Source organism: Carcharhinus amblyrhynchos, chromosome 27 (genome assembly GCF_965287045.1).
Source record: "Carcharhinus amblyrhynchos chromosome 27, sCarAmb.v2.hapA, whole genome shotgun sequence".
Classification (NCBI taxonomy): domain Eukaryota; kingdom Metazoa; phylum Chordata; class Chondrichthyes; order Carcharhiniformes; family Carcharhinidae; genus Carcharhinus; species Carcharhinus amblyrhynchos.
Window position 1 is genome coordinate 11,022,299 of NC_137350.1, and position 121,896 is coordinate 11,144,194.

Here is a 121,896-nt window from a genome sequence, read left to right on the forward strand (position 1 = left end):
AGATGTTGTAAAACCACTTTCCTGTGTGTTTGTAAAAATTAACCAACCTCTTTTATTTTACCTTACTTTGAGTCTTTTGTGCAAGTTATTCATAGAAGATTCAAACACTCCAAACAAACAAGTTGGGGAAAATATGCCACCATTTATAAAGGGGAAATCAAAATCAAAGCATCTTTCTGTTTACAGAGTGGTGGTGACAGGAGAAATCAGCGCCGTTTAAATTAATCTCTTATCCATAACAGGAGGTTAGTTTACAAAATTAGATCACATGCTAATATTGTGGGAACCCGGGTTTGAATCCCACCATGGCAGATGGTGGAATTTGAATTCAATAAAATATATCTGGAATTAAGGATCTACTGATGACTGTGAAACCATTGTCAATTGATGGGAAAAAACCATCATGTTAACTATATGTCCTTTAGGGAAGGAAATCTGCATTCATAACCTGGTCTGGCTTACGTGTAACTCCAGAGCCACAGCAATGTGGTTGACTCTTAACTGCCCTCTGAACAAGGGCATATGTCCAGCCAGCAACGCCCATGTCCCACAAATAAATAAAACAAAAATGGGATTGGAGATAATATATAGGTTTGAATGAAGAATTTCTTAACAGACAGAAAACAGAGTAAATAGGTCATTCTCAAGTTGACAGACTGTCACTAATAGTGTACCGCAAGGATCAGTGCTGTTCACAATCTATATAAATGATTTAGATTTGGCTGTAATATTTGCAAATTTACTGATAACACAAAACTAGGTGGGAATGTAAGAATATGAGGAGGATGTAAGGAACTCTCGGGGGATAGGCTAAGTAAATAGGCAAGAACATAGGCAGATGGAATATAATGTGAATAAATGTGATATTATCTGTAAGATGTGAAGTTGTCCACAGAAAGGCAGAGTGTTTTTTAATTGGTGAGAAGTTGGGAAGTTCTGGCGTCCAAAGAGACCTGGGTGTCCGAGTTCATGAGTCACAAAAAGCTCATAGACAATGCAGCAAGCAATTAGGAAGGTCGGGCTCACAAGGGGATTTGTTTTAGTTTAGTTTATTAGTGCATTAACGGTGCAATGGAGTTACTGTGAAAATCCCCTCGTCGCCACATTCTGACAGCTATTAAGATACACTGAGGGAGAATTTAGCATGGCCAATGCATCTAACTAGCATATCTTTCAGACTGTGGGAGTAAACTGGAGCACCCGATGGAAATCCACATAGACACGGAGAGAATGTGCAGACTCCACACAGACAGTGACTCAAGCTGGAAATCAAACCCAGGTCCCTGGTGCTGTGAGGCAGCAGTGCTAACCACTGTACCATCATGTCACTTGAGGAAGAATGTGAATGCATCGGACAAAGTACAGAGAAGATTTACAAGAATGATTCCAAGAACTGTAGCTATGAGGACAGATTAAAGAGGTTGGAACAGTTTCTCTTGGAGACAAGAAAGCTGAAAGGAGACCTGATTGAGGCATTCAGGATCCTGGGGGTATAGCATTCACATTCTTCCTCAACTCTGGAGAGAGAAATCTTTTCAGAGGGAGAGAGAGAGCCACTTCTTTCAAATAGCTCCAACTGCTCTTGATTTTAAAAATGAAACCAAAGCATTGCTTTTCCTGCAAGCTTAGCTCTCTCATTAATCACATGCTGCTGTCATCAACCTAATCAAAATCCTATTTTAAAACCCCAAAGGAAACTTAAGTAAACAAAAATGCATCAACCCTGTTTAGACAAATAAATCCCTAGCTAAAATCCTGCATTCTCAACATTTGAGTTGGCTGTTGCCCAGACAAATCAGCACCACATAAACCAAATCTGACTTTCAAACATACCCCTTACAAGAAATATGATTTAAAAAAAGAGTAATTATTGGCATTTATCATCACAGATCAGATTCAAGAGGATTTGACTCTGAGAAAACTAAGTCAAATGTAGACAAAAATTGGAACAATTAATATTGGGACAAGAAATCCAAAAATGGAGTGCAGTTTAAATAGAACATAATTCAGGGCATTGATAAAGACAGGGCTTGCAAAATATTATGGAAACATTTTTAAAATCACAAAATGCCTGGGGTGGATGAAAAAAAAGACATTACGACTTAGGAGCAGAAGTCTTACAGAATTGTTATGGTGGAGGGGGATGCTATCAAGACCCATCATGTTGGCACTGGTTCTACGAATGAGCATCATGGCTTCGAGCTATTGCCTACCTTTTTTCCTTACCCCTGCACATTATTCCCATTCAAAGGATCTCTAATGCCCTCTTGAATACCTTGATTGAATCTGCCTTGACCACACTTCCAGCGGGCAATCCAGATGCAAACCACTCATCATATAAAAAATATTTTTCTCACATTACATTTGCTTTTCTTACAAATCAATCTGAATCTCTGCCCTCTCATTCGAAGTCCTTTTTACAAGTGGGAACAGTTTGCACCTATCTACTTTGTCCAGCCTCCTAATGATTTTGAACATCTCTATCAAATGTCCACTTAGCCTCCCTCTCTCTAAGCAGAACAGTCCAAACTTCTCCAATCTATCTTCATAACTGAAGTTTCTCATCTCTGGAACCATTCCTGTAAACCTTGTCTGCACTCTTTCCAATGTGTTCACATTCTTCTAATACTGTAGCATCCAGAACTATACACAATATCCCAGCTGAGATTTAACTGATGTCTTGTATAAGTTAAACATAACCTCCTTGTTCTTGTACTCTATGCCCCATTAATAAAGCCCAGAATACTAGATGCTTTATTAACTGCTCTCTCCACCAATCTGGCCATCTTTAATGATATGGTCCTGCAACCCTTAAAAATTTTGCCCCTTAATTTATATTGTCCCCCAATGTTCTTCCTACTGAAATAAATCATCTCACACTTCTCTGCCACCTATTTGCCCACTCCACCAACTTGATTATGTCCTTTTGCAGTTCTACACTATCCTCCTCTCAGTTAACAATGCTCCCAAGTTTCACTGTCACCGGCAAACTTTGAAACGGTCCCTTGCACAAGATCTACATCATTAATATGTATCAGGAAAAGGAAAACTGACAATGGGAACCTCCAGTACAAACTTCCCAAAGCCTGAAAAACATCCATTGACCATTACTATCCTGTTCTTGTTACTCAGATAATTTTGTATTCACATTGCTAATATCCCTTTTATTCCATGAGCTATAACTTTTCTCATAAGTCTGTTGTGTGGCACTAGATTGAATGCTTTCTAAAAGTTCATGTGCACCACATCAACCCTACCCTCATTGACACGTTATGTTACGTCCTCAAAAAACTGCAACAAGTTAGTTAAGCATGATTTCCTCTTTAGAAATCAATACTGGCTTTTCCTAACCAACTCAGCTCTCAAAACTACTTTGTTATCCACAAAGCTCACGGCTGATCTGACTGCAACCTCAACTCCACATTCCAGTCTACTCTGGATAACCTTTCATTCCCTTCCTAATCAATAACCTATGTACCTCTGTCTTAAAAATATTCAAAGTTTTTGCTTTCACTGCCTTTTGAGGAAGTGAGTTCCAAAGACTCATAACCATCTGAAAGAAAGCAATTCTTCTCATTTCTGGCTTAAATGGTGAACCCTCTTATTTTTAAACAGTGACCACTAGTTCTAGATTTTCCTATAAGAGGAAGCATCTTAGAATCATAGAATCTCTACAGTGCAGAAGGAGCCTACACCGACAACAAGCCCACCCAGGCCCTATCCCCGTAACCCCATGTAGTTACCCTGCTAATCCCCCAAAACTATAATTTACCATGGCCAATTCACCTAACCCACACATCTTTGGACCGTGAGAGGAAACTGGAGCACCCGGAGGAAACCCATGCAGACACAGGGATAACATGCAAATTCCACACAGACAGTGACCCAAGCCGGGAATCGAATCCAGGACCCTAGTACTGTGAAGCAGCAGTGTTAAAACCAGTGTATCCTCAACTGCCCTCTGTCATCCACTCAGAATTTTATATGTTCAAATTAAGCTACCTTTTACTCTTCTAAACTCCAGTTGAGGACTTGCAGTGATCCCTGTGGCACACCAGTTGCTACTTCTTGCCAAGTAGAGAATGACCCATTTATGCCTGTTCTGTTCCGTTAGCTAGCCAATGTCCTATCCACACCAATATGTTACCCCTACACCATGAACTTTTACCTTCTGCAATAGCCCTTGAACCAGAAATGACAGAGATGGATGAACTCAGGAAAATTACAATCATCAGTGAAGTGGTACCGCTAAAATTGTTGGAACTGTGGGCTGTCTTCATCCTCAAGTCCTAAAAGAAGTGGCTCACGAGATAGTTAATCCATAAGTTTTCATTTTCCAAAATTCCCTAGATTTGAAGAATGTTTCATTAGGTTAGAAAACAGTGGATTTCACTCCTTTATCAAATGCCTCCTGAGAATAAGTATAGTGCATCTCTTTTAGTTACAGCATCTGTGACACTTTCAAACAGCTCCAATAAATTAGTTAAATATGATTTCTGTTTCATAAAACCATGCCTGTTTGCCTTACATTTTTCTAAATGCCCTGTTGTAGCATCTTTAATAATAGCTTCTAACGTTTTCTCGATGACAGATGTTAAGTTAACTGCCTATAGTTTTCTACTTTCTGTGTCCCTGCCTTTTGAAAAAAGGAGTTACATTTGCTGTTTTCCAAAGCTCATCTCCTAACTCCCAATGCCTATCTACCATCTTCAAGGAAGACACAAGTGAGGAGTGTAATGGAATACTCTCCACCTGTCTGAATAAGTTCAGCTCCAACAACACAAGAAACTCAACACGATGCGGACCATAGCAACCCACTTGATTGGCACACCAGCCTGCCAAGGTTCCTTCAGCAGCATATTTCAAATTCACATCTAGAAGGATAGGAGCAAATGAGGCATGGGAGCACCATCCACCAACTTAGCATTCGCTCCATCCACCAATGGGACTTAGCAGCAGCAGCAGTGTGTACCAATTATAAGATGCAGTGCAGCAACTCTTGAGGGTTCTTTGACAGCAACTTCCAGACTTGCACCTACAAGGGCAACAAAGCTGACACATATAGGTTTGCCTCTAAGTCACACAACATTCCAGCTTGAACTTATATTACTGTTTCTTCCTTGTCACTGGGTCAAAATCTTGGAACTCCCTCCCCACCAGTAATATGGAACTATCTAAATCACATGGCCTGCAGCAGTCCAAAAAGATGGCTCATCATGTCGTGGGGTAGGAAGCTCACCACAGAGGTTACATGCTGAGTGCAAATAATTCATTACTATTACCTTGGGGAAAGTCTGGAATAAGAACCAAGCTTAGTCTTTGCAGAATGTAGGTAAGGAAATCACCAGGAGTATGGTTCAGGCAGTAACAGAGAGCACAGTAGTTCCAGGAATGTGGATGAAGTTACGGCCTGAAATGGGAATTGCTTCTGGCTGGCTTAGTAAGTCCGGTTGGACTAAAACCTGGTGTTGTCAGACTTTTTACTGGCTTAGTAAGCCCAATGTGTGAGATGAAGTAAGAAATCTCAAGGGCATTTAGGGATGGAAATTAATGCTTGTCTTGGAGTAATATTTACATTCATGAACAAGGGTATAAAAAAAGGCAAATGTTTTGTGTACAGGTCTTTCTTCAGAAATAAAGTACTGCACTGTTTTACCAGATAGACAGGATATAAATTGTGTGTAATAGGATCAATATGGGGAAAGACATTGGTAAACTCCATCTGAGTACTACTGGTCACACCAACTAGTATAACAAGGATATAACTATGACTGTTGTATCTACCACCATACATACCTTTGCCCACTTTGGAATCAATTACTCCAGTACTCTTGTGGTTGGCCTCCAATCCCCCAATACCTCAGCATATTTAAAATCCTGATGCCTGTATCCAAATTACATAAGTCCCATATATTTGTCATATCTATACTCGCTGACCAAGATTGGCTGTTAGTCCCTCAATGTCTCAAATCAATTCTTATCTTTGTACTTGAACGTATCCATAGTCTTGCCCCTGACAATCTCTGCAAACTCCTCCAGCTCTATCAAGCCTCCTGAATTCTCCATGCTTCCAGTTCTGGTACCTAATGCACCCTCTCCTTTATCGATCATTGATAACCATGCTTTCGGTCAGTGAAGTCCCAATTTCAGCTTTTCCCTCTAGCTCGTCATATTCTCAAATTCTAGCTCCGACCAAGCTTTTGATCAGCTTTCACAATATCTTCTTTGGCTTGATATCTATTCCTTCCTCACAATAACATTACACACCTTTGTACACTGTACAATGTTAAAGATGCTTTATAATAGTTATATGCAAGTTGTAGCTATGGATTCAACTGACCTAGCCTCAACTGCTTTTTGGGGGAAGATAGCTCCAGGTTTCCATTATCTTTGAAGAAGGATTTTCTGACATTTTCCTTGAATGAACAATGTTAATTTTAAGATGATGCCCTTTTGTTCTAGGCTCTCCCACCAGAAGAAGTTGTTTCTGTTGATCCTATCACATCATTTAACAGCTCTTAAACACCTCAATTAGATCACACCTTAATCTTCCATATTCAAGGGAATGCAAGACTAATACAACCTATCCTCATACTTTAGATCAAAGCATCATTCTGGTGAAAAACTGAGCAGGCCTGGCATCATCTAAGGAAAGAAAAACAGGAGGAGTTATATTGGACTTGAAATATTAACTCTCTTTCTCTTTTACTTCAGATTTCCAATATCTCTCTCTTACTTCAGATTTCCAGTATCTGCCATATTTTGCTTTTATCAAAACCAATATATCCTTCCTGAGGTGTAGCGCCCAGAACTGAATGCAATATTCCAGATAGGGTTTAAAGAGAACTCTACTGCTGTAATGTAACTTTCACCCCTTTGCATTCTGGGCCTCTTAAGATAAAAGTCAACATTTCATTAGCCTTTAAATTATATACCTGTCCACTATGTTTTAATAATTTCTGCAGTGGGACCCCTAAATCTTTCTGTTCATCTACAATTCCTTCTCACTTGCATCAAATACCTTAGGTCCAAAGTGGATGACCTCATACTATTCCACAATTTTGCTTTCAATGTCCCTTTACAAGTTGCTGCTTTTATATACACTAACAATGGTGCAACCTAACTTAGCATCCTTAGTAAACTCAGATATATACTCTCAATGCCTTTATCTAAATCATTTCTGAGAATGTGAAAACCCGTGTCCACAGTGCAGACCTCTGGGGAATACCACTATTCATTATACCCACTATCCCCAAGTATAAACAGAAAATGCCAGGAAGACTGAGCAGGTCTGCCTGCATCTGGGGAGAGGAAAACAGAGTTAACATGTTGAGTCAGTATCCCAGTTGCTTTCTCCTAAAAGATAACTCAGACATAAACATTCTGCACAACATATGGCAGATGGATAAACTAAATTGCCACAGTGTCATACAGCATAAATATGTTTCTGGAAAATAGGATTGAATCATCTGATGACACTTGCAGGGAGAAGGGATTGAGTTCAACACAAAAAAAATCCCTGATAACAAAGTGGATGTTTCCTGTCCTTAAAAAGGTCCTGGAGAAAACTTAGATTAGGCTGGTAGTTGGGTGCAGAGGTGCAGGCAATATACAAATATTGTTCTGTTTATCAATTTAAATAAAAACAGTGTGCAGCCCTGCTGTAAGTGCAATGCTGAGTAGCTCCAATAAAGGGCACAAGTTTATGCAAGCTTGGCACTACTTAAAGCCACTTGCACCTCTTAAAGTCGAAGGGTTTTTAACTGGAGAAGCTGTGGAAACTGATTCAAGAAGAACCCTGAACAAAAAGACGTGGAAATAATATAACAGGGTCGACAGCACGCTCCTCGTTTCTCCAAGGCAGCACTGGAAGCCTTGATGTACAAGATGGACAGGAAGAGAAAGTTCCTCATCCCTCAGATTAAAAGTTTATTTGTTAATGTCACAAATAGGCTTACATTAACACTGAAATGAAGTTATTGTGAAAATCCCTTAGTTGCCTGACTCTGGCACATGCTCGGGTGCACTGAGGGAGAATTTAACATGGCTAATGCAACTAAACAGCACGTCTTTGGACTGTGGGAAGAAACCGAAGCACCCAGAGGAAATCCATGCAGACACAGGAGAATGTGCATACTCTGCACAGAGAGTGACCCAAGCCAGGAATTGAACCCGGGCCCCTGGTGCTGTGAGGCAGCATTGCTAACCACTGTGCCACTGTGTGAGCTAAGAGGACCTCCAAATGGCAGAAAAGCAGTGGGAGTAGAAAGACATTGCAGTCAATGAAAGCTTCAAATTTTTAGGTGTCCAGATCGCCAACAACCTGTCCTGGTCCCCTCATGCCAACACTATAGTCAAGAAAGCCCACCAACGCCTCTACTTTCTCAGAAGACTAAGGAAATTTGGCATATCATCTATGACTCTCACCAACTTTTACAGATGCACCATAGAAAGCATTCTTTCTGGTTGTGTCACAGCTTGTTATGGCTCCTGCTCTATCCAAGACCACAAGAAACTACAAAAGGTCGTGAACGTAGCCCAATCCATCACGCAAACCAACTTCTGATCCACTGACTCTGTCTACACTTGCCACTGCCTCGGCAAAGCACACAGCATAATTACAGACCCCACGCACCCCAGACATTCTCTGTTCCACCTTTTTCTGTTCGGAGAAAGATACAAAAGTCTGAGGTCACGCTCCAAAAGATACAAGAACAACTTCTTCCCTGCTGCCATCAGACTTTTGAATGGACCTACCTTGTATTAAGCTGATCTTTCTCTACACCCTAGCTATGACTGTAACACTACATTCTACACTCTCTTGTTTCCTTCTCTATGAATGGTATGCTTTGTCTATAAGGCATGCAAGAAACAATACTTTTCACTGTATACTAATGCATTTGACAATAATAAATCAAATCAAATCAACGTAGCTCCAAAAATCTGGATGCTTCACTACAAAATGTTCAATTACCTCCCCTGTATGACCAAAGTGCGCAAATGCATCTTCAAATGTCATATTCTTACAAATCTAGCCTCACCCATTACTTTCGTACAACAGTCTCTAATCAAGCATAACTCACACCCAACATCTGTTCTTGGCCCTCACTCTCACACATAGTACTATGCTAGCCTCACACCCACACCTCACAGCTTTCACAAATTTCCATCTATTCAATTGCAGCAGACACATAGCCCAAATACACGGCACCACACTCCAACACATTTTCATTGCTCCTGCAGGACAGCATGGCTCATTCTCAGACGCAAGAACACCTGACTAATGGGAGAAAGGAACGATTGCATGGCTGCATTCCCATGGAGGAAATATTGCTGGCACATGCAAAAGCCACCCAAATGATTTGAGGTTATAAAATTTCAGCTGGTTGCCATGCAGGCTCTGACCGCTCCCATCACAGTTGCAGTTACCTGTGATCAAATGGGTTTTCAGGGTCCAACAATCAGTCCACAGCAGATCACTAGGCGACATCACTCACTGGAGTATCAGTAGCTCTGTGGAACAAAAACATGCTGTCTTCTCACAGGAGGACAATATTTGTGCTCCCAGCACTTACCCTCCAATCACATATTGCCCAGACTGTTACCACCCATGCTAAGGATTTGTAAGCCGAATTTGTGCCTTCCAGGCCCAGAATTTCGAGGGGGTGGTCTGGAAGGTCACATGCAATCTTTCCCAACGAAAGTCAGAAGCTTTTCACCAGCCACGCTGCAACCAGTGGGTAGCATTCTGTGCAGGAGCACTCGTCGAGGCAAAGATATCCGCAAGCCACACACTCACAGATTGCACAAGGGTGGTTAATTAGATTTTATAAGGGATATTGGAAATTTGTTGGATAAAATTGGCATGGAATGTTTGCTTTGGGGTTGTTTTTATTTCAGTATATTGGTCAAGAAGATACTGTAACAGAGGCACGTTAACGTGTGGGACTGTTGTAGCTAGAGATTGGAGGTTGAGTTCACAGGAACCGCAGTTGAATAAGGCTCTCATGCACAGCTTGCCAGAACAGGAAAAATTAGCTGCCACTTCGCCTTCTTGCTTCTCCACCTTCCCCCACCACCCCACTTCCTGAACTACTTGCAGGAACTCTGGTGATAAGGGCTGGGCCCTAATGGTGACCAGGTTATGAAGAATGTAGGAAATCACCAAGAATTGGGAAATGTTTTGTCTTCCCCAGTTTGGAAGGATATTATCACAAATAAATTTGGCTGCACTCAGGCTGTTGGTAGTACTCTTTGCTCTGCTCTAAGGCCAGAGGTCTGGTTGCAAGTGGTGTCAGGGTTTTATGAGCATCTCCTTCATAAAACAGAGTGAACATACATACTGCTCCTGCTTTAGGCTGGGGTAAGAAGTGCTCTAGAAGTAAGACCTAAAGAGTAAAGTGACTTGTTATGAGGCCTCCGGTCATAAGCAACTTTTCCTCCTCTTTGCTACCCTTGTTCTTTCTCCATCTCATGTTGCAGCCCAACGGGGAAAGCAACTATAGCATACACAATTGGGAGCCAGTGGTCTGACTAGAAGGTTTGGAGTCACAGGGCTTTCCCCACTTGCAGCACCACTTCACAACAACACAAGGAATAGAAGCAGGAGTAGGCCACCAGGCCCTTCAAAAGCCTGCCCCATTCAATACAATCATGGCTTATCTATGCTGGCTTCAACTCCTTTTCTGTACCATTTCCCCATTGCCCTCCATTCCTTTATCTATCAAATATTTATCCACCTTCACTTTAAATATTTCTAATAATCCAGCCTCCACTATCCTTTGGGGCAGAGCATTCCAGAGAATCACCACCCTCTGCGAGAATAAATTTCTACGCAATTCAGTTTTAAATGACCAGCTTTTTATCTTATGGCTATGTCCCCATGTTCGAGACTCTCCCACTAGTGAAAACATCTCACCATCTACCCTGTCAGGCCCCCTCAGCATCTTTTATGTTTGAATAAGGTCACCCCTCACTCTTCTGAACTTAAAGAAATACAGACCCAGACTATTTAATCTCTCTTGATAGGACAACCCTCTCGTCTCAGGAATTAGCCTGATAAATCTCCTTTGGACTGCCTCCACTGTTACCATATCCTTTTTAAAGTAAGGGGACCAGAACTATACACAGTATTCCATGTGAGACCTCACCAACACCCTACACAATTTCACCTTCGCAAACTTTACCAACTCTTTCAACTACAAACTCAAACACAGCCTCTAGTTTTGAAGTGTTAAATCTGTTCCTCTCTCCACAGATGCTGACAGACCTGCAGAGTATTTCCAACATTTTCTGTTTTTTTATTTTAGATTTCTAATATCCATAATATTGTGCTTTTGTTTTCTTTATATCCATCCTGATTCCTTTGCCACTCTTCTTAAATCCGCCTTTTAGTCACTAACCCTTCTGCCACTCAAAACGGTTTCTCCCTATCTCCTCTATCAAAACCCCTCATAATTTTGAGCTCCTTGACAAAGTCTTTTCATAACCTTCCTTACTCACATATCTTTTTAAATAACTGAAATACTATTCCCCCCCCCCTCCACCTTTCCAAGTGTCAATAAATGTGTTAATTCTCATGGAAGCAGTCATGAAGTGCATTAACAAGCTCTGAAGGTCCATCACTTGGGCATTCCAGGTCTATACTAGGTTGGTTGAAACCCTTCATTAGTAAGATCTTTTTGTTTGAATATACTTCCTTTATTCCTTCAATCCATTTTTTAAAATTTTGCAACAGTCTATAACAAATCCACAATCATATCCCCCAGTACATTTCTGGTAGATCTCTTTTGCACTGAGGCCTAAAGATGGTGGGTGCCCTGAATTAGATAAAATACTCCAGCTGAGTACATGATTAAAATGTTCCTTTAATACGGAGAAGGAATTCGGCAGTGAGATGGAGAGAAACACAGTCCAATGGATTATACCCAGAAGGAGACCATTAAAGAATCTGTTTTTAACAAGTGAAAAGTTATGTGAACAGAACAAAGACAACTCTGGATTTGTTAAGAAATAAAAAATAAAAGGTGTTCAAACAGATGAAGGGTTTAAACCAATCTAGTATAAACCTGAAATGCCCAAATGACAGACTATCAGAGCTTGTTAATGTAATTCATGGCTGCTTCCTTGAGAATTAACATATTTAACTGACAATGCTTTTTGAAACCTGAAATCATGACACCATGAGATGACAGCATAATTAAACTTGATGCAATCAATGAAAATGACTTGTATTTCCACTAATAAGCACAACTCAATATGCAAAGTAAAGCTCAGGCACAACTTTGAAAGCTTTATCTTAAAGGAATGAGGAAAGGATTTAAACAAATCTACTACAGGGCAGTGCCCAAGAAAATTTCAATTGAGGGCATACCACTGAGAAATATAGAACATAGAACACTACAAGATGCCCACAAGATGCACCGATCACATCTATACCTACCAAACCATAGAACTATCTGTAACTTCCAATGCCATTAGATCCCATATACTCATCCAGAAGTATTTTAAAAGACCCCAGCGAGTTCACCTCTACCACCACCGACAGCAGCCGATTCCACTCACTCACCACCCTCCAAGTGAAAAACTTACCCCTAACACCTCCTCTATACTTGCTTCCCAGCACCTTAAACCTGTGTCCTCTCGTAGCGACCATTTCAGCCCTGGAAAATAGCCTCTGAGAATCCACCCTATCTATTCCTCTCAACATTTTATAAACCTTTATCAGGTCGCCTCTCAACCTTCGTCTCTTCAGGGAGAAGAGACCTAGCTCCCTCAACCTATCTTCATAAGGCATGCCTCCCAATCCAGGCAACATCCTTGTAAATCTCCTCTGCACCCTCTCAATAGCTTCCACATCCTTCCTATAGTGAGGCGACCAGAACTGCGCACAGCACTCCAAGTGGGGTCTGACAAGGGTCCTATAAAGTTGCAGCATTACCTCCTGACTCCTAAACTCAATCCCTCGATTAATGAAGGCCCGTACACCATACGCCTTCTTGACCACATCCTCCACCTGCGAGGCCGATTTGAGAGTCCTATGGACCCGGACCCCAAGATCCTTCTGCTCTTCAACACAGCTAAGACTCTTACCCTTGATATTGTACTCCTGCATCCCGCTGGTCCTGCCAAAATGGACCACTGCACATTTATCCGCGTTGAAGTCCATCTGCCACTTCTCCGCCCAGTCTTGCATCCTATCTATGTCACGCTGCAACTTCTGACATCCCTCCAGACTATCCACAACACCACCAACCTTCGTATCATCGGCAAACTTACTAACCCATCCCTCCACTTCCTCACCTAGGTCATTTATGGAAATGACAAACAGCAAGGGTCCTAGAACAGATCCCTGGGGCACTCCACTGGTGACCGACCTCCATGCAGAAAAAGACCCATCCACAACCACTCTCTGCCTTCTGCAGGCAAGCCAGTTCTGGATCCACAAGGCCAAGGTCCCTTGGATCCCATGCCCTCTCACCTTCTCAAGAAGTCTTGCATGGGGGACCTTATCAAACGCCTTGCTGAAGTCCATGTAAACCACGTCCACCGCTCTTCCTTCGTCAATGTGTTCAGTCACATTTTCAATGAACTCAACTAGGCTTGTAAGTCACGACCTGCCCTTGACAAAGCCGTGCTGACTATTCCTGATCATTCTAAACTGCTCTAAATGCTCATAAATCTTGTCCCTCAGAATCCTCTCCATCAACTTAGCAACCACTGCTGCTTTTGAAATCAATTCCCCTCACAATAAACATTAACATTCTATTAGCTTTCCTAGTTACTTGCTGTGCCTGTATACTAGCCTTTTGTGATTCAGCTAACTGGCCTGTAGTTTCCTAGTGCAGTAAAAACACATAAAGAGCTAATATCTTGATGAATTAATACAAAATCATGAAACAAGCAAGGTAGAAAGAATTTTCACATAAGAACATAAGAAATAGGAGCAGGAGTAGGCCATCTAGCCCTTCGAGCCTGCCCCGCCATTCAATAAGATCATGGCTGATCTGTCGTGGCTCAGTTCCACTTTCCCCCCTTCTCCCCATAACCCTTAATCCCCTCGCTTATCAAAAACCCATCAACCCGCGCCTTAAAAATATTTAGCGAGGCAGTCTCCACCACTTCAACGGGCAGAGAATTCCAGAGGTTCACCACCCTTTGAGTGAAGAAGTTCCTCCTCAACTCCGTTCTAAACAGCCCCCCCTTTATCTTGAGGCTGTGCCCCCTAGTCCTACTGTCCTTTCTGAGCGGGAAGAGTCTCTCCGCCTCTATCCTATCCATCCCATTCATCAGCACCTTTCGCAAACTCAAAACGTCCAAAATCAGTTTACTAATAGCTAAATGTCTTTGAAACATGACACTCTTTTTACATACAAAAACGTTTGGCAAACAGCAAAGTAATATGACAAAATAAACAGTCTTATGGGTGTTAGTTGATAGATAGCTATTGGCCAACACACCTGGAGAAATCTGCTGCTCTTGAAACAATGAAACCTTTCATCTAAGAGCACAGAAAGCGCCTCAATTTAATGTTTCATAAGAAAAATGGCACCTCTGACAAAGCAGCACTTGCTTGGTACTGTATTAAAATACATTCAATTTTCTGACATGAGACTTGACCTTCTGATTTGGGGGCAAGAGTGCTGCCATTGAGCCAAAATGGATACTCATGTAGGAGAAAGACAAAAGAAAACTGCAGAAAAGAAGATAGAAAACGGAAAGGAAAACATTCAAATAACTAAAGAGGAAAATAGAACTGATCTTAACAGGAAAAATTCTTCCAGTACCACAGGCAAACAATCAAAGTGAATCTCTCCTTGACATTCAACAGCATTATCATTACCTCTTACGATCAACATCCTGGGTGTTACCATTGACCAAAAGGTTAACTGGACCAGCCATATAAATGTTGTGACTACAGAGGCAGGGCAGACCCTGGGAATTCTACAGCAAATAACTCACCCCGACTCCACAAAACCAGCCTACCATCTTCAAGGTACAACTCAGAAGCATGATGGAATACTTCACACTTGCCTTGAATGAGTGCAGCTTCAACGAGCAAGGAGCTCAAGATCCAAAAACAAAGCAGCCTGCCTGACCAGCACTCTGAGTACCAACTTAAACATTCAGTCCATGCACCACTGGTGCACAGTGGCAGTAATTTGTACCATCCACAGGATACACTGCAGCAACTCACTCAGCCGCCTTCAGCAGCATTCCTCAAACCTGCAATTTCTATCATCAAGGAATTGGGGCAAAAGATGCACATAAACATCAAATTTCCTCCAAGTTATACATCACCCTTTTGTACAGCCAGTCCTTCACTACATCTCATGGATTGTCGTGGTTCAGGAAGGCAGCTCACCGCTACTTTCTCAAGGGTAACAAATGATGGCCTTGCCAGTGCACACATCCCATCCCATGAATGAGAAAAAAGGCAAAGGATGTAAATGGAGTTGAAAGTAGGGAAATAGTTTAAACAATAATTCCTTCCTGCATGTATTCAATTAAGGAGCGCCTTACCTCTCATCAGAATTTCTTCTAAACTTAATGATTTGAAATTATTTGCAAGCTTTTAAGAAAAATCTGCTAAGTGCTGATACGCAAATGAAGATAGGGAAGTCCCACTGGAGTGAAATACGTCAAAATCCTATAGACTGGAAAACTGTCCATATCATTCTGCTATTTAAGGAAGGTGAGAAAGGGGAACAAAGGAATTATGGAGTAGTTAATCTAGCACTTGTTGTTAGGAAACTGCTATAGTCTGTAAGTAATAGTTGCATGACTGAATCCTGAAATTTTTCAGATGACCAAGATTTGGATTTGTTAAGGATAGGTCAGGTCTGATGGACGTAAATGAATGTCTTGAAGAGATTTATATAGTAGTGGACAGGGAATGTCAATGGCTGGTTATTCAAATAGACTTCCAGAAAGCATTTGTTTAGAGAAAAGGTATAATAGAAAATGTTAATTTGGAATGTTAAAAATTATAAGTTAAACCTTACAAACAGAAAAAAATGAACAAATTTATATAACATAGTAAATGATCACAGAACATTGTCTCAAAATGCTTTACAGGCAATAAATTAATTCTGAAGTATCGTCACTATTGTAATGTAGCAGATGTGACAGCAATTTGTCTAGAGCAAGGGTGCACAGGTAGCAATGTGACCATTGCTAGATAACCTGGTTTTAGCGATGTTGGTTGGGATAACAATTGGCCAGAACACAAGGAGAATTTACAAGCCCTTCTTCAAAATGGTGTCATTCACACCTGAGAAGACAAGGCCTTGATATTGCATCTAAAAGACAGTACACCTGAAAGTCCCATCCTCCGTACCTCACTGAAACACCAGCCTAGATTATATGCTTAAATCATGGAGTGGGACCTAAACCCAGAAATTTCTAATTCAAAGATAGGAATGCTACTACTAATTCATGGATGAAACTGTTTAAAAATGCAAAAGATCTAGGACTGACGTCAGGATCTGTTTATATAAAAAGTGATTAATATTTGGGATGAACCTCTGAATAGGGTCATGGTGACAAAATCTCAAGAAACTGATAGGAGGATGTGGCTAGTAGAGCCAAATAGCATATTCTCATCTGAATGGACCCTTGTAAGCAAAAAGGTTTGAAAGAAACAAAGATTTGCACCACAAGGACAAACATGCTGACACTATTTTCAAGCCAGGTGTTTTCTTCAGCAGGTAGAAATTAATATTTCCAAAGTAATTGGTAAACTGAAACAGCCTAAAATATGAGATTTAAGTGTTTTGAGGCACCTCATCAAATGGACCGTTCAAAGACATCCTACTTGTAATTTGAGTTTAAACGCCAAAATATAGCAATTTTTCAATAGAATTCCTTTCATTTTTGGACAATTAACAAATTTTGGCCCAACAGTCAAACCAGTATTATTGATTCATTCAAACTGCTCTTACCATTAAATTAGTAGGCAGCATTTTAAAATATTCATTCCTAGGACAAATTAATTACGTAAATAATAATTCTCAGGAATACTGTCACTGTATAACTGTATACTTGTTCTGATACTTACAGAGTGTTGAATATGTACGATGACCCTCTGATGAACGGCACATTATCCAGTTGATGCCATTTCCCAGCCCCAATGCAAGATAGCAGCCAAGAGGTACATGTACACAAAAGGGGGCAAGAGGCATTTTGGGACTCGGTGTTCTCTATGACGGTCTGTATTAGACCAAGACAAAGGTGTCGATAAAGCAGCAGTACCACTATGACATGGGTCACTGCCATATTTTATACCCTAATCGGTGAACCCACACCTGGGCTACCGGGCCACTTGGTGCCCGATGCCCAGAAATTTGATGTCCAGAATGTGGAAGAACTTACAACAGGATGCCCAGAATCTGATCTTGAATAAGGTGCTGGATCTGGCACCCAGAAAAGGATTTCCAAACCTTAGAGCCTGGTGGTGGTGGTTCCCCTGTGCCCAGGTGAAGCCAGCCACCTGTTGTGGGCTGAGGCTTGAGAGGCTGGGCCCAACGGGAGGGCCACCTGGGGCGACAGAGCCACGCGAGGGAGGCCTTGCCGCCTGGGAGATCAGAGGTGGGGAGTCTCGATGAGCGAGCCCAGGCCTCCCCGTCCGTGTCTGGGAAGCTCGGCCCCGCCTTGACAGCCGTGTTGATCGCTCACACCGAGGCCTGGCAGGAGGGTTTCAACCCCCGGGGCCCCGCTGCCGCCAACACCATCGATGCCATGTCCCCCCCAAAGTCACTCTCCGGCGCTGCCCCGGTTGATGTCCACCCGGTTACCAGATGGCGGTTGCTAGGCAGAGCGTTCCATCCCATTGTGACGCACCCCGCCTTGCACTTTGCGTCAACCCTTACAGTGCAGGAGAGCCCACCAGCCAAGGCAGCATTGGACCCCAACTCAATGGGGTGAAAGGGAGAGGCTGGGGACATCAATCCCCTCCATCCTCAAAGGGAAGGGGGACATCAATCCCCTCCATCCTCAAAGGGAAGGGGTTCCTTCACTGACTCAATATGCCCCCTCCAACACTCAAGAGATGGACGCCTTCATCTCACACCCTATCTCTTCAAAACAGTTGAATGAAGCCACCGTGTAAACGGACACACAGCTAATTACAGCAACTATCGGTAATATGGAGGGAGCACTTTGTTTTACAAGGTTTGATAAACAGTCCATCGTAAGTCTCATTGTTTTTTTACAAAAGGACAATACACTCCAGAGTTGCCCTCTATACCTACCCTACCAGTAATTCCACCATCACCTTATTCTTGGGACCACCTCCCCCCTCCCCGTGTACTTAGCATATCAGTAACTCTTACTCTTGAGGGAAATTTACATAAGAGGAAAAGTTACATATCTAGTCTTGTTTTATTTCCTTTTTCATTTTGTTCTGTGCTCATTTCTTACAGATTCAAGTAATTTCCTCGCTTGGCAGGTCATTTCCAAAACCCAGCCCTCAAAAATCAAGATCTACGTAGCTTCAAATTACCCAATTACTCCAAAAGCTAACCCTCCTCCCATATTTTCGTGTGGGAAGCTCAGTATCTGTGGAGGAAGAACAAATCAAACTTTCTGAAGTTGTAGTTCAGGCAGCAGAAGCATTGCTTGGGCACATCAATTCCTTCTGCTAGCTGAGAGAATGCTAGCTGCTCTGCCGTGTCCACAACAGGACAGAGCAATACTAACGTTAGTTACAAAAAAAAGGGCCAGGGCCTCTGGTGCCAACTTGCAAAGAAAAAGATTAAAATCAGAAACAAAGCAATATAAAAGATTATTTTTTGAGGTATGGTTTTGTCAATTGTGCCAAGCCAGGATGCAAAACTCCTGTGAAATACTGGCGAATGAGAGTTTAAAACCCTGGAAACAGTGAAGACATCTGAACCCTAAGCATGGCAATATTGAGAACAAACTTTTAGATTTTATTCAAAGGATGTAGCGAGAACTGAAATCATCGCTCAAGTTCTTAGAAATTTCACGTTGCATGACGAAGCACGATGAACCTCTTACATGGTTGCTTAATGCATAGCTAAAGCGAGAATACTCCACACTGTTGCAGATTCTTCCTGCAGCATTAGACATGGGTCGCATGGTCTTCAATGAGAAGTCAGCTGAAAAACTGAAATTCATCTCGCTTAATGATAACATATTGTCTCTTCGAATTTATGATGTTGCTGAGAATTTAGAAGTTCAGCTTATTTCTTGGTTAAAGTTAGCAGGGGATTTCCCAATACAACTGGATAAAAGTACAGACATTACAGAATGCACAACCTTATTAGTTTGCAATAGATATGTTTGGCACAATGAATTTGTTGAAAATTTATTGTGCTCCTTGACATTACTGATCAACATGACTGGTGCACAGATCTTTGGAGCATTGAATAGTTATGTGGTTATAAAGTGCAGACTAAACTGGGTTAATTGCAAGGGAATCAAGTAATGAGCAACCAATATGATTTGGGAAAAATAGCGAAGTGATAAAGATTAAGGAGGCAGCTGGTCAGGACATCGTTTGGAATCATTGCTTCATTCACCACACGGCATTAGCATCAAGGAATTCCATCCAATCGAAGTAGTGGTGCATGTTTCCTTCTCATCCTGTGAACCTGATTGGAGTGAGATCTTGAGAAGCAAGCAGACTCATCCATCACATTAAGATGTAAGTGAACATGGCACAGGATGGTCAGTTGGTAAAAGTGGGTCATCAGAAAAAAAGTTTGAAAAACATTGTCCTAGATACAACCACCTTCAGCTGCTTCAATTACCATCCTTCCTCATGAGGTCAGAAGTGGGAATGATTACAGATGATCACACAATGTTCAGCCCCATTTGCAGTTGTGTCAAAAGGCAGTAAGACTTTGACAATATTAAGGCTTATGATAATTGGTAAATAACACTAATAGCACCAATGCTCACCTCCAACAAAAGAGAATTCATCCATCTCCCCTTGACATTCAATGGTATTACCATCACTGAATCCCCCACTATCAATATCTTGGGGGGTGGAAGTTACCATTGATCAGTAACTGAACTGTGGCTGCAAGAGCAAGTCAGAGATTAGGAATTCTATGGACAATAATTGACCTCCTGACTCCCCAAAGCCTGCCCACCATCTACTAGGCGCAAGTCAGGAGCGTGATTGAAATGCTCCACTTGCCTGAACGTGTACAACTCCAACAACAGATGTTGGACACCATTCAGGACAAAGTACCTTGTTTGATTGGCACCCCATCACCCACCTCAAATATTCATTCCCTCCACCACTGACGCACAGTGGCAGCTGTGTGTTGTTTCTACAAGATGCACGGCAGCACCTCAACAAGGCTCTTTAGAAAGCACCTTGCACACCCATGACCTTTACCAACTGTAAGACAGGATAACACATGCATTGGAACCCCACCACCTGTAAGTTCCCTTCCGAGCCATACTCCAGCCTGACTTGGAACTATATTGCCGCCATTCCTTCACTGTCACTGGGTCAAAATCCTGCAGCTCCCTCCCCAATAGCATTATGGGTGTACTTACACCAAATGGACTGCAGTGGTTTAAAAACACCACCTCTAAGGGGTGAGCAATAAGCGCTGACCTAACTGGTGATGCCCACATCCTGTGAGTGAACAAATAAAATGAGCCACATTAATGAGTTTGATTGATTATCTTAACTGGCTGTTATAGTGTAGCTATGAGCACAAGCAGGGTTGTTCAGCAAGTGCTGTCGAATTGTGGAATATCTAACAGCAGACATTTCATAGAATCCCGACAGTACAGGAGGCAGCCATTTGGCCCATCAAGCCTGCACCAACAATCCACCCAGGCCCATCCCCCCACCTATTACCATGCTAATCCCCCAGACACAAAGGGAAATTTAGCATGGCCAATCAGCTTAATCTGCACATCTTTGGAACTGGTATTGGGTTTTGCAAACATGGGTTGATTGTAATAGGCAGAGAATGGACCTTGCATCATCAGCTGGGGAACATGTTTGATTCAGACAGTTATTGGGGTGTACTTATGTAACTAATATCAGCTGGCACTGAATTTCATACATGACATGATAGACAGTCTCTTTTGAACTGATGGCAGCTTCCAACTGAAAATATTACTTGTGTCCCCCATGCATTGTAGCAGGATGAAACTGCTGACTTGTTATTCAAATTAAGATTAGACTGGGCACTTTTTAGGTTGAAACCTGACAGCCTTTAGCCCATGTGGGTTTGTGCAATACACAACAAACAATGATCTGATCAGGATAGCTGTTGTGCTGCAAGTTGGCTTTGGTGTGCTTGAGCTTGCGAGGTGAACAATGGCTTTAGAAAGGCATGTATCTCAAATATCTGTCATTGTGTGACCTGTACCTAAAAACATTAACAAATTGTTTATTTAAGCTTGGATAAGTAGAATAGAATAAAACCCCTGCAATGTAGGAGGCCATTCAGCCCATCGAGACTGGACCAAACAATCCCACCTAGACCCTATTCCCATAACCCCTCATATTTATCCTGTTAATCCCCCTGACACTAGGGTCAATTTAGCATAGCCAAACAACCTAACCTGCACATCTTTGAACTGTGGGAGGAAACTGGAGCACCAGAGGAAACCCATACAGACACAGGGAGCATGTGCAAACTCCACACAGGCAGTGACCTAAGGCTGGAATTAACCTAGGTCCCTGGTGCTGTGAGGCAGCATGCTAACCACTATGCCACCATGTCGCCGCCCGGGTGTTCTGAATTTTTCTGCAGCTGTTAATGTTAATTGAATTATAAAGTGGAAATGGGAGTTTCAATGTCTGGTTCTGGTGAAACGTAAGCTGGAAGAACAAATTTGAATGAGTTTCAAAGTAAAAGTTATTTTCCAGGAATTGCACTTTAATTTGATCCCTATAAGGCACTGTTTTGGAGGAACGAAACTGGTTGTCAGGAAAATCTGAGCTCCAACATAGCAGATCCAAATTGCAAACAATCTCAAGTTCTCGCCTGAGGACTTGGCAATCATTTGCCGACCCACAGCACAAAACCTTGATTTTTAACTACAAGTAGGGTGAGGAGGCAGACAGACCCTGGAATCTACCCTAGCCAGAACGGGGATTGAATTCTGTGTTGTTGGCACTAATCTGACCTACAACAATTTAGCCAGCTGAGCTAACTAACCGCCCGCACATATATAATCATCACTTACTATGGTAAAGGCTTCAAATACCACCGGCATATTTCAGGAACCCAACATTGCTATATTCTTTGTAGAATGAACATATTACAGTGCAACTCTTATCAATAAGTTATCAGATCATTCGTGAGAAAGGGTCTCCAATTTTTCTAAAACATTTTCAAAAGTCACTATTTACATAAAATTAACAAAGCTGATTAGAATGTATCACTAGAATTCGCTTGTCTTTCAACGACCTCAAGTACATGAGGGCTTTGGCTTCTTCAAGTTCCAATTTCTTCTATAGTCTCTGTTTCAAAACTGAGATCAGAAAGAATTTCTTCTTGTCCCTCATGTTCAAACTGACTCCATGAAATGTCATTCACCTGCAAAGAAAAACAAGAGTTTTATTTAAGGTCACTGCTAAATATGATTAGATGTAAACAGAATATTACACTACTGATTCTTGCAAGATTAGAGAATCAATCATATTCATCTACCCACTGTACCTGCAGTTGTGTTTGAAGTTCCTCCTCTGTGAAACAATCAGTTTCATCCTGTTCAGAACTCCATTGCACAGACACCTTCCCATTCCCTACAAGAAACAGAGGAAAAGGAAATCTTCACTCATAGATACTGACAAAATAATAAACAGCCTGACACAATTTTCCTGCATTTGTATGAATTCTAATGGTAAGACTAGCTATTCCATTAAGCCTATCCTATATGGACATGGTTTGTGAAGATTGCATGACATCGATGGGAAGGAATGTAATCAGAAATAACTCAGGCCAGTGTGGGACAAGGAACACAGGAGATTGAGTGCCGCAGTATTAGACTGCCAGTCCCCTAACTCATCATGTAGAAGATATGATGAAGTTGTGCAGTAAAATAACTTCTGTTCTTTGAATAAAGACCAAGGGTAATTCCAATATCCTTAACATGGCTGTTCAGTAGAGTTTACATACTGCCAGAGATCACTAAGTTTTGTCTCCAACACCAAGTCATGAATGATCTTTATGAAGTTATGTTTTGTGAGCAATTTCTACTATGTTTGTGGAGGAGGACAGAGACCAAAAGGAGCAGTGGTTAACACTGCTGCCTCACAGCACCAGGGACCTGGATTTGACTCCCAGCTTGGGTCACTGTCTGTGTCACATTTGCACTTCCTTCCTGCGTCTGCGTGGGTTTCCTCCGGGTGCTCTGGTTTCCTCCCACATTCGGAAAGATGTGCTGGTTAGGTGCAATGGCCATGCTAAATTCTCCCTCAGTGTACCCAAACAGGTGCTGGAGTGTGGTGACTAGGGGATTTTCACAGTAACTTCACTGCAGTGTTGTAAGTCTACTTGTGACAATAAATAAACTTTAAACTTTGATAAGATTGATTCAAAATAGACTACTTAAAATTTGCATATGTTGTGGGGAACAATGGCATTGTGGTTGTTACTGGACTAATAGACAAAAGAAATGGATTAGTGTAGTGACCATGTCACTACAGATTCTCATTAATAACCCATCTGGCTGATTAATGGCATTTAAGGAAGGAACTCTGTTGTTCTTACCCCATCTGGTCCATATGTGACTACAGACTCACAGCTACGAGGTTCACTCTTAACTGTTTCTGAAATGACCTGGCAGCCCATTTAGTTATTTTAAGAAGACATTCACCATCACATTCTCCAGGGCAATTAGGAATGGGCAATAAATAAATGCCAGTCTTGTCAGTGACACCCACATCACATAAATGAACAAAACAAAGAGTGTCACAGCGTGTGTAAATATGGTTCTCGAGCATGTGAATTGCAAAAGATTCACAATGAATCAGCTGGTTGAGACAAGCAGCTATCAGGCTCAAAGCAGGATCTTTACTGTACTACCAGAACTCACCAAGAATACTGCATAATTCTGGTGTCCTGGATTAGGGAACTGCAAATCTGGATCAGTGTTTAGCAAGCTTTGGAAGAATACCACAAAATGGGTGTTGGATTCAAGTGTGAGGTCCTTTGGAATTTAAAAAAATGACAGGAGCTCACCATCCAAGTAAGAGAGGGACACCAGCAAGAGTCAGCTGGAGGAAAAAAGCTATAAGAGTACATTTCTGCACTAAAGTGTACCCATGATGGTCCAAATATCAATCCCTCTGCTTTAAGCAGTGCTTGACATCCAAGTACATCAGCAGTGAAGTCACCCATGCTGGTAATTTATAAAATGCAGCCTTGAAGAGCCATTTTTTATTCCTGCTTTTATAGAATAGTTGTTTCAAAGTAAGTATTTTCTCAAGAGTTGCTAGAATTTCAATCATTCAGTATTTCCCCAATTCCAACTATACCTAGCCATTTTGAATAACATTTCTTCTATATTGCTTTAAATGCTATTCGTGAAAAGCTAAACTTTAGGAATTTTAACTTTACCCAGGACAACAAGTAGGATTTTCTGGAATGCATCTGATAAAGCTTTCTGTGTTGCAGCCTTTTGAGCCCTTCCAAGTTTCAACGCAAAATTCAGTGGATCTACAACAGAATACGAGATTTTCATTGAATGTTCAGCTAATCAGAAATATTTTATCAACAATATTTTGCAACAGACAAATTTGAAGAAGAACTTTGATAAATTAACCCCTTTCATAACCTGATGTGCAAAAGCATTGCAAAACCGAAGAAAACTTTTGAAGTGTAATCATTTTTTAAAAGAAATCTATTTTGCTAAGACCCAGCTGCTACCATGCACACCCCAAGTCTATCTGGTGTTATCTGCATGTGCACATTAGTTCAGTTGCCTCCCAAAGCACTCTAACATGTGTGACTACATGCTCAGGGAGGCCAAGTAGACCAAACCTCAAGATTAAAGGGTATGTACCTACTTAAATATATATGCTGTTTCTGAAAGGGAGGGGAGAAGAATTGCCTTCAGATTTTGTGCAACTTTCGTTCTCAAGTTCATGTTCTGTGCATTTAAATTTGCTATTGTTTTTTAATGACATTTTCTTTGTTCATGCAGTTAGATGGTTCTAACTAAAAGATACACAACGTGCTTCAATTTACCAAGCAATCTATGCACCAGTAGATGTGATGTGGGGGATGGCACTAGAAGGGATGCAGTCACAATATGCAAAAACAGTAGAGTTCTACTATAATAAACTGTTTAAGCTATTATCTGTGTCCTCATTCACAAGCAGCTATGCAACATTACAGAATTGTTTATACCATGGACCCTCAATTATCTGGTATTTTGGAGGGAATCAATCATTCATACTCCCCACCCCTCCCTTTACAACTACAGCTCTCCAGGCACAGGGTGAGCACCAAAGATAACAAATTTACTTCAAGCAATTCTACAGGGCATCCCAGAGAGGTCACTCTAGGGATTATCGACAGGATTTCTACTGACAATTAAAATCCTGGTTTTAATATGCATGTGTATGTTAAGTTCCTGGTTTCCCACAGTCAGCTAAGACTTTACTCCCCTATTGTGAGAGTGAAGGGTGCTTCAATGAATGGTATCTTTTTCCACTACATTCATGCTATCTTGTACAGTCACATGCAGGCAGACTGTGAGCGCATAGGGTTTGAGTTATGTAGGCTGATCAGCACTTTTGAATACTATGGCTGCTGGAAATCTGAAAAAAAAAACAGAAAATGCTGGATAAACTCAACAGGTCTGGCAGCATTTGTGAAGAGAAAAAGTTAACATCAAGTCCACATGACTGCTACAGAATTGAAGAGGGATAGAAATGAAATGGGTTGCAGTTAAGTATTTAGTTGTACCCAAACTGCTAAATTTATTTGGTCCTCCCTTATCACCGAAATTAGTAACTGAACTGAAAGTAAAATGTAACAAATTGCATTTATATAGCCTCTCCAATGTAGTAAAATTCCTGAGATGCTTCATTTTCAAGATGATATTCAGACAAGTAGCCAAATGGTTGTTCAAAGAAATAGGTTTTTCAGGAGTTCGGTGGAGACAGAGAGAGGTTTAGGGATGGAATTCCAGTGCTTAGGGTCAAGTGCAATAACATTGCTCAAGGTGCTTACACATTAAGTTGAAGTTTGTAGCATCTTGAACAAAACAATTGATCTGAAAGCATCTTGAGAAACATTAAGGCACCGCTTAACAATTCAAAGTTGCAATTTATTTTTCACCTGTTGCATCTTGATCGAATTCATCAGAAACCCCAATTCCTCTCGAACACATGCCATAATTTATGAATTTAACTTCCATAATGCAAATATATTTTATGTTCTTTCTCTCCGGCTGTACTAGCTCCTCTGTGTTTTCTTCACATTCCCCTCTGTCAGAAATATTCTGGAGCTGTGAAAACACAGAGCTGCAAATGAGGCAGTGAATTGAGAACTATAACATTTAACAACTATAACAGCAAATACTTACAATTTACACAGGAATTGGTGCTCACAAATATGCATACAAACGTATAAATTAGGAGCAGACGTAGACCATTCAGCTCATTTCTCCATTATTTAGTAACATCATGGTTGATCTGAACGCAACTCCAACTTCACACTTCAGTCTATCCCGATAACCTTTAACTCCGTGGTTAGACAAGAATCTATCTTTCTACCGTAAAAATATGACCATCACAAAAAAATTCTCATTTTCATCAGACCCCTTATTTTTAAAATCGTGTCCCCTAGTCCTACCTCTCTCAGAAGAAACATCCTTGCAGCATCCACCCAGCCAAAACCCCTCAGGATCTTGTATGTTTCAATAATATCATCTATCATTCTTCTAAACTCCAGTGGATACAGGCCCAGCCTGTACAACCTGTCTCATAAGATAATCCTCTCCATCTTCGGTATTAGTCAAGTGACCCTTCTCTGAACTGATTCTAATGTATTTGTATCCTATCTTAAATAAAGAGACCAAAGCTGTATGCCACATAGGTAAAAGTTGACTTTGATTGAGAAAATATATTAAAACATGTGGACTTTGATCAGCAGTGGCAAACATTTATCTTAAAAATCCAAATTCTCAATAAAAATATATTCCACTCAAAAACTTCATGGGAAAACTGACTCAGATTAAAGGAATAGTTCTATAATGTTGCAAAATGTAGTAGTGAGCCTAGTGATTGGTAAAATATTAGAAATAAGCTCAAACTTTTGCTGCACACCCTCTACAGCAAGGGCATCCTTCCTCAGATAAGAATACCAAAACTGCACACAATAATTCAGGTATGACCTCACCCACTCCCTGTATGTTTGCAGTAAACATCCCCATTTCTAAACTCAAATCCTCTCACATTCAAGGCCAACATAGCATTTGTCTTCTCTACTGCCTGCAGTACCCGCCTTCTTACTTTCAGTGGCTAATGCACAATGACACCAAGGTCTCGCTGAGTATTCACCTCTCTCATTTTACACGCTTTCAAATAATTCGCCTTCCTATTTTTGCTACCTAAGTGGACAACCTCAGATTTATCCACAATATACCGCATCTGTCCAAATCACGCTGAAGCATTTCTGCATCGTCCTCACAGCTCACCCTCCCATCAAACTTTGTATCATCTGCAAATTTGAAGATAATACATTTAGTTCCCTCTTTCCAAAATCATTAATATATAATGTGAATACTTGGGTGCTAGCACAGATCTCTGTGGTATCCCACTAGGCACTACCTGGCCAGAAACTCCCAAGATGCCTCAGGAAATCAAGGTTTTGAACTTTGAATTGGCACAGGTGAGCATAAGGTGTCTCACTCCAGGTATGATTCAAGTGACCCACTAGGAAGCTTTTATCCAACAAAATTTATTTAAGACCGCAGTTATAAGAAAAATTAACCTAACTTTTACCAATTACAAAAAAAAAACACGGTATTGTGAAACCTTAATAGCCAACTACTATTGCAAATCAAATAACATGCACACCTTTCAAGGCTTGGCACAGAAAGCAAGTATGCTCAAGTGATACTAGATTTTGCAGCTTTGTAACACTTGCTGTGAATTGGTCCTTTGAAATGCTGGATTACAACTGAGACTTCCCAGTCCAGGAACTTTCAACACACTTCGAGAGAGAGAGAGAGAGAGAGAGAGATAGATACTGCTTTCTGCTAGCTACCAAATCACACACAGCAGGATTTCCAACTAAAGGGAGAGAGATACAAAAAGACTGCTTTCAGCCTGCAGTCCAAACAAGTGACAAAAATAAAACTAAAATCCTGGAATTTTCTGTGAAAAAAATCTATCCATGCAGATATCACCTGACTTGTCAAACGTTCGCCACCAGTAATTTAACAGCGTCATAAAACTCCAGGTAGCCCAGATTAAAATAAGCAAGATGCCTGTCATATTGTTGCAGTAACAATTAGAGGACACCAGCTCAGATATTATGGTAACAAAACAAAAAGGCCAGGTCTGCTTGAAATAACTACAGAGAAACATGATTAAAATAAATTTCTTAAAGGCACAGTATCGTCACACTTAATCAAAAAACACCCATTTATACCAACTTTTTGCTTCCTATCTGCTAACTAGCTTTCTATATCTCAAGACCTTATCTGGAATCCCATGCACGTTAACTTTACTTAGCAGACTACTACGTAAGACTTTGTTGAAAGCTTTCTTAAAATCTAAAGAAACCATATTCACCAGTTCTCCTTGGTCAATTCTCCTAGTTACATCCTCAAAGAATTCCAATTCATTTATCAAGCATGATTGCCCCTTTGTAAATCCATGCTGACTTTGTGCGATTATACCACTGCTTTCCAAATACTGAATAATAAAATCCTTGATAATGAATTCTAGCAACTTCCCCAGTACTGACATTAGGATGATTCTCAGCGCAGCACAATTGTCCAAGGTAAGTTAGCTCTTACGGACAATTGCCTGGTAAACCCTTACAATGGGAACTTTCTAGAGGGATTCCACAGCACATCACTGGGGTGCCTTTCAATTACATCACTGGGGAACCAGGGAGTTATGGGCCCTTAATGACTAACATGAAGGTGCTGAGAGTAATGTATCCAGGTTTTCCAATAAAGAAGTTAGCTGGGACAATAAAGTCAAAGAGTCTGTAACAGGTTAAGTGAGTGAGCAAGAGTGGGAAGAATTAAAAAAAAGTTTTAAGACATGAAGCTTGTACTGGACAACCAATTCTCAGTTTTACAGCATAGAAAGAGGCCCTTTGGCCCATCATGTCTGAGCTGGCATCAAGTATCTAACTATGCTAATCCCATTTTCCAGCACTTGGCCAAAGCCTTGCATGTTATTGTGTTTCAAATGTTCATCAAAATGCTTCTTAAATCTTGTGAGGATTCCCATTTCTGCAACCCTTTCAGGTAGAGAAAGAATTCTAGATGCCCACCACTCTCTAGGTGAAAAGGTTTTTCCCTCAAATCCCCTCTAAATTTCCTGCTCCTTACCTTACATCTATGCCCCCTTGTTATTGACCCTTCTACTAAGGGGAAAAGTTTCTTCCTATCTACATCTCTCAGTTTTGCACACTTCGATGAAGTCCCCTTACAGCCTTCTCTGCTCTAAGGAAAACATGATGTAGAGATGCTGGCATTGGACTGAGGTAAACACAGTAAGAAGTCCCACAACACCAGGTTAGAGTCCAACCAGTTTAGTTGATAGTAATCTCACAAGCTTTCAGAAACAGTGTTCCTTCGTCAGGTATTGGAACCTGATCAGAACCTTCCACACACCTGACGAATGAACGCCGTTTCCGAAAGCTTGTGAGATTACTACCAAATAAACTGGTTGGAGTCTAACCTGGTGTTGTGAGACTTCTTACTAAGGAAAACAGCCACGGTGAACAGCAGGACCCTGAGCAGCATCAATGAGCAGAGGGATCTTGGTGTGCATGTGTACACCTGTCCTTAACATAGCAGGACAGGTGGGTAAAGTGGTCACTGGGACATATGGGTTACTTATCTTTATTAGCCAAGCATAGAGTTTAAGAGCACGGAGGTTACACTGGAACTATATAAAACGTTGGTTAGACCACAGCTACAGTATAGTGTGCATTTCTGGAATCCACATTATAGGAGGGACATGATAGCACTGGAAAAGGGTGCAGAGGAGAATTACAGGAAGTTGCATAGGCTGAACAGTTTTACTTATGGGGTGATTTTCCTTGGAGCACAGGATATTAAGTGGGGGGGGGACATGACTGAGATGTATAAAATTGAGGGGCATAGATAGGAAGACAGGAAAAGGGTGGTGGAAGTCTGGAACTCACTACCTGAAGGGATGGTGGAGGCTGAGATTAAATTTAAGTAGTATTGATATGTGCATTTGCGATGCCAAGATATACAAGGCTATGGGCCAAGAGCTGGAAAATGGAATTAGAATAGTTAGGTAGTTTGGCCCATCACATCTATGCGGTCAAAGACAAAGAGTTTTTTACTGTAAACTTGAAACACACAAGATTCTGAGGGGGTTCGACAAGGTGAGTGCTGAGAAATTGTTTCCTCTAGTAGAACAATTGGCATAAGTCTAAGGATCAAAGGTCATTCTTTTTTAAGACAACGATGAGAAGGAATTTAATCACTCAGTAGGTTGTAAATTTTTGGAACGCTCTAACCCAGAAGGGTTTGCTGCTCAGTCATTGAATAAACAAGACTGAAATACATTTTAACTCCAGGGGACATCCAAGATTTCTGGTGATTGGGCAGAAAGGCAGGACATGAGGTCCAAAATCAGCCATGATCTTACTGAATGACACAGCAGGCTTAAGGCATTGTACAGTCAGCCACTATTTCTTATATTCTTCTAACACTCACGAATAAAAGCAACAAATGCGTATCTTATTTCATGAAGACTATATCAAACATTGAGCGAATATGCACACTATAAACAATTTGGGACAGTTTGAGCAAGCTCTGTCAAAACTACAATGGCTTACATTGCCAATAAAGCTGTTGTGAATAACAAAAACAGAGACTATGGTAAAGCCAAAGGCACTAACTGGAGCCATTTTCTTCCACCAAAGTTGTAACTTTTTATACTGTGCTGGCGGTAGAGGAAAAACTACTACTGTGTGCTCCCATGAGAGGTGCAAATTTGAAAATCCCCTTCATTATCTTGTACTTAAAAGCCTTAATTCAGATCTTATTTACTCCCAAAACTTGCAGCTGCAGCAAGATAAGTAGTTCCTCATTCTGTGACATCAGCTGATGTGGGCAGTTTTTGTCTAATCTGCAGTCATGTTACCATTCATGTGATTAGTACCTACACCATAAGCAAACTAAGGTACTAGAGGATGACAGCCTATATTTATATGAAAGATCTCACATGTAGGAAAAAAAACTCAAGTACTTTTACGCTAATAAATACTGATTTTGCAGAGAGGAGAAGAGGGGGGGGTTTTGGGCCAGTATGAAAGCATGGTCAAAGAAAAATGTCTACAAGAGGCTTATTAAGGCATGAATGAGTTCAGAGAATCAACTGACCCATGAAAAAAAGAAAGTTCCAGAAAGGAAGACGTAGTGACCAAAACAGAAGGAAGAGAGGTACTAACCCGGTGTTGGAGCAGAAGAATGTGGGTTTGGGGTGATTGTGAAATACGGAGAAGCAAGGCACAGTAGTAAGGATGAGCTTGGAACTGATTTTGTAGGCCATAGTGAACCAGTGAAGTTAAACAAGAATCAGATAACAGATGTCTACCATGATCCACGTGAAGACATAAGCCACAGTTTTCTAGATGACTTCTAGTTAAAAAGAATGGAGGTAGGAAGACAGCAAGAAAAACCCTGCCTTGGAGATAAAAATAATTGTGGACCTGGTTTGTAGCAGCAGAATTAGGTATTTCAAGCACAAAGGAAAGTAATCCGAGTGACTGATTAGACAAAGTTGGTTACCAGTGAAATTAAGGTCAGGGATGAGCAATATGCAAAGTTTCTGTAACGGGGTCCAACTGGAGGTGGTACTGGTAAAGGATGTCTGTCATCAATGCTAAATCTAAACCGGAGGAAATGCCAACTCATCCAGATCTTACTGTTGAATAGGCAGACAAATAGTTAGAACACCCACGAGGCAAAAATGAAAAGATAGAATTGATCCTCAGTATACATTTGGAAACCAAATTCTGAATGTCAACAAACAATAGTATGTAAGTAATGAAATGGAAAAGGCCCAGAGACAGCTCCCTGCAGACCACAGGTAACCATGCTAGCGAGACATGAAATGCCATTCTTAAGAACTAAGAGCAGAAGTAGGCAAATTCAGCCCTCGAGCCTGCTTCATCATTGAATACGATCATGGCTGGTCTCATCTCAACATCATCTTTGCCATTCAACCCTTTCCCCATAATCCTATATCCTGCTACTAATGAAAAAAAACTACCTATCTCCTCCTTATAGTGTTCCAGCGTCCACTGTTTAATGTTTAAGTTTATTCATTAGTGTCACAAGTAGGCTTAAATTAACACCGAAACGAAGTTACCATAAAAATCCCCTAGTTACCACACTCCAGCGCCTGTTCAGGTACACCGAGGGAGAATTTAGCATGGCCAATGCACCTAACCAACAGGTCTTTTGGACTGAGAGAGTAAACCCACGCAGACCCAAGGAGAACATCCAAACGCCACAGTCACTCAAGCAGGAATCAATCCCAGGTCCCTGGCACTGTGAGGCAGCAGTGCTAACCACTACGCCTCCGTGCTGCCCCTGGAAGCACTCTGGGGCAGAGAATTCCACAGATTCATGACCCTTTGAATGAAGTAATTCCCCCTCATTTCTGTATTGGACCCTTAGAGGATGAGAGGGAGGACTTAGTGGTAGGGGATGGGGAAATGGCTGAGGCCTTGAATAACTTTTTTGTTTCGGTCTTCACGGAGGAGGACGTGAATAGTTTGCCGGGTGTTAGCGACGGAAAGATGGCAGGAATGGAGGGCCTGAATGACATTATTGTTACTAGAGAGGCAGTGCTGGACAGACTGGAGGGACTGACTGTGAAGAAGTCCCCAGGACCGGATGGAATGCATCCAAGGGTTCTGAAAGAAATGGCGGAGGTGATAGTGGATGCCTTGATGATTATTTTCCAAACCTCGCTGGATTCCGGGGAAGTGCCGGAAGATTGGAAAACGGCTAATGTTACGCCGTTGTTTAAGAAGGGTAGCAGGCAAAAGGCAGGGAATTATAGGCCGGTTAGTTTAACGTCTGTTGTAGGTAAAACGCTCGAATCCGTGATCAAGGAGAAAATAGCGAGGCATCTTGAGGAGAATTGTTTCATAGAGCAGATGCAGCACGGTTTTGTTAAGGGGAAGTCGTGTCTGACGAATTTATTGGAGTTCTATGAGGATGTGTCTAGGGCAGCGGATAGAGGAAAGCTGGTAGATGTGGTGTTTCTTGATTTTCAGAAGGCGTTTGATAAGGTGCCGCACAAGAGGTTATTACAGAAGGTTAGGGGGCATGGAGTTGGGGATAGGGTGTTAGCGTGGATAGGGGATTGGCTGTCAAATAGGAGGCAGAGAGTGGGGGTCAATGGGTGCTATTCGGATTGGCGGTTGGTGACTAGTGGAGTGCCCCACGGATCGGTGCTGGGGCCTCAGCTACTTACCATTTATATAGATGATCTGGAGGAGGGAACCGAGTGTATGGTGTCGAAATTTGCTGATGACACCAAGATTGGTGGAACGGCAAATTGTGCGGAGAGTGTGGAAAGTCTGCAGAAGGATCTAGATAGGCTGGGCAAATGGGCCAGGAACTGGCAAATGGAATTTAATGTTGGCAAGTGTGAGGTTGTCCACTTTGGTAGGAATAATGGTAGGAAGGACTATTACTTACATGGCGAAAAACTGCAGCATGCAACGGCACAGAGGGACCTCGGGGTCCTTGTGCATGAGTCGCAGAAACCCAGCCTGCAGGTGGTCAGGAAGGCAAATGGGATGCTGGCCTTCATAGCGAGGGGGATTGAATATAAAAGTAGGGAGGTCTTGCTGCAACTGTACTGGTGAGGCCACAGCTGCAGTACTGTGTGCAGTTTTGGTCGCCGCACTTACACAAGGATATTTTGGCCTTGGAGGGAGTGCAGAGGAGGTTTACTAGGCTGATACCGGAGTTGAGGGGGTTGAACTATGAGGAGAGGCTGAATAAACTAGGCTTGTACTCGTTGGAGTTTAGAAGAATGAGGGGAGGTCTCATTGAGACATATAAGATGATGAATGGGATGGATAGGATAGAGGTGGAGAGGCTCTTCCTGCTCAGAAAGGACAGTAGGACTAGAGGGCACAGCCTCAAGATGAGGGGGGCAGTTTAGAACGGAGTTGAGGAGGAACTTCTTCTCTCAAAGGGTGGTGAATCTCTGGAATTCTCTGCCCGTTGAAGTGGTGGAGGCTGCCTCGCTAAATATATTTAAGAAGTGGGTAGATAGGTTTTTGATAGGCAAGGGGATTAAGGGTTATGGGGAGAAGGCGGGAAAGTGGAACTGAGCCACGACAGATCAGCCATGATCTTATTGAATGGCGGGGCAGGCTCGAAGGGCTAGATGGCCTACTCCTGCTCCTATTTCTTACGTTCTTATGTTCCTATGTATTAAATCTACCACCTGTTAGCCGAAAACTACGACCTCTTGCTCAAGCACAGCCAAAGCAGTGTACTGCAAAAGCAGGTGCAGGCAATGAAACAGGACAGACTGAGGAGGACATTTTTTAAGAATAAAACCACATGTTCAGCACAATCAAATATAGTGTGGAAAAAAAAAGAAAATGAACCACAATCAGTTTCTGAAAGGAAGGGACATATTTGATGAAGAGAGCTGTTGCTCTGGGTGGGACAGAAGACTGACTGGAGAAGGATGAATAACAGAAGAGTAAATAGGAGGCGACAATGCAATCCAGGACTTTAGATAGATATGATAATGTTGTATGTGTGACAACTGGGGAGGGGAGAAAAGAGGGTTTACGGAGAACAGATGGATCTGAAACTGGAATAAAAGGTTATGGATGTTAAAATGGGAGGGGCTGTAAGTAGGAAGAGGTTCAGGCAGCCAAAAAGCAAACAGAATTTTGGATATAAAGGCAGACAGGACTCAAGTTTTTAAATTCACAATAGAAGATAGAGTGTGACAGATGACCCAGCAAATGGCAAATGATTGCTGGAGACAGTCAACTTTGAAAAAAAGAGAATTCTTAAGATGTTTCTTTCTCCACGATGACTTTGTATTTGAGGAGGGCTTGGTAATGTAAATGAGACAACAATGGAGTATAAATCATCACTGGAATATTCTTCAGGTATGTTCAAGCTTGTGGCCTTTGGACGTGAGGTCCAGAAGATTGTGTCTTTTTTCAAAAAACAGGGGAAGTACAAACGACCCCATTTGATTTCAGACAAACAAAAGATTACGAAGATTGACAGAATCCTGGGACAGGGGTGGATGAAGTTGAAGTGCGACGAAATCAGAAGGTAGCTTTTGTATTTTGCAGGTGCAGGATGAAAGTGAAACGGTAGAAGCAGCTGGAATGAGTGTGGGTGAAACCAAAAGGATCTGAAAATTAGTGGCTGAGACAAAAATGTCAGAAAGTTTGTGACAAGGAATAATGTATGTAAGCACTTTAATTATAGCACTTCTCATGATCTGTAGTGAACAAAAATGCATTTCAGCCACTTAAAATAGGTGGAATTATTTGACTTCAAGCAACCAGAAACATTAGTTTTCTCATTGTTTACTTTCTGTTGCTGTGAAGCAATCAACGGTATCAAATTGCTAAAGTAACCTCAGCATTTCAACTTTTCAGTGTTGAATGCAATACACGATAAAATAAAGTCTAACACCAGAACATGACCTTAAAAACTGGATCTGCGTCAGCTTTACAAACACTGCTAAGTGGTTTCGTTTTCCTTTGGAAGATGCGTGCACAGCTATAACATGAGCCTTTCTAGCGATCTCTCTAGATAGGCTGGGTGAATGGGCCAGGAACTGGCAAATGGAATTTAATGTTGGCAAGTGTGAGGTTGTCCACTTTGGTAGGAATAATGGTAGGGAGGACTATTACTTACTTGGTGAAAAACTGCAGCATGCAACGGTGCAGAGGGACCTCGGGGTCCTTGTGCATGATTCGCAAAAACCCAGCCTGCAGGTGCAGCAGGTGGTCAGGAAGGCAAATGGGATGCTGGCCTTCATAGCGAGGGGGATTGAATATAAAAGTAGGGAGGTCTTGCTGCAACTGTACAGGGCACTGGTGAGACCACAGCTGGAGTACTGTGTACAGTTTTGGTCACCGCACTTACGCAAGGATATTTTGGCCTTGGAGGGAGTGCAGAGGAGGTTTACTAGACTCATACCGGAGTTGAGGGGGTTGAACTATGAGGAGAGGCTGAATAAACTAGGCTTGTACTCGTTAGAGTTTAGAAGAATGAGGGGAGATCTCATTGAGACGTATAAGATGATGAATGGGATGGATAGGATAGAGGTGGAGAGACTCTTCCCGCTCAGAAAGGACAGTAGGACTAGAGGGCACAGCCTCAAGATAAAGCGGGGGGGGGGCCGGTTTAGAACGGAGTTGAGGAGGAACTTCTTCACTCAAAGGGTGGTGAATCTCTGGAATTCTCTGCCCGTTGAAGTGGTGGAGACTGCCTCGCTAAATATATTTAAGACGCGGGTTGATAGGTTTTTGATAGGCAAGGGGATTAAGGGTTATGGGGAGAGGGCGGGAATGTGGAACTGAGACACGACAGATCAGCCATGATCTTATTGAATGGCGGGGGCAGGCTCGAGGGGCTAGATGGCCTACTCCTGCTCCTATTTCTTATGTTCTTATTTAAATAACATTTTCCTTCTCCGTCGTTCCTGTGAGGTACTAAGACCTCACACTTTTTCTAAAGTATGTTTAGATATGCTTATCCCTATTTCTAAAAATTTTAAACCAAATGAAAATCTTTAAAATAGCTGAAGCTGCGTCTGTATGTAATCCCGTGAACAAAAGAAGTCAACTTGGCAGTTTTAGGAAAATTCTCACCTTGTTATCCTTAAGCAACCACTAATAACTCTGTGTGGACTGCAGAGCCTAACTTCAAAGAGAGCTACACAAAGGCCATCTGTGTTTAATAACACAGGATGACCAGGAGAAGATGGATCATCTGCTAAGACAAAAGCCCCACAACATTCCTTTCAATTCCTAAAGGCTGAGATATTTAACAGTTGTTGGAATCCCAATGATGGATACACATCCTTGTTAAAGATGGAGAAGGGAGTGTCATGTGACATGGGCCTCTTGCTAAACTGAAAAGCATAGTCTGCTATTTAACATCTGACTAGCAGGTCACACTGAAAGAGGTCTGGCCCAGGTTGTATACCTGATCCCATCTACCCCCTTTCTGCTGGAAATTCTGCACCAATGCCTACAAGGCTGATTTCATTTCTGCAAGCCATTCTGCAATTCATTTTATGAATTTCTTTAGAAAAGTTAATTCTGCAACATTGACTTCCAGCTCACTGACCTCTATGAAGGAATCCCTCATTGGGCTTTGATCCTGAACTCTGGAATCCACATGAAACAGTATTTATTTTCCCAATCTCTGTACTGTATATTTTTCTTTTCTCTCTCTCCCTTTCCATACTATGTGAAGATGAGGGGACATACATGCCTTCTTTTGTTTTTGTGCATCCCATCTCGGATTTGCTGTAAGGTTATTAATCAAAAATTGGATCACATAAAAACTGAGGGATTTGGAAATACACCACCACTTGTAAAGTGGGAAAGTCAACCAACACATTTCTGTTATGGACAGATGGTGGACAGAGAAATTAGTGCTTTATAAATTAGCTTCACTCCTGTCCATAACACATGATACTCCAATGCAGGACTAACTAGTGTGTTATATAAATTCAGCATTGCCTCCTTGCTCTGTAATCTATGCCTGTTAGTAAAATCAGGATAATATGCTTTATTAGCTCTCTCTACCTGTCCTGTCGCCTTCATCTTTGTTCAATCATCTTTGCACATATATATCCAGGTCTCTCTGTTCTTTGGGAATTATACTCATTTTATACTATCCGTCCACGCTCTTCACAACAAAATGCAGCACCACACACTTCTCTGCATTGCACGTCATCTACCAACTATTAGCCCAACCCTCCAACTTGTTTATGTCCTTTCGAAGTTTTACATGTCCTCCTCACACAAACTTGCTTCCAAGTTTCATGTCATCCACACTTTGAAATTGTCCCCTGCACACAAAGATCAACTGACACCGAGGAACTCCATTACAAACCCTCCTCTAGCCCAAAACAAAACCACTGCCCATTACTATGTTTCCTATTACACAGGTAATTAGCATCCATATTGTTACTCTCCCTTTTATTCCGCGAGCTATACATCTCACTAATCTGATACGTGGTACTGCATTATCCACATCAACCCTTTTTGGCTCTACTAACTCTCTATCCTGAATAATTACTTCTAGAAGCTTCTGCAACACTGACATTAAAAAGACTGAACTGTAAATGCTGGGCTTATCCTGCTGACATTTTTTGACCAATGCTTCAGTCTTCTGGTAGGTTCCTTGATTCTACAGAAGATTGAAAGATTATGGCCAGTGTTCTTGCAATTTCCATTCTCACTTCCTTCAGTATCCTTGGATGCATTTCATCCGGTGCTGGTGCCATGTCAATGTTAAAATTTAAAAGTTTGATTATTAGTGTCACAAGTAGGCTCATATTATCACTACATTGAAGTTACTGTGAAAATCCCCTAGTTTCCACACTCCAGCGCTTCTGTTCAGGTGCACTGAGGAATAATTTAGCGTGGCCAACGCACATAACCAGCACATTTTTCAGATACTGGAAGGAAACAGGAGCACTCGGACAAAATCCAGACAAACACGGGGAGAATGTGTAGACTCTGCACAGACAGTGACTCAAGCCAGGAATCGAATCTGAGTCCCTGGTGCTACGAGGCAGCAATGCCACCCAACAGTATATCCAACGCCTCCTCATCAATTTTAAATGCTTCAGGTGACACAGTTTGCTCCTCTGTCATCACAGACTGCACAGCATACGTATACCTCTCTTTACCAAGGAGGTAAGTGTTCATTGAATACCCAAATCATGTGCCATGCCTCCACATTTAAATTCTGTTTTAAATCTCAAATTGGCCCTACTCCTTTTACTATTTTGTGCCTATAGAAGACTGAGAGATTCATCTTTATGCTGGTTGCCAGTCTTGTAATCCCTCTTTTTTAATGTGCTGTTTTACCTCCCTTCTGAACCTTCTGTATTCTTCTCGACTCTTCATCCATAAAATCACAAGACATAGGAGCAGAATTAGGCCTCTTGGTCCATCGAGTCTGCTCCATCATTCAATCACGGCTGATTCTTTTCTCATCCCTTGCCTTTTTCCCATAACCCTGATCCTCTTATTAGTCAAGGGCTTATCCATCTCTATATTAAAGATACTCCATGACCTGGCCTCCACAGCCTTCTGTGGCAAAGAGTTCCACAGATTCACCACTCTCTGGTTGAAGAAATTCCTCCTCATCTCTGTTTTAAAGGATCATCCTTTTGGATTGGGGTTGTGCCCTCTCATTCTAGTTTTTCCTACTGGTGGAAATATCCTCTCCACGTTCACTCTCTCCAGGCCTCACAGTATCCTGTAAGTTCTAATAAAATCTCCCCTCATCCTTCTAAACTCCAACGAGTACAGGCGCAAAGTCCTCAACTGTTCCTCATACGACAAGCTCCTCATTCCAGGGAAGCTCTTCTGGACCCTTTCCAAGACCAGCACATCCTTCTTTAGATACGGAGCCCAAAGCTGCTCACAATATTCCAAATGGGGTCTGGCCAGAGCCTTATACAGCCTCAGAAGTACATCCCTACTTTGAGGTTCTAGCCCTCTCGATGTGAATGCTAACATTGCATTTGCCTTCCTAACTGCCAAACGAACCTACACATTGACCTTAAGAGAATCTTGAACAATGACTCCAAAGTCCCTTTGTGTTTCTGATTTCCTAAACATTTTCCCATTTAGAAAATAGTCTATGCCTCCATTCCTCCTTCCAAAGTGCATAACCTCACACTTTTCCACATTATATTCCATCTGCCACTTCTTTGCCCACTCTCTTAACCTGCCCGAATCCTTCTGCAGCCCCCCCCCCCACTTCCTCTATACACCTCTGTATCATCTGCAAACTTAGCAACAGTGTCTCCAATTCCTTCCTCCAAATCGTTAATGTATATTGTGAAAAGTTGTGGTCCCAGCACTGACCCGAGGCACACAACTAGTCACCAGCTGCCATCCTGAGAAAGACCCCTTTATCCCCACTCTCTGCCTTTTGACAGTCAACCAATCCTCTATCCATGCCAGGATCTTACCCTTAACACCATGAGCACTTAATTTATTTAACAGTCTCCTATGCGGCACCTTGTCAAAGGCCTTCTGGAAATCTAAATGAATTACATCCACATGACCTATGACCTCCCCTTGACAAAGCCGTGCTGACTCAGTCCTACTTTATCATGCACTTCCAAGTACTCTGTAATCTCATCTTTGATTATGGACTCTAAAATCTTGCCAATGATCGAAGTCAGGCTAGCCAGCCTATAACTTCCCATCTGATGCCTCCCTCCCTTCTTAAACAGCAGTATTACATTTGCTACTTTCCAGTCCTCTGCTATCCTCCCTGCCTCCAGTGATTCCTGAAATATTCCTGATAAAAGTCATTGATGTACACATACAGTATAGGAATACATTGGTTCCAACAAGTTTCAACCCTGCCTTCAACCTGACAGTGGCAAGGGATAGATTATCTTTCTGGTGAAGTACCAACAAGCTAGCAGTGTTTACAACACTAATGGTTGGCATCTATTGCATTGCATTTCAAACTAGAAAATACTGGAAACAGTAATATTCCCCAATTCTACTGTACTACTCTATCTCCCAGTTTTCTGTTCTTCTCAAATAGTAAAGTCTTACATCTATAGATGGCTGTATGTATTTCCAGTATTCTCTATTTTCATTTCTGATTGCCAACTTGCAAAGTCTCCTTCAGTTTTAAGTCAGGGGCTCATCGGTGCAAAGGTACTTCTAAATTCAAAACCTTCCCTCTTCCACCCCATCTGCACTTTGCTCGAATTCTGAATGAATTGTTGCCTGATTATTAGTTCATGATGAAATCAGTACAAGGAGAGGGTCAGGTGGTGTCTGTCTCACAGACTCAGGCTCTCTACAGTAGCTCTGCTCCAAGTGCTCCTTCAAATCAAACTGACCCAGTTAACAAGACAACTAATTTCTGCTGCAGTATTTTGAATGGGGGCGAGTTATGATTGATATCACAAACCCAAACAGGAGCCGAGACCAGAAAAGGGCCCACATCCTCCTTCCACTGTTGAGCTCAGATTTACATATGACCTTTCTTCAAACGTTTAAGTGGTATGTATTTTAAGTACAACTTTGCAGAAGTACAGGTTGGAAAAAAATTTTAAAAACGCAAAAGTTCCACGCACCCAAAGCCAGAATTCCACCAAATGGTAGAATTTTCCCATCCATGTGTTAGCAGCCTAAAGTGATCAAAGATTCCTGCTCCAAGAACAGGTCATACGCAACAGCAAAATCAGCATAGCCAACAGTAATTGAGGAAGACCAAGGTGCTATGGTGAGCAATATGATTCGTAAAATATTACAATGGAATTTTACTAACTATATCAATGATCTGCCAAAGATACTTTCAATAAACATTGATCCCAAGTTACTCATCTATTAAACTGAACTTTTCCCATTTTGTGGTTTTAATTCCCCCATGTATAAAGATCTTGATGTACTGTTTTCTCGCTACATATCTAGTCCTGAACTGTTAAATGTAAACAGGTTTTTTATGCTGCATTGCACAGAATTTTATTTGCTTACTGCAATTATGCGACTACACCATCCATTAAAACCAAGGTAGTGATTAGCCAATTCCTGGCATTTGATGCTGTTTAGAGGAAGTTGATTCTCTCCAGATACTTTCATAGACCGTTGCTTTGTGCACATTTGAACCTGCATAAAAATTAAAGAGATCCTTAATTACAATTCACCTCTACATGTATGCAAATAATTTGCCAAGAAGCATTACATTTCACAGAATCCCTAAAGTGCAGAAAGTGGCCGTCTGGCCCATCAAGCCTGCACCAACAACAACCCTACCCAGGACCTAACCCTGTAACACCACATATTTATCCTAATAATCTTCCTGACATTGATTGGCCGTGCTTACTTGCCCCTTAATCTAATCTGCATCTTTGGACAGTGGGAGGAAACTGGAGCTCCCCGGAGGAAACCTGAGCAGACACAGGGAGAACGTGCAAACTCCACAAAGACAGCTAAACTTGAACCTGGGTCCCTGGCACTGTAAACCAGCATGCTAACCACTGCTACCCTTGATTAAGAAATTCTGACAAAATAGTGTCGCAAGATTGGTACCTCAAGTGAGTGAGGTTTCCAGTGAGAAAACAGAGCGAGTGTCCACTGTATCTCTGGAATTCTCTGCCCATTGAAGTGGTGGAGGCTACCTCGCTAAATATATTTAAGTCATGGGTAGATAGGTTTTTGACAGACAAGGGAATTAAGGGTTATGGGGAGAGAGCGGGCAAGTGGAACTGATCCACTTCAGGTCAGCCATGATCTTATTGAATGGCGGGGCAGGCTCGAAGGGCTAGATGACCTATTCCTGCTCCTATTTCTTATGTTCTTATCAGGTCATGGGTTGGAAGTGGGGCAGGACGTACAGAAGACATATATTTTCACTGCACAAAGGTATTTACTCAGCAACAATAAAACAGTTTGTTACAGAATGTTTATGTAGCAAGCAGAACTTATGGCTGAGACTGCAGCAATTTATCCCAGTAAAAGTATATGATTGCCTCAGGAAACTGAAATGAATGGATGATAGTTATATACAAAATCTGTGCAAAAAATAAATCCCAGTCACTTAAAGCAATATGGTCTGCAGGCAAGACTGACAGGAGACAACATTCTTCGTGTGAATATTGGTGTCACTAGACACCCAATAAAGTCCCAGACTGCAGAGTCAAGAGTGGGCAGTTTCAGGATATATATTTAGTTTGTGTTAAAGCAAAAATAAATCTGTTAGAAAACATGACTGTGTAGGCTGAACAACACCGCTTGATATCTGTACAAAGTCAGCTTTAAAGAAAGTATGACAACCACGCATTTACAAATAAGCGTTCACTTATGAAGCATGACTAAAAACAAGACAGAAAAGATTAAATGTCTGGAACGTGTTTGCTATAAAGAAGAAATTAGTGCACAAGGGAGTCATAGAAAATAAGAGCAGAAGTAGACATTAGACTGTTCGAGCTTGCTCAGTCATTCAATATCATGACCAATCCTTTATCTCATCATACTCCCTTCACTCTCCTCATACCTCTTGACATCTTTAGAGCCTCAAAATCTATCAATTTCCTTCTTAAATATATCCAGTGACTTGGTTTCTACAGTCTTCTGTGGTAGAGAATTCCACAGGTTCACCACTCTCAAGTGTAGACGTTTCTCCTCATCTCAGTCCTAAAACCGTGGCCTCTTGTTTTGGACCCTCCAGCCAGAAGAAACTACATACCAACATCTAGTGTATGCAACCCTATCAGAATTTTACACATTCCAATTAGATCCCCTCTCATCCTTCTAAATTACAGTGAATACAGGCCCAGTTGACAAATATCTCTTCATATGACGATCCTGTCATCCCAGGAATCAGTCTGGTGTACCTTTATTGCTCTCCCTCTATGGCAAGTAGATTCTTTCTTAGGAGACCAAAACTGCACACAATACTCCAGATGTGGTCTCAGCAACATCCTCAAAACCAAATGTAGATCTTCAAGTGAAAGAAGAATAATTGAACTGCATATAATAACATAATTTCAAACTTCTATATTGTGTGCCCTCATTTTATATTTCCATTATCTAAATTATTATGTTCAAATATCTATGTAAATTTTCACTATGTAATGATAACCTCTAACCACAGACGATACTGTGGTATCATCAGAGAGAACGGGGCAATTAATGCTTATGTAAGAAATGATAATAGAAAAAGTTGTGTTTGTGCAAAAGTAGTGTTAACATATTAATGAATCACAGATATACAAATATGCCAAGGGTATCATTAAAAGAAACATAAGGTGCACTGTGGTTAGCAACGCTGCCTCACAGCTCCTGGGACCCGGGTTTTAATTCCATGCTTGGAGTCTGTGTGGAGTTTGCACATTCTCCTCATGTCTGTGTGGGTTTCCGCCGGATATGCTGGTTTCCTTCCACAGTCCAAAGATGTGTGGGTTACATTGATTGTTCATGTTAAATTGCCCCTTAGTGTCCTGAGATGGGTAGGTTAGAGGGATTAGCAGGTAAATGCATAGAGATATGGGGATAGGACCCGGGTGGGATAGTGGTCGGTGCAGACTTGATAGGCCAAATGGCCTCCTTCTGTACTGTAGGATTTCTATGATTTTGAGGAAAAAATAGCTATGAAATAATGGAATTGGACTTAAATGAAGTCAGGCAAAACCACTGGGACGATGGAGGTAGCCTGCTTTTTTTCCTGAAGAATGATATGGTTGTTGCTCAAGGATTCAATTCTTCTAAATTCCACGCCATTTCAAATTGCTCCTCACCTTCAAAGGGATCTTTTGGAATAAACACTGCTTATTTGTATCATTCTGGGCCCTGCTTGCATTCAACGCTGAATAGAATTTGACAATGGCATAATAACCTGGTTCCGCTACAGCAGCATTCCTGCACACCCGCACAGAATAGAGGAGTCCAAACTCAGAAAAAACTTGGAAAATGCAATCCTAGGGACACAGAAAAGACAACCTGCAATTAGTGGACCACTCCCCATTTCCCTCTCTGCACACCCAGTGCCCATCCCACCCCACCCTCCCGAAATGAATAGCAAGTCTCTCTGAGAAATCACATTCACACAGTGAACACCTTGACAAAATATTACGATTTACTTCTCCCTCCCCAACCCGCCGGCAGGGCCCATTCATGATTTCCCCCTCTTCTCTAACTTAACATCCACCCTCTCTCCACAATGCCCAGCCCCACTCCCTCCACCCAATCGGCAACACCCACCCTCCCCTGTCCCCCAACCTCCCCTCTCCCAACCTCCACTCCCTTCCCACCTTCCTCCCCATCGCGCCTCCCACTCCAGCCCTCAGCCCCCTCCGCACCCCCACCCACCTCCACCCCACCCCACCCACCTCCACCCCACCCCCCGCCCCCCCACCACCCCACCCACCCCGCCCCACCCCCCACCCCCCCCCCACCCCCCGCCCCCCCACCACCCCACCCACCCCGCCCCACCCCCCCCCCACCCCCCCCACCACCCCACCCACCCCGCCCCACCCCCCCCCCACCCCCCCGCCCCACCCCACCCACCCCGCCCCGCCCCACCCCACCCACCCCGCCCCACCCCCCCCCCACCCCCCCGCCCCACACCAGCCCCCGCCCCCCTTCCTCCCCCCCCACCTCAGCCCCCGCCCCCCCTCCCCCTCCTCCCCCGCACCCCCGCCCCCCTCCTCCCCCCCACCTCAGCCCCCTCCTCCCCCCCTCAGCCCCCGCCCCCCCTCCCCATCCTCCCCCCCGCCCCGCCCCCCCTCCGCCCCGCCCCCCTCCCGCCCCCCGCCCCACCCCCACCCCTCCGCCCCCCACCCCCTCCCCCCCACCCCCCCGCCCCCCCTCCCCCCACCCCCTCCGCCCCCACCCCCACCCCTCCGCCCCCCACCCCCCCGCCCCCCTCCCCCACCCCCTCCCGCCCCCACCCCACCCCTCCGCCCCCCACCCCCTCCCCCCCGCCCCCCCTCCCCCCCCTCCGCCCCCCACCCCCTCCCCCCCTCCGCCCCCCACCCCCTCCCCCCCGCCCCCCCTCCCCCCCCTCCGCCCCCACCCCCTCCCCCCCGCCCCCCCTCCCCCCCTCCGCCCCCCACCCCCTCCCCCCCGCCCCCCCTCCCCCCCCTCCGCCCCCACCCCCTCCCCCCCGCCCCCCTCCCCCCCTCCGCCCCCCACCCCCTCCCCCCCTCCCCCCCCTCCGCCCCTCCCCCCCCACCCCCCCCCCCTCCCCCCCCTCCCCCCCCCACCCCCCCGCCCCCCCCCACCCCCTCCGCCCCCCCTCCCCCCCCACCCCCCCGCCCCCCCCACCCCCACCCCCCGCCCCCCCCTCCCCTCCCCCCTCCTCCCCCCCGCCCCCCCACCCCCACCCCCCCACTCCTCCCCCCCGCCCCCCCCTCCCCTCCCCCCCCCCCCTCCCCTCCCCCCACCCCCCACCCAGCCCCCTCCCCCCCACCCCCCCTCCTCCCCTCCCCCCTCCTCCCCCCACCCCCACCCAGCCCCCTCCCCCCCCACCCCCCCTCCTCCCCTCACCCCCCACCCCCACCCAGCCCCTACCCCCCCACCCCCCTCCCCACCCCACCCCACCCCCCTCCCCCACCCCCCAACCCCCCTCCTCCCTCACCTCCCCCACCCCCCTACCACCACTCCCCCCCCCACCACCCCCAATGCCCTCACTCACATAAATTTCTGCCTCGGACTCTCTGGGGAGAATACTGCTTACAAAAAGAGTTTTATTATTTCCTGCCGGTATTTTAAAATCCACAACGTCTGTATGAAACGGCCTTCCCGCCACCGCCGCCATCATCCCCGCTTCACCCAGCCGCCGCCCGCTGTCACTCGAGCCAGTTTCCATGGTGTCACGCTGGCTCCCGATTGGTATTCACCAGATAACCCCGCCCACTCGCTGTTCTGCCTCCTGATAGGCTGGTCAGCCTCTAGTGGCTGAGGTATCGCTTCATTCTTTCATTCATACTGAGTGCCGAGCCATGACTTTGTTGAGTGTCAAAGGACTGTTTATCACTATCACTGAATCCTCACAGTGCCGATGGGCCATTTGGCCCATCATGTTTGCACCAGCTCTCCGAATGAGCAGCTTACTTAGTGCCATTCTCCACCCTGCCCATTTTTCTTCCTCAGGTAAGTATAATTCCTTTTGAATGGTTCCCCCCAACACATTTTCAGGCAGTGCATTCAGAATGAATCAAGCAGAGGCAGCATAGTGGTAAAATGGTTAGCACAGCTGCCTCACAAGCACCAGGGACCCGGTTTCGATGCCCAGCTTGGGTCACTATCTGTGGAAGTCTGCACATTCTCCCCATGGCAGCATAGGTTTCCTCTGGGAGCTCCAGTTTCTTCCCACAGTCTGAAAAATGTGCTGGTTAGGTGCGTTGGCTACGCTAAATTCTTCCTCAGTGTACCCAAACTGCACTGGAGTGTGATGACTAGGGGATTTTCACAGTAACTTCACTGCAGTGTTAACTGGAAGCAATCCAGCAGCACGGTGGCACAGTGGTTAGCACTGCTGCCTCACAATGCCACGGACCATGTTCAATTCCGGCCATCCTGATCCTAACCCTAATCCCCGTGGATCTCCTCTGGGTGCTCTTGCTTCCTCCCACAGTCCAAAAATTTGTAGATTAAGTGGATTGGAAATTTAACCCCTTCGTGTCAGGGGAATTAGCAGGGTAACTACATAGAGTTATGGGGAATAGTGTCTGGGGGATTGTTGTCTGTGGAGATTCGATGACCAAATGGCCTCCTTTTGCATTGTATAAATTCTATGATTCTGTTCAGTGACCAACCGTAATCTCCTCTGAGTGTGTTTAAACTGGGAAGTATCTGTCTCAGCCGATCTTCCTGACCCAGGGTGGCTGAGACTGAAAAAATGAAGCAGGCCCTTGGCTCCAATGGCAAAAGAAATTGAGGATATATTTTCTAGCACTGGTTGCTGTAAAGCAGGTGAGATTAAGTGTCCCATTAAGAGGGTAAGGTGAGTTTCTAAGGTAATTAAATGGGACGGAGGGGTAGGGGTTCAGACATCAGCAAGGGTGATCTGGAAATGGGGGGAGGGTCAAGGGAGGGTGCTGTTTGGCCTGGGTCAGTCTCAGGCTCAGGCTATTGGGTCAGGTGTGTGGGGGTTTTGGTGGTCAGTTTGGGGTAGGATAGGGAATCCCGGGGAGATAAGGAATACCATGGGGGGATTGAGATACTTGTTTGAGGGAGGGATTGTACAGTGAGGGCTTAGTTTGAGTGTTTTAAATAGATACTCTGTCGTAACAAGTGACTTTTTTCTTCCTTTAGAGTAATTATGAGGGTAAAACCTACTGAAGCATCTGAAGTTAGTGATTTAAATCACTTTGTCAGATGGTTCCCAGCCCAACACAATTGTACAGGGCAAGTTAGCACTTCTGGACAATTGTTGGATAAACCCTTATGTCTGAGTTTCCAAAAGGGATTCCTCATTGCATTTTGGGGTATCCCCTAATTCTGACACTGAGAAGCCAGGAAGCTTTGGTCCAATATATTTGCCACCACAGTATCATGAAATGCCTGATGCATTCAGATCACAGCTAGGAAAACTTATAGCAGAACACATGACATAGAAACTTAATGCAGCTAATCCTTTCTCCATTTCATCTTTCTCTGTTAAACTCAATAGCTTTCACAATGGAAGATTATTCAGCTTTCAAGATTTTTCCCAATGCTGCTTTGAAATTTGACTCCTTGTTAAGTTGGATAGCACATTGCTAAAATGAACATACAAACAAGGAACAGGAGTATGCCATTTAGCCCTGCGAGCCTGTTCCACCATTTAATAAGATCATGGCCATTTTGGTAGTAATATCAAATCTGCATCCTGTCCATCTCCGATAAACTATCCACCCCCCTTGTTTATCATGAATCTATCCATCTCTGCCTTAAAAATATTTAAAGACTCTGTTTTTCACCATCTTTTCAGGGATAGAGTTCCAAAGGCTTACGTCACTGAGTGAAAAAAAAATTGCAAGTACTTCTAAGAAAGACATAAAATGCCCAGCTCTTTCTTCTGGATGCTTCACATTTTGGGATCAATATTTGCAACTATTTTGATGGACCAATAAGGGTGATGCTTTGTTACTTCTTCTCCCCACCTCGGAGGTCACTAAACAATCCACTGATGTAGGATAGAAACATATGGTCCAAACTAAATGGCTCAAGAACAAAGTTCCACAAAAGCAAAGGTTTGCTTTCAACTTGGCATTTTACAACTGGTTGGACTCAAAATTGAGCTGCACAATTTTAGATCACAACCCCTTGTCTCAAATTTATTTTATTGTTTGGTAGTTTGCTTTTTCCCCATTTATTAATTTGGATGGCTGCTATCCAGCTATTCACATCTCATTTGATTGTTTAGCTGTCCCAATATCACTCCCTTTGTCTTTTGAACCATGAAACTTTTGTCATTTAATCTGTTCTATCCTCCACCCTCTCAAGAACTTCCTTTTTTTCTTCCATTCCTCCTGTCACTTGCTCAAAACCAATTACATTTCTATCTTTCTTCAGTCCTGATGAAAGATCATTGAACTAAAACATTAACTCTGGCTCTCTCCACAGATATTTCCTGACCTGTGTTTTGATCATTCTGTTTTTTATAAAACCAAGCTAAAGTCCAACAGGTTTATTTGATATCACAAACTTTCAGAGCACTGCTCCTTCATCAGGTGAGTCCTGATGAAGAAGCAGCACTCTGAAAGCTTGTGATACCAAATAAACCTGTTGGGTTTAAACCAGGTGTTGTGAGACTTCTTAGTGTGCTCACCCCAGTCCAACACTGACATCTGCACATTATAAAACCAAGGCTATGGACTAAGTGATGCAAAATGGAATTAAAACAGATAGATTTGATGGACAGCACAGACCCGATAGGCCAAAGGACCTCTTTCTGTGCTGTAAAACTCTTTGACTGTAAATGGGTGACCCCTTATTTTTAAACAGTAGTCTCTTGTTCTAGATCCTCCCACAAAAGGGAACATCCCATTCACATCCACCCTGTCAAAATCCCTCAGAATCCTATATGTTTCAACCAAGTTGCCTCTTCCTATCTAATGTTAGAGTTTGCTCAGACGATTTGTTGAGATTTGAAATAAACTATCATTACCTTTTTGAATTTGCGGACACAGAACTCATGGATTTTTGAAACATGACTGTACAAATAGGATACAATTCAGAAAAGATGATTATAACTGTTAATACAATCTAGTAAACTTGCAGTGTTAGCTGCAAGTATTTTTAAAAATCATACTTTGACTTAATGATTTTTTTTACATCAGGAGTCAGTGTGCTTTAATCTGCATCTACTTATGCGAAAACTGACCTGCAAATGCTTGAAGCTGATACTCAGTGCCCAAAATTAAAAGTGTCCCATTCTTGATCATGATCACATCAATGAAAGGAAAATTTTCAGAGAAGTTTAAGAAAACAATCAGAGGTTTGTTGGCAGCTCAATGCAATAATTTATTGCAAAATGCAAGATAAATATTTGCTGAGTTTTACTAAGAAACTTTTGCTATTGATCACAATTACAGAAAAACATGCGCCTGCAGAAAAATACTTTCCACAATTCCTATATACCTACAATTAAATTTCAGAGACTCAACATTGTTATATCTATAACTATATAGAGTTTTTTTTAAAATAATCAACTTTAAGACAGATTCTGTGTAACATTCTGAGTGTCTTTATCGAGTTTTCCTCGCTCATTTTGTCTATAACCTTACACTACACAGTACAGTTACTCTCTGCAAAACGTTTGCAATTCATAACTTTCAGGTAGGTTTCAACTTTGTGCATATCCTTCTTAAAACAAGCCAGGAGACCATAGTTTTTCATCAAAGCTTCCTCACTTAAGTTTCCATCGAACCTTTCATAGGAAAATTTCAGCCAGGCAAAACCTTGCGAAGAGCCTCCATCTTCCAGAGTCTGGGAAATGATAGAGCAATTTTGTTTTAACGCAGTTTGATAAAGGAACATCTTTTCAGAAGCTCACTAAACATAGAGTGTGGAATAGATTCTGTGCAGGTATATTTTGACTCAGAATGTGTAATATGAAGCAAAACAAAAGCTTGCTAATTGCATAGAAACGTACAAACTAGAAGCAGGAGTAAGCCATTCAGCCCCTTGAGCCTGCTCCTCCATCCATCATGATCGTGGCTGATCATCAAATTCAATATCTTGATCCTCTCCTTCCCCTCAAATCCCTTAACCCCTTTTGCCCAAAGAACTGTACCTAATTTCTTCTTGAAATCAGACAACATGTTGGCCTCAACGACTTTCTGTGGTAGTGATCATTTGGTAAAACATTTCTTGAATTGAAACTGTGCAATGCTATTCGAGTAAATGTATTCATTTGTAGAAGTTTCCATTTTTTTCTGTCATACTACTTATTTCTGGAAAATAAATCCTAAATTTAGATGAAAACCACTATATAAATTCCACTTATGTGTGTTATGAGAGTAGCACATGAAGCATTTGTCAAGAAAATGAAAGCTAACATTTTGTAATTATGGTTTACAGAGCTGCCTGAATGAACGTTCTGACATGTTGATATCTTCTTGCCTACCTGTAATGTTCTACAAGTGAGAGGCAATGCAACAATGAATAAGTAAACAGCTTGGTGAGGCAGATACATTCATGGGTATCTTTTGAGTATGGGTATCCTTGGAAACTAGCCCTGGGAATAGACTAGGCTAATGTAAAATCATAGGGAGTTCATTGAGTTCATTTGCGCGGTTTTGCTTAAGAATTGAATCCATTCCGTTCGATTTCCTATGGCAAGATTCTTCAAAATGCCACTTACTTCCTTTTTCTATTTTATTTCCTCTTCATCCCCTCTTTCCATTTCAGCCTTAAGTTACGTGATTTCTAATTAACATTCCATACGTGTTATATTAACCTTACAGTATGTGTGTAAATGCTGTACTCACCTTGCTCCATACCCTAGTGACCCATTTGGACAAATTTCAATCCCTTTTTGTAAACAGAATCTAAAGGCTCATAAGAAGTCAGATTGTATTCCAAATGTTAATGTTGCCCGACCTGATGAGTTTTCCAGCATTTTCTGTTTATTTCAGTATTTTGCGTTTATCTAAAGGCTGACTTGCTAGCTATGGAAGCGGGTTACATTGCAGTTGAACACATCACATTGCTGAAACGATCAATCGAACGTATAAGTGTCGTTGTGCTGATGGGTCTGGCAGAGTAAGCATTCTTAATGATGACTTCTGAAGGGTTTAATCCATCTGCTATTACTTTTCCCACCAAACTAATTGATCCATAATTATTTGAATTGTATTAATCCGTTTTATATTCATTGCCTGGCCAAATAAATATTTATTATGCACTAAGCAGCTTATTCCATCGTTAGGACACGGCAAAATGCATCACCTACAATGAATCAGTTTGCAAGTGCAATTATTGTTATGGAAGTATGAAGTCAGCGGCTCCGATTATGTGTAAATGCTGTCCTCATCTTGCTCCATACCCTAGTGACCCAGTCATGACAGCCTCTTCAATATCATTCAGATTCAGACACAGACTTAGAATCCCTACAGTGCAGAAGGAGGCCGTTCGGCCCATCGAGTCTGCACCGACCACAATGCCCCCCGCCCAAGCCCTGTCCCCATAATCCCGTGTGCATTTACCCAATTATCCCCCTAAATTGCCTCCCTAAGGGGCAATTTAGCGTGGCCAATTCACATCTCTGGACTGTGGGAGGAAACCAGAGCACCAGGAGAAAACCCACGCAGACTCGTGGAGAACACGGCAAACTCCAAACAGACGGTGACCCAAGCCGGGAACCGAACGCTGTGAGGCAGCAGTGTTAACCACTGTGCCGCCATGCCGCCCAAGCCCTAACGTGGCTCAGTGCCAAATATTTACTGTGTTGAAGGTGACAGATACATGCAAGTTATTCTCCAAGAATAAGTCATAAATACTGCAGCTGTTGTTCCTTCGTGAAGAGGAGAGATCATAATTCAAAAACTCTACCTGTCACTGTTCCAAAGTACCTTCCCATTTATTATCCAATCTTTCTTTCTGTTTTTAGATTCGTCTGATGAGTAATTTTTGAATAATTTAATGAGCTTTAGCTTTTTTCTTGCAGGCTTTATCTGTGGAATTGCATCAGCTAAAAGCTTATATATCAGCGTCACAAGTCAGTTTACATTAACACCGCAATGAAGTCACCCTTGCACAGTACATAAAGCATAGTGTATATAGATTCGATTACCCTGCTCAACTAATGCAATTATATCCTGGAAACGTAGATTAGTGAGGTCCTGACTATATAGTTGCTTTTAAATTCATATCGACGTCAGAGCCAAATAAACCCGAAAATACTTTGGGCCATTTACTCCATTATCGGGTGTCTCTTTCACCAAATTAACACCAAAAAGAATTAAATCGTACTTCCTAGCTATTTTAAAACTGGTTCCTTGAAACGTACCCAATCCAATGTAAACATAAATGAATGCTTAAAACAAGGTCTGATCAGAATTTGATCCAAATTTCGTCTCCCGCGCCACTTTCCCGCCCTGCTGCGAAACTTTATCACTAGTAATTACTATACTCGTTCTAATTGTGATCACCGACCTTCATCAGAGCAAAGATTCCTTCTTCCAGGTCTCGCAATTTGTCATAGACTCTGTCCGAGGTTCTGAAAGCTCTGCTGTTCTGAATGGGATTGAGCCAGGACTGAATGAGCAGCAGCGAATACAGGAGCAGCTCCCTATCCTGTGAGAGAAGGCGAACTGTAACTCAGACCAATAGATATCTTTTTTAAAATAAAATGGGGGGAGGGGAAGGGAAGACACGACAGTTAGGCAAAGTTAGCGAAATGGGAAGATGCAGGACAACGAATACCCTATACTGTAAAATTACTGTCCCGGGGAACCAACAAGAATCAAAGAAATAGGTACTTGTATCTGAGTTATCATTTCCAGTTGTACAGCACAGAAGGAGGCCCTTCGGCCCATCGGATCTATGCCCATCATCAAGCACCTATCTATTCTAATCCCATTCAACAGCTCTTGGTCCGTGGTCTTTTTTCTGTAACTTATAAATGTGCTATCATTCAAAGTCAGGGAATAACAAAAAGAAGCATTCTTGACAATAACCCCGTTACCATTTCGATTTTCGGACTATCGGAGTTAAATAATGGTTTTAAATTCGCGAAGTTATAGTTAGATTCATTATCTGCGGATTCAGTCACCAGTCTGTAGAATTATAAATATTGCTGTGGCGTATATTACAAATTAGTATTCATTCAGCAATGGGAGCCGGAGTTAATGCAAGAGAGAGAGAGAGGAAAACTAGATCGAAATGAAGCGAATTCGAGCAGAAAAGGACAAAAAAGTTCGATGGGAGATATTTAGTTAGGTGAGATGGTTTGTGCCGGAGAACCTATACTATCAGTTTGTGCTTTATCGACAAGAGACCATTCGTAAAAATCCAATGCATCGTGTTAAGAGTAAAGCTGAATTTTGGTTCGGATGTTTTGTGTGTGTTGGAATTACCGATCGCTGCTGGGCATCCTCTTTGCCAGTAGGTGCTGGGATGGTTTCAGATTGGCAGAAAGCAGAAGGTGAACTCTTGTGAGAATGGCGCTGCTCCTCGGGGATATATTTTCGTTCCTGGTGAAAGTAGAGAGGGAGAAGAAGAAAACACGCAAGTTAGATTCGTTGTCCCTCCCACAACAAAGCAATGGTTCGAGCTCATTATCTTCCATAGTAACTTGTGTTTAGGGTAGGCTACGTACGAAATCTTTGCAGGTCTCTGCGGCGACGAGGTGCAGATGCTGTGCCCTGTGCACGGCCTTGGCGAATAGGTCGGATAGAGGCAGCAGAGGGTACGCTTCCAGATCTCCGGGGCACAGCATAGAAACCCACACCAGGGCCAAGGCAATGGAACACAGTGATAGACCTAGCGTGGGGACGGAGCAAAGAACAGTCCTAAGTCAACTGAACATAGATCTTGTTTCAAAAAAAAAGAGGGAAAGAGATTCACACAGGTTAGGCAAAGTCAGAGAAGCCTGAAAGATGCGCTAGATAGGTGCATTGGCCAGACTAAATTCTCCCTTAGTGTACCCAAACAGGCGCCAGAGTGTGGCGACTAAGGGATTTCCACAAAACTTCACTGCAGTGAAAATGTAAACCTACTTGTGACACTAATAAATACACTTTAAAATATACCTTAAGATGCAAGAATTAAGATTGTTGTCCCAGGAAATCAACAAGAATGGGAAAGGAAAAGCTGAGTCCCAGGAGGAAGGGACAAGGATTCCACTGACTGCCAGCTTCCAAGGAGTTTAAAGTTTTGGCACCGAAAGAGCAAAGTACAACGCAAGTCTTGAATACCTAAAACAGTGGGAACAACTTCTTGCAATGTTCCAGATCTTAACTTCTATTATTGATTGAGGTGATATCTGCAAGCTTGAAGGAAGATGAATCATTGGCTACCAAAGAGCCTGGAAAGACCGGCATGGGAACACAAGGTGAAGCACAGCTCACAGAACTGAAACTTGGAAAGGGCAACATGTAATGTATGGAAGACAAGGAGAAAAGAACAGAAACTTTCAGATAAAAACCATTTAAGTACAAATGAAGCAGACACACCATCAAGACAAACCATGAAATACTACCTGAAGTCATCCTGTCACTGTAAATAAAGAACAATATTGAATAAACTGTAGACAAGGCAGTTAGTTCACAGGTTGTAATGCTACCATCAACTCAACAATTAGATATATATCAGTTCAAAACCCATGCATAAATTGATAGTTAAAGGGAAAAAAAACATGTTTTGAATTTAATGCATGCTGTGTTTTTTTTCCTTATTACAGAAAATACGATTATTCACTTCCCAATCATCGGAAACACAACCTTTGATTTGTTTGTATGTTTGGGACATATCATGTAGCATCACTAAATAAGTGATAATATTGCACTTTACTTTTGGTAACCTGAACTGGTAACAGGAACAAAAAAACACAAAGCGGCATGTTTTTATTAAGTGTTTTGATGTGACCAGTGTTTCAACTGTGTTTCATCTTGACCCCTGGAAAAAAGAACGCATAATTTGATGGGTAAACATGTCAGTTGTATAAATTTCACAGGGTGAGGAATGAATAAGGCATTACCACTGAGCTGAACAGGAGTTGTGTTTATGAAGTTGCAGCAACATCTTGCCACCTTGACATTTCTAGCCGCCCACATAAGGTACATAATAGTCAGAAATAGATGTACAAGCAGTACCCTTCGTACCTCTCAGTGCCCCCCCCCACCCCCCTCACTCCCTTCCCATAAGGCTTTTCAAAAGCATATGTTCAATGGAGCTTTGGACAAGTTTCTCCATCTCTCACAGCTATTCAAATATCAAACCTATTAACCTATTATTCTTTACCACTGTCTGCGTCAACTCCTTCAGGAGAAAGACAAAGAACAAAGAATAAATAAAATTACAGCACAGGAACAGGCCCTCGGGCCTGCACCAACTATGCTGCCTGTCTGAACTAAAGCCCCCTACCCTTCTGGGAATCATATTCCTCTATTCTCATCCTATTCATGTATTTGTCCAGATGCCCCTTAAACTTCTGGTACCATTTTCTTCCCTGCCTTCTTTCAAACAAAGCATTAGTTAATGTTAACACCTGTGTTAAAATAGGAGAGGAATTAATTAAAGCATGTTGGCATTGGTAGAACAGCATCACAACTGGCATCCACTCAGTGTGTTGTCATACTCCCATTGAATGCACAAGAGGCGTTTTCCTGTCCAGACATTTGACATAGGCCAAATACAATATCTGAGTCTGGAAAAGGTTGAAAAATGCATACCTGCCATCAAAATTGCTTTGAAATTTATCATGTATTTTCTGAAATACTACAATGAGAATATTCTCAATGCATTTTTCTACTGGCATTTATGCCAAAACCAGAAGTTAATGTACATCTGAGAGGTTTGTCAACATCAGATTTTTCAACCCATATATTAAGGAAGTGCAGACAGAGAGGGACTGGGTGGCCAGCAGTTGGAAGAAGGGGACAGGCAGGTAGTCAGGAAAGCCCCAGAGTGCAAGAACCATTTTTCTGAGTTGGAAAACGTTCCACTGGGAGATGCAATCAGAGGCAAGCACTGTGGTGTGTCAAGTTGCGCAAGGTGAGAGGAGCAAGAGTGGAAGAGCAATTGTGATAGGAGACACAATAGTGAGGGGTGCAGACAGCTGTTTCTGCAGCTACATATGTGACTTCAGGATAGTGTGCTGCCTACCTGGTACCAGGGTTAAGGATGTCACTAACCGGCTGCAGGCCATTCTAAAAGGGAAAGATGAACAATCAGAGGTCATGGTTCACATTGGTACCAACAACATAGGCAGAAAGAGGGTTAACGTCCTGCAGCTAGAACTATGTAGCAGATTGAAAAGCAGAGCCTCAAAGTTTGTCATCTCTGTGCCACGTGCTAGTGAGTATAGGAATAGGAGGATAGAGCAGAAGAATGCGTGGCTGAAGAAATGGTGCAAGAGTGAGAGCTTCAGTTTCCTGGATCACTGGATCCATTTCTGGGGAAGGTGGGACCTGTACAAGCTGGACGGGTTGCACTTGAACTGGAATGAGACCAACCTCCTTGCAGGGAGGTTTGCTAGTGCTGTGGGGTGAGGGGTGTCGATGGGTGGAGAGATGGTGTTTAAACTAATTTGGCTGCGGGATGAGTCATAGTTTAGAGGTACACTGGGGAGTGATGCACAGCCAAAAGTTGGTGGTGTGGTAAATAACAAAGAGGAAAACCTTAGAATTACAGGATGATGTCAATGGGCTGGTCAGATGGACAGAGCAGTGACAAATGGAATTTCACCTCTGAGGTGATGCATTTTGGGTAGACTAACAAGGCAAGGGAATACACAATCAATAATAGGACACTAGGAAGTACAGAGGATTAGAGGGACCTTGAGCTGCATGCCCAAAAATCCCTGCAGGGAGCAGGACAGGTAGATAAGGTGGTCAAGAAAGCATATGGGATACTTGCCTTTATTAACCAACACATAGAATATAAGAGTAGGAGGGTTATGATGGAGCTGTACAAGATAGTGGTTAGGCCACAGCTAGAATACTGTGTACAGTTCTGGTCACTATACTATAGGAAGGATGGATTACACTAGAAAGGGCACAGAGGAGATTCATCAGAATATTGCCTGAGCTGGAGTTATTTTTCTCGGAGCAGAGATGACTGAAGGAGGTACATCATCAAGGTTTACAAAATTATGAGGGATGTAGATAGGATAGATAAGAAGAAACTTTTCTCCACAGTAGACAGGTCAGTAGCCAGGGAGCATTCATTTAAGGTAGGGGGCAGGAGATTTAGAAGGGAATAGAGGAAAAACTTTTTCACCTTGAGCGATGGGAATCCGAAATTCACTGCCTAAAAAGGTGGTAGAGGAATCCTCACAAAGTTTAAGAAGCATTTAGATGAGCACTTGAAGTACCATAGCACACAAGGCTATAGATCAAGTGCTGGAAAATAGGATTAGAATAGTTGGGTGTATGATGGCTGGCACAGCCATAATGGGCCAAATGGCCTCTTTCTATGCTGTAAAACTCTATGATTCTATGAGGACCTTACGACCAAAGAGGACATCTCATCTTGATTTAAGTTTCTTATAACCCAATACAAAAGCACATTTCTAAAGTGTCAATTTTGTAACAGCTCTCTGCCTCCACCTGATCTTTTAAAACTTATATGTTCATGACACAAAGATAGGTAGTAAAATAAGTTGTGATGATGGCATAAGAGGCTACTAAAAGATAAAGATAGGTTAGGTGAGTGGGCAATCACCTGGAAAATTGAGTATCATGTAGGAAAATGTGAAATGCTCCATTTTGGCAGGAAGAATAAAATAGGAGCATATTATCTAAATGGTGAAAGATTGTAGTGATCTGAGATGCAGAGGAATCTGGGTGTCCTAGTGCAACAATCACAAAAGGCTAGTATGCAGGTTCCGCAAGTAATTAGGAAAGCTAATAGAATGCATCATTTATTGAGAGGGGAATTGAATACAAAAGCAGGGAGGTTATTCTTCAGTTGTACAGGGCCTAGTGAGACAACATTTGGATTACTGTGCACAGTATTGGTCACATTATTTAAGGAAGGATGTAAATGCATTGGAACCAGTCAGAGAAGGGTCACCAGACTGGAACAGATGAGCTGTCTGATGAGGAAATGTTAGACAGGCGTGGCTTGTATCCATTGTAAGAGGCAACTTGATTGAAGCATATAAGATTCAGAGACCTGCTGAAAAGGTGGATGTGGAGACATCTTGTAGGAGAATCTAGAACTAGGTTCCCCGTTTAAAAATAAAGGGTTGAAAATTTAAAATGCAGATGAGAAATGATCTTTTCACTCAGTGGTACGTGAGTCTTTAGAAGCAGAGACTTTGAATAATTTTAAGGCAGAGATGGATAGATTCATGGGGTGGGATTTTCCCAACGGAATTTTCAAATCAACATAAAAACTGGAGTAAATCACATTGGGTTTTTCTTCAATGGGATTTTCAAAATGAATCTCCCACACTCTGCACTGCAGAGTGCACTAGTGTGAATTTTGTGAAAAATCATTGGGCATGGCCTATTCATTCTGAAGAGGTTGGCAGCATAGCGCTGAGAGGGTCATTCCGCACGCACTGTTAGTGCCAAGATCGGTAACTCCATACTGTCAGCCTCTTGACTGAGCCCTGTGACCCTGCATTGATGGCCCTACGGTCCCCTCCAACCCACTAATCGCTAGGCTCCCAGATGTGTTTGGGCCAGCGTCGACTCCTTTCTCCCATTCTGCCCCCCCTCCTAGTCCTGACCCACCACCACCAACCCCTGCCAGCAGGCTAACCGCACCCCCCACTACCAACACCACCCGCCACCCCCCCCACCGCCCCCAACCCCCACTCCCACCACCACCCCTACTCCCACCACCACTCTTGTGGCAGACTCGATTGCTGGACTCCCTCCCTCTCTCATTGCCGAGTCCAAATTGGCAGTGGGACTCCCCATCTCCCCACCCACCACCTCCCCCAGTAGAGGCCCCATCCCATAAAGCCCTGCTCTATTATGCTCCACCACCTTCCTACTCCCCGGTGCCTGGTAAACAGCCACTTTGACCCTTGGGCTGTGCCAAGGGCCCAGGCTGGCACTGCCAAGCTGCCAATGCCCAGGGCGCATACCTCCCTTAACTCCAACCTCCACTTCACTCCAGTGGAGTCGGGTCACCAGCTCCCTGCAAGTGGGGAGCTAATGTAAACCCCGCTGGAGCGAAACACTCCTGGAAGGGCATGGGAGAGCCTAGCAGGCCCAGAGATTTGAATCCTGGGCCCGCCAATTACACGCTAATCCTATTTTAAATCATTTATACAGCTCTGCGCTGATTTCTGGTGTGGAGCTGATGGTGCTGGAAACTTGATGACTGGAGACTCACTTAGCCCATGGCACCCAGCGGGGAACCCATGAAATGGCCTCTACTTGATTCTCCCGGCCCACTGTGCTGATAAAGCAGCGCAGTGGGTTGCAGAATTGCTCCAATGGTACGCAAAGGGGCGATAGGTTATCGGGGGCAAGCAGAAAGCAAATTTGAGGTTATTATCAGATTAGCCATGATCTTATTGAATGGAGGAGCAGGCTTGAGGGGCCAAATGACTATTTCTGCTCCTTGTTCATATGTTAATATAATACTCATACGATCAGAAAAATATAACTGCTCCCATTCACTCATTTAAAAAGATTTGCAATGGAAAGAATGGGATCTGTGTGTGTATCAAAGTGTGAAAACAGAATTCTGCTGTTGCTGCACCTCTATGACAATCAGACTGGGCTGAATCTGTATAACTACAATCTGCTGACTGCTGGCAACAACCAGCAGGCCCTGGGCCGCACATGGATAGCCAGTTTTAATGATTAAACTCTGGTCAACAGTTCCAACTAAGGTTATTTATACTGTGTTTGTATGACATTATGGTGCACGTCAAAGGTTATCTGCCTCACACCAGGGTATATTTGAAATCACCCTGATGGAGTCTAACGTTAGCAAATGCGAGGTTATCCACTTTGGAAGAAATAATAGTAAGATGGAATATTATTTAAATGGTGAAAAGTTGCAACATGCTACAGTGCAGAGGGACCTGGGGGTCCTTGTGCACGAATCGCAAAAACTCAGTCTGCAGGTGCAGCAGGTGATCAAGAAGGCGAATGGAATGTTGGCCTTTATAGCGAGGGGGATAGAATATAAAAGCAGGGAGATCTTGCTGTAAATGTACAAGGCACTGGTGAGGCCACAACTAGAGTACTGTTTGCAGTTTTGCTCCCTTTATTTGCGAAAGGATATATTGGAGGGAGTACAGAGAAGGTTCATCAGGCTGATACCGGAGATGAAGGGGTTAGCTTATGAGGAGAGATTAAATAGACTGGGCCTGTACTCATTGGAGTTTAGAAGGCTGAGGGGGAAATCTTATAGAGACTTACAAGATAATGAAGGGGCGAGATAGGGTAGAGGTAGAGAGATTCTTTCCACTTAGAAAGGAAACCAGAACTAGAGGGCACAGCCTCAAAATAAGGGGGGGGGTGCAGTTTAGAACAAAGTTGAGGAGGTACTTCTTCTCCTAGTGGGTGGTGAATCTCTGGAATTCTCTGTCCATTGAAGTGGTGGAAGCTACCTCGTTGAATATGTTTAAGTCACGGGTAGATAGATTTCTGATAGATAAGGGAATTAAGGGTTATGGGGAGCAGGCGGGAAAATGGAACTGATCCACTTCAGATCAGCCATGATCTTATTGAATGGCGGGGAAGGCTCAAAGGGCTAGATGGCCTACTCCTGCTCCTATTTCTTATGTTCTTATGTCCTTATCACAGATCAAACGAAGTTTAGAGGCATCAAAGTTGCCCTGTACATGTGTGTTTAATCTACAAATGAACACATCTCTTCAATAGATTCTCACTGGCACAGGATCTTTTCAGTTAAGTAGTTCTTCTGACTAATTTTGGTCAGTAATGGTGAATTAATGTTTCACTCATATTTAAGTGAGCAATCATATACGGGCTGGGAAAAGATGTCACACTGATATTTTTCTTTTTTTTATTACTAACATGTTGGTATAAATACTTGTTTTTCTTTCGCAGCTGCATTTGAAAACTGATGTTATCCAGTCACTAAACAAAAAAATTACACATCTTTAATCGTGTAAAATATACAAATAATGAACAAAATGATTGTTGTTGTCACATTATTTAGGAGGCAGGATGCAGAGGGAAATTAAAATTAATCATTTCCTAATAAAGTCAAGTTGTTGGCTGCTTTGCACCAATAGTTTAAATGTCAAAGATTTACATGACCTTCGAATTGTGCAGATTGTATGCCTGGATGGATGGGTGATGAATAATATTTACAATGATCAATTTATTAGTTTGGGAGAATGTCAGGTGCATCAGAGTTGAACATAGGAAATCAGAACAGAAATGGATACATGGCTCATTGAGTCTGTCCTACCATTCAGAATCACCGAATACTATAGTGCCAAAGAGGCCTTTCAGCCCATCGAGTCTGCACCGATGTATCAAATGCCCTGACCTGCCCACCTAATCCCACTTGCCAGCACTTGGCCCATAGCCATGAATGTTATGGTATGCCAAGTGCTCATCCAGGTACTTTTTAAAGGATGTGAGGCATTCCACCTCCACCACTCTCCCAGGCAGCGCATTCCAGACCGTCACCATCCTCTGAATGAAAAGGTTTTTCCTCAAATCACTTCTAAACCTTCTGTCATTTTTAACTTGTGTCCCCTTGTAACTGACCCTTCAACTAAGTGGAACAGCTGCTCCCTATCCACCCTGTCCATGCCCCTCATAATCTTGAACACTCAATCGGGTCACCCCTCAGTCTTCTCTGCTCCAACAAAAACAACCCAAGCCTATCCAACCTCTCTTCATAACTTAAATGTTCCATCCCAGGCAGCATCCTGGTGAATCTCCTCTGTACCCCCTGCAGTGCATTCACATCTTTCCTATAATGCGGTGACCAGAGGTGCACACAATACTCTAGCTGTAGCCTCACATACTTCTATACAACTCCATCATGACCTCTCTGCTTTTGTAATCTATACCCTGATAGGTAAAGGCGAGTGTGCAATATACCTTTTACACCATCCTATTAATCTGCTTTATTGCCTTCAGAGACAAGCACGCCAAGGTCCCATTGTTCTTCGGAACTTCCCAGCATCAGACCTTTCACGGTACACTTCCTTGTCAAATTACTTCAAAACAATTGTGGCTGATATTCTTGCCGCAACTCCACTTTGCTGCTCACTTTCCTTATCCCTTGATTCCATTAGAGAAAAAAATGTCTATCTGGGGCTTAAGTGTATTCAATGATGGAACCTCCACAACCCTCTGAGGGAAGGAATCTTTATTCATAGGAAGATAGAAGTAACAGTAGGCCTTTCAGCCCATTGAGCATGCTCCAACATTCATGGTTGTTCATCCACTGCAATGCATTTTACCCTCACTGTCACTATATACCTTTATGTCATTGGTATTTAGAAATTTGTCAATCTCCGCTTTAATCACAGTAATTGACTAAGCTTCCACAGCCCTCTGGGGGTAGAAAATTCCAAAGATTCACAGTCCTCTGAGTGAAAGAAAATTCTTCCCCATCTTGGTCTTATGTGCCTTCTCCTTACTTTGAAAATGTGTTCACCATTTCTAGACTCCCCATAGGAATCATCAGACCTACATCTCTCCTATCTTTTCAAGTATTTCATATATTTCATAGGATCACCTCTCATCACAGAAGCCCTATCGTGCAGAAGGAGGCCATTCAGCCCATCGAGTTTGTGCTGACAACAATCCCACCCCCAAACCGTATCCCCACAACTCCACAAACTTACCCTGCTAATCCCTTTAACCTACACATCCCCGGACACTAGGGGTAAGCAAACTAACCCGCACATCTTTGGACTGTGGGAGGAAACCGGAGCACCCAGAGGAAACATACACAGACAAGGGGACAATGTACAAACTCCACACAGACAGTGATCCAAGCTGGGAATCAAACCCAGAATCCTGGAGCTGTGAGGCAGCAGTGCTAACCACTGTGCCACATTGCTGCCCTTTTTCAAAATTCTAGAGAATACAGGCCCAGTTTGCCCAATCTCTCCTCATAGGACAGTCTGGCCAACCTAGAACAAGTCTGATGAACCATCTTGTACGGTCTTCATGGCAATAATATCCTTCCTAAGGTAAGGTGATGAAAACTACACACAGTACTCCAGATGTGATCCAACAAAGGTTGTATACAATTGAAGCAAGACTTTACTACTCCTGTAGTCAAATCCTCTTGTGATCAAGGCTACCGTACCATTAGCCTTGCTAACTGCTTGCTGCACCTGCATGTTAGATTTCAGTGACTTACTGATGAGGGCACCCAGGTCTACACTTTCTAACTGCTCATCATTTGAAAAATACTCTGCTCTTTCATTTAGCTCATCTTCAAAAAACTCCAACACTATTTCCCATTCATAAATCCACGTTAACTATCCTTAATCAAATTACTATTATCTAAGTGTCCATTTATCATATCCTTTAAAATAGATATCAACATTTTCCTATGACAGATCTGAGGCTAACAGGTCTGCCCCTTAGTGTCCAAAAATGTGTAGGTTAGGGGGATTGCAATGGGGTTATGGTTTAGTGTGGGGGATTGGGCCTGGGAAAGATGCTCTGTAGGAGAGTTGGTGCAGACTCAATGGTTGAATGGCCTTCTTCGGGACTACAGGGATTCTGTGGTTCTAAATAAAAGGATTCCATCTTTCTACTCTTACTATCAATGTGAATAACCTCACAGTTGTCCATTTTATATGCACCTGCCACCTTGGTGCCCACTCACTTAAGCTGTTTTTATCTGCCTGAAAGGCTGCGTGAGGTGTTATATCTTTTAGTATTCAGCCATACACTGCAGTGTATTGTGGGCAAGACAAATGGACGTAACTACTCAGCTTTACAAATTTCATTCACTGCACAGGAACTAACAATCCATCTAGTTAGTGGCATTGTTTCCTTTATTCCTTCCTTTACAGGATATTATTTTTTCCTCTTTTATCAACATCTTGGTGGCCCTTTGCTGGTTTTAAAACACTCCAGCTCCTCAAGTTCCTCAATTCATTGCAACATTATATGGCTCTTGTAATCTTATACTATCCTTAATTTCCTTAGGAGGCTATGGATAGATCTTTCTTGCTGTCTTTTTGGTTTTTAACATGATGTCTTTTTGTTAAATTTTTTTGAATTGTTTTATTAAATATTCCCCCCCTGTTTATTTATCATTATATCTTTCAGTCTATTCACCAATCAACCTTAGACAGCTCTCGCCTTACATGGATGGAATTGGTTTTATTTAAGTTTAAAACTCTCATTTGGGACTGCAGCATGTCACTTTCAAACTTAATATGGAATTCAGTTGCATTATGATCACTTTTATCCAATGGTCTTTTTAGTTTAGGGTTACTAGTTAACCTCGCTTCATTGCAGAATACTTCATGGAACATAGGTTGATCCTTAATTGGTTCTCCAACATATTGCTCCTACAAATGAAAGCATTCTCCAAACTCACCTTCCAGGCCAATTAAGGTTTTCTTTAAAGTATTTATTTATTATTGCCACAAGTAGTCTTACATTAACACTGCAATGAAGTTACTGTGAAAATCCCCTAGTTGCACGTTTTGGCTCCTACTTGGGTACACCGAGGGACAATTTAGCATGGCCAATGTGCCTAATCAGCATGTTCTTCAGACTGTTGGAGGAAACCAGAGCACCCAGGGGAAACCAAGGCCAACACAGGGAGAACACGCAGACTCCTCACAGATAGTGACCCAAGCCAGGAATCGAACACAGGTCCCTGGTGCTGTGAGGCAGCAGTGCTAACTGCCGTGCCACCATGCCATACTCCGATTGTCCCCTCTCCTGTCAGTGGCGGGCCGTATTTCCCACTGTTCAATGTTGTGAATCTCATTTGAATATATTTGCATCTCATTATCAACCTCAAAATCCCCGTCTTGGTCAAAAAATCTATCCATGGATCCATGACACGAATCAAGGCTGACTCCAAAAGCTGTGCATCTGGCGAGCACCGCTCCAAGGGGAGCTCAGAGGTGAGTGCAGTGATTGTAGAGTGACTCCATGTATTAAGTTAGCTGACTTGGTGGTGGCCAGGCTCTGACTGAGATGACCAGCGTTTGACATGAGGGATACCATTTATGTGTGTGAGTGCCACTGATTGCTGCTCAGGCAACTGACTTCCAAAATCGCTGACTCTCATGGCATGCCTACATCATTGGCCAACTAAGCAAGCAGCTACATTCCCTTAGCATTGATGCCCGAGGAGAGCACCATTCACCCATGGCTGTGTGCTGAGGTGCATTAATGATAAATGTCCACCACAGAGCAGGTAGAATGCAAGGCCTTAGAGTGAGGCTTGGTACAATGTCTGTGCCTGAGATCTCAGATGCAGTAGAGTGGCCAAAGCTGTGGCCACTTAGTTATGTGGTGTGGGGCAACGGGGAGGTGTGGGGTCTTGCCCAACCAACATACGAGTCAAAAACTGGGCATCAATGTGGTGGCCAGGGCATGAATCAGTGGACTTCGAGAGATAGCTTTAGACAATGAATGGGTAAAGAATGGTCCTTAGGAGATGAATGTTAACTGTCAATTCTCTCTCTTTGATACTGCAGTGAGGAGAACGTACAAACCATGGAGTCAGGTTAGTAACTCACTGTTATTCTTCTCGTTCATAGGCAGGAGAGAAGAAGTCAATGGCAAGTCTGGCTTGCAAAAAGCAAGAGTAGAACTGTGAAGGGGAAGGGGTGGCAAGGCCTGTTCCACATGCATTAAGTAAACCCCAGAGAGCCATCACTTGGAGATGCCTCGCTAGACCCAGGGTCAAGATGGTGCCCAATATAGCTGCTGATGTCTGCAAACCAGTATCACTGAAAATTCTGCATGTTCAGGGAACTGGGTTGGTCACATCTACCACCTTCTGCAGGATTTGGTGCCAAGGAGAGCGTATCCATTGCTGCTCTCACTGAAAATGAACTGTCTCCGCCACCAGAAAGCATGCCAGGGGGTGGAAACAGAAAATTCCTGCTCCCACTCTCTGATCAATGTTGACAAGACAAAGACGCTGGGGTTGGGTGTAAAGAGCTGCAAGATTCCAATTAACGGAGTTCTGGTTGAACAGACTGATACCTTCTGCTATCTTGGGTCACTCATCACACAAGATGCAGAATCTAGCAAAGAAATTTTGACTAGACTTAACAAGAGTGATGACATTGCAAACTCACTTAGAAGAGTATGGAGTCGCGGGATCATCCTAGATTACAATGAAAATTCAACTCCTGAAAGTTCTTGTGTGGCCAGTGACAATGTATGGTGTGAAAATTGGGCCATCAAGAGTGATGAGTGTTGAATAAGAGCATTTGAAATGTAAGAACTCGGACATTACATGTCATGCTTAGACTAGTGGACAAAGAAGTGAGTCCTCAAGAAAGTTGGTGCTGAGAGGAACTTGTTTGAAGCAGAGATAGCAAGGAAGCTCAAATAGTTTGGGCAAGTGTTTGGAAAAGAGGTAATGCAAGGTAAAACATGTAGAAGGAACCAAGATGGCATGGATAGTCAATATCAGAACATGGACTGTGGGGCAAGCAGTGAAGGTAGCGGAGAATAGTAATTGGAAGAGAAAGATTATTCATAGGAGTGCAGCCAATCCTCAGAACCAAGATGGATGCAAAACAAGAAAGTTAAATCTGGAAATTACAAAGGAATGGGGGCCAACTGAGCTGGGGCAGGGGTAGTGGTAAGCAACATTACTTGTGTGGAAGCAGGCAATCTTTGTAATGGAGAGCATATTGTATCCATAGAACCCTACAGTGCAGAAAGGGGCCCTTCGGCCCATCAAGTCTGCACTGACCACAATCCCACCCAGGCCCTACCCCCATATCCCTACATATTATACCCACTAATCCCTCTAACCTATGCATCCCTGGACACTAAGGGGCAATTTCTTAGCATGGCCAATCAACCTAACCCGCACATCTTTGGACTGTGGGAGGAAACCGGAGTACCTGGAGGAAACCCACCCAGACACGAGGAGAATGTGCAAACTCCACACAGGCAATGACCCATGCCGGAAATCAAATCCAGGACCCTAGAACTGTGAAGCAGCAGTGCTAACCACTGTGCTACCATGCCACCCTGTGCTACCATGCAGTATCGAGAATGCTGTGATTGTAGTTCAGTTTGAGACAACTTTAGCTTACAGAGTTTGTGGCTGGGAGTGAAGGTGGTACCTTCAGCCCTCCCAGTATAAAATTACAGGTAATTTCATCTTACCAAAACTGCATATCTGCCAACACTCTGACGAGTCAAGTGCAGTAGACAGGTTTAGAGATGCAGCAGTGTTGCACGTGATAGTTGACCCATGATATTACCAAGAGACAACATACAGATCAGTAAGAGGAAGAGGGCCAAGAACAGAACAGATTGCAATTGGACTCTGGAAATAATAGTGTGGGATGAGAAGAAAAGTCATTGCTGGAGAAACCTTAGGGGTGATCTTACAAAAAAAATTCTACGTCCACAATGAGTTTCAGATCTGTTTTTTGTCAAGGAGTCCAAATCTGGTATCTTATGCACTCGGTACATAATAAAAAAGATTAAAAAACATTTGTTAATTCTGCCCCGGTCTCACTAATGATATTAAAATGAGATTTAAACTTGATATAAATAATTTATTCAGCCCCATGGTGGAAATGGATGGGAGGCTGATTCCATCGGATATCTGGTGCTGATCATGAGAGTCAAAAAATGGGGTGTGAACCTGATTTCTTGGCTCTCGCGCAATCTTACCTGCTCACCCCACCCGTTGACCAGTGGGATGCAATGGTATGACCATTCCCCAGTTTTGGATTGGTCAATGTGGAACCAAGAAAAGACAGTCCAACGGAGGAGAAATGATAGGATGTTACTACTCCCCCTATCAAAACCTGCAGATAGTTTGAGGTGAATGAGGAGAGATAATGCACTGTGATCACAGTAACGGAGAAATTTATTTGTGACTTTTGTTCAGGCCGCTTCACCATTGTTAAAGGTTAAACCTAACTGGAGACAGATAAACATGGAGTTACAGTATAAGTGGGTTTTGTGTGTTATATAGTATTATCGATACATTATTTTAGGGAATGAATGTACCTTCCTTTTTCATTTTTCTAGGATAATATACAGGTTTCAGTTTATAGTACTGTACGTTTGTTCCCTAAAATGTCAACAGTATGTATTTTGGTCCAACCGTTTTGATGAAAAAAAATAAATTTATGATGGCCCGATTTTACCATCATGTTGCACCTATTTTCAGGCACAAAAGCTTGGTAAAGTCGGGCGTGAGGACAGTAACGTGATCTGTGCCCACCTCTATGCCAGTTCCCCTTTACCAAGGCCTAAAAATGGCCACGACTGGGACCGCGTCCAAAACGGGCACGACAGCCAGTTAAATGCATTTGCGTGCTTTCAGATTGACTTAATGGGCTGCACGCCCAACTTTATCAGCACCTTCTCCTTTACAAGCGCTTTTGCCCATCCGAAATCGACGAGAAACAGACATGCTCCATTTAAGTCCAATTCGGGCGCTCCATCAGTGAGGGTTAGTAAGAAGGTAAGTACTGAGTGTCCGACGTTCTCTGCTTGAGATTGGTTGTGGGGCGCGGGGGGGGGGGGAGGAGGGGGCAAGAGGTGAGTCCGCTGCCACTCTGCCTGTGATCAGAGGGAGGAAAGTGAGTGAGGGGCCCACGATTGGTTTGGATGGTGGGGTGTAGGGGGGATAAGGGTTCAGTAATGTTGTGGGGGTGGGGCAATGTCTGTGGGGGCTTGGGGGGTGCCGGCATTATCCAGCCCGGGAGGGAAATGGCAGGGAAGCTATATTCCATCATTTTTCCACACATGCGCAGTTGGAGGCAGCTATCGGAGCTGCAGGATTTCGGGTTTGTTTAGGCCCACCCACAGGCTTGTGCAATGCGATTCAGATTCACTAATATTTTTTCAGGCAGAGTGCGTATGGGGCGCCTCAGACCGGGTCTAACAGAGCTTTCATGTGGAAGGCTAGAAATCATTATTCAGATTCTGAATTAACTGTAATCTGTAAAAGTACATTATCTATATCTAATATTTGCCTGTATGCATATGCATGGGACCATGTGGGGCATTAAACTAATTTGTATTCATTTGTGAAAATAAATAACATGTCTTAAAACTCACGAAAGCTTGCTGCTGTATTATTAGACTACATACTCTCAGGGGTAAGAAAAGACATACCTCCATACAAAACATACTGATTATAGGAAGTAAGAGAGGAAATACATTCTGTTAGTGTTATTGGTTTAACAGCTCAGAAACTCAAGTTCATTTTCCATTTTTATTTGTAATTTCTTATTTAATAACAAACGGAATTCAAAAACAGCACTTTTGATTATATACATGGCAATTCTGACCATGACGTACAACTTTATAAAGACACCAAACACAGCAAAATTTACAAATATTGCAAAAGCAAACAGAACAATTCAGATAAATGTGCATATTAACAGCAAACAATTGCAATGCTTTAAACACAAAAGATATTCAGATGAAACTGGAAATGGAAATGTTGGCTTGGACTTAATTTTGTATTATATCTTGCTATCAAAATACAACATTGAACATTGCAAAATATAGCTGAGTCTTGCTAGTGAAAACTTTAGTGATGAGAACTACCTGATATTAAGGGCTTCATCAGATGATCCCGAACTATTCCCTACACAAGGCAATAGAAATCAAATCACATTAAACATTAAAACCTTTAACTAGGAGAAAGGACTTTAGGTTTTTTACACACCATTATTAGTCTATGTGAGCCTGTTGTGTAACTTTCCTTCCAGATAAGACCAAGTATGCATGGGATGGGGAGTTGGGAAAGGTACGCAGTGTTGTATATCAGGCTGCTGGTAAATTGCATTCAGAATGTTGCATTTCTTGCCATTTTGTTTTGATGTTCCTTGCTGCTTTTAAAGGAGGAAGGAACTTGCAATAATATGTAGTCTCCAACTCATCCCGAAGCACTTAACGAGGAAAGAATTATCTCTCAAACAAAATCTTCTTGTCCTTTTGTGGGTAAATGGAGGAATCCAACTCTACCATAGCAAGATCCCGCAAACAATGAGATTAATAACACACTGATTTTTAAACAGTGCCTTGGGATATTACGTTCACTTTAGTTGAAAAAGAGGACAAAGTTGACAAACATATCAATAGAAAGACAAGGACAGCAGACACATGGAAACAGCACCACTCCAATCCTCCCACATAATTCTGATCTTTGGATTTATAACATCGATCTTTTGTTATCACTGTGTCAAAATTCTGAAATTCTCTTCTAAACAGCACTGTGGTATACAACATGGACCTCAATGGTTAAGGAAGGTGATTCACCACTGCCTTTTCAAGGGGCGATGCTCCCCTTGCAAGCCATGTGAATGTCCCATGAAAGAAGTTAAAAAAAACAGCAGCTCCTTCAGTTTTGCACTGAAGTGGCAGCCGAGATTTGGCTTGCATCCAACTTTGGAAATGGGCATGTACCCTCATCATTCTAAGTCAGAGGTAATGAAAACTACTGCATGCTACTACTGAGCCATTCTGACAGTTAATGATTTGTCTTAGTCACTTGGTCATCTCATCTACTATTAGATTTAACTGTTTGCTTCCAACTTCTCAATGGAGGCCAAAAGGGTAGCAGCATTGCCATTCCACTTTCCTGCCTAGGGAGCAGGCGGGAAAGTGGAACTGATCCACTTCAGATCAGCCATGATCTTATTGAATGGCAGGGCAGGCTCGAAGGGCTAGATGGCCTTCTCCTGCTCCTGGTTCTTATGTTCTTAAAAGGTGGAAAACAGATCAAATACTTCTGCTATACCTGAACTTATTGTCATAGGATGAACAAAGCAGCTAACTGCAAGCATTCAACCTGCACAGCAAAGGTACTCTGATGGTCTAGTGTGTCCAGTCTTGAAAATACCACATCAAACTTTGACATAGAAAAGCACCATGGACAACCAAGAATGACTTTGTAAAGCATTCCTAGAAGCTGCAGTTTAATGGGAAAGAGGCTGGAATTCAAAATGGAATGGGTGAAACGTTGACAATCTATGCAATACAGATGTTACTGACAGAGTTTAGAGAAAATCTTTCAGCATCAGCTCTTTGATATTTGCGAGCAGTTGTCACAAGCAGGGGAAATGTCAAATTCCATTCTGATGAAGGGGCAATTACTTTAAGCATTCATTTGTTTGCCTGACCTGTTGAATGTTTCCTGCATTTCTCTTTTTGTTTTCAGATTTTAATATCTTGGCCACAGCTTTTATTGGCAAGTAAGTGAACTGGTTTAATGGAAACATTTTAAAACCCTTGTGTTCAAAAAAAGGAACTTGAAAGTGAAATGACGTCTGGGCTTCATACATGTCAGTAATTGTTTTAGCAACCATGTTGACCCCAAAATCAGTGGTGTGGTAACTATTGAAAAAAATCATATGATCTTTGCAGGATTTATACGTCTCGGAAAAATGTGCTCCAATTAAGATTTAGCTTGGTGAAGGAACACTTATAGGAATTCACTGCAGGGACCCAGAATTGCTGGTCTGCATTATGTCCAGTATAGATGCTAAGGACCTGATAGTATGAGGTCAGAAATAAAATGCTATGTTCTCACTATCAAGCTCCAAGAAAATTCTGAGTCTATGTTCTACCAAGCAAATATCACATCAGTTACTTCAGAAATGCAAATTAAAATACATATTGCTGTCTGAATTTTGTACTTCTAAGATTTTTGTGTAATAAACTAAGATATATCCCAAAGAACTGACCTAACTTGGGACACTATCAAAATACAAGTCCAACTGACCATTGACAGCCCAGTAATCTGCCAATGAATGGGAATCCTGTCAAGTGGCAACTTTATCCAAATTTTTATACAGTTATCACTAGAACACACATTTTGGCTGTCAAATAAATGTGTGTTATAGAGAGAGGGAATCCTTACAAGTTTAATTACTGGATTAAATTGGAAGAGTTTTTGGAAAATTGAGTTGAATTTGCAATTTAGTAGTAACATTGGGCGCAGTGTTCTCCTTCAAAGACATTTAGCTGTTGCTTTTCCTACTGTCCTATTATATTGATTAGGATTGTTTGGGATTCAGATATTTGTCTTAATAACCAAGCCCAGGTAAAATTGAGTGACTCCATTTCATGATGCCTGAACCAGGATAGCAGATTGCCAGAAACTGCAGGGCATGTGAAAAGTAAGATTTAAAATATTTAAAGTCACAATGCTTAAAATGAATTTCTTGTAGCACTTGTATGTTGTTAACAGAACCCATATTCTGGGCACTGGCAGACAAATCCTGCTTATAAACATACAGTGCCACTATCTACTATGGATTTAGCAATTGCTAGTCAGGTAATCATTGGAATTAGAATATATTTTAAACCAATCTCTAGCCAAATAAACATCACGTCCCTCACTGGATTGTTCCAGGTGCCAATACCTGACAGAATAAACTGATGGCAGGATATTGACATCGTTACCTCTCAACCTGCAGTCTGCAAAAAGCGTACAATTTAATTCATCACTTGGGGAGAGGGCCTAGTTTATGTAGAGTGGGCCAAATCAGTTACAGTGGCAAGTTTCGATTCCTTGCATTTACGTTTTTCTCAGCTGCGCTATTTATTAATATCAGCCATGAGGTGGCGGTGGCAGTGGGGTGGGCACAGTAAGAAGTCTCACAACACCAGGTTAAAGTCCAACGGGTTTATTTGGAATCATGAGCTTTCGGAGTGCTGCTCCTTCATCAGGTGAGTGCTGATGAAGGAGTACTGCTCCAAAAGCACATGATTCCAAATAAACCTGTTGGACTTTAATCTGGTGTTGTGAGAATTCTTACTGTTAATATCGGGGCATATCAAATAAATCGGCACCAATTAGAGGCACGGTGTCAACTAACAATGTTTTTGCATCAATAAAAAGCTTGAGTCAAAAGCATTAACTTGGTCTGTTCTCCACACAGGTGCTGCTGTGTGTTATTAGTACCCTCTTAATGATTTTATTTTTGCTACCCAGTGAGTACACAGACATATGAATTAGGAGCCGGAGGAAACTACATGGCCCATCAAGCCTGCTCCACCATTCAATAAGACCATGGCTGATTTGATTGCAACCTGTCTGTCACCTATCCCAGATAACATTTCACTGCCTTGTTTATGGAAAACCTTTGCCTCAAAGATATTCAAAGACCATTCTTCCACTGCTTTCCGAGGAAGAGAACTCCAAAGTCTCATGACTATCTGAGAGAAAAAAAATCCTAATCTCTGTTTTAAATGAACAAACCCTTATTTTTAAGATGGTTCACATCAGCAATAGGATGATGAAATTATTCTTGTGTAACAGAGTGCCTGACAACCAATAAAATAAAATAATTGTGAAGAATAGGGATGATGAGGAAATGTTGCACTTTTAGTCATTTAATTTTTTAGGATTAAATGATTTAAGCGTTAACATCAAAGTGGATTACAGCGTTAGAAATCCGTGTGTTCTATTAAATTAAAAAGCTTAATAAATGTAACTTTTTTTTTACCTTTGAATAGCTTGACTGGCTGGTTGTTCTACTTGTTGCTTTCTCTTGTTTCTCAATGATTATCTTTTTCTTCATCTGTAAATTGGACAATTTTTCTGCTGGCTTCTGCCTCCATGTTTGATGTTGTGATGAGTATATACTGGAGGATTATTGCGGTAATTGTAAAGTTAGCCAATCGGAATGCAATGTCATTTGAGCACAATTTCTTGATTGGTTACCTTTCCTGATTGACACATAGGGGGCACAGGACAGCTGGCGCACTGTGGATTTTAAAAGTGGGGGGAAGCGGGGTAATGTCCTTCTCTTACAATACATAATTCTAAGCCTCGCTTAGGATAAATTCTTATTCCCATTTTATATAATCATTCCTGTTTTTGTTAAATTCATCAACTTTTGCTAATTTTGTATCTTAGGAACTTAACTAAAGGAAAATTTATGAATGTTTCTCTTGCATCTCCCAGGAGACATCATTGCTAGAAAGATTGGGTGGACAATGTGCAGTTACATTATTGATGGATTTGGGTATAATTAGTAAACCGAATGGTCTATTTTCAACTGCTTGCAGTTTCAGCTATTGATCATTTAAAGAGTTTGGATGAGTGACATTTTTGTTGCGATGTAATAAAAATGAAATGTGTTTAACAGAAATTTGTCAGTGAATGAATGATTATTTTTTAAAACATTTTGTTTATACACTCAACTATCACAATAGGGCTCATTGATTCTATACAATGCATGGTGGGTAAATGGACAAGAAAGAGCCATAGCTTGGCATGAGGAGCATACAGAGTCATATGGAATTTAAGGGTGAAGATAGCATACCTTGACATGGTAAGAATCTTCTGAACTCATCCTTCAAAAGGTTCCTTATGGAGACTATGCTTCATGATACCTCTGAGGTGTCGTGAAGCTGTCATAACTTTAATCAGGTAATTGAGGTGGGTCTGTTAGAATATGAACTCCCTGATTAAGGGCCAGATTGATGAGCCAGTCAGGGAGCCTCTTGCTTTGTACTTAAGTGTCAGTTCCTCTGGAACTCCTAGTGTAGGGGGCTAACTGAAAGCACTCTGAATGCTGTTGTCGGACTTGCAAATAAAGGAATTTTGGTGAAGGGCCTTCTGCCCCCGAGGACTTATTACAGAAGCTTAACATTTTGAAAAGATGGCCCGACTCCATGAACATTGCAGAGGGCTAGGACAGGTCTAACCCCACAATTGAGCCAGCACGCTTAAGACAGTCTACTGAAAATCTGAATCCATGGGAATGGGTTTGGGAATCCTGGGAATAGATCCCAGCTGACATTTCACAACTCGACTGTATCTCCCAAATCCATGACAACCCAGCCCATGACCCTTCCTGACTTAGTTATTCAAAGCACTAATATATTAATTTCACACAATTTGACAAGGGGGGGGGGCGGTGCGGGAAGGGGTGGATTGGGCACTTCAAAGTTTTATCTACATTTAATTTTTGGTGAAAAGAATGAGAGATGCTAATGCTGAGCAATGAAATAGATTTGTAATTTCGGCATTCAGTATCAGACTCAGACGTAGAGTGAAGATCTGCTTCACTGGTGTTCCTAACCTCTAACTTCACCTAAACACCGCCTCAAAAAACCGTGTGAATTTTCGAAATGACACGGTCAATCTATGCACAGTTCTGCGTGCTGTATAGTTAGAAATTAATTGGGAGCTTCTTCTGTTTATTTCCACTATAGGGTAGCACATTGGCACAGTGGCTAGCACTGCTGCCTCACAGCACCAGGGATCGGGGTTCAATTCCTGGCTTGGGACACTGTCTATGTCAAGCTTGCATGTTGGCTACATGAGCTTCCTCCCACACTCCAAAAATGTGTGGGTTAGGTGGATTGGCTATGCTAAATTGTTGCTTAATGTCAGGGGGATTAGCAGGGCAAATATGCAGGGTTACTAGGATAGGGCAAGCTCAATGGGTCAAATGGCCTCCTTCTGCACTGTGGATTCTATGTAACAACTTTATATCCGTGCAAAATTAATACTTTCATCCCCCCATTCTAGACTGAATTTGATTTCAGGTTGTAGATATACTAATCACACAATCTTCCTAATATTATTTAAAGCTGGATAGTAGTGGAACTGCAGGGAATGGTTTTCTTTTGAGCTCCAGAATTCCTGTTTAAAAACCCACAAGTATTTTAGTCAACTTAAAAATATGGCGATTGAACATTCTTTGCACAGAAAACAAACCCATAATTATTCTGTGTTGAGTAGATATATGGGTGAACAGTAAAGTTACAGAATATCAGCGACTTCTCCAGTTTCTCAGCATGGAAAAAGTCCCTAATAAAGGGCACTTTTTCACTTAAAAGGATATTCAGGTTCTACTAGATTCCCGGTTAATGGACAGAATGTGCCCAGCAATTAATTTCTAATTCATTTCACTCTCACTTCACCTTTACACATAGATAGAGCACCCAGTGCGAAGAAAGCCAAATGATTTGCACTTACTATGAAAAGCCATTGGAGCATTTGCTACCAGACCATGATGAAACACTGCCTCCTACTGGCTGAAATTACATTGCAGGCAATGACGTTAGGCACATTTTTGTACTATTTTCTCTTTCACAGGGCAGCCATTAACACAGAGAAAACACCTCTGATTCTCTTTAGTTGCTTGTGAAAACCTGTTTTTTTATAAAATTTCCAAATTAAAAGGTCCTGCATCGGTATTTATTTTGCCCCTGTACAGTTCAGCAAGCAGCAGCCAGCAGTGTGACATCAGCACATGGTGACAAAAGTCCACCAATTACCTCATAGGAAGTGAAAAACATTGCATTAACTTGCCTTTTTCCCTACTGGTGAAACTATAACAGTCAACCTGGACTTAGAAATTAATGTTTGAGAAGAGATCTATGCGTTAAACAGAAGCTGTTGATGTTCCTCATTGTGGAAGTTCCTTCCATCTAGCACCCCATGGACAAGATGTGGACAGCACCATTCAAACAGCAAGTTTGAAAGTCTTTGGCAGAATCTTAAAGTGGCCTGGGTTCGATTCCTGGCTTGGGTAACTGTCTGCACGTTCTCCCCGGGTCTGCATGGGTTTCCTCCGGGTGCTCCGGTTTCCTCCCACAGTCCAAGAGAGGTTCTGGTTAGGTGGATTGACCATGCTAAATTCTCCCTCAGAGTACCCATTTCACTTGACAACACCAACCTGACTCTCAAATCTCTATTCTGGCCTCGGGTCACGGTCTGTGCACCGTCTGCACCTTCCTCTTGGGTTTCCTTTGGGTGTTCCGGTTTCCTCCCACAGTCCGAAGTACAGGTTAGGTGCATTGGCCATGCTAAATTCTCTCTCGGTGTAGCCGAACAGGCACCGGAGTGGGGCAACTAGGGGATTTTCAGAGTAACTTCATTGCAGAGTTAATGTAAGCTGACATGTGACACTAATAAATAAGTTTAAAACAATTAAAGCAAGTTGTTTGTTGGGGTAAAGGGTTCAAATTCCAGAGGACAAAAATTAAAATATTGGAACTTAGAAATAAGGAGTTAAGTCAGGTGGAACATTATTTTTATTATGCATTAATTTTTCAGAAAAGACTATTCAAGCTGATGGTGTAGGTAGCTTTAAGAAGGCATTTGGAGAGCAAAGTTGTGTGGGCCATATGTCGTGAAAAGACAAGTTAATCTCTGGCTTGTGGGAACTGTGTTGGTCCCTGTTCCAATAAATTACCATTACTTTGTAAACTACAAGCATGAGGTGGGTAAATGGTGTGCTAAGTTGTATCATTAACTGGGACAAGTGGGCTGGATGCACCTGATGTTTTTATTGGAACTTTTTGAATGCTAGTAAGAATTGCTAAAGTTCTGTGAGAAAGAAATCTGTGGTAGCAAATGATCCTTAATCATTTCGTTATTAGGCTACATCTGGCCTTCGATAAAGTTTATCTCAAAAATAGCTAATTTATCAGCGATACCAAATACCTTTACAATTTTTGCAGATGCACTATGGAAAACATCCTTTCCGTGTGTATCAAGCTTGGCATGGCTCCTGCTCCGACAAAGGCTGCAAGAAACTACAAAGGGTTGTGAGCAAAGCCCAGTCCATCATGCAAACCAGCCTCCCAATCATTGACTCCACCTACACTTCCTGCTGCCTTGGAAATGCAGCCAGCATGATCAAGGACCCCACATAACTCAAACATATTCTCTTCCACCTTCTTCCATTGGGAAAAAGGTACAAAAGTCTGAGATCACATACCAACCGATTCAAGAACAGCTTCTTCCCTGGTACATCAGACTTTTGAATGGACCTAACATATATTAAGGTGATCTTTCTTTACGACCTAGCTATGACTGTAACACTATATTCTGCACCCTCTCCTTTCCTTCTCCCCTACGTACTCTGTGAACAGTATGCTTTGTCTGTATAGCGCGCAAGAAGCAATACCTTTCACTGTACACCAATACATGTGACAATAAATCAAATCAAATCAAATCTAACAGTTCAAGAAACTCATTAAACTTACATTTTCCCCAAGAATTCTACAGCATAGCGAATAGAAAATAGAATTTACTTCAACTGTTAATATTATATTTGCAATTAAACACGTTACTTGCAATAATGGCAATGCTCTCACTCAGTTATTTGTACAACGTATGCCTGGTCAAATGTCCTTGAAATAAATCTCAATATCATTGCGGGTTAAAATCAGTAAGCAATCATTTTTGATGAAATTATTTGTTTTTGTTTGTAAAAACTGAAGATGTGTGTCATCGTACAAGCTGAAAGGAAAGTAATAAAAAGCCCAACCAATTATCAGAACAGAAACAGCTCGCTACACCCACTAATCTCACCTGTGTTTCCTGTAGAAAAGGACAGGTTGCAGTGTGTTGGGAGTGTGTCTCATCTTGGGGTTGAGGAGACATTGTCAAATCACTCAAGTGTCACTTACAATTTATCAATTCGCCTCAACCCTTGACATCCTTATAACACACGAGCCAGGTGTACCATATCAGGACAGCCGTTAATTTTCCCTAACATTCGATCTCTGTAAAAAAATTACCATTGTCCATTATTACCAATACTCTCCGCTATTGGAAACTCACTTCCATGGACATTGCCAAAACAGTAAAAGTAACCAAAGGATACATTTCCAACAGGTGTTGTTATATCCTTCATTATTTTGGACTTCCTCTGCATCAATTACCAACAAACTCTCTATATACTTATAATTTCCTCTCCTATCCATTATGTTGCATACAAAATGCAGTTAGTTAACAGCACTGTATTGAAAAAATATATCAATTCACACATTAAGTTGTACACGTATTTTCCTACAAACCAGCCATTTATGTCTTTATCATTCCATTTCTATTCTCCTTAATCTCTGCAGCTAATTAAGCCTCGTATAAAGCCTTCCATTTCTGAAGAATAAACGCAAACAAAACAATTAATTTATGCATACTTCATGGATAGGTAAGGAATGATCTACACAAGTCCCAATGTCCTTCCCCGTTTAAGGGCTTCAAACAAATTTGTTGTTCCAATACACATTTACACTTTAGTCAGAATCAAGCGGGAACTGCAAACATTTCTGTAATCCACCTTGATCATTTCTATATGTTGCTTCTTTCCTGTGCCAATAATATTATTTTCAATATGTTGTCATTTCTATTATAACAATGTTCAGGGGGAAATCACTGTGGGTTCATGATACAGAATGAGTAACATTCTATGAAATTTACTCATTAGGCTGCTCGGCAGCTGTCCATTTCGCATCAGATGTTTTCAGATTGCCGATGTCTTCATACATTGCTGTCTGCATAACTTCCAAACCCTAAAATATAACAAAAAGGAATTAATGTCCCAACATTTATTCAAGGAACTTAATTAGATCCCACTGATATAAGATTGTTATTTTACATTAAAGTTAATTTACAGCCTATCAAAGTTCAGAGAGATAATGGCCAGAGTTTTGTCACCCCACCCACCACAGGAATTGGAGTGGGCGTGGGGCAGACTATGGGAAGGTCCATTGACCTCAGGCTGGATTTTACGGTTTCGGGATGAGCGAGGCCGTAAAATCCCATCAAACGTCAAAAGGTTTTTTTTCTGCTATAGGTCATGACAGAAGGGGTGGCATGGTGGCACCATGCTATTGTGCTATGGCCTTAACAAGAAAGGTCACATTATGTACAAGTTCACTTCAACAGCAGAACAATTCATTCGATATTAACTGATGCAATACACATAGAAACTAGAAGCAGGAGTAGGGCATTTGGCCCTTTGAGCCCGCTCTACCATTTATTTTGATCATGGCTTATCATCAAATTCAATATCCTGATCCCCCCGCTGCCCCTTCACAATCCCACCCCCAGGCCCTATCCCCGTAACCCCATGTATTTATCCTGCTAATCCCCCTTTTAGCACAGTCAATCAGCCTAACCCGCATACCTTTGGACTGTGGGAAGAAACCAGAGCACCCGGAGGAAACCCACGCAGACAAGGGGAGAACGTGCATACTCCACACAGACAGTCACCCATGGCTGGAATTGAACCTGGATCCCTGATGCTGTGAGGCAGCAATATGAACCACTGTGCCACAGTGCTGCCCCACAGTAACACTGTTGCCTCACAGCGCCAGAGGCCTGGGTTCGATTCCAGCTGTGGGTCACTGTCTGTGTGGATTTTGCACATTCTCCCTGTATCTGTGTGGGTTTCCTCTGGATGCTCTTGGTTTCCCCCCACAGTCCAAAGATATGCGGGTTAGGTGGATTGGCCATGCTAAATTGACCATTAGTGTCAGGCACGATAAACATATGGGGTTATGAGGGTAGGCCCTGGGTGGGATTGTTGTCGGTGCAGACTTGATGGGCCGAATGACCTCCTTCTGCACTGTAGGGATTCTATGATTCTATGAATAATAATAAGTTTGCCTAATCTCTGTGCTCAGCCTAATAGGCACCACAGCACTGCCCACAATTCAGGACTAAAGACTTTATCACCAATTTCATCTTAAAGGAGTGAAAGATTATTCCACCAAAGTGCCAAATTAAATTAAATAGTTCACAAATCATTTACGGTACTGTATATGAAATAATTACAATCCCTTCATATTTTCAGATGGGTTGAGATGATTAGGTGGAAGTTGTGATCTGCTCCATCACTGATAGGAGAGCATGTATCAAATTGTCCATTATACTACTTTGATGCAGGTGTTAAAATAGCAGAGAAAAATCTGGTAGAAGCACAATTAAAAATTGTGTCAAATGTAAGTTGTACCCTAGTGCTGCATTTTGTGACAGCGAGACTTGGAAGTTTATAGCCACCATTTTTGTGAATGGCAGTGGGGATTCTCTCGTTGGTTGCCCTGACTGGAGTCCATAGATAACATTGCCCTACAAACTGTTAGCCTCCTGTTGTTAAATGTTCCATTCATTCATTTAAACGGATAGAAACCCAACATCGGGCCTACCGCTTCCTCTGGCCAGTGCACCTATAACAGCCAATCCTCGCTGGGAAATCAACCCTCATAGTTACAAAATTCACATTCACTGCCAGTGCTGGCCATGATCTTTTGTGAGGTAATCCACAGTATGGGTTCAACAATTATGACATAATATCTGCAAGTTTATTTTTAAAAATCTTAAACAGTTGATGAGCAGAAAATTAAAAGGACCATACAAATGATCACAAGATGCTTCGTGATTTTCTTTGTAAGTTGAAGGATAACGTGTAATATATGTGATAATAAGCTGAAGGATACTGTGGGGCGGCACTGCGGCACAGTGGTTCGCACTGCTGCTCACAGCGTCAGGGATCCAGGTTCAATTCCAGCCATGGGTGACTGTCTGTGTGGAGTTTGCATGTTCTCCCCTTGTCTGCGTGGGTTTCCTCCGGGTGCTCCGGTTTCTTCCCACAGTCCAAAGGTGTGCGGGTTAGAACATAAGAAATAGGAGCAGGGGTAGGCCATCTAACCCTTCGAGCCTGCCCCGCCATTCAATAACATCATGGCCGATCTGAAGTGGATCAGTTCCACTCTCCCGCCTGCTCCCCATAATCCTTAATTCCCTTATCTATCAGAAATCTATCTACCCATGACTTAAGCATATTAAACGAGGTAGCCTCCACCACTTAGGGTTAGGTTAATTGGGGGATTAGCAGGATAAATACATGAGGTTACAGAGATAGGGCCTGGGGGTGGGATTGTTATGGGTCAGTGGGGATCAGGATATTGAATTTGATAATCAGTCATGATCAAAATAAATGGTGGAGCGGGCTCAAAGGGCCAAATGGCCTACTCCTGCTTCTAGTTTCTATGTGTATTGCACTACTTAACACTGAATGAATTGTTCTGCTGTTGAAATGAACTTGTAGATAATGTGACCTTTCTTGTTAAGGTTATAACATCATCTCATTCCACTATCTGAGCTCATTTGGATGCTAATGCTTGCCACTCAGAGAAATCTATTAGTTCATTGGTTGCTGCTTATACATAAACCCCAGCTGCTCCTATGAGGAAGGGCCAGGTTATTAAGGTCAGAAGAAACAAGGTTGAAATGATTGTGTTTACTCTCTCTCTTTTAAGAAATACTTTTTTAAAAAAGTACTACTTTTTATCGGTATATTCTTTCTTTGATAAATGTATTTTTTTTTGGCTGTTGTGTAATATTTTTGGCAGTGTAGCAAATGTGCTAAATTCAGGATTTTTCAGCAATATAAATATTTGTACTTTAATGTCAGGAAAATGTGATGAATTTCAGCAACATTCTGGTTAATGTTGCTGATTATTTGAGATGCTAAAATATCTTATCATGTGATATCCTGAGCTAGTTATAGAATCCCTACAGTACAGAAGGAAGCCATTCGGCCCATCAAGTCTGCATCGACCACAATCCCACCCAGGCCCTATTCCCGTACTCCACACATTTACCCTGCTAAACCCACTCACACCAGGGTCAATTTACCGTAGCCAATCAACCTAACCCGCCCATCTTTGAAGTGTGGGAGGAAACCGAAGCACCCAGAGGAAACCCACACAAACACGGGGAGAAAGTGAAAACTCCACATAGAAAGTGACAGAGGCCAGAATTGAACCTGGGCCCCTGGCACTGTGAAGCAGCAGTGCTAACCATTGTGCCATCGTTGAACCTCCAAGACACAATGATTTTTGTTTGACAAATATTTGGTATTGGAAACATTCTACTTGTGCCCTTGCCTCCGCCTGTCACTACCCATACATGTGGATGAACTATAAATGCAAGTAAGGGTAGCGTGACCTCCCATTCCTTAACGACTCAGGGCTATTTATATATATATATGGTCATGGTCAAGGGAGCAAATCCAGAGTGCTTTAAGGTCCTGGTGATGAATTCTAATCAAAAGGGTTACATTGGCAGTCCTCCTTTTCATAGTGGGAGTTACCAGAATTGGTAAACGCTTATGCCTGAGTTGCTTTAACTTTATAAAGCTAGCCTGGACCTTGCCTCTTTGACTCGGCATGAATGCACCTAAGGTTAAGTGCAGGGTTCTGTGAAATGTGTAAGATTAGTATTGTCTGGAGCTAATAGTTGGTGCAAATTGCATTAATTTTGTTTCACTGAACAATTTGGTAAGGCATCAATTTCACTTTCAATACTAGTTCAGGCAGTTTTATTGTTGTGTTGATTGATTTTATCAGACGCAGCACTTTTTGTATTTATTCTCTGTGCCTAAGAATTAGAAGTATAGTTAAAATCCAGTGCTTTGACATTGCAGTACTGTGTTTACAATATTTGAATGGTTACATTACCCAGCACCTTGTTGGAAATACAGTTATGTCAAATGCCATTTCTGATCAATATATATTTTTAAAAGTCATAGATACTAATATTAAAAGCATTTCTCAATATTCAGATTCACATGGCTAATGCGTGTGTATTTCAACTAATGGAAGGTCAGGACTTGAAATGATAAGTCTGTTTCTCTCTCCACAGATACCAACAAACCCATTCAGTATTTGGAGAATTCTCTGCGTTTGTGCCAGTTTTCCAGTATCTGCAGTATTTTGATTTTGTGCTTCGGTGCTATCGTCTGCTTATGCTTCTAAAATAATAAGATGAGAAGCAGAACGTGGACGCTTATTTATTTTTTCACTGAATGATTGTGAATGCTTATTCAATAAATATACTCCTGTGAAGTACATTTATCTGTATTGTGAGAGACACTTTCTACTCTGAGCTAGTACCTCTGGCCACAGTGATGTTGCAGTAGCCACACTCTGGCTTGTCATAGAAACCCTACAGTGCAGAAAGAGGCCATTTGTCCCATCAAGCCTATACCGACAGCAATCCCACCCAGGCTCTATCCCTATAACACCGCTCCCCCCACCCCCCCAGCCCCCCCATGTGTTTATCCTGCTAGTCCCAGAAGACACTAAGGGACAATTAAAAATGGCCAATCAATCTAACCTGCACATCTTTGGACTGTGGGAGGAAAGGGAGGCATTTGGAGGAAACCCACGTCGAGAATGTGCAAACTCCACACATTCATCTAAAGCTTGAATTGAACCCAGGTCGTGGTGCTGCGAGGCAGCAGTGCTAACTGTGCCATTGTGCTACTGTCCTACAAGTCAGTGACTTATTTTGATGAAACTGATCTAGCCAAACTCTCTCCACATTACCAGTGCTTGGTGAAGCTGGAACACCAAATGTCAAAAGAGTTCGAAACATCTCCAGCAGCACAAATACCTCCTGCATCATTTGGTTTAAGCTTGCATTTCTGCAGGTGTGACAGTTTTTAAATGGCCTTCTTTGTTTGTTTCATACCTCATACATATGGTACGTCTCTGCTTCTTCATTCTTCTTTGCTTCATTATGCTGTGAAGAATAAAATTGATTATGCTGAGAACTCTTTCTTTATCATTTGCTGATCTATTTTAAACCTTATCCTTTCAATAGCAATCACTTGTACCAACTATGTGGAGTGTTTAAAATAGATTGCCATTCACATGCTAAAAATCATGCAATTCCTAAATATTTTCTTTCAAAATGGGGCTGCAATATAACATCAAGTGAGGTGATGTACATCAATAAAATTGTGACTTATAATCTTGGTAAACATCACACAAAGATGACTGAATTCAATATTACTAAAATATGGCTGCACATGTGAGGCAATGGCACCTTTGGAAGCAATCCATACACGGATTTAAAATAGACCATCTCTTATAATATTCATATGTTAAAAGAAAGCCTATCATATTATTTGGCACCATGGATTGACAGATCGTCCTTTCAATGAATCTCTGGGGTTAAGCCACTCCAGAATAATGGGATGAAAATATTCTCTTTCTGCAAGAACTCCATGTTTAAATTTGGATTGTGTTCTCTAAATGAACATTGGTCTTTGCTATCTTTTCTTCTCACAATTCTCAAGGCCAATTATAACATCACTGCTACTTAAGTCAGCTAATGTAGTACAAATATCTGACTTGTATGTTTGGCCTTTGGGGACTGGAAATAAATCTTTTCTGAATCACTCATCTGCAGGTTATGAAAGTAAATGGCTGATCAAATTCAGGGGCATAACACATGCCCTGAGTGTTCACAGATAAACGGGAAGGAAATCAGTCATTATTCCTGATTTCTCCCTGGTAATGAATGTTCTGCTAAAAATGCACTCATATGCACCATAACGGACAAACCAGCTGGCATGAATGGACAAGGTCCATAAAGAATGGCCATTGAAGTGTGGTACTGGGGGACAACCAAAGCTGTGTATCCACACCTCAGCAAGGAGTTAATACTTTCAGAAAAACAGACGGATAAAGAAAATTAAAAAGTTGTCATCATTTTTGAAAGATATTTTGAGTACATTTCAGCCAGGAAAACTCTTCATGTCTGGATCTTACAGTCAAAGGGTGAACCTTGACTTATTGCAATGGTGAAAAACCAGCTAAAGCAAGTTGGCAGCCTGTTTTACATATCTCTCAATTGTTACTTCACATGGAGAGGGCTGTGGAATAGGTTATTGAATTGTTATCACTATGTGCTAAACACACTGTGCCACTGCTTTACAGTGCACATAAATACTACGTTGGGGAGCCATCTTCAACTCCAAACTGTATTGTCTGCTACTGCTGCGCTGAGCATTCAATTATCATCTTCAATGCCTGAATGTTAAGATTTCCCTGGGAAGAATGCATCAAGGATCTCTTATTTCCCTTTGCCAAATAGAATCTACTTTCTCTGATGAGGGAGTCTAAAACATAACCTTAAAACTGGAGCTAGGCCTTTTATGGCTAATGTCAGTAAATACATCTTCACATAACAAAATTCACATAACAAAAATCTGGAATTTTCTCTCTATTGAGGTTGTGGGTCATTTGAAGATTTCAAAATCGAGATTGCTAGATTTTTGTTAGGTAAAGGAATTAATGGTTATAAACCAGACTGGTTAGATGGAGTTAAGATCCAGACCAGCCATGAAATGACTGGAAGAACAGATTCAAGAGACTGAATGGTTTACTTTCGTTGATATAAAAAATCAAATGGTCTTTGATAAAAGGTGTTCCTTCATAGGTAGTGCACAGGCAATCCTTAACACCCAAGTAAAAAGACAAAACCTATATCAGTGACCCCAATGTACAATATTTCACAAGGAGAAACATTAACAGTTGTCAGGATGAATTGCTGCTAACTTACTTTGTTAAGGAACAACATTCCTGGTAAAGTGAGGCACAGGATCAGCAGGATACCCTGAATTAAAATCAACATGTCCTTCATTGTATACGTAGTATTTATCTTTTCTTTTTTCATGGTTTCTGAAGGGGAAAATATCAAAACAGTTTTTTACAATAAGATTGCAGTCCAACTCTATCAAATTGCAAGCAGGGTTACCAACTGTGAACCATATTTACAACATGATTACCAATTCCAACTGCAATGATCCCCCCACCTGTGACCTCTCACTCACACAATGCATACAGGCACAATGGTTAGCACTGCTGCCTCACAACGCCAGGGACCTTGGTTTGATTCCCAACTTGGGTCACTGTCTGTGTGGAGTCTGCATATTCTCCCCATGTCTGTGTGGGTTTCCTCCAGGTGCTCCAGTTTGGTCATGCTGGTTAGGTGCATTAGCCATGCTAAGTTCTCCCTCAATGTACTCAAACAGGTGCCAGAGTGTGGCGGCTAGGGGGTTTTCACAGTAACTTCATTGCAGTGTTAATGTGAGCCTACTTGTGACACTAATAAATAGACTTAATCACGCCATAGCTAGTGGTCACCTGATGGTCAATGATGGTGACTACAGTCCCCACAATGCCCTCCGCTCCAGAAATTGCTCAGTCCAGAGCATAGACTCACTGCATCTGCTTCAGGGTTGCATGGTATCCTGTGTGTTTGGCAATGGCCCCAACAACACATTTGAGTTGAAGTAATTTTTGAGAATGGGAAATTATAAATGGGAATGGCATTGTCATACCAAACTTGTTGATGTTATTCACCCCTTGTATACCCAGCTAAAGAAACACCAGTGTTGGTCTTGGAAGACTCCCTAGAAAGAAGCTTTCAACAGAGCTGTATTCTTTGAACATTTCAACTCGTCTAAGGAACTGGTTTGACCTGTGATACCTCTTCATATGGTGCCCATTTGGCCCATCGAGTCTGCACTGACTTTCTTACCCAGGCCCTATCCCCATATCCCTACATATTCATCTCACTAATCCCTCTAACCTCCCCATCTTTGGACACTAAGGGGCAATTTAGCATGGCCAATCCATCTAATCTGTTCATCTTTAGACTGTGCGACTATTTCCTCCCACACTCCAAAGATGTGCATGTTAGGTGGATTGGCCACGCTAAATAGCCCCTTAGTGTCCAAAGGTGTGTAGATTAGGTGGATTAGCCAAGTTAATTGCGTTGGGTTGCAGGGATGGGATGGAGGGAGTGGGCACGAGTGGAATGCTCTTTTGGAAAGTTTTTGCAGATTCGATGGGTTGGATGGCCTCTTTCTACACTGTAGAAGATGAGTGGAAAAGCGAATTACGTGGAGGGTGCGGAAAGTCTGCAGAGAGATCTGGATAGGCTGAGTGGGTGGGCGAGGACCTGGCAGATGGAGTATAACTTTAGCAAATGTGACGTTATTCACTTTGGTAGAAGAAGTAGTAGGAGGGATTATTATTTAAAGGGTGAAAAGCTGCAGCATGCTACGGTGCAGAGGGACCTGGGGGTCCCTGTGCATGAATCGCAAAAACTCAGTCTGCAGGTGCAGCAGGTGATCAAGAAGGCGAATGGAATGTTGGCCTTTATCGCGAGGGGGATAGATTATAAAAGTAGGGAGGTCTTGCTGCAACTGTACGGGGCACTGGTGAGGCCGCAACTGGACTACTGTGTGCAGTTTTGTTCCCCTTATTTGCGAAAGGATATATTGGCCTTGGAGGGAGTACAGAGAAGGTTCACCAGGCTGATACCGGAGATGAGGGGGCTAGCCTATGAGGAGAGATTGAGTAGATTGGGCCTGTACTCGTTAGAGTTTAGAAGGCTGGGGGGGGGATCTTATAGAGACTTACAAGATAATGAAGGGGCTAGATAGGGTAGAGGTGGAGAGATTCTTCCTGCTTAGAAAGGACACCAGAACTAGAGGGCACAGCCTCAAAATAAGGTGGCAGGGCATATTGAGAGAGAAGTTAATAAAACATGTAGGGTACCATTCTGTGGCAGAATTTCCTTCAGGTTCCCACTCACCTAACAATTTCATTTAAACACTCCTCAACAGCACTAGCAAGCCTCACTGCAAGGACTTTAGTCCCAGTCCTGTTAAAATACAACCTGTCCTTCTTGTAAAGATCCACCAGCCCCAGAACCAGTCCCAGTGCCAGAGAAATCTAAAGCCCTCCCTCCTACTCCATTTCTCCAGCCACATGTCGAACTGTTCAATCTTCCTGTTCATAAGCTCACTGGCACGTGGCACTGGGAGTAACCCTGAGATTGCTGCACTTGAGGTCCTGCTTTTTAATTCTCTTCCTGACTCCCTAAAATCAGCTTTCAGGACCTCATCCCTCTTTTTATATCATTGGGCACAATGGGATCATGAACAATGGTTATTCAGCCTCCCCCCAAAAAAATGCTCTGCAGCCACTTTGTGATATTCTTTGCGTGATTAATTCATCCACTTTATTGCTAATGCTCTGTGAATTAAGGCAAAAGCCTTTATGCCCATTTTTTAACATTACTAGTCCCATTCCTGCTCATTTTCCTATTTGAATCTAGTCCTTGGTTTCCCTGCCTATCACTTTTCTTAGTCTCCTTTCTGTCTTTGGTCTTTGACCTTGATTCCCCTCCTCTGAATCCCCCTGCCATATGCTGACAATTTCTACTTGTCTCCAGGTGCAATCCCTTGGCCGCTGAACTCATCTTTCTGTCCAATGTTCACTTTGGATAATTCATTACCCGCACACTCGTCGTGGACATTTTTCATCGTCCCCTGTTTTTCAATGAGTATGGGAGGTTTGCCTACTGAACAGCATTTCCGTGTTGGTTCCGCTGTATGAAGCTTGCAAGCTCGGAGATGTGCGTGCATACTTGGTTCACAAATAGCACTGTGTAGTCTGCTAACTGGCAATGTGTATTACAGAGTTATGTTATCATCAAATGCAAGCATTCAGTTTCTCTGGTGCTCTTTGTGGTCTCTGGTGATGGTTTTGTCTTGCTTTTGCCATGGATGGTAACCAAGGACAGATTCTAGCAAACGGCAGGCATATGATCCCTAAGCCTGTAGCGGGCATAATGTAAAACGTATGAGGTGGCTAAGGTGAATTATTGTAGCAAGGTATCACATGGATGGAATTTCTCAGTCATTGTGCATGGTACGTTAGGCATTGGTTGGTCAAATCATCACTTGTCACTTCTGTGGGTGCATACATTTCACTGTGCAAAGTAGAAGGATTTTCATCCAGTTTTGCACACAGATTATGCTGACCTTTTCATCTATGGGCATATCATTGGGTCAGTGACAAAGGCTTCCGTCGGTTCCACCGTACCAATATCTTCTATGATGTTCACTATATTAACTATCGGTTTTCTTTGTCTATCAATGTTCTGGTCACCCTCGTGGTTCGACCATTTAGCTTGATGATGTTTGATGCTTGCTGTCAGTTGTTTGAAATGCTGTACTTGTTCTGTCTCTGACTGTGCCTGCTCATCATACCAAACCGCTCGTTTTGGCTTTGTTCTCTGCTTCCAATGTCCTCTGGTGCCAGAGGCCTTACATACAGCTTTGAGAGCTGAATATTTTCTAGGTATGTGAATATTTTCTAGGTTTTCACGCCCCTTATTGCTTAGTAAGCTTACCTGCATTAGCTATCAAGCAATGGTATAGCCTCTAGCCTGTACACTCTGGGCCCTATTTTACCATTTTAATTCTAAGTGCTGAGCCTGAAAAAGTATCGGCAATTCTGAATTGTACTGCGGAAGCCTATGGGTGGGGCTTAACGCGCCCAAAATCCTGCAGCTCAGATCGGCACCTCCAACGGCGCATGCGCAGAAACAAATGATAGAATGCTGCTCCCCCGTTACATTGCTCCCAGGCTGGATAATGCCTCCCCCTGACCCCCACAGACATTGCCCCATCCCCACAACATTACTGACCCCTTTATCTTCCCCACCCACTCCGCCGCACAGACTGATCAAGGGCTCCTGCCCACCTTCTCCCCTCACTGATCTCAGGTAGAGTGGCAAACCCCACCCCCGCCCACCCTCCCCCCCCCCCACCCCCCCCATCATCACCACCCCATCGTCCCCACCTCCCATCTCAAGCAGAGAGCCATCGGACACTCGGCACTTACCTCCTCACAAACTGGAGCGCCCGAATCGGACTTTTGTGGAGCTTGTTTGTTCTGTGCTAATTCTGGATGGGCGAACGCGGTGGTAAAGGGGGAAGTGCCGGTAAGATTGAGTGTACAGCCCATTAAGTCAATTTAAATGCGCGCATGGTGTGGAGGCGGGCGCAGATCGCACTGTTAGCCTCACGTCTGACTTTACCAAGTTTTTGCGCCCGAAAACGGGTGCAACTTGATGATGAAATTGGGCACTAAGTTTATGATCTAAAAGGGTCCTAAGCATGGCCAGTGATGGGCCTGCACCATGGTTGTAATTTAACCATCATTTTATTTTCTTCATCTCAACAAAATGAAATTAATTGGTTAAAAATATAAATTGGACAAGTTGAAGAGCCCTTCAGGCAATCCAATTGGCAGACAGCTCTCCAGCCCTCCTGACACAGTGCTGCAGTGGCAGGAAGAGTTACTGCAGTGCCTTGCCTGAGAATATATCCTGGAACTGCAAGTCTGTTGCCAGAGGCTTGTAGCTCGTAGTATTCCTACAATGCAGAAGGAAGCCATCGAGCCTGCACCAACAACAGTCGCACCCAGGCCTTATCATGTAACCCCATGTATGTGGTCGGCTGGGTGGCACAGTGGTTAGCACTGCTACCACAGAGCACCAGGGGCCCGAGTTTAATTTCAGTCTCAGATCACTGTCTGTGTGGGCTTTACATGTTCTCCCTCTTTCTATGAGGGTTTCCTCTGGGCGCTCTGGTTTCCTCCCACAGCCCAAAGATGTGTGGGTTTGTTTGATTGTCTCGGCGCTCTACACCAACATCCCCCACAACGATGGCATTGCTGCGACTGCCTCAGTACTCAATGTTGACAACTGTCAGTTTCCAGATGCAATTTTACAACTCATCCGCTTTATCCTGGACCACAATGTCTTCACCTTCAACAACCAGTTTTTCATCCAGACACATGGAACAGCCATGGGGACCAAATTTGCACCTCAATATGCCAACATCTTCATGCACAGGTTCGAACAAGACTTCTTCACTGCACAGAATCTTCAACCAATGCTATACACTAGATACATCGATGACATTTTCTTCCTTTGGCCTCATGGTGAAGAATCACTGAAACAACTATATGATGATATCAACAAATTCCACCCCACCATCAGACTCACCATGGACTATTCCCCAGAATCAGTTGCATTCTTGGACACACGCATCTCCATTAAGGACGGTCACCTCAGCACCTCACTGTACCGCAAGCCCACAGACAATCTCACAATGCTCCACTTCTCCAGTTTCCACCCTAAACATGTTAAAGAAGCCATTCCCTATGGACAAGCCCTCCGTATACACAGGATTTGCTCAGATGAGGAGGATCGTGACAGATACCTCCAGACCCTGAAAGATGCCCTCATAAGAACAGGATATGGTGCTCGACTCATAGATCGACAGTTCCGATGCGCCACAGCGAAAAACCACACCGATCTCCTCAGAAGGCAAACACGGGACACAGTGGACAGAGTACCCTTTGTCGTCCAGTACTTCCCCGGAGCGGAGAAGCTATGACATCTTCTCCAGAGTCTTCAACATATCATTGACGAAGACGAACATCTCGCCAGGGCTATCCCCACACCCCCACTTCTTGCCTTCAGACAACCACACAACCTCAAACAGACCATTGTTCGCAGCAAACTACCCAGTCTTCAGGAGAACAGTGACCACAATTCCACACAACTCTGCCACAGCAACCTCTGCAAGACATGCCGGATCATCGACATGGATACCATCATCACACGTGAGAATACCATCCACCAGGTACATGGTAAATACTCTTGCAACTCGGCCAACATTGTCTACCTGATACGTTGCAAGAAAGGATGTCCTGAAGCATGGTACATTGGGGAGACCATGCAGACGCTACGACAACGGATGAATGAACATCGCTCGACAGTCACCAGGCAAGACTGTTCCCTTCCTGTTGGCGAACACTTCAGTGGTCACGGGCATTCAGCCTCTGACCTTCGGGTAAGCATTCTCCAAGGCGGCCTTCACGACACACGACAGCGCAGAGTCGCTGAACAGAGACTGATAGCCAAGTTCCGCACACATGAGGACGGTCTCAACAGGGATCTTGGGTTCATGTCGCACTATCTGTAACCCCCGTGACTTGCCTGGGTTTGCAAAACCTCACTTACTGTACTGTCTGGAGACAATACACATCTCTGTAACCTGTGATCAGTGCTCCTTCCACTCACATTGTCATCCACTTCAGGTCTTGAACAGCAGGTTAGGTGTAAGGATTCGCATTCTAATCAGTAATCTCTAAACTGTCTGTGCTTTATATGCTCTGTCAGAGGCCAGAATTCTCCATTCACCTGACGAAGAGGCAGTCCCCTCGAAAGCTTGTGAGTATTATCAAATAAATCGGTTGGACTAAAACCTGGTGTTGTCAGACTTTTTACTTTGTTTGATTGGGCATGCAAAATTGCCTGTTAGTGTCTGGGGGACTATTAGGGTAAATGCATGGGCTTATGGGATAGGGCCTGAGTGGGATTGTTGTTGCCACAGGCTTCATGAGTTGAATGACCTCCATCTATATGTAGGGACTCTATGGTACCCTGCTGGTCCCCCGACACTGAGGGGCAGTTTTGCATGGTCAATCCACTTAACCTGCACATCTCTGGAGTGTGGAGGAAACTGGAGGACCCGGAGACAGGCAGGTATGAGGACAATGTGCAACCTCCACACAGACAGTCACTGAAGGCCAGAATTGAAACCGGGTCCCTGGCGCCATAAGGCAACAGTGCCAACAACTGTGCCACCATGCCACCCTCTTGAGGGGCACTGCTCCACATCAAGCACGGTTGTCCGGGAAGCTCATCAGTAAAAGATTAGAAGTTTATTTATTAGGTTCACAAGTAGTCTTACATTAACCCTGCAATGAAGTTAATGTGAAAATCCCTCAGTCGCCACACTCCAGCAGCTGCTCGGCTACACTGAGGGAGAATTTAGCTTGTCCAATGCACTAAACCAGCACGTCTTTCTGACTGTGGGAGGAAACTGGAGCAGCCGGGGGAAACCCACGCAGACACGGGGAGAACGTGCAATGTCCACATGGACAATGACCCAAGGCTGGAATCGAACCTGGATCCCTGGTGCTGTGGGGCAGCAGTGCTAACAACCGTGCCACTGTACTGCCCTAATTCAAAATTGCAAAACAATTAAAAATGCAACCAGGTAATTATCACATGAAGCTAAACAAGGAATGTACAGTTCAGTAAAATGCATTTAGCCAGTTTTATAGAGCATGAAAATCATTACTTTGCTCACCTGTTATGACATTAAGTTCTGTCCCACACTGCTGACTTGTACCCTTCACTGAAGGGGAGCTGCAGTAGTAAATCCCAGAATGAAATTTTCTTGCTTTCTCAATTTGAAACCAAGAAACGTTGTCATGACGCATGGTTGTTACTCCTTGAATATTTTTTAGCTGGATGGGTTTTTCTTCCAGTTTATACCAGGTGACGTTGGGGTTGCGGGTCTGGGATTCGTAGAAACAGCGGATTACTACTTTCTTTCCTTGCTTCACAGCTAGATAAGGCGTAGAATAAGAAAATGCCAACTCCTCACATAGTACACCTGTAATTGAAGCAGACGAACTGTGGTAAGTATTTATTTTAAATAACCCATTTTCTTCCATCCTGTTTCAAAAGAAAAAGTAAGCACGGAAACAACTGCATAGACATCAGCAGGCTCCTGGCACCTTGTCGAATTCTCTGGGCAGTAACTTCATTAGCATGGCAATCAACGCTGGTCTTATCCATGTCAAATTTATTCTGCATCTTCTGACTCAGGCCGGATGAGATCCAGGAACAGCAGCTCTCCCTGAGGGATGGTGTCGCAGTCCAATAGACAGGTTAGAGTAGGACATGGACACTGGGGAGAGAGGTCAGACATTATGGGGAATGGCGGGCTGTATCAGAGATCAGGGGGCTGAGAAAGTGTCCAACATTAAGTGAGGGTGTATGCAGTTGGATATCAGAAGGGTTTGGCGGGTAGTTGGACATTAAAAAAGGTTAGGGCATCATATATGGGGGTTGGGGGATTTGGGCATGTGGTGGTGATGGACTGGGTCAGGTATGGGGGACTGGTGGACAGAGTCAGATATGGGGGAACTGATGGACAGAGTCAGATATGGGGGAACTGGTGGACAGAGTCAGATATGGGGGAACTGATGGACAGAGTCAGATATGGGGGAGTGGTGGACCGGGTCAGTATGGGGGTAGCAGGCAGAAACTAGTAGGGTGCCACAGACATCAGTGCAGGGACCCCAGCTATTCACAATACATATTAATGATTTGGATGAGGGAACAAAACATCTCAAAGTTTGCAGATGATGCCAACCTGGGTGGGAGGGTGAACTGTGACTTGGATGCGGAGATCCTTCAGAATGACCTGGACAGGTTGTGGGCAAATCAGTTGAAGATACAGTATAATTTGGATAAACGTGAGGTTACTCACTTTGGAATGGCTATAAATTGGGAGAGGTGAGTGCAGCAGGACCTGGGTGTCTTTGTGCACCAGTCACTGAAGATCAGCATGCAGGTACAGCAGGCAGTAAAGAAGGCAAATGGCATGTTGGCCTTCATTGTGAGAGGTTTTGAATATGGAGCAGGGATGTGTTGTTGCAATTATACAGGATCTTGGTGAGGTTACACTAGAGTACTGTGTGCAGTTTTGACTCCTTTTCTGAGGAAGGATGTTCTTGCCCTTGAGAGAATGCAACAAAGGTTTACCAGGCTGATTCCGGGGATGGCAGGACTGATATATGAGGAGAGATTGACTAATTCAATATTTTTTTCACTGGAGTTCAGATGAATGACTGGGGATTCTCATAGAAACTTACAAAATTCTTACAGGACAAGACAGGGTAGATGCAGGGAGGATATTCCTGATGGTGGGCAGTCCAGAACCAGGGGTCACAGTCTGAGGATTCAGGGTAGACCATTTAGGACAGAAGTGAAGAGACATTTCTTCACCCAAAGAGTGGTGTGTCTGTGAAATTCATTACCACAGGAAGTAGTTGATGCCAAAACATTTACTGTTATTCAAGAGGCAGCTGGAGAGAGCACTCAGGACAAATGGGATCAAAGATTATGGTGAAAAAGCAGGGTTAGGCTATGTTGGCTGATCAGCCATGATCGCAATAAATGGCGGAGCAGGTTCGAAGGGTCGAATAGCCTCCTCCTGCTCCTTTCTTCTATATCTCTATGTTTCTATGTTTCCTACATTCCCAATCCATGGCAGCTTACTTTTCCTCCAAATCTGAGGACAAACTCAGGGGGTAGGAATTTCTGGCCTTGCTCGCCCCAAAATCAGAAAATCCCACCCAAGGTCAACAGAAATTTGCATCATCTCCCCCCCCTCCCCATTTCTGTGGCAGATGGGATGGAAAAATTGCCCCCCCAGGAGTTTTCATCTTGGAGGTGGGATATGGGAGGTGGGAATAATCTCATCATTGTGATCCTGCCTCTGCCCCCAGGGTGCCAATAATAGGGATTTTCCAACAGCCATAGCCCTAATTGGCCTCCTGATGGGCCTACCAGAAGTGAAGATGGCAACAGGCTGGTGCCAGAATGGGTAGGTTAGAAGGACTTCCTCCATTCCCAAAAATGCATCAGCCCACTTCTCCCAATGGACTGAATGGTGGTGATTAAATTTCTTTTGGAAAGCCTCATAGTCGATAAATAAAACATTCTGATCACTGAACTATCCATCAACCTACCCTCTTACTCGCTGAACCACACTGCTGAACCTCACTGCTTCACCCTGATCTGCATCACCTTCATCCACCTCACTACTCTTATCCCCCCCATTCCCCTCAGCACTCTCACCCATTGTCCACTTTATGGACAGTATTCACAAGCCAATTATAGCATTTGGAAGCCATTGAATAGCCCATAAAACTCCCCAAGCAAGCAAACGGACTCTTCAAACCAGCCATGTAAACAGAGTCAATTATCTATAAAATGATTTGACAATTGGATTGCAGCCAGGAGGCAATAGAACTCCTCAAGTAAACAAACAGACCTCAGAACAACAGATATGAAAATGTAAAATAGTGGGAGAAGTTTGAATATTTACACATTGTTATCATAACAAGCTATCATTTCAACAGTCTGACATGTCTACCTTTTGATCCATTGGATGAATTTTTCCACCATTGCGATGTTGATCTTTTACTTGGCAGCTAGCCAGTTGACAGAAGTAACAATTTGGCAAATTCATTGTTAATGTAAACACATTTTCCATTTGCATGACTGTCATGACTCACCTTAATAATCACAGATACAACTCATGCTACAGTGCTATGTGAAGAACTGCAAAACAGCAAAATCATTTAACTTATCTTTCAAAAGTTTCTGGCCTCCAATCCAGGGTTTACCATCTCCAGGCAGTGTGCGCAAATCTCAACAGCCAGCACCCTGAAAATGAGAAAACTTCCCTAGGCCACACTGCAGTGATGTTAATTGCTGTGAGGACATTACACTCATAAGAACTGAGTGACAATATCTTCACTGTAGTTTTCTGAACTGCTTTGCTTAAAACAGGACAACTGATCAGAAAGGAAGGTTGCCTCTTAATTGACATGGTACCTTCATTTCAACCTCAGGAAAACATCCCTCTTGTAGTGTGTCTGATGCCCTCATCCTTCCTCACATCAGCTATCTTTTAAGCCCCCATTCATGTCTGGAACTGGATTTCATTTCACAGAATCATAGAATCCCTACAGTGCAGGAGGAGGCCATTTGGCCCATTGAACCTGCACTGACAACAGTTCCACCCAGGCCTTATCCCCATAACCCATGTATTTACCCTAGCTAGTTCCCCTGACACTAAGGGGGGGGTCTTTCGGGTAAGTTCCCCTTACACTAAGGGACAATTTAACATAGCCAATCCACCTAACCCACACATCTCTGTCCAAGATGAAATCCTAAAGCCACCTCCTGGGCTTCTTTGCACTCTCTCTCCAAGCGCAATAAGAAATTGTCTGCCACTGCCTCCTTTTTGTTTTGTTTTTAATTCCACTTCAATCCAATCAAGTCCAATTCAGAGTCCCAACAAGTTGGGACATTCCCGATCCAAGCTGACAGGACAGGGCTTGATCTACACGATCCAAGCTGATTGGAGTAGGCATAGCTCCTCCTCCAAGGCTTGATCTCATTTGCATCTTAGCCAAAAGGCCGAGACGCCACTTCAAAAAATTGCTTCAAATGAAGCTGAAATGTAACCTAATGACTTCAACCAAGCGCAGCATGCCAATACTACACTTTTTGCCCTTTCCGGCAGCTGATCCTGTGGTGGAGCAACTTCTCAGAAGCAAAAAGAACTTGGGTTTTAAGTCTGATCGCTGGCGACCTTTAAGATGTGTGGTGTACTCAGATATCTGCCACACTTGCTTCCTCTTTCTGCGCAAATGGACAGGAATCTCTGTCTACTGAGCTGTGGTAAAATTAAAGCAACAAATCGTATCTCGTCTACCACAGCTCAAAAAGCTGCAGGGAAGAATTTATCGTTTCAGCAATACCAACTATGCAAATCAGGATTTGCATCAACTTTTTTGTACTACAGCCTCATCCTGATTGCTATAATTGTAACTTCCTCCCTTTGAAACACGCTGCAAAATAGTGTGCTGACAGAATAATAATGATGAATGTTAACAGATGGATACAGGCTCCTGCAACAAGAAAAAATTTGTTCTTCTAGGTGATTTGGAAGATAAAGAAGGCAAATGGTATGTTGGTCTTCATAATGAGAGGATTTGAGTATTGGGATAGAAATTTTTTTACTGTAATTGGATAGGGCATTGGTGAAGCCTCACCTGGAGATCTGTGTGCAGTTTTGGTGTCCTCATCTGAGGAAGGATGTCCTTGCTATCGAGGAAGTACAGCGAAGATTTACCAGGCTGATTCCTGGGATGGCAGCTCTCTCAGATGAGGAGAGACTAAGTCAGTTAGGATTATATTCACTGAAGTTTATAGAAACTTACAAAATACCAACAGGATTAGACAGGGTAGATTCAGAAAGAATGTTCCTGATGGTGCGGGACCTCAGAACTAGGGGTCATAGTTTGAGGATAAGAATTGAGGTGAGGAGAAATTTCTTCAGCCAGAGAATGGGGAATGTGTGGAATTCACTACTACAGGAAGTAGTTGAGGCCAAAATGTTGTCTGATTTCAAGAAAAAATTAGATGTAACTCTTAGGGCTAAAGGGATCAAGGGATAGTGGGGGGGAGGGGAGAATCAGAATATTGAATACGGTGATCAGCCATGATCAAAATGAATAGTGGAGCAGCCTTGAAGGGCTGAATGGCCTACTCCTGCTTTATATCGATACGCTGCCAGAAAACCTTGGTGGGCTGCTGCAGTGCACTCCAGCAGTGGAGGGAATGAATGTTGAAGGTGGTGGATGGCGGTCCTGTCAAGCTGGGCAGCTTTGTACTGGATGGTGTCAAGCATCTTGAGTGTTTTGTAGCTGCACTCATCCAGGCCACTGGAGAGTACACAAAAACACAAAGAGGAGTAGGCCACTGAGTCGTTCAAATCTGCCATATCGATCAACACCATCATGGCTGATCTATGTTGGTCTCAACTCCTTTTCTGTACCATTTCCCCATAGCTTTCCATTCCTTTATCTGCCAAATATTTATCCACCTCCACTTTAAATACTTCTAATGATCCAGCCCTTTGGGGCAGAGAATTTCGGAGATTCACCACCCTCTGTGAGAAGATATTTCTACACATCTCAGTTTTAAATGACCAGCCCTTTATCTCGTAGCTATGTCCCCTTGTTCAAGAGTCTCCCACTCGTGAAAACATCTTACCATCTGTCAAACCCCCTCAGGATCTTGTATGTTTGAATGAAGTCACTGCTCACTCTTCTAAAATATCCTATCACCCTCCTGACTTGTGCCTTGTTGATGGTGGACAGGCTTTAGGGAGAGTCAAGAGGTGAGCTACTTGCCGCAGGATTCCCAGCCTCCAGTTTGCTCCAGTTTGCAACCACAGTATTCATGTACCTCATCAATTTACGTTTCTGGTGAATCATATCCCCCATTGAATGCTCATGATAGCTGATTAAGCACTGGTAATGCCATTGAAGGTCAAGAGGAAGTTATTAAATTCCACTTTAGTGGTGACAGTCATTGCCTGCTACTTGCGTGGTGCAGATGTCACTTGCCATTTATCAGCCCAAACTTGAATGTTGTTCCGTTCTCGCTGCATGCTGTCACCCACTGCTTTATTACACAAGGCATGGCAAATGAGGGGTAGCGCAGTGGCATAGTGGTTAGCACTGCAGCCTCACAGCGCCAGGGACCCAGGTTCAATTCCAGCCTCGGGTCGCTGTCTGTGTGGAGTTTGTACACTCTCCCTGTGTCTGCTTGGCTTTCCTTCAGATGCTCAGGTTTCCTCCCATAGTCCAAAAGAAGTGTGGGGTAGGTTGATTGGCCATGATACATTGTCAGGGGGGAGTAAGAGGGTAAGTATGTGGGTTTAAGTATGTGGACCTGGGTGGGATTGTTGTCGCTGCAGGTTCGATGGGCCAAATGGCCTCCTTCTGCACTGTAGATTGTAGAAGTGGTACTGAACACATGTGCGGTCATCAGCAAACATCCTGACTTCTGATTTTATGATGGAGGAAAGGTCACTGATGAAGGAACTGAAGTTGGCCTGCGACTGTGCCCTGAGAAACCCCTACAACAATGGTCTGGGCTGAGCCAATTGCTGCCCAAACAGCCACAACTATCTTCCTTATTGTAAAGTATGACCCCGGCCACTGAAAAGATTTCGTCTGATTCTCACTGAATTCAATTTTACAAGGATTTCTGAATGCTACACTTGGTCCACTGTTGCCCAATGTCAAGGGCAGTCACTCACCTCACCTCTGGAATTCAGTGTTCCGTTCATGCTTGGATAGAGGCTGTAATAAAACTGGGAGCTGAGTGCCCCTAGCAAAACATTTGTTATTTAGCTTCATGTGATAATTATCTGATTGCATTTCAATGATTTTGCATTTTTGTATTAGGGCAGCACGTTGGCACAGTGGTTAGCACTGCTGCCTCACAACGCCAAGGACCCGGGTTCAATTCTAGCCTCGGGTCACTGTCTGTATTGAGTTTGCACATTCTCCCCATGTCTGCATGGCTTTCCTTCAGGTGCTCTAGTTTCCTCCAATAGTCCAAAGATGTGAGAGTTAGGTTGATTGGCCATGCTAAATTGACCTTTAGCGTCAGCGGATTAGCAGGGTAAATATGTGCGCTTATGGGAAAAGGACCTGGGAGGGATTGCGGTCAGCGCAACCGAGATGGGCTGAATGGCCTCCTTCAGCACTGTACGGTTTCTATGATTCTAAAACCAAAACTGAGCATTGGTGAGCTGGTCATCACTGAGTAGGTAGTAACTTCCATCATTTTGCTGATGATCGAGAGTAGACTAATCAGGTGATAATTGGTTGGATTAGATTTCTCCTGCTTTTGTAGACAGGATATACTTGAGCAATTTTCCATTTTTCGCTGGATACTGTTGTTGTTGTAGTTCTGGAACAGTGTGGCTAAGGGGTGGTTGGCTCGTACTGGGGCCGATAGCCTTTGTTGTACCAGCTCATTCTGCAACTCCTTGGCATCACATGCAGTGAATTGAATTGGCTGAAGACAGGTCTCAGTGATGTTGAGTACTGCAGATGGAGCATCCACTCATCACTCGCGGCTGTAGATGGTTGACTTTCTGGACATTGCCATCACTGTGGATGAGAATTCCCATGGATTCACCACTTTCCTTTGATTGTTTAGTGGTGCATCATCATTCATGACTGGATGTGCCACAACTGCTGAGCTTTGACCTGAGCCGTTGGTTGTGGGATTTCTTTGTTGTCTATCACATGTTACTTTCTCAGTTTAGTGTGCACGCATTCCTGGGGGCAGTAGCTTCACAGTGTTGGCATCTATCTTTTAGGATGCTCTGAGCATGCTCTCCTGCACTCCTCATTGAAGCAACCAATTCCTTGACTCAATGGTATTGAGAGGGATGTGCCAGACCATAAGATTACAGATCGTGGTGGCATATTTCTGCTATGACTGATGACCAACAGCACCTCATTCATGGCCCATTTTGCAAGATGGCATCTATTCATTTTGGCACAGTGATATTGCCATGGAGCATAATGGAGAATGTCCTCTGTGTGAAGACTGGACTTCTTCTCCACAAGGACTGTGCAATGCACTTACCAATAATGCAGTGGATAAATCCATCTGCATCAGGTACATTGGTTCAAGTTCTTCTCCCTATTATTGATTCTCTTATCACCTGCAACAGAAACAATCTGACAGATGTGTCCTTAAGGCTTTGAGAAGTTGAGTCAACTGTGGTACTACCGAACTACTCTTGATGATGGACATTGAACTCTCCCACCCAGAATATATTCTGTGCCCTTGTTATGGTCACTGGTTCTTCCAAGTGGTGTTCAGCGTGAGTTGAGTCATAAGTTGATTGGGTGGGGCGGGGGGCGCAGTAGGCAGTCATTAGCTTCCTTATCCTTGTTTTATCTGATGCCATGAGACATCACAGGATCCTGAGTCAGGCATGGGAACTTGGAGGATCACTCGCTGGGCCCTATTTTACCATTTTACCATTTTTCACCATTTTACCATTTTGATTCTAAGTGCTGGCCGGACTTGAAACTGGGAGTGTTTCAGACTCGATTTTTAGACCCATTCTCAGGCACCTCCAAACGCACTCTGCCTGCAATTCCGACTCACGCTGCACAAGGCTGCGGGTGGGTCCTAACGCGCCCAAAATCCAGCAGCTCCGATCGGTGCCTCCAACTGCGCACGTGCGCAAAAAGAATGATAGAATGCTGCTCCCCTGCCACATCCCTCCAGGACTGGTTAATGTCTCCCCCTGGCCCCACAGACCTTTTCCCAGCCCCACAACATTGCTGACCCCCTTAAATCCCCAACCCCCCCATCATCTAGACTGATTGCAGACCCCTCCCCCACTTCCCCCTCACCAATCTCAGGCAGAGTGGCAGCGGACTCCCACTTCCTCCTCTGTGATCTCAGGCAGAGTGGCAGCAGACCCCTCCCCCCCCCCTTCCCTTCACTGATCTCAGGCACAGTGGCTGCAGAACCCCCACCTCCCCCGTCCCCCACTTCTCCCACCCCTACCGACCTCAAGCAGAGAGCCATCACTAACTGGAGTGCCTGAATCGGACTTTTATGGAGCATGTCTGTTTTGTGCTAATTCTGGATGGGCGCACACGGTAAGGGGGAGGTGCCAGAAAGGTTGGGTATGCAGCCCATTAACTCAATTTAAATGCACGCAAATGCATTTAAATAGCCCTCGTGCCCACTTCGGGCACAGTCCTGATCACGGCCATTTTTGGGCCTTGGTAAAGGGGGAACCAATGCAGAGGCAGACACGGATTGTGCTACTCGCCTCACGGCTGACTTTACCAAGTTTTTGCCATGGAAAACAGGCACAACTTGATGGTAAAATTGGGCCCATCCAAGAGAATATCACTGTTAGCAACCTCTGGTTGGTAAGTCCTGGACAAGACATACCTGGGGCGATGATGGAGTTGTTGGGAACTTAGCCTGAAAGACTTGACTTGACATGTCTTCTATGTCAGGTTTTTGCTTGACTAATCTGTGGGGCAGTTCTTCAAATTTTAATGCAAGTCCCTAGATTTTAATAAAATGGCCTTTGTAGGATCAACTTGGATAGACATGTTTTGGCCAATGCTGAGTAGTCCAGTTTAATTTTTGTTCAACTTTTTTGGAGCAGTTTATTGCAACTGAATGACTTGCTGGGACACAACCCTATGGTTGTCCTCTGAAGAATTAACAGAGGGTTGTATCTTTGGATTCTTATGTAGGCCAGTGCAAGAATGGCAGATTTCCTTTCCTAAAAGACACTGGTAAACCAAATAGGTTTTTACAACAAGTCACTAATTGCATGGTCTCTTACGGCCGAAAAATCAGACTCGCGATCTTACCCACACTGGATATCCGACAAGATCAACCTCACTCCCGAAAATATTATAATATTTAAATATACTTAAATGATGATTCCAATAGAGTTAGTGAGCCTGGGATGGGAGTGTCTGGGCTCACTTGCCTTCCTGGCCTCGCTGTAGAAGTTTCTCTCTGGGGAATTTTCCTCTGGTGAGGATCATGTATGGCTCCCCCCGTAGAAACGGAGGCCAATGAGGCCCCCCGAGAGGTCAAGGGCAGGGGCTGCATCTTGGGTAATGCCAGATGGCAGTCTGGTATCCTGGCACTGCCCACTAGTCACACTGGCTCTGCCAGCCTGGCACACTGGCAGTGTCCACCACACATTGGGCAGTGCCCACCACACATTGGGCAGTGCCAAAGGGGTGGGCCAGAACACAGGCAGGCCTCTCAATTGGGGGTGACCACTGTGCACTCTGCAGTAGGGATTGTAAGAGGGGGGGGTCCCCATTGCAGCGATTGTTGGGAAGGGGGAGGAATGGTGATCATTCTGGGATCGATTGGCCATGGAGTACCATGGTAGTGAGGCGGATGGGTGCCAGCCATGAAGGCTGGCTGTAGCAGCAGAGGGGTGACAGCCTCTGTGCTCCTAGAGTATAGGAACCTGCATAAGTGCAATCATTGCCTCTGCTGCTATCGGGCAATTTAGATCCCACCTACTCCCCCTACTGGCGAATTTCAAGATTGTCAATTTTTTTTGTTGAAGTGAGGGAAGATTTGAGTTTTAAGTCACCCAAAAAAGGGTGCAAATTTCTCCTGTTTACAGGGAGATTGGCACTTGGAATTTTTTTGGTAAAATTGTCCTTAGGCCCTATGTCATTTTGAGCCTGGTAGTCTCACAACAAAACATATGTTCAGAATGTGTCTGCATTCTAACCATTTGTGGTTAGTTACTCTCAGAATGACAGCAGCGAGTGTAAATTCGATTAGTGGCAGTTCATGATACAGGATTGAGAATCTGTGAGAAGTGTTATGAGTACGTTATTGAAATTAACATTTTAAATACATGAATATCTCTATTTCAAAACCTACCAGAAAACTTCTTTCTCCTCCTGCCTTACAAAAAAAACTCCTCCTCCTTACTATTCCTTGGGAAAATGAGTGTAGTTATTAATTCATGCTAAGTACACAGATAACAAGAATTTCAAAGGTATCACCTTGCGCAAAATATGCATTGGATTAGTTTTAGAACACAGAACATAGAACATTACAGTGAGTACAGGCCCTTTGGCCCTCAGTATTGCGCTGACCTGTGAAACCAATCTAAAGCCCATCCAACCTACACTATTCCAATGTTATCCATAAAGATGTGATTTTATTTGTACAGAAAGAGGCCCTTCAGCCCATCGTGTCTGCACCGATCATCAAGCACCTATCCAAATCCCAATTTCCAGCGCTTGGCCCACATGCTATGTTGTTTCAAGCCCTCACCTAAATGTTTGTTAAGTGGTGTGAGGGTTCCTGCCTCTACCACTCTTTCAGGCAGCGAGTTTCAGATTCCTACCACCTTCTGGGTGAAAACATTTCTCCTCAAATTCCTTCTAAATCTTTTGCCCCTTACCTTAAATCTATGTCCCCTGGTTATTGATCCCTCTACCAGAGGAAAAAAATCTTCCGATGATTCCCATCTTAATTCCTATTGGTGGAAGAAAAGATGGTCCATCCTTTCTTTACTCTTTTCCCTACAGCTAATCTTGTAAAGTTGAAAATCCTGTTGTTGCAGGAACAGATATGTTATCTGCAAAAACGAAATGTGTATAAAAAATGTGTAAGCATGTCAGGCTACTTTTGTTACAAAGATTCAATTTCAATGGCAGAACCCATTAAAATTTTGATCACTTAATGTTTTATCCAATGTCACAACTCAAACAGTAGAGATGTGCAATTTCCTTTATGATGGGTTCTTGGCTGGGCTATTGGTTTGGAGATCTTGGGCAGAATTCTTGCGGCCCTTGCCCATGTGATAGTGGGCATGATTGAAAAACATGACGGGAAGGCATTTACAGCGGGACCTTCTGCTGGTGCCCTCCATGGCAGGCCAAAAAATCCACCCAAGGATGGTGCCAACCTCATTTACTCTGCAGTAATGGGATGGAGGCCCAAACCATACCTTCCACCTCCCCCCTCCCCTTCTCCCCCTCACCATCCCACACTGAATTCTTCGTGATACTGGCGAGCAAACATGCCGGCAGTGGGCAATGACATGTGTAGATGTCGGGAACAAGATCCCGGGCTATCTCCAGAGTTCGGGATGCAGGCTGCTTGCAACCCTGGAGCCTAGAACACCATCGCAGTGGGTTGGGGGAGCATCTCTAGTTGAACGTTCCAGATCAGGTGTTATGGAGGGAACCCATCTTCCAAACATTCCTGGAGATCCTTCTTTGTTATCAGGAGGTCCATCTTCGAGCCTCAGCCTGCTCCCAGAGATCCATCCTTGTTTTCAGGGGGTCCATCTTCTTTCCTCAATGGTAGGTCAGTGACATTGGGTGACTTTTCAATATGGCACCTGGACACTATGCTGGACTATGACCATCCAGGCCTGCTGTGCCGCTGAATATGGCATGATACCCCCAGGTGCATAAGTAGTGAGGTCGGGCCAGAAGAGTTGGTGTGTTTTCCCACTGGCTGCCACAGTGGAAAATACTCCATATTCCCATTCCCACCCCAGCACAAAGCCTCAGAATGGGAATGTGTTGATGTTTTGTAGTGTGAGGGGGAAATTGACAAGAAGACCTGTCTTGTTATAAAATAAATCATTTTCTTGCCATTCACTTGTAAATGAATCTCGAATGAGCTCAGGACTGAATGACGCACCTTCCAACTGAAGGAAACTTGGAAATAATGAGAACCGTGAGTGGGAGTGGAGAAACAGAGACTGGACTTAAAGCAAAAGTCTTTTCTCCTCATCAGGAAATGAGTGTCCGGAGCAGGGATTCTCTTGTGTGAAAAGTTTCTCACATCAGCAAGCATTGGAAAATGAATTCCACACTCCAACAGGAATCCAAGTGTAAAATACTAAAACACGTCTGTGTTAAAACAAGCATTAAATTATCTTTCCATGACAGAAGTTGATTACAGATGAGCAGTGAACTCATAATCTCAACCGTAAAGCAACAGAAATGGGCGCAGCAGGAAAGCGGTTTACTTAACTGTTGGTGTTACTAATTTTTGACATCTTTTGAGTGTCAATGTACACCCCCCCGAGCTGCTTGCAAATGACCGCAGTTGAGTAGCATGCAATCACAAAAGAACATTTATCAATTTGGAAATTGATCACCTCCGAGTTGCCCTCCATAAGGAACAGAGTTAGGACTGAACCCTAATCATAAAAATAGAAAGGGACGTGCATTTCCTGTTTTTACCTGAGGACAGCACTATATTAGCCAAGGGACTCACCAAAGACACAGCTGCAGATTGAGCGCTTTGACCACAAGCCCAATACTCAACATTGTGCATTATCTTTCATGGCCATTGCTTAAGCCGTGGCAGCGTTCCTCACAGAGCAGTTGACTGCTGCTGAATTTCAGCCCCTTGATGTCATTTTATAAAGAGGTTAGGCAGGTTAGGCTGGGAAAGGGCTTTCACTGAGACTTCAACTACAGATTACGCCTTCTCACATCTCAGATCCCAAAGTGCTTCCAGAACGATTAGTTACAAAGACACGAAGCGACAAGTAGGAAAATGTAGAAAGCAACACTTACCAGTTGTAATGCTGAGTGCAAGAAGCAAAATGCTTGGTACAGGACATGATTTACCAGCAAAGAGCGCCATTGTACACTCAGAACTGTATTTTCAGTAAAAAAAATTTTCCAGGCTGCAGATGTTCGCACTTTTGGGCACCGCTTATTTTAACTAAGTTATCTTACTCAAGGAACTTCAACCTTGTCCATTGTAGCTTCAGCTCCTATTGGTGAGATGCAATGAATACAGTAGAATGCTGGTGCGCGATTTCCTTTGTAATTAATTTTAGCCGAAACAGGAAGAGCTCAGTCCCAAGTGACATTGGTTACACAAGAGGATGGTTCAGATATCGATTTTTAAAGACTTTTTTTTCTGTTATGTCTTAACCAAGTTTTAAAGATAATGGCTTCAACATTTTTGGAGCCAAGGTTCAAACTTTGTAAAGTTCAGCTTGAAAAGTTTAAACATGTTCCATTTCATGCCCCGGGGTATAGATTGTCACAAATTGCATTTCTTCTGCTTATGTTTTTATTTCCATATTTAAATGTCAATGCGATTTCGAAATGATGTACGCTTTAACAAGGTTACAATCAAATGCAAGGAGGTGCAATGGGCATGATCTTATGAACTTATCTCACCCAACTTTCAGCAGGTGAGGCAGTACGATCAGGTGAGAGGTGAAAAATGAGAAACGCACCCGATTTCTCACTGACTGTACCAGCCTTGTTTTGCTGGCAAAATCAGCTTCACGCCCAGAAAGGGCACAAAGCCGATTTCAATATTAATGAGATCATTTAAATATCATTAGTGAACCCTGGATGCTATCATCCGTTTCACTTGTACTTACCTGCTCACCGGTAGAGCTCCTGCTCACTGCTACTCACCAGCAAGAATCACAGCTGGTCTCCACCAACGAAGGCCAGAAGGTAGAGGGATCAGAGGCCATTGAAGCCCTTGGGTGGTCAGGGACATGGCTGGGCAGTGTCCATCCAGTTGTGGCAATCTGACAGTGCCTCCCTGGCACCATGGCACAGCCCACTAGGCACCCTGGCACTGCCAACCAGACATCAGGGGCAATGCCAAGGGGGGGGGTCCTGAGTGGGGACGGAGTCTGAATGGGGTTGGGAAATGATGGGGGAATGGAAGGGGAGATCTGCAAGTGCAGGATGGAGGAACACCATCAGGGGTAGCAATTAGGGAGAGAGGGAGGTAAGGGCACTTTGCTGGAGGGTGGTCAATCAGGGAGAGGGGCAAGTCTGGAGGCACAGTGATCTGGGAGGGAGGGAACTTTGCAGAGTGGGCGATCACTGGGGGGAAGGATGGAACTCTGCGGGGGGAGAATTGGGGAGGGAGAGAACTCTGCAGGGGGATTAACAGGGGGAAGGGCGATCTCTGCAGATGGGGGCAAACAGCAACATGGAGTGGTGAGTGTCCCACTGTTCGTGGCAGGTGGGGTGAGGGAAGGAGACCAGCGCAGGGGCAATTGGCAGGAGTGCATGGGGGTTCCTGATGAGGAGAGGCTGAATAAACTAGGCTTGTACTCGTTAGAGTTTAGAAGAATGAGGGGAGATCTCATTGAGACATATAAGATGATGAATGGGATGGATAGGATAGAGGTGGAGAGACTCTTCACCTCAGAAAGGACAGTAAGACTAGAGGGCACAGCCTCAAGATAAAGGGGGGTCGGTTTAGAATGGAGTTGAGGAGGAACTTCTTCACTCAAAGGGTGGTGAATCTCTGGAATTCTCTGCCCGTTGAAGTGGTAGAGGCTGCCTTGCTAAATATTTTTAAGACGCGGGTTGATGGGTTTTTGATAAGTGAGGGGATTAAGGGTTATGGGGAGAGGGCGGGAATGTGGAACTGAGCCACGACAGATCAGCCATGATCTTATTGAATGGTGGGGCAGGCTCGAAGGGCTAGATGGCCTACTCCTGCTCCTAATTCTTATGTTCTTATGTTCTTATGGGGCAAGCGGGAGGAGGCATTGTGGCAGGAGATCTCCCAGGATATTTGGAGATCAGGGTGCCTGTGCAATAGTATTCCAAGAGCTCAGCAGTCAGCTTCCCAATGGTGTCCCAGTGAGCTCAGGCTCTGCCTCCCCCTGCTGGTGAAAATCCTGGCACTTTCTTTGCATTAAATATGATTGCAGCTCGCGTAAACCAGTGTTAATGAATACCAAAAAAAAACATTTTAACAGCATATGACTTCAAGTTTGGTGGGGCATTCACAGAGAGAAATTCTACAGCACCTTGTCATGTATCTTCCAATCAACCACTAACCTGGATGGACAGCGAATGTAACAAACCAGTAGATTTACCAGATATAGGTACTTAGAAAATATCTCTGAAGCCCAGACTCTCATCCCTTGTGTGATTGCAAAATAAATCAGTATGAAAGAGCAAGAGACAGGTAAACAAAGAACTAGTCCCATCTTTGGGAGGTGATGGCCAAGTGATATTATCGCTAGACAATTAATCCAGAAACTCAGCTAATATTCTGGGAACCCATGTTTGAATCCCACCACAGCAGATAGTGGAATTTGAAATCAGTAAAAAATATCTGGAATTGAGAATTGGCTGATGACCACAAAACCATTGTTGATTGTCGGAAAAACCCGTCGAGTTCACTAATGCCCTTAAGGAAAGAAATTTGTCATCTTGACCTGGTCTGGCCTCCATGTGACTCTAGAGCAACAGCAATATGGCTGACTCTCAACTGCCCTTGGACAACTTGAGTGGGCAATAAATGCTGGCCAGCCATTGATGCCCATGTCCCAAGGCTGAATTAAAAAAATCTGAGCATTTGTGGCAACTATTCTGTCTCCTTCATTGTCCACATTTCACCTTTTGTCTTTACTCATTCAACCACATCAGAAACTGGACATCAAAACCATGGCAACTAAATTGAATAGGTCTGAAATTTGGGAGTAGGGATCATGATGCGATATTATCCCATGGCTGATCATTGTAATGCAGTCAGCACATCAAATGTCATGTTGCCTGCTAACTTGAATGGCTTCAGCTTTTGGACAGTGATACCAATTAGCTAGATAAATCATGAATGGCTAAAGCCACTTAAAGCTAGTCAGCACTGCTTAATAATAACCTGTACCTATTAAAGGGGGGGGGGTGCATTGTGGTTCCTCGCAGTCGCTCAGAGGATGAATCTGGGAAACACTGAACAACATGAGAGAATGTAAGCTTCAAGGTTTTAGGATTCTGCACTGGACGTTTTGGTGGAAGGTATTGAGAGAAGATATGTTCTATATCCACATGGAATGGGAAACTGTCCAGATACACACTCAGAAGGCAGTGGGAACAAAGAGCCAAGAGAACAATGCCAGAAATCAAGCCCTTAAGACCTAGATGTAATGCCACAAGAAATTCAATGATCTCACACCAATGGTCAAGGTCAGTAAATGAATCTTTGAAAACCTTATCCTACCAGTTGCAATAAAAACCTCAGGCAATGTTCAATTTACCACAATTTACCATCACTCAACTACTAAAAATCACTATCAATCATGACTCATCATAGAAGGTTTTGATTTGATTTGATTTGATTTATATTTGTCACATGTATTAGCATTGGGAAATTTCACTTTACCTTTAAAGTGAAAAGTATTATTTCTTGCACACTATACAGACAAAGCATACCAAAGCATCCAAAAGGTGACTCATCATAGAGGTGATGGCCTAGTGGTATTATTGCTGGACTGTTAATACAGAAACTCAGCTAAAGTTCTGGGGAGCCGGGTTCGAATCCCGCCATGGCAGATCATGGAATCTGAATTCAACAAAAAATAGCTGGAATTAAGAATCTACTGATGACCATGAAACCATTGTTGATTTTGGGAAAACCCATCTGGTTCACTACCGTCCTTACCTCATTTGGCCTACATGTGACTCCAGAGCCACAGCAATGTGGTTCACTCTCAACTGAACAAAGGCAAACAGGGATGGGCAATAAATGCTAGCGAACCAGTAAAGTCCATGTCCTACGAATGAATAATAAAAAAAGTGAAGAAGGAAGCCATTCAGCCTATCGAGTCGCACTGGCTCTCCAACAAACATCTTACCCAGGCTCTATCCTGGTAACATCCCATATTTACCTGGCTAATCCCCCTAATCTACACATCTTGGGACACTAAGGGGCAATTTAGCACGGCCAATCCACCTACCCTGCATACCTTTGGACTGTGGGAGGAAACCGGAGCACCCGAAGGAAATCCATGCAGAGGTGGGGAAAACATGCAAAATTCCACACAAACTCACATAAGGTCAGATTTAACCTGAGTCCCTGGTGGTGTAAGGGAGCAAGGCTAACTACTATGCCACCATGCTGTCCCTAACATACCTAACATGATTAACCACACCCGGTGAGGAAACTGTTTAACTCAATTAAATGATTTGTCACGGCTCAGGCTCGAACTTACTGCCTAAATACAAGTTTATTACTCAGATCCCAATAGCAATGTAAAAAAGCCGTAACTCTGGTTTGTTCCCTACCTAAGGTAAATGGTGTGGCTTCTGTAGGCTGGACTTCTGACTGTCTTGACAACTGAACCCAAAATACTTATTGTTCTTATAGCTTCCTCATAATGTGAGTCATTTCATACAACGCTCAGGCTATATGTTGAAGCAAGGTTCCTTCTCACCAGAACTCCAGGTAGTGACATAAAGGGTGTCGCAACAGTTTGATTATTAATCAGTTTATTCCATGTCTCCTATCAGACAATAGAAAGGGACATGAGATACTCTGAGCATCCCAGGATAATGTAATGACTGATTGGCTGTAAGGAAACCACCACAAATCCAACACAAATCTTTATTGGATAATCCCAACAAGGTATGACTAACCTTGATGGGGTACAAAATACATTCTATCACATGTACTCTCACACACTTAGCATTACTGCACCCTTCACATCCACTGCTTGCACACACTGCCAGCTATTCACCCATGACAGGCACAGCACCCAGAATGCACAACACTTGCTGACATATTTCCCATTCTCTGACAAGACAAGGTGGGCTAATTGGAGGGGACAACTGGCATGCCTACAAGTTCAATTTCCTTAGAGGAAATGGTTCTGGTCAATAGGGGGATCTCACTGCTGAGTCTATGGCCATCACTGGGACTGAAACTATCCAAGGGGCTGATATCCTGATAGATCCCTCTCTTTCTGATGTACAACCACTGTCCCCCCCCACCACAATCCCCAACTGCCCCTGCCTACCACCACCACCACAAAACCCCCAAACTTTCTTCTCATTCATAAGCTCCTATTGTTTCCCTTCTTGCTCCGCAACTGTACTCTTTTCAGATACTCAAGAAGTGCAACCTGACCAGACAATGGAAGAACTGCAAGAACATAGTGCTGATAAAGAGACACCGTCACTCAATTTAACACTTGAAGTCACATTATGCATATTTTAGAGACTAACATAGAAGCAGTGGCAAGTAACTGACCATTTTGTCCTGCAGCCAGGGTATGGGGAAAGGATAGCCCAAGTGCCAGCTCACTGGAGGGCAAGGTGGCATATAACCCCTGACGCAGAAGACTCGTGCTTCCTCACATGCGCAGCCATTCTTCCATCTTTCACAACACAGGTTGAGTCTGCAAAAGGGTTCTCGCCTCTTTGCTTTGTCACAATGCGCCTTCACATTAAGAGGTGCTGGGTGCCTTGAAGTAGTGATAGCTACCTAATATATCAGGCTCCCAACTAACACATGCAGCCAGGAAACAGTACAGGTAGCAAAACTTCACATAGCAATCATACAAAGCAGCCTGAATTTAACATGTTGCTTGCAACACGATGTATGGGCATGGGTTTATTGCTTGCCAGAGAGCTAATCCCCTTATTGAAAGTTTATCCAGCTTAACCCTCACTTTGTGTACAGTCAGCATGGACCAAAATGTTGAATATGTTTAATTTTTAATCCATTGATTTTGGGCAAACCCTTTTTGCTTGGCAGTGACCTGGAGTATTAAGATCTACTTGTAAGGCTACGATATCATTTTCACTGACATGGGAATTAAGCCATAAAAAATAAGTGACTATTGTGTGGAGTTTGCAAGTTCTCCCCATGTCTGCATGGTTTTCCATGATGTACAGGTCAGGTGGATTGGCCATGGTAAACTACCTCTTACTGTCAGGGAGATTAGCAGGGTAAATATGTGGCATGACAAGGATGGGGCCTGGGTGGGACTGTCACTGGTGCAGGCTCGATCCTCGAATAGCCTCCTTCTGCACTGTAGTGATTCTTTGATTCTACAAAAAGATGCAGCCAATTTGAGCACTGTAGGGATTCCATTCTATGTTTTTAAGGATTCTATTTTAAGTCAAAAGAAATGACTCTGAGATGCCTATGCTGTGTTATGGATTTGAATTCTTGAGGCTGTTTAATGCTTCAGATTCCTCCCATCCGGTTGAATCTGCCCCCAGCCAATATACTAAAATATGGTGATTGGAAGCTGATGGAGCAGGTCTTTGAGCTATTGTTAGAGTCTATAAAAATATTTCCCCAGGGTGCAAGAAGGGGGAGGTCCTTTAACATGTTGATGCTGTTTACCTCTTCCTGTGGTGTTCCAAATTGAGCACAATATCAGCAATAAAGCAAGGGACTTGTTGAAATTACATTTTATTATTGGTATCAACATGTTACATTAGCCTTCCTGAATAAAGTTGATATTTTTATACACAGCAAGATAGAGAATCTACTAATGTCAATGTTAATTTCAATAATATGCAGCCTCAGTATCTGAAAAAAAAACTTGAACAGCTGCGTGTTTACTACCCTGGGGGTTTAAACTAATTGAGTCGTGAAATGAGGTTTTATCATTTTTACTATAAAAATAAGGCAGCATTTGCTTACTTTACCAGAAAGGAAAGGGTAATTTTAATCTAATTTACAGCATTACTCTCCACTGACTTCAGATTCGTGTAAGACCCACGTTACACCCGATTCCATCAGTTTTCTCAACTAGATTAAAATTGATCCCGAACAATCTTTTTCCAAGCCAAAAAAGAGATTTTATTGTGAAGTGTCCCATGAGACATGCCATGGGTGGCACAGTGGCATAGTAGTTAGTACTGCTGCCTCACAGTGCCAGGAACCCGGGTTCGATTCCGACCTCGGGTGACTGTCTGTGTGGAGTTTGCACGTTTTCTCAGTGTCTGCGTTTCCTCCAGGGTGCTCCGGTTTCCTCCCACATTCCAAAGATGTGCAGGTTGGTGGATTTGCCATGGTAATTGTGTGGGGTTTCAGGGATTGGGGGGAAGAAGGCCTGGGTAAAATACCCTGTGAGAGAGTCGATGCAGACTTGATGGGCTGATTGGCCTTCTGCACTGTGACTCTATCAGACTGATAATCATCAACGGGCACATTTATTTGTTCCATTACCAGCCTTTGGATGAAGATTTTTCTTCGGTTCTGAATTCAACCCTAAGGTGTGATGGATGCAACGGGACAAAAAGTCACTCGGGGTGAAATCAGAGAGTGCTTCTTCATACAAAGTAAAATCAGACTGATGGAATTCCTCTCTCTGTGTTCTCACAAAGACGTGAACCAAGGCAGAGTGATTTTGGATGGATACATTAGGAACTCACAGACTGGTGTCTCATGGCATAATTCCAACGGGAATGCTCTTGCGTAAAACTGGAGCAGTTGGAGGGATGATGATTCAGTACAGGTCTACCTATGGGCTGCGTATTTGTGGAATACAATAGCTGCATGTGCCTACTCGCTCACAGATTTCAGGTGCAAAGGCATCTAAACTGGCAAATGAAAAACCATATATGATTTCTAAGGAAGTTAAGGTGGGGAGAATTATGCTCAGACAAGGACTTTATATTGCATGTTACACCTTGATGCTAAAATCTGCTTCGATGCGTTGCAATCTGACAGAACATTACGCCGTATTCTTAGTATTAGGAGCACTTAAAATATGATGGTGCTCCAATCACAGACATCTGAAATCCAGTGATATTTTTAATACTCTGATGAAGAGTCATCCTGTCTTGAAATGTTAGCTCTGTTCTCTCTCCACGGATGCTGTCGGACCTAAAGTTCAAAGTTTATTTATTAGTGTCACAAGTAGGCTTACATTAACACTGCAATGAAGTTCCTGTGAAAATCCCCTAGTCACCACACTCCGGCACCTGTTTGGGTACACTGGGGTAGAATTTAGCATGGCCAACATGCACCTAATCAGCACGTCTTTAAGACTGTGGGAGGAAACCCACGCAGGGGAAGAACGTGTAAACTCCACACAGACAGTGACCCAAGTTGGGTATTGAACCCAGGTCCCTGGTGCTGTGCCGCTTATCTGGGATTTTCTAGCATTTGCTGGTTTTGTTGCAGATTCCAGCATCCACAATTATTTGCCTTTAATTTGCATTTTTAATGTCACTCTCTCTTGCTTCACAGGGTTGCTTAGAAGAAAGTTTAAAGTGTGATTTTGTACTTGATCTGCTACAGCTCCTGGTGCAGGGGCCAAGCAATCACACAGCCAACTGCTGGAACTGGTCACTTCCCAAATCTGAGATCACAATCAAAATGGCAACTCCCAGCCCTGGTTGTGCATCATTCTCTGGCAAAGCAACGCAAACCAAGTGTCAGCCAGACAGAAAAACTGCAGAGTAAATGGAAGGGTTTAAACATAAAAGAGTTCATTATGATTGTTTTAAAAGTGGTTGCACGCTAATGCTAAGAAAATCCCAGGCGTGGCAATTCAACTCCCTTGTCGCACTACTGGTTCACCATTGTTAAAGGCAAAACAGACACTGATCACGCACACTGCTCTGCATCCTTAACACGCTAAATAACTGCTTCCTGACACCTGTTTTGTGCAGTGTAGCTGTTGATGTGCTCTTATAGTTGTGGTTACATTTGTCTCTGTAGAGTTTAGTCAGTCTGAACTCTTTTGGACAGAGAAAAATACATCCACTTAAATGAATTTTGCAAACAAGTTTGAGCATTTTGGCGCATTCTGTAAAATTTCAGGACACAGGTTGGCCTGTGGAATGAATCTGGTAGGTAGATCTAGCCCCAGAGGGCGAACCATCACAAAATCAGATGAGTCAGGGGTGAAATCAGAAAGTGCTTCTTCAGACAAGGTAAACAACTGGCACTCCCTCACCAAAAAGACTGTAGATGTTAGGGCATTGGAAACTTCCAGGACTCAAAACAACTGATTCATTATTAGATAAGGCACATAAAGCAACGGTGGGGAAATAGGATGGTGGGGTAGACTAACCCTAGAACTGTGCTGGAACAGGCTCAGGGGACTAAATGACCACCTCTTGATCCTATGTTTCTAGTTGTGTGACCAAGACAGGATGGAGGGTCAGTGGCAATACAAAATAGTTATCAAACTCGATGGCCTGTTTTGAAGGTTGTTCCACTTTGGTCCTGATTTATATCTCTTTCTCTTCATTTTCCATCTCACCGACACAATCTGATAACTGAGAAGCAAAGATTCTTCCTGATTTTACTGTGCTTTCTAGGGAGGAACATTATATGGAACACTAAGACCCCACCAAGATCTTTGATCTCATTAGCAGAGACAGACTCCTGGGGAAAATAGGTTGCTCTCCTGAACTTGCTTCTTTTCTCCTTTTCCTTACTTTGTTTGGGGGATAAGGGGGTCAGGCACTAGGGGTTGCTTTTGACGACAGGTGAGTCTGCCTTCCTGCAGGGTCGGCCCTTGCTGCTGGTGGATGTATTTCTTGGGCTATCGGGTGCCCAATTAGGAGAGAGCTCTCTCTGGACCCAAAAGAAAAGCTATTACGTAGCACTGGGTAGCCTCATTCACCATGGCTAATCCATCTGTCCCGCACATCTTTGGAGTGTGGGAGGAAACCAGAGTACCTGGAGAAAACCCACACAGGCATGGGGAGAATGTGCAAACTCCTTACAGACAGTGACCCAAGGCTGGAATTGAAGCCAGGTCCCTGGTCAAAAGTGTTCTTTTTGACTTACAGGCCTCAGCTGGTCTTGGTACTGTAACCCCCCCCCCCCCCCCCCAACCCCAACACTTCCCCTGATTTTAAACATTCCCAACTCTCCCGCCTCTCACCACATACTGAGGGGAGTGGGATGTGGGGAAATGTAATATTCTGACCTCATTAATAGTCAACACCTGTATGACATGTTCCCTACTGATGTGTGGGGCCAATGAACAGGCTGGGAAATGCTGACTTGCATGCAGCAATCATGTAAATCAGCAGGCATCATGGCTTTGACATACAAACATGCATACGAACATACAAATTAGGAGCAAGAGTGGACCATTCAGCCCCTCGAGCCTGCTCCACCATTCTATAAGATCACAGCTGATCTGATTGTGGCCTCTATCCCACTTGCTACCAACAATACCTGACACCCCTGTTAGTCATAAATCTACCCCCTCCTCCTCCATTCACCAGGCAAGAGAATCCTAAAGACTCACCTATGAGAGAAAATGATTTCTTCTAAAGCTTCGTCTTAAATAGGAGACTTTATTTTTAAAAATGTGTTCCCTGGTTCTAGACATCATACAATCCTTATCATGCAGAAGGAGGCCATTTGACCCATCAAGTCAATACAGACTCTCTGACAGAATATCTTAGTAAGGAGTCTCACAACAGCTGGTTAAAGTCCAACAGGTTTATTTGGTAGCAAATGCCACTAGCTTGCGGAGCACTGCTCTTTTGTCAGGTTGAGTGGGGAGTTCTGATCACATAAGGCACACACTCAGCTTACAGAATACTGATTAGAATGTGAGTCTTTACGGCTAATCAAGTCTTAAAGGTGCAGACAATGTGAGTGGAGATAGAGTGGATCTTGGATTCATGTCACACTATCTGTAACCCCCATAACTTGGCGGGGCTTGCAAAATCTCACTGTACTGTCTGGAGACAATACACATCTCTTTAACCTATGCTTAATGCAATCTCCACTCAAATTGCCTGCACCTTTAAGACTTGATTAGCTGTGAAGACTCGCATTCTAATCAGTATTCTGTAAATTCTTTACATGGTTAATATGTTTAACCTATGCTTAATGCTATCTCCACTCACACTGTCTGCACCTTTAAGACTTGATTAGCTGTAAAGACTCGCATTCTAATCAGTTTTCTGTAAACTGTGTGTGTGTCTCTATATGCTCTGTCTCTGACCAGATCTCCCCACTCACCTGACGAAGAAGCAGCACTCTGAAAGCTAGTGGTGTTTGCTACCAAATAAACCTATTGGGCTTTAACGTGGTGTTGTGAGACTTCTTACTGTGTTTACCCCAGTCCAATGCCGGCATCTCCACATCAAGAATATCTTATCTAGGCCCTCTCCCCCACCCTATCCCCAAACATTCAACATGGCCAATCCATCTAATCTACACATCTTTGGACTGTGGGTGGAAACTGGAGCACCCAGAGGAAACGCACACAGACACGGGGGAGAAAGGGCAAGTTCCGCGTAGAGAGTGACCCAAGGCTGGAATTGAACTTGGGTCCCTGGCACTGTGAGGCAGCAATGCTAACCACAGTGCCACCATGTCATGCTCCTTGCATTGCAATGTGCAGACGAAGGGTTAAATGTGAACCATGAACCACCCCCACACACACACCACCGCCCCCCGCCCCCTCCATTTTCTAGGCAATTTTCTATTGCGTGGAAGGCACGGAAAGTCTGCAGAGAGATCTGGATAGGCTGAGTGAGTGGGCAAGGACCTGGCAGATGGAGTATAACGTTAGCAAATGTGAGGTTATCCACTTTGGTAGAAATAATAGTAGGAGGGATTATTATTTAAAAGACGAAAAGCTGCGGCATGCTACGGTGCAGAGGGACCTGGGGTCCTTGTGCACGAATCGCAAAAACCCAGTCTGCAGGTGCAGCAGGTGATCAAGAAGGCGAATGGGATGTTAGCCTTTATAGCGAGGGGGATAGAATATAAAAGCAAGGCGGTCTTGCTGCAACTGTACAGGGTACTGGTGAGGCCGCAACTGGAGTACTGTGTGCAGTTTTGGTCGCCGCACTTGCGAAAGGATATATTGGCCTTGGAGGGAGTACAGAGAAGGTTCACTAGACTGATACCGGAGATGAGGGGGTTAGCCTATGAGGGCAGATTGAATAGACTGGGTCTGTACTTGTTGGAGTTTAGAAGGCTGAGGGGGGATCTTATAGAGATTTACAAGATAATGAAGGGGCTAGACAGGGTAGAGGTAGAGAGATTCTTCCCGCTTAGAAAGGGTAGCAGAACTAGAGGGCACAGCCTCAAGGTAAGGCGGGGGGGGAGCAGTTTAGATCGGAGTTGAGGAGGAACTTCTTCACTCAAAGGGTGGTGAGTCTCTGGAATTCTCTGCCCGTTGAAGTGGTGGAGGCTACCTCGTTGAATGTATTTCAGTCACGGGTAGATAGATTTCTGATAGACAGGGGAATTAGGGTTATGGGGAGAGAGTGGGAAAGTGGAACTGATCCACTTCAGATCAGCCATGATCTTATTGAATGGTGGGGGCAGGCTCGAAGGGCTAGATGGCCTACTCCTGCTCCTATTTCTTATGTTCTTATGTTTAACCAGTTTATTACCCAGGTATCTCCAAGTGAAAGATATTTGACATGAATAAAGTTACATGGTTGTACTGTAACTCTCCACATAGTGGTGCTGTACTCAGCTTGTAGAGAGCGTTTGCCACTTTTGTGGATTTGTAGTTGAGGGAGGATTCTTTTTATTTTTTATTGCGGCAAGGGGAAGTTAAATGTTACACTTTCTAGCAGCTATACCGATGTTGCAAAAAAAAGCACATCCTTTAGTTTCTTGGCGATTCAATAATGCATTTCAAACTATGGATGGGAAAGGCAGTCTTTTTCCGGATCCCTGGTTTTGGGAGGGTTGTTAATCCCAAGAAGGTCTGATCTGGAGGGAGAGGGAATTGGATCTCAGAGTTGCTTGACAATGGCTGAGGGATTTTTCTCATACCCCTGGCGCCAACAACATATACTTTTTAAATGCTTGCTGGGCTTTTTCGTGAGTGCGTTCTCTGGGGAACCGATGATTAGAATACTCCCTGGTTCATGCCTGTCGTACTCATTCAAATGCTCAGATGATGCCCTAAGTACACAGTGGCACAGTGGTTATCACTGCTGCCTCACAGCGCCAGGGACGCAGGTTTGATTCCGAGCTTGGCTGATTCTCTGTGCAGAGTATGCACGTTCTCCCTGTGTCTGGTTTCCTCTCACATTCTATGCTGGTTAGGCGCATTGGCTACGCTAAATTCTGCCTCGACGTACCGGAACAAGCACTGGAGTGTGGCGACTAGAGATTTTCTAGATTTTCTAGCACTGGAGATTTTCACAGTAACTTCATTGCAGTGTTAATGTAAATTTACATCTAAAATTCCCAGATAGCCTCCTTTACATAGGGGTGGAGAATGGGAATGTGATATTTACCCAGCAGTAAGGATACTCCAGTAGCAAGCAATGAAAGAACTAACTTCACAAAGTGAAGCAAACTAAAGGTTTAATAACAAAACTTCATTACACCTCCACCTGAGCCACACCCAAGACCACAAATGCTCCCATCTGCTTTTTATTTATGTGTTGGGCTGGTCAGCTGAGCATCACATAGTTTTGCCATTGATTACGTTGGGCCCTATTTTACCATTGCGCTG

The 121,896-nt window shown here is 43.2% G+C and overlaps 3 protein-coding genes across 4 annotated transcripts; all 3 read right to left on the reverse strand.

Moving 5' to 3' along the window:
- Positions 1–18,866: 18,866 nt before the first annotated feature.
- Positions 18,867–46,736, reverse strand: rdm1 (RAD52 motif containing 1). The gene is made up of 7 exons (XM_080213935.1): positions 46,612–46,736; positions 44,714–44,893; positions 41,952–42,083; positions 26,295–26,463; positions 24,567–24,665; positions 22,665–22,750; positions 18,867–22,541 (listed from the first exon to the last, which is right to left on the reverse strand). Exons 1-7 carry the CDS (start codon positions 46,732–46,734, stop codon positions 22,440–22,442), a joined length of 891 nt encoding a protein of 296 aa, XP_080070061.1. The 5' UTR covers positions 46,735–46,736; the 3' UTR covers positions 18,867–22,439.
- A 3,677-nt stretch (positions 46,737–50,413) lies between these two features.
- On the reverse strand, positions 50,414–75,025 carry gh1 (growth hormone 1). Of its 2 annotated transcripts, XM_080213417.1 has the most exons (6): positions 74,695–75,025; positions 70,787–70,826; positions 54,727–54,890; positions 54,485–54,601; positions 53,562–53,702; positions 50,414–50,891 (listed from the first exon to the last, which is right to left on the reverse strand). In XM_080213417.1, the coding sequence occupies exons 1-6, from the start codon at positions 74,767–74,769 to the stop codon at positions 50,691–50,693; spliced, it is 738 nt and encodes a 245-aa protein (XP_080069543.1). In that variant the 5' UTR covers positions 74,770–75,025; the 3' UTR covers positions 50,414–50,690. The 2 variants fall into 2 exon arrangements, with proteins under 2 accessions (XP_080069543.1, XP_080069541.1); XM_080213415.1 differs by lacking the exons at positions 70,787–70,826; positions 74,695–75,025 and adding an exon at positions 55,609–55,687.
- Positions 75,026–80,413: 5,388 nt separating this feature from the next.
- cd79b (CD79b molecule, immunoglobulin-associated beta) lies at positions 80,414–97,392 on the reverse strand. Its single transcript, XM_080213361.1, has 5 exons — positions 97,280–97,392; positions 94,825–95,195; positions 87,357–87,475; positions 85,479–85,529; positions 80,414–80,509 (listed from the first exon to the last, which is right to left on the reverse strand). Exons 1-5 carry the CDS (start codon positions 97,390–97,392, stop codon positions 80,414–80,416), a joined length of 750 nt encoding a protein of 249 aa, XP_080069487.1.
- Between the last annotated feature and the right edge of the window lie 24,504 nt (positions 97,393–121,896).

What these genes read in the sequence shown, in the direction of transcription:
- rdm1 (XM_080213935.1), bottom strand. Translation starts at nt 46,734, where the DNA reads ATGGCGGCGGTGGCGGGAAGGCCGTTTCATACAGACGTTGTGGATTTT. An exon ending in AGTCCGAGGCAGAAATTTAT is followed by an intron (nt 44,894 to 46,611) that starts GTGAGTGAGGGC and finishes CTGTGTCCCTAG; the next exon opens with GATTGCATTTTCCAAGTTTT. An exon ending in TCCAAAAGATCCCTTTGAAG is followed by an intron (nt 42,084 to 44,713) that starts GTGAGGAGCAAT and finishes ATTTTTATGCAG; the next exon opens with GTTCAAATGTGCACAAAGCA.
- gh1 (XM_080213417.1), bottom strand. Translation starts at nt 74,769, where the DNA reads ATGAAGAAAAAGATAATCATTGAGAAACAAGAGAAAGCAACAAGTAGA. An exon ending in CAGAGACCTGCAAAGATTTC is followed by an intron (nt 54,602 to 54,726) that starts GTACGTAGCCTA and finishes TACTTTCACCAG; the next exon opens with GAACGAAAATATATCCCCGA. An exon ending in AGGATGCCCAGCAGCGATCG is followed by an intron (nt 53,703 to 54,484) that starts GTAATTCCAACA and finishes CTTCTCTCACAG; the next exon opens with GATAGGGAGCTGCTCCTGTA.
- cd79b (XM_080213361.1), bottom strand. Translation starts at nt 97,392, where the DNA reads ATGGGTGAGAGTGCTGAGGGGAATGGGGGGGATAAGAGTAGTGAGGTG. An exon ending in AGAACTTAATGTCATAACAG is followed by an intron (nt 87,476 to 94,824) that starts GTGAGCAAAGTA and finishes TTTCCCCTTCAG; the next exon opens with AAACCATGAAAAAAGAAAAG. An exon ending in GAATGTTGTTCCTTAACAAA is followed by an intron (nt 85,530 to 87,356) that starts GTAAGTTAGCAG and finishes TATTCTTCACAG; the next exon opens with CATAATGAAGCAAAGAAGAA.